A 144179-nucleotide genomic window follows, 5' to 3' on the forward strand; every position below is an offset into this window, starting at 1 on the left:
TTTAAAGAATGTGAAAATGTTTGTTGATTCACTTCTAATGACATGAATTTTCATCTAATAATGCTTTTAATTCCCTATCTTTGTACACTTTTATCCTTCCACTATGTTCTTTGTCTTCGACCTCATATTCACCATTCTTGCACTTTTGAAACCACTCATGACAACATCTGTCAAGGTAGCCACACCATGTGCTTCTACAAGCAATCGATGCCCATCAGCTGCAGATTTCTTCAAATTAAAGAAAATCAAAAGTTTTCACAAATGACGCTCATTGGGTTCAAAATTAGACATTTTGCATGAAAAAATAAGATGCTGATAAAATACTGCTAATATTTCAAGGTTATGTTATTAGCAGATTTCCAATCTTACAATATGATGTTTAACATCAGACAATTTTAACCATTAACTCTGAAAATACTCCATGCTGACCCAATAATTAATTATGGAAGAAAAAAATGGTCCTCATTTACAAAATTAAACTGGTTTAAAGAATTGATAGAATTAACATTAAATCAAAATGAACTTCTTACGACTATATTGTAATGTCATACTTATCTATTATTAGTGCTAAATCACAATATCTGGCAACTCTGCTTACTAGCATTACGGGATCTATAACAAGTTTACAAATCTCTCATTTACAAAATATTTTGAGGGAAATTTTTTGTCTAAAATTTAAAAATATTTCGGTTACTTGAATGTTCGATAGTCAGGATTTACTGTATTTCCATCAGCAAATCATTTCCATAAAGATCTGCATTCAAGTTTTTTCACTTTTACATCATTAGTTAATCTTTTAAGCTTCACACAATTCCCTTATGGCTTATTCATTAGTTTTAGATCTTAAAAACACATAACATAAGTGCCTCAAAAAGCAGTTTATCTAAATAAATCTCTTTATATTTACAAGCAAGAAATACATATATATTTCAGAACAAGACATGTACATTTAACCCTATACATAATTTTAACACAGAAAAGCAACTAAAATATATATAAATGAAATTAACAAATATTTTTCTTCTATCATTTATATGGCATTCATAAATTGCACCCTAGATGGAAAATGTAAGAACTCTATAACAACATATTAAAATTTCAAAGTTAATACGATGCATTAAAATGGCACATTTTTCAAAGAAATATTTTTCAGTGCGACAGAAAAAAATTAAACCTACAGACAGCAGTAATTATTCCAACTGCAATTTAATTTTATGGAAGATTTGTTATTAAATGAAAAAAGAAAATTATAATACCAGGTTTGTCTTCTATATAAAAGTTCAGTCATGCTAACATAACCTAATTTTTCGAACTTATGAGCAAGTACAGGTAATGAGGAAGTCCAAGTTTTGTCAAAATGAATATCAACAATAACACTCTGGTCAAGATGTTAAGAAAACACCTTTACGAAGGGTTTGCAACTTAGACTATGTTACAGTAAAGTTATAAAAGTAGTACATGAAAATATCACAATTCAAGGCCCCAATCCAGTATTTTGCATCCATATCCAAAAAAGAAAAAGACTAGAAGGATGCAATAAATATAGCCTGCAGTTACATACCTGTCATTTTCAGAATGGGCTAGCAAATACTACTAAAGAATTTTTTAATCCAAAAAATACTAAATTTTAGTGCATTCCAATTAGTCAGTTTATACATTATATGATTATAACTAACTTTAAGAGCAATGATTTAGAAAACAGATGGGAATTATAATTTTTTGATAAAAATGAAGGCTTAAATTTATAAATTAGGCTTTTTCATTTTAAAATGCATCTTCCCTCTAACATTACCTTACTCTGAAAAATGATTACTAATTATTAAGCTAAAATGATTAATTATTAATTACTAAGCTAAAATGATTAATTATTCTTTTTGCATCTGCAATTCACATATCACAATATTTTTTTCTCTCCAGCATTTCAAATTATTTTGACTACTGTTCAAGTTAAATTATTTTTTTAAACTATTTTTAATTTTTCACAGAATTATAAGCATTTTAAATTAAAAAGTTATTCTAATATTTCAATGCAGGAAACATTATAATCATCAAGACCAACAAATTAGGCTATGTCCAAAATATTCAAGTGTCAATGGCAGTATTGCACTAATAAATAACCTTAAAGTAATATTTATTTCAATACAAAATTTAGCAATAGAATCTTCAGTTTTGATTTTTTTCAAGAATATGCATTCGAGGGAAAAAACTATTCTTTCTTATATTATTAAACACAGAATACTGCATTTTGTTTAAATTATTTATGTATTTTTTTAATACTGGTCGCTCTATTTATTGCTTTATGTATCAAAATATATGTTTCGTGTACTGCTAGCTAAATATTATTCTCATGGAATAATAGCTTTGAAAAATGTTTCAAAAAATGTATTATTTTGCTGTAATTAACTTAACCCCTCTCCATTAGTTTTCAATTTAAATATGCATAATTTTACTACCTCAGTTATACAAATATGAAATTAAAGGAAAGCAGAATAATTTTTATTTCGTCTCTCTTTTAATGTGAATGGATTGTTTTTTCTTAATAAAAGCTTATATATATATATTTAAATAAGAGAAATTAAAATGAAATTTTAAAACTATCACATATGAGCCCTATTCAAAATTTTGTTGATCTGGCATATTATAAAATAATCATTAACTGCTTCCAAAAATCTGAACCACTGGAACATAACAGAGATTCTTTTTCTCTTACTGGCCTGCAAATTTCCCTGAAAGCATTACAGCACAAACTTTTGGAAATACAATCAGTTTTAAACAATTCTTTATAAAATAGTGAAAATACAAATTATCTGCATCAAAAAGTACAAAATCTTTTGCTATTAAATGGAATGCATTTTGTAATTTTATTTTCAATTTATATAAAAAAAAAATAATATAATTAGACTGTTAATAGTAGAGGAAAAGAACAGCTTAACAAACAGGTAGCATTCTTTGTTCAAATTAATATCTACAATATAACTTATATACATCTTAATTTCATTTTCCTCTACTATTAAAAGTGCCATTCTTGACAGATGCAACAAGGCTTTAGATGGACTACAGGTGCAGTGCAGCCTAATTTAGGCACACTTCAACCATAGTTAGTCAGTTTAGTCTATTTTGAAACATTCCTAGAATTTATACAGTGATTAATCGACCAGAACAAACAGGACAAGGATGAAAATTGTCCAACACTGGCTTTTCCACCAAATTAGTAGTTTCTATTTCTGTAAGAAGTTCCATTATCTTTTTAGCTGTAGCTTCAGGTTTCTTAGTTACTTCAACATCTGTTGATCCACTAGTGTAATCAACACTTGACTCTCTTTCATTCTGATTTTGACCATCAATTTGGTCAGGATCTAAACAGAAATATGGAAATGAAAATACATCACCTACCAAAATAAGCAAACAATAACTGAAGCAAAAATATACAAATAAAAAAATTATGCTAGGGAACCACAATTAACATTATTTCATTTGACATTGTATGCTACATACAATTTCCAGAATATCACACATTTCAAATTCTAAACGTTTTATCGTTCTCGATTTATACAAATTATTGCATTCCAATGGTACTGGTGCAATCATATACATCATATTTCCTATGTATCTACTCCCCCAGCTTTTTAGTATCAGATTCTGAAATTATTAAAAATATTCACAGTATTTTCCCCTTCCTTAGTTCAGAGAAAAGCTCCTCTAAAGTTTAAAATGGGTTTGCCCCTGTATGGTTATTTTCATTTAACTAATAAAAATTATAATTATTATTAAAAAAAAAAAAAAAAAAAAAACACCTCACACAAACTAGTTGTAAAGGTCATTCTGAAGCTTTTCCTTTTAACTGTTTAACTTTAGAACTGAAGCATCACAGTAAAGCAAACACAAACTAACATTCAATCTACATTTTTGTCAAGTCAGCTAACATTCATCATTTCTAATTATTTAAGGATGATTTAAGGCTAAGGAGTAGCAGAGACAACAATAAGAATGGGCAAAATTCAAATTACGGGGAAGTAGAAATGAGAATATCTTATTAGATATTGCAATATCAATTTTAGTATGTATTCTTGGAATGTAGGATTCTTTTAAAGAAATAATATTGTGATAGTTACATGTATTTTATACATGACTATAACCTGTATTTAATATATACCTGTAGTTTATACATGACTAGATTGAATGTCAGTTTTAATTTCTTATGTTCTTACGGCAACCGTGTCCTTCAGAAATTAAATTGTTTGCATAATTCACCCCCCCTCGATTTTCAAGCAATAAAATTAGAAACAAAGGGGGATTTGAAACAGAGTGAAAAAAATCTTTCCTTGAATATAAAAAAATTTTATGCACTAATTGTGCATTAAAAATGCGAAATTTCTGTAAATATTTTTATGCTTTTAGTTTTTTTTTCATTATGCAGTAGATGGCACCAAGGAAGATTTAGCAATGTAATGGCATTTTTTGATATCATGATACCAAATCGCTCCTGATTATTGGTTCTGTTATAAATCAGACATAAGACATAGCTGACCAAGTTTGTGAGATTGTTTGCTGTTTGCAAAACAATGGGATTCTAACATAGGAACATTTATAGTCTACGTCAGTAGTCTTGAACTGGCAGCCGTGAATGCATTTCTTGTAAATTAATTAGCATTATTATGACAAGAAATTGAAGAATATTTTAAGATTTTAATGATTTGGAGGCCACATTTATATTACTTTTAGCATGATTAAAAATTAATGTGTTTAAATGCTCCCAAAATAATCTATAAATGGAAGCTAATTAATTTAAACTCTAACCTAAATTTTTTCAAATATTTGAAGGCAGAGATCTGATTAATTTCTTCCATACTTGTCAAAAGATCCCCCCACAGCTTCAGTTACAAATTGCAACAAGAATAATCCTTTGTTTGGCGGTACCAGTGAACAAACAGTCTGGCTTTTCTCCAATTAAAAGCTAATAAATCTAGAAAAGAACTAGATTGACCGATAAGCATCTACAATTTGCGACAAAGATAGTTTCTAGTAATTAGTAATTTTTCTCTGAGTTACAAATTTTAGCAAAATAAAAATGCCATGAGGTGCTGTAACTGAAAACCATACTAAGAAAAAAAAAAAAAAAAAAAAGAAGTTTATAATTATTTCCACATAAATATATATATTTTTTTCTGTATATGTCTAAGAAAATTTTAATGACAAAAAGAAAGAGAATAAGTTTTCATTATTTATTCTCAAGTTTTGCCCCATTTGGAGAGCTTTCACATAATCTGTTCACTTTTAGTTTAACATAAAAGTTGTATTTAGTGGTTTATTCAATATATTAGAATTATTTGAAATGTCAGTCTGAAAATTAAATGGTTAGCTGTCACTATTCTGGAATTACAAAGTGTAATTATCATAAATTTCTTGCAGACACAAACTTCAAAATTTAATAAATTTTTTAAAGCACTTTTGAATGTGTGTGGGGATTTGGCCTGTCAGCTATTTCCATATTATGCATACAGCCTACATGCAATTTAAGACCACTAGGTCTACATTGTATTTTATAATGAAATTAAAGGAAACTACAACTTTTAACTCCCAATAACAATGAAATAAGTTTTAAAAAACCTAAGTAATAATGGCATAAGAATAACTGGTACATTTTAGTAATGATGATGAATTTCATGCAAAATGGGATAATTCGGAAAAAATTTAATTTACACTAGTATCAGTTTGTGGAATTCCAATCTTCCACAAAATATTGTATATTTATTATGTTTATCAAGTTATGTTCCAATGTTTATTAGTTAAACAGTAGTAAAACTGAAATTATAAACATTTAGGAATTTTTGTTTTGAAATAACTTTCAGAATTGGGACTATATGTTTCAAAATTGTTAATTACTCATAACATCTAAATTCCAGAATGCAAATGATTATGTATGAATTTTCTTTTCAAAGAAAATGTAAATACTTGATCTCAAATTCACCATACATTAGCATTGCCTATAATCATTTATATCATCATGAGTTTTATCTATCCAATTTATATAAACCAAACATCTACATATTGATTATTCAGTTTCAGGATAAATGATAAAAATAGATTTGAAATTTAAATTATAAATACTCACTCTGAATTTTCCTTTCCTCTAGCTCTGGTATCTGAATCAACTCTAAATTCTTGTCCAGTGGAGATGTCTGTGTTTGGAACTGTTTTCTTTCTTCCAACAGTTTCATCACAAGATTTTGCAGTTGTCCCAGTTTTGCCTAATCATATTTAAGAACAAGGGGTAAAATAGATGATTTTAAAACAGAGATAGTAATAAGTATAAACACAGAATGAAAATCATCTCGTTTTCAGCAAAATAATACTGAAAATTAATACATATGTATTAATACATCTATATACATTTATGTAATTTATTGTATGCATTATATATACACACACACAAACAAAAATACATTTGTGTAACAAGTGTTAAATAATGTAAAAAAAAGAATGATGTATACAATAATATTTCACAAGTTAATTATTAAAAAATGGAGATACTGTATTTGATAAATTTTAAAACACCTGAATCTTTAATAACTAGTTGATCCTAATATAAATGGTAATCTAAAGATGTCTAGATTATTCCTTCAATGCATCTACTTATAAATACACTTAAAAGCTATATAAAGAAGTTCTACAGTTAATTTCCAATTTCATCATAACAAGTTCAATGTACTCATTAGGTGCTACTTTTTAAAATACATGTTGAATAATATCAGTAAATGTTTTCCAGCATTTTGGGCATTTAAGTTCCTACATGTTTTAAGACAATACAGTCAAAAGTCGTTAATTTGGACACCCATAATCAGGAATGATCTATAATCCGGACCTCAAAGCTACAAACTTTCTGCGCATGTGTCAAACGGCTGTGCATAACATGTTTACACATGCCCGTTTAATGTATAATGAACGATTAAATTATCTAATTATCTATTTCAGTTAATGTTGCAGATTGCGTTGTTCCTTAATCTTCAAATTGGATCCGGCTTATTATTTTTTGCAGACTGTTAAAGCAATTTTATAAATGTAAGCTTGAACTTTTGATTTCTCAAATAGAATTTCTGATGCTGGAGCTCCCAAAGGATCTACAAAGCGAAAGTATGTTTCCATGTCCATCAAACAAAAAGTAGAATTGCTGCAAAAAATGGATAAAGGCATATCCTTTGTTTATCTAACTATTCCGAAATCTGTTTATCAATTTCACGCTGCTCTGCGGCTGTTATATATGTAACTGTAACTGTATCTATTATCTTTAATCATAACTGTAATATAGAATAGTAGATGAGTAATGTAGAATAAACGATATTTGTGTACATCTTGTAATCATCACTGAGCACGTACCCAACACACGTATAAAATACAACACATGGCGCAGCTTGTGTTGATTAAAAAAGAAAATCTTTTTTGAAGAACCATGCAGCCTCCGTAAAGATGTTCTAAACAAAAACATCATGGGAAGTTGTTTACTGTGAAATCGAAAAAGTGAGTTGTTTATTTTTATTGGAAGTGGCTAAAAATATGTATATATAAACTATTTAAAGTCCTAAATTAAATATGGATGGATTAAAGCCACCAAGTAATCTAAGTTTCGAAGGAAATTTAAGCGAAAATTGGAAGAAATGGAAAAAAAAATTCCAAATTTATATGTTAGCGTCTGGTGGTATTACTAAATCACCTGAAATTAAAGTAGCTATTTTATTGCATATAATTGGTGAAGAAGCACTTGAAAAATTTAATACTTTTAATTTAAGTGAAGAAGATAAGAAGGATGTTGGCAAAGTAATTGAAGCTCTCGAAAATTTTTGCATACCGAAAGCAAACAAAAGTGTTGATAGACATATATTTTTCTGTCGAACACAACATGTAGGTGAATGGTTTGATGATTTCTTAACCGATTTAAAGAAATTAAGTAGCAACTGTGGATTTGCAGAATTAAAAGATAGTTTAATAAGGGATAGAATAGTAAGTGGAATTCTAAATAAAAATCTCAAAGATAGATTATTAAGGGAAGATCAGTTAACATTGGAGAAATGTATTAAAATGTGTAAAGCTTCTGAATTAGCAGAACTTCAGCTGAAAACTTTAACTGAAGAAAATAAAATAGAAGCTATCAAACGTAATAAATTTCGACCTTCAGAGGAAAAAAGTCAGCCTTGTAAGAAAGACTATCATGTAAAACAAAAGCAACAAAGTACTAAATCTTCTTCAAACTATCAAGGAAATAAGTACAATAATCCAAAACCATGTAGAAAATGTGGAACTTTTCATAAGTTATACAACTGTCCTGCTTATAATAAGATTTGCTTGTACTGTAAAAAGAAAAATCACTTTTCTAAAATGTGCACTTATAAAAATGTTAATGTTGTACAGAATAATTTAGAGCATGAGTTACATAATAATGGTAATGAATATGTTTTAGGGTCAGTAGAAGATATAAATCCATTTTCTAAAAATAAAACCGAATGGTTTGGAAAACTAAAAGTAAACATATCTAAATATTTATTTGTTAAGTTGGATACTGGAGCTCAGTGTAATGTGCTACCATTGCCTAAATTTAAACAATTAAATTTAAGAGAGAAATGTTTGACTAAATCAAAAGTCACTTTAAATAATTACAATGGTACTACAATTGATGTAGTTGGAAAATGTAAATTATTCTGTGAAACATCGAAAGGGGACAAGGATGAAATAGAATTTCAAGTTGTAGCATGTGATAAAACTGTTCCAGCTATTTTAGGTTTACCTACATTGCAAAAATTAAACCTAATACAAAGGATTTGTACAGTAAATCCTGATTCTAATGAAAAGTTACCAGAACTTTTAAAAGGATATCAAGATTTGTTTAAAGGAACTGGGAATTTAACTGGATATACATATCATATTAAATTAAAACCAGGAGCTGTTTCCCTGTAGGAAAATTCCACTTAGCTTATTAAATCCATTAAAAAAGGAATTAGCAAGAATGGAAAAAGATGGTATTATAAAGAAAGTTAACCAACCAACAGAATTCGTGAATTCATTAGTGGTAGTAAGGAAAAAGGATGGAAATTTAAGAGTGTGTTTAGATCCTCAGCACCTTAACCAAAATATACTGAGAGAACATTATCACATACCAACCTTTGAAGAAATTTCATCTCAAATAACAAATGCAAAGGTCTTTAGTATTTTAGATGCAAACAAAGCATTTTGGCAAATTAAACTGTCAGATTCAACTTGCGAATTTACTACATTTAACACTCCGTTTGGTAGATATTGTTTTTTAAGGTTGCCATATGGATTGAGTTCATCACCAGAAGTTTTCCACAGAAGTTTTTCTGAAATTTTTAGTGATTTAGAAGGAGTTCAAATATATATAGATGACTTATTAGTTTGGGGTAAAGATAAAAAAGAACATGATTCAAGATTAAAGAAGTTGTTGGACAGAGCCAGAGAAAAGAATGTTAAATTTAATTTAAATAAATGTAAATTTGGGCTGAATGAAGTGAAATATATGGGACATATATTTTCTAAAGATGGTTTAAAACCAGATGAAGAAAAAATTAAGGCTATTCTAGATATAAAACCACCAAAAAATGTGAAAGAATTAGAAGCTTTCCTAGGAATGATTATATATGTTTCTAGATTTATACCTAATGTATCAGAATTGACATCATGTTTAAGAGATTTGTTGAAAAAACAAGTTATCTGGAACTGGAATGCAACACATGAAAAAGCATTTAGAAGACTAAAAGATGTCTTGGTAAATAAACCAGTTTTACAGTATTATGACATAAACATGCCAGTAGTTTTATCTGTAGATGCATCTCAAGAAGGACTAGGAGCAGTCTTACTGCAGAATAATTTACCAGTGGCATATGCATCTAAGGCATTAACAGATACACAGAAGAATTATGCTCAAATTGAAAAGGAAACTTTAGCTATTGTATTTGCGTGTGAGAAATTTCATTAGTATATATTTGGAAAAAATATTACTGTGGAAAGTGATCATAAACCACTGGAATCAATTTTTAAAAAGCCATTAAATAAATGCCCTGTAAGACTACAAAGAATGCATATAAGATTACAGCCATATCAGTTTGAGATAAAATATAAAACAGGAAAAGAACTTTTTATAGCAGATGCATTATCAAGATCATTCACTGATGAAGGATCTGATTTCTTTGAAGGAGATACAGAAGCTCATGTGGGACTGGTTGTAGAATGTATACCAATGTCTAATGGTAAAATGGAAGTTTTTCAACTGGAAACAGAAAAAGATGAAGAACTACAAGTTTTAAGAAAATTAATTAAAACTGGATGACCAGATGAAAAATGTATGGTTCCAGAATTAGCAAAACCATATTTTAACTTCAGAGAAGAACTATCAGAAGCAAATGGATTAATATTTAAAAATTCCTGTGTTGTTGTACCAAGAAGTTTACGAAAAGATATGTTAAGCAGAATTCATTATGGTCATTTAGGAGTAGTAAAATGCAAGATCAAAGCAAGAGAAATATTATATTGGTCAGGAATGTCCAAAGAAATTGAAGATTTGGTACTGAATTGTCAAACATGTTTAAGTTTACAAAAAGCTAATACTTAAAGAACCAATGATATCTAAAGAAATACCTAATGGTCCATGGGAAGTATTGGGAACAGACCTCTTTTACTTTCAAGGAAGGGATTATCTAATAGTTATAGATTATTTTAGCAAATATGTTGAAATTGGACATTTGGAAGATTTGCCAAGTGTAGCAGTGATAAAGCAATTGAAATCAATTTTTGCAAGACATGGTATTCCGAAAATAGTATATTCGGATAATGGTCCACAATATAATTGCAGGAAATATATAAAGATTTTGCAAGAAGATGGAATTTTGAAACCAGAACTTCAAGTCCAAAATACCCACAGTCTAATGGAATGGTTGAAAGACATATTCAAACTTTCAAGCGAATGTTAGAAAAAGCTGTAGTTGACAACAAGGATCCATATTTAGTTTTACTGGAATATTGTAACTCTCCTATTTCAGATGAAATTAAGTCACCTTCAGAATTGATGTTTGGAAGAAAAGTAAATGGATTGATGCATATAAAAGAGAATTTTGTCCAAGCTAAACAATATGAAGACCATAAACAACATTTACTGAAGAGACAAACCTTACAAAAAAGTTATTATGATAGGAATGCAAGACCATTAAAACCACTGAAAACAGGAGATCATGTTTACATAAAAGAGAAAGGGAAAAAACTAAATGAAAGAGGGAAAATTATAGAAGAAGCAGAAAGACCACGTTCATATAGGATTATAAGAACAAATGGAAGAATTGTAGAAAGGAACAGAAGAGACCTTCTTAAAGGAACTAATCAGGAAGAGTTTGCAATACAAAACAACTATGAGAATGAAGTTATAGATGAACCCGAGATACATGAAAATAGTAGGAGCACTACAAATTTAGATGTGCCTGTAAGTCCTTCAAAATCTAACAGAAGTGTTGTGTCACTAAATAGTGAAAGAGGTATAGTATCATCAAATTTTTCAAATGGACATAACTATGTCACTCGATCTGGTAGGACTGTTAAGAAACCTTATTATTTAAAAGAATATGTTTAATTTTACTACTATTATTATTTTTTATAAAAAAGGGAGATGTTATATATGTAACTGTAACTGTATCTATTATCTTTAATCATAACTGTAATATAGAATAGTAGATGAGTAATGTAGAATAAATGATGTTTGTGTACATCTTGTAATCATCACTGAGCACGTACCCAACACATATAAAATACAACACAGCGGCAGGGGGGAGGGGAAACGCCGTGGCGCGCAATGAATTGGAAGTTGATCTGTCAGCACTATCCTTATCTTCAGGGCAGATGTTTTTATTTTATTTGGCTTATAATTCCTTACTAAATGTAGCATTTCATCTCGATATACTCCGTGTTTGATATGATTTAAATGAAATTCCTCGTCATTATAATTCGCTTCCGATAGTGAAGAAAGTGACACAGAGGTTATTGTAAACAAAAAAATTTCGATTGACAAATTAGTCGGTATTCTCTACACAGCAATTATAGGACTTGAACAGCGGAACTTTGTAACTGAACAAGAGATTATGTCTGTTTATAGAATTAAAGAGAAAGTATTATCACATAAAACGAAGCAACTTAAACAACTTACATTGAAATAAATGTTTAATAAAGTAAACAAATAAATATTAAGCTTCTTTTTTTGTAAATTTTGATACCCTTTAGATCATAATTGTTCTTTATTTCATAAATTACAGTTTCATATTTTTAATTTTATAATTTCTGCATGCCATCTTACCAGATTTAAACTGATGATCTATAATCCGGAAAAATCGATAATTCGGAATCGCCAAAGTCCTGACGAGTCCGGATTAACGACTTTTGACTGTATATATATATATATAACTTATTTCACATTTTGTAAGATTTCCAGACAATATCTGCAATGATATTACAGTGATGCAATGGGAAGAGGAGCAATGCACTCCAAGAATATTTTTTGGGAGGAAGCATTTTTCATATGAAATATTATTTTAGAGAGCTTAGTCTCATGGATCACCAAGGCAGGTGAAGAATAATGAGATTCTGAAATATCATATGAAACTGAGAAGAAAAGTAATTTTTACACTATTATGTATTCAAAGAAATTGCTTTAAGTTTCAAAAGCAACATATTCTTGCTGTACTTTCTTTATTTCATCAAACCATTGCCAGGGGGAAAAAAAATATAGAAGAACATTCTTTCTGAACTTTTGCAGTTTACTCTAAAACACAACCTTTAGCACAAACTTGCAAATACTTGTTGTAAAGAAATATTTAAGACTAAATATATATTTTGTATTTAAGAAATCTTCCTAGACTGCCTACATAACAGCAAATGGAGCAAATAAGTAAACCTCTACAATGCCAACAATTCTGGTTATACCATTACAGCTGCCACCTGTTACTTCCTATGACTAAGACTTTCCTATCACTGGTGGTATCCAACTGAAATCCCATTAGCACATCAATCCTCAGTTACAATTAAAGGCATCATGATAGAAAATAGACTAACTATTTACAAAAGTCAGCTCATTTGTAAGTTAATTAAAATTACTTTCAAATGGTGCCTGCATTCTCCTAACTAACATGAAATTCTTAGCATATAATAAAAATAAAATCATTTATTTCTCTTATCCTTTTTAAATGGTCTGGATTATATTATTCTATAGTTTCAGCATAAAAAAAATGTAGACCTGTTAATATAGTATACCCTCTTCACAATAAGGAAAATTTAAAGATGCAAAAACAAATCCTTCCTGTAATTACTCTTGTGTTTTCTAATGAACTTTCTAAACTGCTTCTAAATTAATTTTTGAAGTATTGTATATTTTTTTGTAATGGTGAAGTATTGTATATTTTTTTGTAATGGTGAACAATCCCTCCCACTAAAAGTAGTCTAGAGTTCAATAAAATATGAGATGGTACTCATTAAATAAGAGGCTGAAGTGCTATTTATTTAAATAAACAATTTTACACATTAATTTTTACTTACTATTTATAAAGTACTTTAAGACTACATATATTGTTAGGTAAATACTAACCTTTAAATCCTCTCTATCTCTTGCGAGCTGAGCTATATATTCATCTTTTTCTGAAGCTCTCTTTCGCATTAGGCCTCTCTGTATCTGATACAAGGCAATATAATCACCTGCCCCCAAAAAGTTGAAAATAAGAATAATTTAATAATGTGTTAATCATGTTTAACATTTCATTTTCTGCGGAGAACAGCAATGTATAAAAGATTTAAATTCGGCAGACATAGTGAGAGAATTTAAGTTTACTACAGAACAATAATAGTAAATTATAATACTGTAAAATAATATCACAGAGCTATGTATAAATTATAAAAAAATAACATGGTTAAGAATATACAAGAGACATGAATTCAGACTTGGGCATTGAGCAGCAATGAATATACCACACATAAAAACAATACATAACTTTATTTTAAAAGAAAGTCAGAATTTGCTGTTTTTCACAGAAACATTCTATCATACCGATAAACTTTTTTTTTTTTTTTTGTATGTGTATGGCATATGTCAAAGCAAGATTCGATGCACAATCAAATATTGCAATCTACTGTAAGTATAATAATATATCAAATACAACAATCTACTGAATATATATATATGTAAATATAGTTTTGTGAAAACAGCATAGCTCTTTGGGCATTTACTTGTTACTCAATACGATAACATTACTCAAAATTGTGAATCTTTATTTTATGTTAAAACATACTGCTCATATCTAACGAGTGATCAGTTTTGGCACACATTCCACTGTCTTCTAATTTTTTTACATGACTTCAAGACTTTTGTCAAAGTGTATTAAATACAGTCAAATATTGAAAATCCACGCAATCTCAAAATGAAAACATTTAGATCATTGGTTCAGGAAAGCAGAAGAGGAAAAATGAAATATAGAAGAAAAGAGAAACACTTACCAAATAATGATATCATAATGGAAATACTTAACAAATCATTGACATCATGGTAAAAGTCCCCTCCAATGCCATTTTATTGTTTTATCTGGATATTTTTTTGTAGATAAAATTAAAAATATTTTTAATTTTAGCACTCCTTAATACAATGGCAGGTAAGAAACGCATTCATGACTTTACTGGTTGCAACGTTAAAAATGTAAACATGTTGCACTGATGGGGCAAGGCAAAAAGTGCAAATTTTGCAAAAGATCGTGGGAATGGTTTATAGCAAAATCGTACTGAACTGCATCATGGGCTGTTTATTATATACTGAAAAATAAAGAAAAGCTGTTGAAATTTTACAGCAACAGTGATTCTAACACTGGAATCCAAAAACAGAAATCTTTGCATGAGGTGAAATCAGCAAACCTTGATACTACCTTGTACAAGTGGGTCCGCATCAGTGGCGTGATGGGATACCAATTTCAGAACTGCTCTTAAGAGAAAAGAGATTCATGTTGACTTAAAAATAGAGGAGACTTGCGATTTTCAGCAGCGATTGGTTGAACAGATTTAAACAGAGACACGGTATATGTTACGTGAAAGCTTATGGGAAAAAGCTTTCAGCAGATAAAGATACTGAAGAGCAACTTATTGTTCAATCTTCGGTGCTAGTGGAAGAAGAAAAGCTGAGACGAGAACAGAATTTTAATATGGACAAGAATGGAGTTCTTTAGCAAAGTTTGGTTAGAAAGACATTTGTAACAAGCGAAGAAAGTGCACAGTCAGGGGTGAAAGAAGATTAAGAAAGAGTTATTGTTTTAGTAAGCAGCAAATGCAGCTTACAAATGTAAACAAATGGTAGTGGGTAAGGGCACCAAACCCAGAGCTCTGAAAGGAGTAAAATCCCTATCTGTGATTTACAAGAATAATAAAATTTTCTACAAACATTTCTAGAATAGAAAACTGTTTAGAGAAGTCACATAAAGTACAGGTACCTCTTTATAACACAGTTTTGGTTTTACACAATAATAAAATTGCAGAACCACTTATAAAGTATGGCAACACAGTTTTATTTTAACATGTTAATGAATATGTGTAAATTCTCTTAATAACATTTTATATATGTACATATTATGAAAACATAATTTTTATTCTAAACATTTACAAAATTAAGTACTATACAATTGTGTACAATACAATTGCATACTATACAATTGTAGTACACAATAATAACCTATATATTTATATATGCAAAAATAAAATAAATTCCAGTAACAACTGCATTCTTCCACAATGAAATTCTTTTAAAATTGAGTTATGCCCAACATTTATATTTTTTTTATCTCGTGCTCCAAGTGTTAATTTGGCAGACTGCAAAAATTATGTAATTGTGATTTTGGTTTGTTTTATGTGATTACGGCAAAGACTCGAGGGCTATCTACCTAAGGAGACGGATGCCTTCGTGGAGGACTATCTAAGGGAAACTGGCTAATATACATGTTACAAACATGGAAAACCACAAAACGCGCATGCAGCCAACCTGTTTATAGGATTCAAACCTCAGACCGAACTACCAGTATTCAGCAACTTTATTCTTCCACTGGTGGGCCTAATTATGATTTTGGAAGAAAAAAAAAAAAAAAAAATCCAAAGAAATTTTTGGATACATGTTATTAATTAGCTTTGTCATGTTTAGACGTAATTACTGAGAAATTATATTTCAGCTTTAAACTATGTCTGCAAGTAAGAAAACAACTTTTAAAAGAATAATTATTTCTCTGGAGATGAAAATACCAAATTTGGAATCATCTCTTAAAAAGAGAAAAGTCATCCAACACTGTAAAATGTCTAAATTTAAATGAGGAACCAATAAAAAATATTTTGTTTTCAAAAGTTTTTGAGAAAGCATTCCTCTATTTTGTATTGGTTGTTAGTCTCGTATAACATGGCACATAACCGAGTATTTTATAGAAACCTATCTACTATGTTATAGGAGAGATATTTTTATTAGAAATATTCATTAAAATTAGGGGTGAAAAACCATTCAAAATAATAAGTAAGTGAAATTGCGCCATTTCCAGAAACTCATGCAATTGGCGAAGATTTAAAATATTTAGCAGCCATTAAAACATTTATAATTTACAATGTGATAAAATTTTAAACTAACAATAAACATAGAAAATTGCCTAAAAAACACTGATTTATTTATTCTCCTTTTTAAAAGAAGGGAGAAGGTCAGGTAAGTTTTAATGCTAAAAATATCCAAGATGTTCCAACATGAAGCTACACTAAACAGTCTAGAATCCAGCTGAATAATGCACTTAATGAATGCATGTTAATGACACAAAACAACCCCCATTAGCTGGAATTGTCCCAGATTGAATATACTACTGCTCCTGACTCATAATATCCCAGCTTGAAATTTTGAATCCCTTAAATTTTCCATATCAGAATTAAATAAATATTTTGAAATTTTATATATTAAAACTATATTTTATTTTAAAAATAATTTTGTTTTACTACAACTAATTTCGAGTTTAAGCACATTTCAGAGTAGTTCTGAATTAAATAGAAATTTAATTAATTTTAAATTCACATTTTATTAAGATTTCATGCTTAAAACAGTATGTCATAGGCAAAAAATGGGCAACATTACTGTTAATAGAGAATCTAATAAGAAGTGAGGGGGAATCTTTACATATTTTGAGCAAAATTATGTCTATATCTATGTTTAGAAAGATATGAAAGATCAGCATATTCATCAGGTGATATTAATTCTTCAACTGAGAAAATACTTTAGGTTATTATAAATATTAAAAATTACAGAAAATTTAATTCCAAATTTGTAACACTGAAATATGTTATATAATTAAATACAGTTTGAATATTTTCTATTTCAAAATTTAAAAAAATTTGCAAAAATGTTATCCCTTCTCTTACACTAAATTTCCTTTGAATTTGACATTTTGATATTCAGTTTGATTAATTGAAATTCAAGTAATCAAAGTTTTATTGCATTAAAATAAAGGCTTCCCCTATGAATATAATAAATGCAAGTCACAGTAAACAAACAAAAAATCATGTTAGCTTTACATACCTATTGTCTCTGTTTCACCCTGTAATTGCGTTACTAAATGTTCAAGTTGCTGTCGTTCATCAGAAAGTTCTGCAATTTTATTCATCGTCTGTTTAAACCTTTCCTTTAAAAATAATGCAAAAATGACTAATTTAATTTACTAACAAAAATACAAATCCAGTTTTCTGCTTACTTCATTAAAAAATCAATTTTTTTTAAAAATTGTTTTGAAGCAAAATTACATCACCTTTCTTATAAAGATAATACCAATGGTAAATTAACCATTTTGTTATTCAATATAGTTCACTATATTTTCAGATGCTTTCAATTTCATTTCAGTGCTTAATATGTTACATTTCTGCTTGTTCTAGTTCATCATTTTGAACTTCAGGAATTTTTTTTTTAAACCTTATGACAGTAACATGTATTTAAATTAATCATGACCCACAGTGCACAGATCAATAATTACTAAAAAACATGAGTTTGAAAAGTTTCAAAATTAACTAGCAATGCTTCTATGTATAATGCATTGTACTTTTACTAGAAATACTAGTAATTAAAACTTTATACCCCCCCCCAAAAAAAAATTGATGAGAAAATGGACAATTAAAGCAGTGCACTTATTCAGCTACTGGATGTACGTACATGGTGACTCAAAATAGTCTGTAAACATTTTGAAGGTAACTTCAGTACATATAAAAAGATCATACCCATACAGGAACACACAATGAAACCTCCATTAATAGAAACATTGCACTAATAGTCAATTCTTGGATTCTAAAAATAACAGACCAATATTCTCCCATTTAGCAGACACTCCCTGATAATGGACTAGAGACTTACAACTAACAGAAGTGAAACTGTCACTAATGGACACATTCCATTAATAGTCTATTTTAAAGGAAATTCAGCTGCTCAAAATACATAATGAAATATGTTCCTATTTAGCTGTCACTTCCTGATAACAGTCTACAGATTTGAACCCATTGCATGCTTACTAACACAAGTTCAACTTTATGTCCAAAAAGCCACATGAATCAGATGCTAAAAAGGTAATTTAGTATGTTTAAAATATTATTACTATTTCATGCACATTCATATCCTTTCCTGACCCATGCCACAAGATTAATATTAAATTTAACATGAAGCTCACAGATAAAGTCTTCAATGTAATCCCAGAAGAAAATCAATGGCATACATATTGGCTAAACAATGAGCCAGCCCTAAATGGCCCTAATTTAGCAATGAGCATGCTAAAAGTTTAATAACTCCCTCGGACTTAATTGTAACTGTGCAGGACTTCTATTGCACTAAACAAGTGCAAGAATATCCATACATATTTCTGAGAGACATATGAGCCATCAGTCCCACCAACACGATATGATGGAAGAATGTATGATCCATTCTCTAAACATGCTCATTCAAATATTGACGAACTGTTGCTGAGCATTATGAAGGGGTATATCTCATGGTTATCACACATAACTATAAACTTTAACAGCACTCTCACATGAGAAGAAGTGGCATCAATAAGGATAACTTATGCTGCAAAATCCAACACTGTGGCATATTGCCACAATTCCCAATATGCAAATTCCACCAGTAGGCTGATATCTCAAGCCTCCACTTTTTGTATAATTACTTACCACACTCAGTATTGAGAAATATGAACTAAATACAAAATAGTTTCCATACTTAAAATATCTACTGCATTTTTATTTGGCTCACAACTGATACTTCAGTGCTGGTGCACATCCTTCATTCTTTACCACAATCCTACAGGTTTCTCCAAAGGATTTACTTTTGAACATTATGTGCACAAATTGACCATGATACAACAAGCTTTGTTAAGAAACATCAACAATAAAATTTCACTACAGCTTCTCTATTTCGGTCTGCTGACCTTTAGTTGATGCATACCAACTATCTCCACATTAGCATAGCAATGCATCCTATTCATGGTTAACATGGTGAAAATAATTTACTACCAAACAGCACCTTCTAATTTCTCTAGCTATCACTTCTGAACACATATGTTCTCTCACATGAATAAAATTTCTTGGTGTATGTTGGAATTACCATAATAAATCTTAGAAACTATTCAGTAATTTCTAAAACTCAACAGCAAGTGAATAAGTAATTAAAGAATAACAGATTAAAGGAGGTCCAAATAATTAATAACCAGCTTTTATATTAGTAATTTAATGAATCTGCCTGAATTATTTCTGCATGAGAGAACACATATAAACTATAATTAACATGACATAATATGCATGTTGTATTTCATTACATACAGCATGGCTTTCAAAAGTGGCAACAATTTTTTTTTCTCTTAAGTTTTGTTTTGCTATTAAAAATACTACACATTTACCATTTCTTTTGAATGTTTAACCCTTTGTACTTGAGGCCTTTTTTGCTTGCGCGAAGCAGCAACTCGAGACGATTTCGGCCAAATTTGGCACACACTTTACAAGTACTTTAAAAACATTTATAAATAAAAATATACAAATAAGAAAAATTCAGTAGTTTATTCATTTATTTGTCGAAAATAACAAAATCTGATCAATATTACTCTGTAATTAATTTTGGTGTGATATTTTGTAAAACAATACGAATCCTAGGTTTGTCAGGACATGTATCACAGCAATACAAAATTTCCCACCTACCTCCAGGTATGTTACGGTCAGAACAAACCTGGCAGTCCCTTTTTTGGCACTTTTAGCATTACGTGAATCTTCCCATTTAGTCAGATTTCATCGGAATGCACTTGCTCTCATTGCTGGCGATATGATCCTCTCAATTGTTCAACAAGTGTTTTCAGAAATCGCAGATAGCTCAGCGGCTTTCTCCCTTGTTTGGTCTTTTCTAGTTTATACAAAATGTATGAATTGATCAGGGAAATTTCAATGTCCCCCAAAAAGCTTACGCCACCATTTAAGCAATTTTCGCAAAAGACAATAGGTTGACGCATATTGGTCCGCCCAATATTTTATATAGTTCCACCCATATATTTTATATAGTTCAATACAATATTGGATTTCTTGACCATTATATCCACACTACCTCGTGTAATTCTTTTGAACTTGTCATTCCTGTGTCACCCCTCGTAGTCAAACAAGTGACAATCCTCTTATCTTTCTACCCTAAAAACTAAAGTGTTGCCCCGTCGATACGTGACTGTGGAGTTTCTCAAAAAATAGCATCGTAGTAGCATTGCTTGATTTCAAAATCAGTGGGGCACCACAACAGCGCCGCTCAAGTTGACACTTCAAATCAGCGCCACTCGAGTGCAAAGGGTTAATAACATACAGCAGCATCAAATATATGTGTATAGTGCACTGAAAATTTAAATTGCTTTTTCACTGCTTAAGTAAATAGAACAGCTAAAAGATATATCAATAAAGCTACATGCCAGAAAATGTAAAGTTACAGAATGTGAAATCAAATCATGAACTATTCTATTAGTGAAATATTTTTGACTAACATGAACATTAAGAGAGTTTTGAATATTCATGATTAATGTGCTGTACGTATGTAGGGGCAGTTAACAATATACTAACAGAGCAACTTTCAGAAAATTTTATGCAATTTATCTATTACATGCCAAATAAGAAACAGAAATATTAAAAATATGAAGTTTCAATGAAAAAATTGCAATACTAAAATACAGTTTAATGGATAGACAAAAATTATACTTGCTTCTAACTGAGTCATTGCACTTTTCATTAGGTTATATTCTTCTTGGGATACCACATCTCCATTTGCTTCTGAACCTGACATAAAAAATAAATAAATAAATAAATAAAGGGGGGGGGAGTTTTTGAATAAGAACTTAATGTGAACATAAAAAGGTTTAAACGTTGATAATTACAAATTCACCTTCACTTAATTGAATCTCTCTTTTCTTTAGCTGTTGTTCTAAGTTTGTTCGGTTGTTCTTCTGCTCTTCCAACTGTTTCATCATTTGATTTCTTTCCATTTCTAGCTGTCGAACAGAAGCAGATAACGAAGCAACCTACAGAATAAATTTTAAAATTTAGACCTTTTTCTCCCTAAAGGGATAATTTCGACACAATAATGGTTAAAAAGGTAATAAGGAATTAAAAGGTACCAAGCACCCAACATAGTACAAGACTACTTATAGCATAAAAAAAAAAAAAAAAAAAAAAAGTTGAATCCTTCTTAGAATTTTTGGAAGCATACAAATTCTGAATGGTGGCTGGTGTTATATTACAGTATCCTTCATAAAAAGACTATTTCAATTTCTTAATAGATGCTAGAAGACAAAAACAAAATCTGACATTATTTTCCAACACAGATCACAAGGATTCAATGATGATAAACTGATGAAAAACCTTCTCGCATACTTTTTTTTTATCAAAATATGTTCAAAAATTGCTTATTTTTTATTATATATTTCAAATCTACATATATTTTAGAGTTAAAATATATAAAAATGTTTTGCAAAAGAGTTTTTTTTCTCAATATAAAATTAGATCATAAAAAAAAAGGTTACCAGAAAATTGAAAAATAATGATATAAAAGCAAAATTTTGAAAATTAATCTCGGTTAAATTATGATTTACTTTATGAAATACAAAGGTAAAATGTTTATGCTAATGAAACTATGCAAAATACTCACAAAACATTAATTAGAAATGAAGTTTAGTATGATAAATTTCAAAACAATCCTCAAGACCTTGTAATCTTTGCAAATTTTTTCGCCAGTTTAATTTTTTTTAGCAACAAAAAGGACACTGTCTCTTGTTCTTGATGGGACTGGGGGTATATGGCTAGAAAAATGTTAAGCAGTTAGTTTCACGGGATTGAGTGTTGAACTATACATCTGCCACAGTAAACACTGGAATTTCCATCTGAATGCTTAGCTCAATAATTTGCTAGGCAATGGGTTATCCTTTTTATAAAGGATATAAGCATTCCACAGTGACTGCCAAGGAAAAGAAATGATGCAGGAGCTTTCAGAATATTTTCCATATCAATTTTGCACCTCTGTCAAATGTCTTGAATAGAAAATGAATCTTCAGATTCATCACTATCCACAGATGAATTTGAGAAATTATCATCAGTTTCGTTATAACTATCTTCGATATTCTTGAAATTAGAGTCTGAGCTGCTATCAGTGTCAAACATATAGTCAGGAATGTGGGTTATATCACTTATGAAATGGTTCCTGCCAGCTAACTTTGAGCTTTCAAAAGAATGCACAAAATGGTGCAAAACATGCTTGTATATTTTGCAGAAATATGGACAATTAATGCTATCAGTTAACCCAGATCTGAATAAACAATTAAACATCATAGAAAAGCTGAAATGAACCCATGAATGGGAAAAGAGCAGGTTGCACAGTTAAATAGACGGGAAAATCGCGGGTTACGTAAATTTTGTTATGTCTATGCTGGCCATGGAAATTGTGGGATACGTAGCGAGAGGGTTAAGAAGGTTAAGGAAGATATTCAGCTTAAATTTTATATTTCTCAAACCACTATTGATATTTCCAAGTAGCATGCATTTCAATTTCATTTTTCTTCCACAATGATGTCTAATTAAATGACGTTTCATCACAAACATTATACAACATCATGATTTTAGATGCATTACCTCTCAAAGCCCCCAATCTGTCAATCCAAGGTAATAATATTAGTCTCTCTCGCAACCCAAATCAGACGGTATGCAAGTATGGACCATAGAAGCATTTACTAAATGCACATGCACTCATCATTTCTGGAACTATATCAAGATCACTCCTTTTGTCTTCCTCTTCAAATCATTTTTGAAAACTAGCTAAAACTAGATGTGCATTCAAACAGAGCTTTGAAAATGCAAACAAGATATTTATATAAAAAAAAGTAAATATTATATTATTTTGCTCCATAATCAGCGACACAAAACTGACTTTTGTAGGCCTGGTGTTTCAGTTATTTTGTACAACCCCAGTATCCACCATCCTTTTTATAAAGTAGCATACACATAAATAAAAAAGAAGCATTCACATACAAGAACCACTTACTAAATCATTCCGCTTAGTTGCATCTCTATCCTCCTTTGCGTTTTCATCACTCACTGTCACTTCAGCTTGAGTAGCTATTGCCATACGCAATTCAGAATTTTGGCTAACTAATGAATTGATCTGCTCCTATAAAAAAAATTTCTTTTAGTTACTTAAATCAACACCTGAGATATATATTTATTATTTATAAAGGAATAAAGATTTAAGTAGAACATAACTAAAAAAACAGAATTTGTATATTTTACACGTTTAGAATTTTTTAAATCTTCCCAATCTAATCTTAATTACACAACAAGCATAAACATTTAAAACTTATAAAATTTTAAATATATCATATCACATACTTTCTTGGGGGGGACAGGTACCTATAAAAATTAGCGCATTAACGTCTCTGAAATGGACAACATACTTGCGCTTGGTGCAATTCTTTCTGTAACATTTCTACAAGTTGCCCTTGAGCTTCATAATGCCGCATTCTGTCAGCTATTTGATTCTGTTGATATATTCCTTTTGTATTTGATTTATGAAGATCTTGTAGCTCTGCTTCCCTTTGTGCAAGCTAAAAATAGAAAAGATATTAAATACATTGAAAATAAAATTATTTAGAACTATTGAAATAATTCTATATAATAATGTATGAATATTTAATATTTAATTTTTGACATATTTTTTGCATTATCGTAAAGATGGGCAAATTAAAAACTGTATTACCATGACATTAAATAAATAACAAAATACACTGCTCTTCAAGAGTTAAGGAACAGCATGTTTTTTGTCTCTAATTCGAGAATGAAGTAACATAAAAAGAAATTCACAGGACATGTTCACTAAACAGTTTTTAATTGAATGCGACATAGAATGTTTCAACACAAACATGAATTACAACAAAAAAATTGCATTCTTGGCAGAGAAATTCAGTATAGGAAAAACAGTATATCACAGTTTTTTAAAGGAAAAATGGGTTGCAACATTACAAAAATGGGTTCCAATAAGGAATTTGTCCACCCCTAGCTGCAATATATTGATGGCAGCGACGTTCCATGCTGTCAATTAAGTTGTCAGTCAGTGAAATGGAAAGCAAAAACCAGACACGGAGTAATCATTGTTTAAGCTCATCTAATAACCTTACAGGAGGACTTAAAGCAGCAACCTATCTTCCAAGGTAGTCCCAATGATGCTCTATCGGATTCAGGTCTGAAGACTGAGCTGACAATTCCATCTGCTCCATACCGTGAACCTTAACCCCTTAACTGCCGCGGGCGTATATATACGCCTTGCTCAGCCGATGCGTTAACTGCCCCCCAGCTGCGCACAGATGCGCCCAGATGCGCAGCCGATGCGTTAACTTTGCGAATAATTTTAGGTGTAGCAGCGCAAAGCAAATGATAGCAGTTTGGAAGGACGTATATATACGCCTGTGACAGTTAACGCATCGGCTGAGCAAGGCGTATATATACGCCCACGGCAGTTAAGGGGTTAAGATACTCTTCAGCAAACCGAGCTAGGTGTGGTCACACATTGCCATAAGAAATCCAGGACCAATAGCAGCAGCATATGGGCAGATAATATTGATCAACTATCTTGCCTTGACATCTCACACCAGTCCAGTTCCTCCAATGGAACACATGCAGGTCAGTGTGACCACCGAGAGAAATCCCAACCCAAACCATTATTCCACCATCTCCATAACTGTGTCTTTCTACAATGTGGGATTGGTTGTATCTGGTGTATTGTTCCCTCCAGATCAGCTGACGACCTGAATCACTCTCCAGTGCGAACTTGGACTCATCTGTGAAGAGAACAGATGCCCATTGTTGACTAGTCCAACAGACTCTTGCCCAACATAAACAGGCACCTCTGCGACCTTGGGTCAAGGGGACACAAACAACTTGCATACAGACCTGTATTGTGCAGGCATTTGCACATTGCAGTAGCTGACTTTTGTTTCTGTTGCCACTAAATGATCTGCCATGCGCTGAGGCACAATAATGTTACTCTTCTTTCGGGCAAAAAGAGCTAAATAATGGTTACTCTAGGTCTCCTTGGAACATAGTCTTACAGACATATAATCCTTGGATCCAAACTGATTCCATAGTCGGTGGACTGCACTATGAGAGACACTGAGACATCTAGCAGCATCAGCTTGTGACATCCCCATTTCCATCCATCCGATCACCCGATACCTGAATGAAATGGGCAAACGACTTCTTCCGGACATTAATAGACTCTCCTGGATATTGTCCACAAAACTGTAATAACAACTGAAGATCAATACTTGTGAACAAAACTTACACTTTTTGCATTTTTTCTCTTCATTTCTATAAAATAATAGCAGTAGCTATTCTTTTTGCATACATTTTCTTAAACTTTGGTACTGTCATGCATATGAACTGTGAATTTAAACGTTACTGACATTTTTGCAATGGTGAGCTTTGAAAAACATGTCGTTCCTTAACTTTTGAAGAGCAGTGTATTAAGTCAAAAAAAAAAAAAAAAAAAAAAAAAAAAAAAAAAAAAAGCAGCTCTGTATAAATTACACACAGATATGACTCAACTTATGTTAGATATATTTTATTTCCATAGATAATGTAAAATGAAGAGCAAAAGTTGAACTAAGATTACAACGGGAACATACATAAGTACATTTAATGATTCTTTTCTAATACTTCAATATTCACCTTAAAATACTATTTGAAAAGTGTTAATTTCACAAAGTTTACACTGAAGTATAGTTTCTGAAATGTTTTATTTATGTTTTGCCCAGTAGAGTTACGACGACTCTGAGGCATCTTTTTCGTGTTTGGGCTGATAACCTTGCGACGCTTCTGAGGCATCTTATTCATGTTTGGGCCGATAACCTTGCAACGTCTCTGAGGCGTCTTATTCATGTTTGGTACGATAACCTTGCGATGCCTCTGAAGCGTCATTGTAAGCTAAGGGGTTAAACAGCTACCTCTGCTTTCTTTAGACTACTCTCGTATGTGAGAATTAAATAATAGTCTGAAAATATTATGCTCAATCACTATAGGTTTCAACCAATGCCCAATGATGAAATTATTTACATTAATTACTTGCAAAAGAACACAAAGCTGGCTTCTGCACAAGGGTTAGCAATGAAATGTGCAAATTTATGACTGCTAATAACTTGCACAATGGATATATATTGGAATTCTGGTCTGCAATGTTATTATAACTAATACAGCATGAGAGTGATCAGCATTCATTAATTATGACTCAAAGGCATCATTTGAGTGAAAATGAAAAGTGGCAGTTAGTTGGTAGACTTCCAGGGAGGATAAACACAAAATATAATTTGTTCAAGATCTGAATATCCTTCAAAGTTTCAGTTCAAGAATTTGCAACTATTATTCAGGCAATGAATAAATTAGCAGACAGCCAAGTCAACAGCAATAACTGCACCCAAAAGTTTTCTGTCATTGTTAACTTAAACCCTGAAATGATTTTATTTGGCTTTAAACCTTCAGAATGCCATAGGAACTCAAATCAGACAATATACTTCTGCATGAAGGCTTCATGGGGTTGCACTTAATGCTAGAAATCAATGGCCTGTACTTATCTTCTAAAGGCATCCACTTAAGATGGTACCAATGTCATGCTCAAGGAATCCAAGAAGAATGGCTCTCTGCACTCTTTTACAAGTCTAGAAATAATCACTGGAGTTATGATTTTAGATAAATTTCGATCTGAAGGGGGTGAAGAACATAATTTGCTTTCCTTAATTCACAACAGATTATGGAAGTTTAGAAACAAATCATCAAAAATGGCCAACTAAGCTGCATATCTTTGATGGAGGCTTTGTAACTAGCCACAGAACAAGGATGAGGTCTTGAAGCCCCATGTAAGACTGTTCAGGAATACTGCTGGTCCTGAATTTTTGGCTCAGGGATGATGTTCTTTCAGATTGAGCATGTCTGGTGTCAGAACATTGGGAAACGGAAGATATCATTAGAATGAGTAGTATGATTGAGCTTACTTTACCAGACTGGAATCTGATATTAAACTTAGGCTGCTGAGCAGCAGTGCACCATATACCTCCCCACAAACCCTTCAGGATTTGAACATAGTAATTTACATTAAATAATGTTTCTGTACTATTTTTTATCATTTTTCAATAAATAATAATTAGTTATATTTCTTCTAATATCATTTAATTTTGATGAGCAACGTAAAATAACCAAACTAGAAATGATTTTATTGTTTTCTTTCAACCTTTTGGATTCTTTGAAAAACAATTCAGTCAAAGTCATTGTTTCTGGAAAAAAAAAGAAAAAAAAAGTCTTACTTCATTCACTAATTTCGCCATACTTTTTGTTCATGATGCAATATAAGTATTGTGATTGTGCAAGCTTAGAATGTAAATAGCAGAATGCCACCTACAAAAGCATCCAGGTAAACAAAGAGTGATAAAGTTGCTCTTTTTTTCTGCTATTATTTCTTAATACAGTCAAAAGTCGTTAATTCGGACACCCATAATCCGGAATGATCTATAATCCGGACCTCAAAGCTACAACCTTTCTGCGCATGCGTGCGCAAAATACGTTTATGAATGCGCCTTTAATGTATAATGGACAGGATAAGCTAAGCTAAAATTATCTAATTATCTATTTCAGTTAATGTTGCAGATTGCGTTGTTCCTTAATCTTCGAATTGGATCCAGATTATTATTTTTTGCAGACTGTTAGAGCAATTTTATAAAAGTAAGCTTGAACTTTCGATTATGTCAAATAGAATTTTCGATATATATTTACTAATATGTAAAGGATATACAAAGCGAAAGTATCTTTCGGAGCCCATTACACAAAAAGTGGAATTGCTGCAAAAAATGGATAAAGGCATATATTTTGTTTATCTAAACTTTAACGCTTGTTTATCTAAACTTTAACGTTTGTTTATCTAAACTTTAACGTTTGTTTATCTAAACTTTGTTTATCTTTAACGCAGCGGTGGTGTGCAATGAATTCACTATCCTTATCTTAAGGGCAGATGTTTTTATTTTATTTGGCTTATAATTGCTTACTCAATGTAGTATTTCATCTCGATGTACTCCATCTTTGATATGATTTAAATCAAATGCCTCGTCATTATAATTCGCTTCCGATAGCGAAGAAAGTGACAGAGGTTATTGAAAATGAAAAAATTTCGATTGACAAATTAGTCGATATTCTCGACACAGCAATTATAGGACGTGAACAGCGGAACTTTGTAACTGAACAAGAAATTATGTCTGTTTATAGAATTAAAGAGAATGTATTATCACATAAAAAACGAATCAACTTAAACAACTTACATTGAAAGAAATGTTTAATAAAGTAAACAAATAAATATTAAGCTTTTTTTTGTAAATTTTGATACCCTTTAGATCATAATTGTTCTTTATTTCGTAAATTATGGTTTTATATTTTTAATGTTATAATTTCTGCATGCCATTTTACGATATTTAAACTGATGATCTATAATCCGGAAAAATCGATAATCCGGAATCGCCGAAGTCCCGACGAGTCTGGATTAACGACTTTTGACTGTACATGCTTATATCCTAAAAGCTCTTTCATATTGGCCCTTCAAGTTTTTTCAGATGCTTAAGGATATTGGAAGATTATTGCAAAGACCCTCAAGAAAGAAAGTGAAAAGTAAAACCTGGTTTAACAACCAGTTAAGAAAAAAGTTAAGAGCCCATTATAATCAAGCAAGACAAATTTTCTGGTGCCTAATCATCGGATTTCAAATTACTAGTAAGTTTAATCATACTTTTTAGCCTTGGGTGATAATATACTTACTTATTCGCTTTTCTGCTTACAGTTTATTCCATGTTTTTTTTATATATATTAATATTTTAGCATTATTTAACTTATGAGAATGTGCAACACTAACACAATAAAGCTTACTGGTTTTAGTAGGCCCTATAAAGTTTTTTCATTACATAAATCCCAATACTTAATGTATTACTTCATTGACAATCAAACTGTTACCAAGCAGTGTGATTTAGCATCAGTTATGGATAACTCACTCATTCATAACATCTACACTTTTGTTTGATGTAATCCTGATTGATTTTCAAAATGCAAAAGCAAAATAGAATAACAGCAGTTAATTTATATCCTTGTTCATAAAATAACAAAAGGTGGCTTATCGAAAATTATTTGGGGTTACATCAAATGAAAGTGCTGATGTAATAAGTTTGTTTTATATCACGCTTATCCACAACTGGTGCTAAACTGTGTCGCTTGGCAACAACTTCAAACTTGACGGGATAATACATAAGCACCAAAAGAATTTTTTTATAGTTCACTGCTGATGCACCCAAACCTATGTGACCTAGCACATGTACTTCAGGTGAAATATTTAGTGAATCATATTGAAATGTAGGGACTATCTACGTAGAGAAATTCAAGTAAAACTATGACATATTAATCATTAAAACTGTTGGCTGGCAGAAAAGCAAAGAAATTACGAAATGAAACAAACAATTTAAAAATATTTAAATTATTCTCACCTGCTCTTTTAATTCATGGAGTTCTTCTTCTTGTTGACTCAACCTTTCTCCCAGTTCTTTTGTGATATGCTGCTCAGAATGTAACTTCTCAGCAAGTTCCAATTTATCATTGCTCTAAATAATAATTTGAGCTTCAGTAAATACAACTTCAACACAGTTTAATAAAAACATAAATTCTTTTTTACTTCATTGCGTGATGCAATGCCAAAATAAATGGAATTCATGCCAAAAGATAAAACTATTTACCATGCTAACAAAGCCACTCTGCAATTCTTCAAGCTGCTTTTTAAGTTCTCGATTCTGAGCAACTGCACGGCTGGCAGCCACTTTATCACTCTGCATTGTTTCTACTAAACGACTTTTATCAACTTCATCTTCTTTTAACCGAGATATTACCTTTTCAAGCTCTAATATTTTCTTTTCTTGCTCTTGCAACAATGTAGCTGTTTTAGAGTTATTACATAGCTATAAAATTACCAGAAAGAAAAAATTAGAATTTAATTACAGGAACAAGAGAAAATTTGTTTAAATATTCATAGAAAGCAAAATACTATGAGAAACAAGTACATCCCACAACTGAAATTTTACACATATTACAGACTAATAGCAATTTTCAGCTAAACAATAATAACTTTAAATAATTTTCACATAAAACTGAGTACATAGTTGAGAACTAATGTAACACTCAATGTAATTATGATTAAGGTTATCAAACTGAAGTCCTGTCCATTATATGAAAACATGGAAAATACATTTTCTATTGGGATCAACAATTCAGTTAACATGACAAAAATATTATAAAATAAATATTTTAAACTAAAGTCGGCAAATATGCTCAAAATTAATTCTAAGAATTGCTAAGTGTTGCAAATAAGGGATAAATTCACCAAAGAGGTTATTTTTGTCAAACATTTCAAATTAAGCCCTTCCCCAAAAACTTAGTTTTTTAACCCCTTGTAAAAAACGTGCACCAAACTAAAATTGTTTTTTCGCCTAATTTAAACTTTGCACTGGTAAGTTCTCTTCTAATGAGGGATGCTCTCCTATCACGTTTACTCCTGTAATAGTCGCACCCTCGTTTTGAAGCAGAAAAAAATCCTCAAAAGTGTAGAATACTCTGTAGTACATTTCCCAGCATAATAATTGACCTAGACTTTCACAATGAAAAATTGGCAAAAAAAAAGTGCGACTATTAAGCGAGTAAATACAGTAGTTTTTAAATTAGAGGTACAGCATTACGGTTTCCAGAAACATTAGGAGCAGTTCATAAATAAGCTTTATCTAATTTAAAGGTCATAAAAGTATTTATTTATATGTTTCTAATCACATTCCAATGCTATCTGAAAGTATATTTTTCTCATCCCTTAGTGTTATCATTCAGTTAATGTTGTCAAAGTAACAGTGGATGAATATGATCACTAAGTACTATTGTACTTCAAAGATCTTTTATTTTCAAAAGACGTAATTGAGCACATATTTCTAACACTTACATACAGGATTTTAAGAGAAATACAGAACTGAACTCCCAATTGAAAATATCGAGAAATGGGTTGAACTTTTGAGGATATCTGAAAAGTCACTGAATAAATAATCACATTGATTATCATACTGCACAAATAACTGAAATGAAATTTTATGACTACAATGTAATTACAAGTAATCAGTAGAATTCCGATAATCCACACACTTCCAGACCAAGGTTAGGTTAGGTTACAAAAATAGGCAATGTAACAACCCTGTGTTTGGCACAGATATTTGTCAAGATGCTACCGATTTTGAAGGCAAACAGGCACCTCTTCATTAGTAGAAGAAACCTGTAATGAAGGGAAATCCATAGCAGTACTTACACCCAATTGAAAATATCGAGAAATGGGTTGAACTTTTGAGGATATCTGAAAAGTCACTGAATAAATAATCACATTGATTATCATACTGCACAAATAACTGAAATGAAATTTTATGACTACAATGTAATTACAAGTAATCAGTAGAATTCCGATAATCCACACACTTCCAGACCAAGGTTAGGTTAGGTTACAAAAATAGGCAATGTAACAACCCTGTGTTTGGCACAGATATTTGTCAAGATGCTATCAATTTTGAAGGCAAACAGGCACCTCTTCATTAGTAGAAGAAACCTGTAATGAAGGGAAATCCATAGCAGTACTTACACCCAAAAGGAATAAAACAAATGAGAAAGTACCATATGTCGGCAAAAATAATAACGAAAATTGAAAAATTAACAGAATTTTAAAGGCACTAGAAAGGACTCAACTAGAATTAAAATCATTAACTACATACGATAAATCTTTGTGAATGTGAAAAGCTTCAAGAAAATCCAATTCATGAATGGAAGAAGCTTTCTGGATAATTTTTACAGACCCAAAGTGAAAACTGCGATTAAATTTTTAGCTAGTTTAGTTATCAAAGACTTACAAATTTTGCCTTTTAGCACAAAACATTCATGTTTCTTGATATGAAACTTTAATAACTCTTTTAAGTTTGGCCAGTATATCTCAGATCACACTGAAAAGACATGCTATAAATTTCCCATGAATAAAGTCAGATATGGAATCTAAAGAGTCTAACCATGGATTTTATTGATATGCAAGAAAATGACTTGAAAACTGAATTTCTAGATAATCCAGACAATTTTGTAACTGACAGAAGGATGAATTGGAATGTCTTCTTTAAGACCAAAATGGATTTTTTTAAAGGTTTTATCAGTGACTGCAGCAGAAGATCCCAGGCCAATGCTAACTGATCTAAAATAAATGAGTTCATCAGCAAACAAAGATTCTGAAGAGCGAACTTTTGAGAGTGCAAAACATAGAATAGCTAAAGAATGTTATTTTTTGCTTAGCCGGGCGACATGAGAGCAGGGGAAGTCAAGCAAACAGAAAAAGGTTTATTGTAAACAATAGTGCTCAAATAAGATTAATTGCGGATTATATGAATATAAAGGAAAGGAAGGTTATTGACAGATTCATTTTGAAAAGTAAACTGGATGGCTAGATTAATCGAATTTTTAACAGATAAATTATCAGTTAAAGTAAAACAGCATTAAAGTTTTGTATCAAGGAACATGAATCTTATGTGCAAAAAGGAGAAATTTACAAGTTTTCAATAGATAATACCTGGAAATTTAACCACAATTTTGACTTAAGTTTACAAAAATCATCCAAGCAAAGCTTCCTCCATTGGTGAATTGGATTTTCTTCAAGTTTTTCACAAAGATTTATCTCATTCAGTTAATGATTTTAATTCCAATCCAGTCCTTATTAACAGTTAATAAATACTATTAACTTAATTGCCTAAGAGAAGGAACGCTTTTGTAGGTGACTTTCTGAGGAAAACTGGCCAATATTTATGTTATACATAGCGAAAACTGCAAAGATCAACCATGCAGCTAGCATTTGCCTGGGGTGAAAACCAAACCAGATTGAAATATCAGCAATCAGTGGTCTTACCCACTCGATCACAGCTGAGTTCCCTTTAGACTAAAGGCTGTGAAGGATTAATGAATTTTGAAGATCTATTGTTTATATCATTCTAATTTTCTTTTATAATTTTTTCATTTTCAATTTTTACATTAAATATGAAATACTTGAACAGAAATAACTGACTACAACACACTTATACCTTAAAAACTATTTAATCCCACTTTACTAAACACAAGACTATTAAATTTTGTTTATATAATTATGTACAAAGAAATGAATTTTGGTACAAAAGAAAAAACTGGTAGCCAAATAAAATAGGAAAAGATTCTGATGAAATTTTGTTTTGTGAAAAATGCAGAAAAATTTTACACAAAAAGGTTTGAAAACTCTAAAGTAATTTTGTTGACAGAATTACAGATTTTTTTTTATAATACAAAATTCTTCTTAGTTTTGAAATTACCCACACAAAATTACTTTCAGTAAATCTTAAACAGGTAAAAATAAATGCACAGTTTACAAAAATTCTAATATTAGAAGAAAATTTCTTTGTTCTTTATTTCCCTGTTACCACATTTTTATCCTAAGAGAAAGTACTGCATTTAAGAATGTATCCTTAATTTCCTATCACGTAAAACTATTTGCTCCTTGTCAAGGGAAAAAACGAGCTATGATGTACAAAAGGATGTCTATGTCAAAAACGTTGTGTTAAAAGAATTCTTGGCATATGTTAACTACACGAATTCAAAATTAATATTTAAAGACAAAAGATTAGCTTTATATGGGTGCAGAAAATGTGAAGTAATATCAATAAAAATACTAAATTTGCTTCATCAATCAAAATATAAGCACAATGCATTTTTATGAAAAGAGTTGTTTGCAAATACATGTAAGAACATTCAGTATTAAATTTGTCATGCAGAAATTTCTGAATTATGTTTAAAAATTAAGAATGGGTGTTATATAAAAGACAATATTATGAATTTTGTACATTTGCATTCTTTGTCCCACATATACAGAGATACACTCATATACTACACATGTTGCAGATTATAAGCTCTATAAAAATTTCTTCAAACGAAACATTCCATTTTAAATAACATTACTTGCTACTGTTTAAAATGTGATAGTGTTTTAATCATTTTAAATAATGCAACAGATAGGAAATCCTCCCTTAAGTCATAAATTCTATTTAAAAATATCTTTTACCCATAAAACAACAGAATGCAGTAATCAGTTAAAAACTAGTTAGTTAGCAGTAATCAGTTAAAAAACAAGTTAGTTAGCAGTAACCAGTTAAAAAAAGCTTTTCTGCAGCATTTCAAGATTAAAAATTAAAGAACAGAAAATCATTTCCAGTAAGCTCAATGATTATATTTCTATTCCAGAAATTCATACATTAAAAGGAATTACAGAAGTTCATTACAATAACACCACGGAGCAATCATTAAGTTTGTTCTACACAATTAATGCCAGTAACTCAATTCTTCATTAAAAAATATATACACATTCATAATAAAACTATACATTACCTCAGCTTCTAATTTTTTCCTAAGTTCCGAAGGATCTGCATTCAAAGCATCTAAAAGAAGAATCAAGCATTCTTACATTATACCACAGCACATTATTTTCATTTATTTTTTAATTATTTAAATATATACATGTAAGATAAACAGATTTTAATTGGCAATAACCCATTTTATTCTTCATGTTAATTTGGGTGTTTCCCATTCCTGTCCTAAAAATAATAACTGCTTATAATATATTAATCTATACTGCATCATTCCAAATTAATTCCTACCATACAGTCTTACATAACACTGCAATACATGTATGTTTTAACCAATCAGGAAATAAAATTTCAGTTGAAATCAAAACTTTTTTGGAGGGAACCAAAACCCTTAGAAACTCTCCCAGGCTTTCTTTGGAAAGTGTCGCACTTTTTTTGGCTCACTACTCTCTATCAATCATTGTATGTCTTAAGGTCTAATAAATTTCAAAAAAGTTTTGAAGATTGAGTGTAGATGGTACCTGCAGTGATGTATGAATCAAAATATACATCTCAATAATTTGTACAGAAATATACAGTCAAAAGTCGTTAATTCGGACACCCGTAATCCGGAATGATCTATAATCCGGACCTCAAAGCTAAAATCTTTCTGCGCATGCGCCGCATTGACGCATGCGCATAGGCGTTTTACTCGTGCGCGCAAGACATTTACGACTGCGCATATGCATCTGCGCAAGTGCAGAATACGTTTTTGCGTGTGCGTTTAATGTATAACGGACGGTAAAAGCTAAAATTATCTAATTATCTATTTCAGTTAATGTTGATAATTGCGTTGTTCCTTAATCTTCAAATTGGATCCGGCTTATTATTTTTTGCAGACTGTAAGAGCAATTTTCTAAAAGTAAGCTTGAACTTTCGATTATGTCAAATAGAATTTCCGATGCTGGAGCTCCCAAAGGATCTAGGAAACGAAAGTATGTTTCGATGTCCATCAAACAAAAAACGAATTGCTACAAAAAATGGATAAAAGCATATCCTTTGTTTATCTAACCCTTCCGAAATCTGTTTATCAATTTCACCCTGCTCTGCGCAGCGGGGGGGGGGGGGCGGCACGTTGCAGCGCGCAATGAACTGGAAGTTGATCTGTCAACACTATCCTTATCTTCAGGGCAGATGTTTTTATTTTAGTCGGCTTATTATTCTTTACTAAATGTAGTATTTAATTTCGATGTACTCCATCTTTGATATGATTTAAATCAAATTCCTCGTCATTATAAATATCACGAATACAAATCACATAGTTTTCTGGTTGCAATTTTCTAATTTCGGCTATGAGTAAGGTATGCTTTACGCATCCGTGCGTTAAAAGAAATGTTTAATAAAGTATACAAATAAATATTAGGCTTCTTTTTTGGTAAATTTGGATACTCTTTAGATCATAATTGCTCATTATTTTATAAATTACGGTTTCATATTTTTAATTTTATAATTTCCGCATGCCATCTTACCAGATTTAAACTGATGATCTATAATCCGGAAAAATCGATAATCCGGAATCGCCGAAGTCCCGACGAGTCCGGATTAAAGACTTTTGACTGTAATATGCTGAATCTAAGGCCACATTTTTCGGCAAGTTTCATCCTTTTTCAACACAATATGTATTCTATGTACCAACAACATCTACAACCATCAGTCATGATTAAAATTATTTATTCTTCTCTCACATTTTAAATTATTATGCACACACACATATATATTTAATAATAATACCCAGCTTACTATGAAATTATTTTTTAAACGAAGGAAAACTGTCTCATGTGCTTTACTATATTAAATTTTCTGTCAATTAAAAAATGTGCAATTTTCCTAAAATACCATTCTATAAATAAATATTAACACACAAATTGATATTAATAATCAATTTCAAGAGAAGCTTCACTAATAAATAAAAATAAAAATATTAGATTACAAGAATCGACCTAAGAGATAAAAGCTCTTGGGGGAAGTGTAAACAACAAACCTTTAGAATGCTGTTGAGTTTCTAATTTTTCCTGTAAGATATTCTTTTCTTTTGATAATGCATTCTTTTCATTAGATAGCTGCTTAATCTATAGAAAAAATAAAAACAGAAGTTAGTCTAAGTAATATGCAAGTAAAAGTAACATGAAATATGACCTACCTCAATGCTTCTTAGCAAAACGATACAAATCATGAAATATCATTCCATTAAACAAAATAAAAGAACTTAAAAAGTAGCATACATTTTCCATGGCTATTTATTTCTATAATATAAGAACTGAAATACAAAAGTGAAGTTAAAGTAAAAATATGCAATCTTACTTCATCACGTAAAGATGTCACTTGCTGACTGAGTTGTTGTATATACTGTTGATACTGTTCAGACATCTGATCTCTCTCATTGATAAGTTTATCGATTGATTCCTTATACTAAAAGAAAACATACATTTTCTTAGTTCCCGTGGAGGCAAAACATAAAGTGAATGGTATGCAATATCCATGAATTTTAAAAGGAATAATGAAAATTTTAAAAACAATTATTTTTTCTAATACCCATTTCTTTGAAACCATAATTCCCAACCCTACATTTTGAGATACTATACTTTTATCCTTTCCTTCCTCTTCTCTGGAGTATTAAAAAAATTCTACTTCTGACATTTGACTAATAATTTGAACGTTCTGTCATATAACTCCAAATATAAGATGCAATCAGAAAATTCGCTAGTAAACTTCGCTACCTTTGAATCCTAGACCACAAAGGCTTATTTGCAAATTTGTCAGGACTATAAAGGGAGGTTTCAGGGACTATTTGTTCTCAGCAGACCACAGTTTGATTGGTTGATTAATTGGTTAAGGCATAGAAATTGAGGACTATCTGTCTATAAAGAATTTCTTTAATAACAAAACATTAGACAACAAAGGTTCTCAAATAAAGACTTTTATTTACAGCATGTATTCTTCCAGTTGAGTCAAGAAAATACAGGGGTTGGACAAAAATATGGAAACACCTTTAAAAAAACATGTTTCTTTGCTTAATATGGTGTAGGAAACCCGTTGGCATCCAAAACAGCTTGTAGTCTTCTCGGAATGAATAAATACAGTTCCTGTATGTTTGCCAAGGGAATATTATACCATTCTTCCTGCAAAACGGTGGCAAGTTCAGATAATGATGTTGGTGGTGGATAACGAGAACGCACTTTCCGCTCCAATGTAGACCACAAAGATTCGATAATATTCAGGTCTGGTGACTGTGGTGGCCAGGGGAGATGGGACAACTCATCCTCGTGCTCAGAAAACCAGTCCTGAACAATGTGAGCTTTGTGAACAGGGGCTTTGTCGTCTTGGAAGACACCATCACAAAGTTTGTACCATGGGATGAAGTTGATCGGCCAAAATGTTCACATAAGTCTTGGCAGTCATGTGCCCTGACACAGTTATCATGGGGCTAGCAGAGAACCATGATATGGCTGCCCAAACCATAACAGAACCCTCGCCATGTTTCACTCTTGGCAAAAAGCAGTCTGTATTATAGGCTTGAGATGGCGTTCTCTAGATGTAAACTCGGCCAGAAGTGTGAAACAATGTTAAAGAAGACTCGTCAGACCATATTACTCGCTTCCACTGCTCTATAGTCCAGGCTTTATGACTTAAACACCACCTTTTCCTGTTACGGGCATTAGCATCACTGATGAGTGGCTTCTCAATTGCAGCACAGCCAGCAATTCCCTGTTTATGAAGATCCCTTCTAATTGTTTTGGTACTCACAGGGTTCGGTAACACAACATTCATTTCAACTTTTTTAACTGCTGAAACTTTTGCAGCTGTGGTCTTCTTATTTTTCGTCACAATTGCTCTTAATAATCGTCTGTCACGATCACTCAGGACACACTTTCGTCCGCGCTGTGATTTAGCAGATGATGTTTTTCGCTTTTCAAATATGCGGAATAAATCTTCGATACAGTACCTCTTGAAACACTAAACACCTTGGCTACCTTTCTTACGAAAGCACCTACCATATGTGCTCCAACAATTTGCCCACGTTCGAAGTCTGTTAACTCTGACATAATGCAATGACAACCTCACATAAGAGTACTCCGACAACAACTGAACTGTTTAGCACATTTACGAAGTTGTATAGATGGCGTCAGTAGTCAAATACGCCAGCGCTACCTACATATTTCATTAAAATCAATCTTTCTTTTCAAACATGCATTTCACAAGGTGTTTCCATATTTTTGTCCATCCACTGTATATATCTAATATATATTTAAAGAATATTCTTTTTAGAACAATAATAAACTGAAGTTAAATATTGTTGTCACTCGCAAATTGTATTAATAATATATTGTTTGTATTTATGTAAAGCTAACAAGCTTATATTAAAATAAATAAGTATTTAAAAAGCAAACAATAACATCCTCCCACCTTCTGATTATACATTATAATCAGTACATTGTACATTGTTTTTACATCGTGTTGAATACAAATGCACAATATGAGAGTCAACATACATTAAAAAATAAATAAATAAATAAATAAAAAAAATCAGAACAACGCATATGACAAGTAATCTTAAGTCTACCTTTTTACAAAGAAAAGTGCTTATGAAGAATTAAGGTTTTAAGATATCTTCAAAATTCCAAGTCCTAGTTAATAAAATTTAAAGCAACCAGTCCCCTTCCCTGGCCTGATAAATCATATACAGTCAAAAGTCGTTAATTCGGACACCCATAATCCGGAATGATCTATAATCTGGACCTCAAAGCTACACACTTTCTGCGATGCGCGTAAGACCTTTACGGCTGTGAATATGCACCTGCGCATGCACAAAATACATTTACGCATGCGCATTTAATGTATAACGGACAGTATAAGCTAAGCTAAAATTATCTTATTCAGTTAATGTTGCAGATTGCGTTGTTCCTTAATCTTCAAATTGGATCTGGCTTATTATTTTTTGCAGACGGTAAGAACAATTTTATAAAAGTAAACTTGAACTTTCGATTATGTCAAATAGAATTTCCGATTCTGGAGCTCCCAAAGGATCATACAAAACGAAAGTATGTTTCGAAGTCCATTAAACAAAAAGTGGAATTGCTGCAAAACATGTATAAAGGCATGAAGAAAGTGACAGAGAGGTGATTTGTTTTTCTAACCATTCCGAAATCTGTTTATCAATTTCATGCTGCTCTGGAGGGAGGGGGGGGTCATGACTTTCCCACGTGTAATAAGTATGCGAGCCAGTTTCCCTTAGAAATGGAGGCATCCCCCCGCTCAGGCAGATAGCACTCGAATACTTTGTCATACCAACCAATTACCAGTATACTTTCAAGTTAATTAAAATTAATTTAATTTTACATAGATATCAACGTAATGAAGTTAATAACAAAAATTTATTCCTTTTTAAAATTCAAAGCTATTAAAATTTGAATAATCTTTATCATACTAGCTAGAATTTAAATAAATATTAGTATTCACACTTAAAAGATGGATGAGCAGCTGATTCTTGTACAGCTGTTCAGTGTTTCTTTGTATCCTCGTAAGCTTAAGTCTGATATTGGCACATACAATCAAGTCGACTCAGTACTCTAATAGACTTATGATAAGAACCCTTTTTTACACAAATATGTAAAAGCAGATTGAATTATTTTAAAGCTCAATAGTACATTTCATTATATTCCATTTTCATTTTCATTGATACTGAGCCCAGACCTGCAAAGAAACGATGATGAGAAGCACAGTGCTTTAAATCCCTCTTTTGTTGCTAAGACTACAGTGGGAGGTCCATAGGTAGGATAACAAGTAATAAATTAATACATTTCATAGTGATAGACAATTGCCATATGTAATTTTTAGGATGAGACTTTTAGCTATACAGTATAAAGTCTTTAATCCGAATGTCCATAATCCGGACCTCAAAGCTACAAACTTTCTGCGCATGGCGCATACGTTTACGCATGCGCATTTAATGTATAACGGACGGTATAAGCTAGGCTAAAATTATCTAATTATCTATTTCAGTTAATGTTGCAGATTGCGTTGTTCCTTAATCTTCTAATTGGATCCGGCTTATTATTTTTTGCAGACTGTTAGAACAATTTTATAGAATGTAAGCTTGAACTTTCGATTATGTCAAAAAGAGTTTCCAATTGTGGAGCTGCAAAAGGATCTATTGGGTTGGAGGGAAAGTTCTGTCGTAATTTAAAGAAAATATTTGAATTCATTTATAAAAATATGTGTTTAATATTAATCAATTATATATGCTCCATTATTTGTTACAACCTGTTGCCATCTTCCAGGTAACCTGTAAATTCCTGTTTTGTAGAAGTTCTCATCCATGGAGTTAAAATAGTCAGCAACTGCCTTAGAAACACTTTCAAAAGACTTGAATTTTTTTCCTGTTAGATAATTTTGCAGAGATCTGAACAGGTAATAATCAGAGGTGCAATGTCTGAGCATTTCATTTCAGACTATTAAATGAGAATAACTATATTATTAACTTAAAAAAGTTATTTCTTTCCAAAACTAATCTCTCATAAAATATTAGTAATGGATAGAAACTAAGACTTTTTTTCAGAATGTTATTATTTGACATCTCTTAAGATCTTTATATTTATTATTAATAAATGAAACTAATATAATTTAATATATGTTTACATTATGGTTCTCACATATATGATTTCAACAAGCAATGTTTAGAATACTTTGAGTATAAATTTCCCAGAGGTAACTGCTGCAATCTATCACAGTTTTGTCAGCTATATTCAGCTCACAATATTGTGTCTATTAATACACTTTTTTTATGATAAGATACCATTGCTTCAAAAATAATCCACTTCTTGCTGTTCTGTAGCAGGCAGGTAAAAAATTTTAATCATTTCTTTCAAAATGCAAAGAAAAAATACAGCAATAACAGTTAATTCATATCTTAAATCTTGTTTATAAAAACATAAGGTGGCTTATCGAGAATCACACAAGGGGGGTGACTAAGGATTTCCCATCCTAACGCATTCAGTTTTTGTAGTGTCACCACTGCAGTATGCGGGCGAGCATTATCGTGATGGAACACCATTCCTTTTCTGGACGCTAATGCTGGCCTTTTTTCTTTGATAGCTGCATTCAATTTATCCAGCTGATTGCAGTACAGATCCGCGTTGATGTTTTTTCCCTGTTTCAGCAACTCGTAATACACTGGACCTTTCCTGTCCCACCACAAACAAAGCAGTACTTTTCGTTGATGGATACTTGGTTTTGGAACTGTTGCTGATGATGTTCCTGGTTTGCAGTAAGATTTTTTTCTTTTAATATTCTCGTAAAGAATCCACTTTTCATCTCCAGTAACCAGCCTGTCCAAAAACGGCTCCACATTGTGTCTAATCAGATGTGATGAACATATTCTTACACGATCAGACAAATTATTTTCCGTTAATTCATGTGGAACCCAAACACTTTGCTTTAACACAAACCCAAGAGATTTAATGTGATCTCCAACAGTTGTATGATGAATGCCAAACTCTTCTGCAATTTCTCGACTTGTTAAATGTGGATTATTTTCCAACATGGATCGCAAAACATCATTATCGATCTTGGATGGTCGTCCAGATCGAACACTTTCTTTGAGGCTCAGGTCCCCGGAACGAAATTTGCTAAACCATCTTTGACAAGTACGAACATTTACAATATCTTTTCCAAATACCGCACATAAATTTTTACATGCAACAGATGCGTTACTTCCTTTTTGGAATTCATATAAAATGCATTGTGGTAAATGCACTTTATCTACCGAGACATGTTTTTCCCTTTAAATATTACAAGTAAATGATGAAGGGTAAAAAAGGGCACCTTTTATATTATACAGCAGCTAAAAAAACAAAAAAATCCGATTGGATTGACTCACTAGCCAGATGTTTTTTTTATTTACAAGAAAGTTCACCTGCCTATGACAGAACTTTCCCTCCAACCCGATACAAAGTGAAGGCATGTTTCAACGTCCATTAAACAAAAAGTGGAATTGTTGCAAAAAATGGATAAAGGTGATTTGTTTCTCTAACCATTCGGAAATCTGTTTATCAATTTCACACTGCTCTGCGGGAACGAAAAAATTTCGATTGACAAATTAGTTCTCGACACAGCAATTATAGGACTTGAACAGTGGAACTTTGTAACTGAACAAGAAATTATGTCTGTTCACAGAATTAAAGAGAAAGTATTATCACATAAAACAAAACAACTTACATTGAAAGAAATGTTTAATAAAGTAAACAAATAAATATTAAGTTTTTTTTTTTTTTTTTTTTTTGTAAATTTTGATACCTTTTAGATCATAATTGTTCTTTATTTCATAAATTAAGGTTTCATATTTTTAATTTTAGAATTTCTGCATGCCATCTTACCAGATGCCATTTTACATGCATGCCTTACCAGATGCATGCCATTTTAACTGATGATCTATAATCCGGAATTGCCGAAGTCCCGACGAGTCCAGATTAACGACTTTTGACTGTATTAAGATGAACAGATGATTTTGCAAGGAATAATAATTTATACTTTCATATTTTAATATAAAAATTTAACTGAATTTTTTATTAAGGCTGAGCATTTCATTTCAGACTATTAAATGAGAATAACTATATTATTAACTTAAAAAAGTTATTTCTTTCCAAAACTAATCTCTCATAAAATATTAGTAATGGATAGAAACTAAGACTTTTTTTCAGAATGTTATTATTTGACATCTCTTAAGATCTTTATATTTATTATTAATAAATGAAACTAATATAATTTAATATATGTTTACATTATGGTTCTCACATATATGATTTCAACAAGCAATGTTTAGAATACTTTGAGTATAAATTTCCCAGAGGTAACTGCTGCAATCTATCACAGTTTTGTCAGCTATATTCAGCTCACAATATTGTGTCTATTAATACACTTTTTTTATGATAAGATACCATTGCTTCAAAAATAATCCACTTCTTGCTGTTCTGTAGCAGGCAGGTAAAAAATTTTAATCATTTCTTTCAAAATGCAAAGAAAAAATACAGCAATAACAGTTAATTCATATCTTAAATCTTGTTTATAAAAACATAAGGTGGCTTATCGAGAATCACACAAGGTTACATCAAACAAAAACGCAGATGTACTGTCATGTCACACATAATTATAACTGGTACTAAATCACTTTCCTTGGCAACAGTTTAAGGTCAACAAGATAAAACATGTGTATTAAATATATTATATATATATCACTAAGATCAGTTAATATAATTCTAAGTATATCACCATACTTTGTGCTCTCATTGGAAATAATTAATTGCATTGAGTTGATTAATTATTTTTTCTAATATTCAATATACAATAATGATAACCCTCATTTACCTTCTTATTTAGCAGAATTTATTTGAAAAAGATGGCAAGAAATAAAGGAAGGAAACTTATTCGAATCTTTGTAGAAACAAAAGTGAAAATTTCTGCTGGAATGCAGTGTTATTCCAAAATAAAAAGTAAGTCAAAATGTATTTATATTTATTTGTTTACTTTTTACTTCTTAACCCATTAGCCGCTGGTGTTGCTTTGATGCAACGATCAAAATAAATGGGTATATAAATAAATATAACTACCTAAGATATTTTATACCAGCAGATGATTTAGTGTAGGGAATATTATGAAGATTATTTCTGTAAAAAAATATTTGCCTTCAACAATCATTTTGTTTATAATAATTAATCTCATACTTTAAGCAAAATTTAAGCAAAATTTTCGACCGGGTATTTTTGCTGAAAATATTTAACGAAAGAATCACTGTCTTTATGAGTGATCTATTTTTAGTCAAGGTCACCGTTTATCAGAACATTATATCAGTCAGATGTTTATATTTGTGTTGGGAAGGAAGGGAAAATAGGTGTTGCGCTGATGCAACGTCAGCAGGAAATGGGTAGTCAATCTCCTTTTTCACTCATTTCTTTTGATGTTCTGGTTCATGTTCTGGTTATTTAAAAATGCCTAGAACGAGGTATCTTACATTAGAAGAAGCCCTTCAAAGATTTTTTGACAAAGAAACATGATGATAATGTTAATAATGAAAAGAATGAAACTGATATTGTTGTTGTTCCCCCAGAAATTGCAGAAGCTAGTGACAAAGAAAAAAGGAATAGCAATGTTTTAAATAATGATAATGATATTTTACCAAATGAAATTCACATAAGAAGTAAGTTCCAGCCTTCTAAAAGCAGTTATAGTCATACTAAAAAGTTCAAAAACTGAAGACTGAAATCTTGAAGTGGATAAAAAAGGAACTATTAGTTATGTCTCAGGAAGAACATGAAGAAAGAGATAGAAGAGAAATTATAAAAGACAAAATACAAGGTAAAACTAGTGCGCAGATTTTCGACTTTCTTTTTGGTTTAGACATTTACTCTCTTCTGAGAGATTTATTGGAATATTATTGCTTACAGGATATCATTCTTTACCTCAAGAAAAAAATGTATTGGTGTTTTGATAAGGGCATTTCTGTTCCTGTTGTACGAGGATCGATATCACGTTTTCAGTACAGGAATATGAAGCAGAATTTGCATTTGACAATACTGATAAATTATATGAGGTGAGACCGTATCTAAACTTACTAAGTATCACCACTTTTTACTACTGGAAATATAAAGTCTCTTTTAGATTTCAGACAGGGGAATGCAATATTCCTTTTGCAAACTCCTATTGAGAGTGTAGAATTAGCCAGAAATAGATCAGCAACAGGAATACCTAATAAATTCAGCATTCAAAAACCTTTATTGTAAAGTCCGTTGATAACAAAAGACTTTGTTGTAAAGAGTATCACAGCCAGACTGTTTACAGATGCAAAGTATGTAATGTCGCTTTACATCATGATTGTAATCAAGTTTTTCATGCTTGAATCTTTTAGTTGAAATAATCTGTATTTGTAAAAGAAATACAATGTATATTTTAATATTAAATTAATTACAAGTAAAGTGACTTGTAGATTTATAAAACGTTATACAGCTATAAAGTAATCCTGCACTCCACTCAAAAGAAACATGACACGAGTACAATCCTACTCACTAAACATAGTCTTATTCCAATGATGTTGCGCGAACGCGACACTCGCTTTTTCCACCAGTAAGAGAATGCTTAATTTAATATTTGTTATTATTTTCATGAGAAAAGAAACATTCCTTGTAGTTTTGGAAGTTAATGGGTTAATGCACTTAACCTAGTAAACTCAGGCATGCCAAATGAAATTATTTTTTTTAATACAGTCAAAAGTCGTTAATCCTGACTCGTCGGGACTTCAGCGATTCCGGATTATTGATTTTTCCGGATTATAGATCATCAGTTTAAATCTCATAAGATGGCATGCAGAAATTCTAAAATTAAAAATATGAAACCGTAATTTATGAAATAAAGAACAATTATGATCTAAAGGGTATCAAAATTTACAAAAAAAAAAAAAAAAAAAAAAAAAAAAAGCTTAATATTTATTTGTTTACTTTATTAAACATTTCTTTCAATATAAGTTGTTTAAGTTGCTTCGTTTTATGTGATAATACTTTCTCTTTAATTCTATAAACAGACATAATTTCTTGTTCAGCTACAAAGTTCCACTGTTCAAGTCCCGTAATTGTTGTGCCGAGAATACCGACTAACTTGTCAATCGAAATTTTTTCGTTTTCACTAACCTCTCTGTCACCTTCTTCATGTCTTTATCCATTTTTTGCAGCAATTCCACTTTTTGTTTGATGGACATCGAAACATACTTTCATTCTGTAGATCCTTTGGGAGCTCCAGCATCGGAAATTCTATTTGACATAATCGAAAGTTCAAGTTTACTTTTATAAAATTGCTCTTACAGTCTGCAAAAAATAATAAGCCGCATCCAATTCGAAGATTAAGGAACAACGCAATCATCAACATTAACTGAAATAGATAATTAGATAATTTTAGCTTATACCGTCCGTTATACATTAAACGTGCACGCGAAAACGTATTCTGCGCTTGCGCACACGCATGTGCGCAGTCGTAAAGGTCTTACGCGCATGCGTAAACGCCTATGCGCATGTGTTAACGCAGCGCATGCGCAGAGAGTTTTTAGCTTTGAGGTCCGGATTATGGGTGTCCGAATTAACGACTTTTGACTGTATGTATGCTTTGTTTGAAATTATTAAAAATTCTCTTCATTTACACTGTAAAGAATTACAAGCTGCACTTCCATACAGAAACTGCTGTTGAAACCAATATTGCATAATGTTAATAAATGAAGCAGTTATAAGCTACTTTGATACATCAAATGCGATAGTTATATATTACATTGATAGATCTAGGAATATATATATAAATTAAATATAATATTATAGTTAAATACTCACTAGTGAAATTCGTTTTTCTAGTTCAAATTTCTGTTGATAAACTTCTTCTAACTGGCTAGGATTTTCATTATTATTTTCTGAGAACTGTTGAGCTTGTACTTCTACTACAGATAATTTGTTCTGACATTCAGCAAGTTCTTTCTCTACCGTTTCCAGGTGAGCAATCTATATATAAATGAAATATACTTTTAAAATTAAATGGCTGAATGTACATGTTCATGCAGTTACATGCATTTAAATTTTTGAGGCTAATTTACTTGCATGTCAATATCTTAATGATAATTGATGGCAAAATTAACAATCGGTGTTTGGAAGCATAAAAACACGGCTAATGGTCGAAATATTTTTAATCCTAGCTTAAAAAAAATAATAATAATGACTTCAAAAGATGCATTTTTTTGCCTGCAGAGAGATTAAGGAAATTCAGCTTTTCAGAAACGTCCCTTAAATATGCCAGTTTTATTAAAAAATCGGCATCAGCAAAATCTTCTGTATCTTAGTATCTTTCCTCTTTAAGGAAAATAAATATTTCATGCCACAATTCAAAGGTACATGATAAAATATTACCATAAGAGAACCATACAATAAAGATGAGCGTTTGGCTCCTATATCCTCACACAGTTTTTTTTAATATAAAATCTTGCTTTTAATGAATAAGATATTATAAAATTTATCTTACTCACCACACATTATAACGCCTGATTTAGTTCAGAACTCAGATGCTTTGACGCAAGCGCTTCTATATGAATAATGCAAGAGATTCACAGTGACATTTGGTGATTTGCTTCGAATAAACGCCTGCAATCCTCAACAACTGCCAGACACGGAGCGAGCTCCATCGGTACAGACAGAAACATACTTAGGCCAATTAAAATTACTTTTAGATATGAATGTAACAAGAACCTGAAACATGTCTTTAGCCTTTGCTTCTGTAGTGATAGTTTTACAAAACAGGTTGTCTTTAATATTGTTACCATGTATATACCACCCAGAGCACATCAAAAGCAGCCTTATTATCATTTGTGGCCTTATCTAGTGGCAATCCAGATTTCCTCTTTTGAATTTTTTCAATTAATTCATCATTGATATCCTCTGCCATATGTTGTATTCTCCGACTAATTATGTTATTGAACAAAAGCACTTTTAAAAGCAGTTTCCCAACAGACTTACCAACCATAATGTTTACCATATCTACAGCAGCTGGTAGAGTAATTTCTGCGATGGCTTCTTAAATTTCAAAATTCTGGAAACCACCTTGGAACAACCATTGTTTGGTATAGACAAAATCTTAAATCTTGTTGTTTAAGTTCGTGACAAAAATAACATGAGGTCTGACAACAATGCTACGGTGATTAGCTTCTAAATTGCACTTCAATTTATGTGCATGCATATATTCCGCTGGCAAAATTTTCATACACAGTACACATTTAGATCCCTCTTCACCATTTGTTTCTGTTAACGTAAAATTAAACTCTAAATAACTATCATCATATTTATGATATTTTTGTTTCTTCATAGTCGTGCCACTGGTTGAAGTCATACTTTACCTGCACTATCACATTTACTACTATTAAAAAATAAATCCATCTTCAAAGATACAAGAGCAAAAATTCACAAAACTATTTTCCAAAGGAAACAAACAAGTAATATAACATTAACTACATATGAACTAATTTATATCACTGCTTATTTATATGAAAAGCTGAGTTTAATTTCACTAGACTTAGGTTATAAACCGATTGACTGAATCGAGTCGGCAATACTTAACTTATATGCTCTTTCTGCAAGACCTTTCAGAACAGTCTAGAACACAAGAAAGCCTCTACAGCCGACATGAAAAGGATATTTTATGCCTACTACCTAACTTTTATACAGGGTTAAATATAAACAAACAACACAAAGAAAATATACATATTTTTAGCTTTTCACTTTATTTTTTATTTAGTTAGACATATGTCTTGGCTCCATTATTTATGAAGCTTTTAGAATATTTCATGGAACCTCTTTGGAGAGGTCACAGCACACAGTTTGGGAACCACTGTGCTGAAGTGTTGATAGAAGAGGTTAATTGATCACCACCAATTTTCCATCACCATTTGAAGGAACATAGAATTGTGTCTAAGCGTGGAGGTGTGATTCACATGAAGTTATGGTTGCTAATCAAAGAGAACATTTGAACTAGTACATTATTTATTCAACTGGAAAAAAAAAAAAAATCTTTATTGAATTCTCTAAAGTCAAATGACTGGCAGTTCAAGCTTGCAAAATTGAAATGAAGAGAATATAATTCCCATGAGACATTTGAAATGAAGAGAATATAATTCCCATGAGACATTTGAAATGAACCACCAAGAATTTTTAGTCCAAAAGGGCTTTCAATTTCGAAACACGATTTTCAGTTGTTTCATTTAAATGTGTTGTTTTGCTTTTCTGAGAATGTTGCCATTCAACAAAATGTAAGATATTTACTTTTCTTTCAAATTTAATTTGTTTCTGATTAATTAACATACTAAGCTATTTAAAAGCAATAGACTTAAAAACAGATTTTTTTCCCCCTTTTCTTTCTCTTTTTTTTTTTTTTTTCTTTCTTTTAAATCCAACCAATTTAAATAAAAATGCATTTAATTCAGGATATACCTTATTTAAAATATTAAACATTTTTATAGAGTTATATTACATGTTTTTCCACTTTTCAAATATGCAAAAGATATATAATGTTCCCGTGTTAGTATTAATACATATTCATCTAGTATGTGTTGGTAATTTCTGCTGTTAAACCATATTAATATTTAAAAGTACATGTTTGACTGACAGTTAGAACCTGAATTCTTTCAAATTTTGTATTCATTTTTTTACGTAAAGACAATTTCTTCATAATTGGCTTGAAAACGTATTATAGCACTAGAAAAACGCTCTTGATTCAGATGGGAAATACATAATTGATAAAACCAGTATTTTACTTATTTCTTCTTCCTAAAAAATTATTAACAGAATGAACAGATATAACGAAATATTTAAAAATTCTGCAGCTACTCACAGCTAAAAATTGACAGATTAATCTTTGGAAACATAACTATCACACTATAATATGACATTCGATTTCAAGTCAACAGCGATTTCAGATATACAATGCAACAAAATTATAACAAAAGTCTTCAGCCAGTTATTATTTTGAACACTGAATGTAACAAAAAGATCAATATTTTAAAACAGCTAAATAAGTAAATACAACTGTAAAATTATAAAACAGTAATAATTACCTTCTTGTTTAATTTCTCAGTTAATTCTGCATTTGCTAATTTCAGATCTTCACTTGATTTACTGTAGATATAAAATTTTCATAAATAAGAAAATTAATAATTATAGCATAATAAAAATGAATTCAGCTTAAAAACACAAATTTACCTTGCTTTATATATATCCATTTTTAATCTTTCAATATCTTTTAGTGCTTCTTTATTAACCTAAAAATCAGATAAACTTTTCTTAATTAAAAAAAAATCAACAGCAATAAATCAATTGTAAACGTATAGCAACTGTATATTAATTGTAAAGTTAGAATTATATAGACCAGGAAAAGCTTAAAAATCTGGGACAAATCTTTTTCAGTACAGTACTAATATAAATGTTTTGTAGCATTATAAAGAAAATTACAAGACTAATTATGTTTCAAAAGGTAGATTAAAACTGAAAAAAAAAAAAAAAAAAAAAAAAAAAAAAAAAAAAAAAAGCATATATGAAAATATGGATAATTAAAGGGGGGGAAATCAGTATTTGTGGATCTTTAAGGTAATTGCAATAAATTGCCTACAATGATAACCTTAATGGCCTCTAATACAGCAACACCAATTTTTGATTTACTTTCTTATATGCAATTCATTACATTGATCATCCCAGCTGTTCTTTAAAACTTATATTTCATCCATAAACAATGTCACCTATTTTCAGATTTGCCAGGGATTAAAAAAAAAACCTGTTCTTCAATGAAAATGCAATCTATCACATAGAATACAATAAGCTTTGTGATTTAACACACACTAAGCTTTATGAGAACAATCACGGGTACTTACTATTATAGTGTCGACCATGAAAGTCCCGAAGCAGCATCATTTAGCACCAATCATGGGTAAGTGTGACATAGCACACTTATAATACCTGTGCTTTTGTTTGATGTAACCCAAATTGATTCTCCGTACACTACCTTTTGTTTTCATCAACAAGGATATAAATTAACTATTACTCTTATATTTTCCCCTTGCATTTTGAAAGAAATTATCAGAATTTGGGACCCGACTTCTACAGAATAGCAAGCAGTAAAATATTTTCATAGTTATGGGTTTTTACCATCCAAAAAAGCTAGTATTAATGGGCAAGATGTGGTCAACAAAACTGGCAATAGAACATTTACTGGTGGGAAATTCGTACTCAAGGTGTCAAAGTAAAATCAGGAAGCATAACCAAATAGTAGAAATGAGCGAAAGCCTTTTACATAGTGCAAAAACAAAGCAGGTTGAATACTGTTTATTAAATAAAAAGGCATAAATTCTTTTAGAACTTCACAAGCGAGATTGCTGCAGCTTTGGTAGGATCTCTGCCAACTTCCATAATACGATTTCAACCAATTTCTTGGGTGGACAGGATAATATGCAAGTACCCAATTATGAATTGACACTTAACAATGAATTTACATAGTAAACATTACCAGTTAAACATTGATACAGGCAAACAATGGCTAAATAAGAAAAGCATCTGAGATGAAAACTACTTTCACATTTTTGGGTACATTATGTTTTGTCTATTGTTGGTTGAGAGAAATGACATTAATCAAGTGATGCCAGAAACAAATAAATATCTACAATAATACAACCATTGATTGGAATAACTTGATGAGAGATATTTGCGCAAAATATTCAGTCAACAATGCCAAAGGTTCAGTAATTAACAGTTTTGTCTACATAAATGAATCTTTTGGTACCTGATCTCATCTAAACAGTGGATATTTAAAAGTCACAAAACAAAAGCATGTTTTCTGGTTGAGTTCCTAAAGCTGTGTATCATACATGAAAATATTTGGGGGAAAAATCTCTTTTGTGAAACTTAATATTTGTCACATAATATAAAACAGCCAACCACAGCAAATCACCAAGGTTACCATGTTAGATACAATAGGTATAATAGCAGCACAGAGAGTTTTAATCTTGATAGTTGATTGGCTGAAAGAACTACCTATGTATTTTTGCAGAAAAGAGGGGGAAAAAATCCTCTTTCTTTCAGTGGTTAATCCAGTAAAAATTATTCAAAACAAGTTGGTGACCTGGAATAGAAGGATATATGATACCAGTTTAATGCAAACACTAAAATACTTTAATAAGTAATATTAAAAGATAAGCAGCATTCAATATTTAAAGTGCAATCTTGATCAATTATAAGAGAAAAAACTGCATCAATTGTAGATTTAGGATCATGAAACATTTATGTTTAGATTGACACTCTTTTGTTGAATGGACTACCCCAAAGATTCACAAGTAAAAAAAAATCTAACAGAATTCATTCAATCCAAACTGCTCAACTTTTATAAGCAAGATCTATTTTTCAATAAAAACAAAACATACTTTAAAAAATCTATTTTCTGAATTTACATGCACTTTACATACATAATTCCTTGCACTATGTAACTATGTAAAAATACTTGATGCATTTATTGCAATGAATGGATTCTTAAGACACTCTCCTCATAGCATTCTGCCCCATGGTGACAAGAGGGAATGCAGTTAAGAGAAGAGGGAGTTCATGAGGAGTGCAGTGATTGATAGCCAGTTATTCATGGTCATTTTTATTTCTCCATCTACATTTTGCTTCTCTATGCCATTAGCTAAAATCTCCTGTTTATGAATTCAGGTCTCAACTGCTTGCATTTGTCTGTGCTTACAGACGGCCAACCAAACCATGACTTTTCGGGAACATCTTCCTGCCTTTACTTGAGGCAGCATGCCTTGCCATATTCAAATAAACTAACTTAACAACACTTTTCTTGAACAATCTTACTTATTTTTATACCTTACTGTCCTTCATTAAATTGTCATCATACATTTGACATGTCTGGTGAAGAATATCCACAGCTTTCCAATTTCTAGCTATTAAATACCCGATGACTAGCCATATTTTACAGAGCTTCATTTCTTTAAACATTTTAATTACAAACTACAAAGTGCACATACTGATGCTAAGAAACAGGTAACATTAGACTGTGTACAAAAAATGCCGCCAGGAACATAGAATACACTCATTCACACGCATGAAATTTCAAACACTAATTCACTAACAGGTCACAACAAATAACCTTTGTATAAAGAAACTGGTTATATTTCCTCTTGAAGAACTAACACTTGCATATTGATACTTAGAAAATGTATACACTCTACAAGGGTGGAGCACTTAAAAATCTGGTTGATATGATTGAATTATTTATAAATTAGACATTTTGGCCATTCAGAAGATCAGATGGCTTGACCAAGGAATTTCGATAAAAGAAGATGCAGTGTTTTGTATAGCTGTCAGGATAAGCAGCATTGCTTTGGGGTAAGATTTGTAGTAACTAGGAAAATAAGAGAATCATAGACTTCAAACCTATAAATGAAAGAATTTGTAAAGTGCAGACTCAAGCTTGTCCTCAAAATTTTAATATTATCAGTGTACATACATCTACTGAAGACAAATACAATTTTATTAAGGATGGGTTTTATGATAAACTTGAAGCCTCCTATGAGAAATGCCACTCAAATTATATAAAACTATTACTGGTGACTTTAATGGAAATACTGGCTAGTGAAAACTCAGTGGGTGATCACAGTTTACATGAGGAAAGTAATAATTTTGCAAATGCAATATAGGAGGTACCTTCTTTGATTACACAACCACATACAAAGACACATGGCACTCCTCAGATGGAAAAATACTACATCAGACTGATAATTTCCTGGTGGATCTAAGACACAGAAAGTGCCTTTTGAATGTCTGCAGTTATTGTGGAGCCACTTTCTGGTGATTTCCAGGCTGAAAGGAAGGATAAGTAAGATCTTTTGGAATACGCAACAAAGGAATAAATCTTGGATGTTGACTCATTGTGCAAACTTGTGACTATGAAAGATTACAGAAATAAATTTAAAAAAATAAAAACCCTACTGAAATGTGATGATTTACAGAATGGTGACTTCTGGAAACAGATTGAAAAAATAATTAAGGATACTGCAGGGGAAGTTATACCAGAACTGAAAAGAGATATTAATAAATGCGAAACAAATTTTATGGCAGTAACTAATAGAGTTCATAATCCCCTTCCACTGCAGATAAATTCTTACACTTATGAGGGTGTTTCTCAGTTTACGTATCTCAGTACTATCATCTCTAATGGTAATATTAAACTTGAAATTAACAAAACATTACTTGGAGCTAATATATGCCATCATGGTTTAAAGAATTTGCTAGTGTCTAAATTATTAAACTTCAAGACAAAAATAGATCTTTATACAACTCTTATTAGACCAATCATATTATATGTTAGTGAATATTGGCTATTAAAAAAACAGATGAAGAAAGACTTATTTCAGTTATTATTTCAGTTTAACCTTTGAAAGAAAAATAGTGTGAAAAATATATGGCCCAGCTAGAAAAAATAATGGATGGAGAATTTCGTTTAACCATGAAATACATAGAAGATACAAACAACCTAATATAAGTCATTAAATCTTATTATATCAGATGGCCTGTACATATTTTTAGATGTCTTAAAAAAGTGACCTTTGCAAGTGTAAAGAAAGAGTATCATGAAAAGAGGAAGCCCTCAACCAAGATAGATAGACTGTGAGGAGGCAGATCTCAAGATCTTTTAAAAATCAATCATTGGCAGACTGTAGTGACTAATTGGATCCGCTGGAGAAAGCTTGTTGAGATGGCCCGGGATAGGCTGCAGTGCAATTGAAAAAGAACAGACATTTATTCCTTCAGAACATAAAAACTAACTAATGTCAGATATAATTAAAAAATCCAGAATCTACACCCTGCCTCCCAAATCGAATTATTAACATTATCCCCCCTTTTTTTTTACATCGCACTAAAAGATCTTAAATTCCAAAAACAAAATTAATTTTGATTAAATGAGACTACAGATAAATAATGGAAATAAACTAGTAAAAGGTGTAAAACTGCTTTTCTGATAATCATACAGGGTGATCAGCAAATAAGCTTTGATTTCAAAATTAAATATCTCTACAACAAAGATCGCTAGAATTATGCGGTAAACTGTATGTTTATTAGCAAAACTGTAAAAATGGTATACAGAAGTTTGGAAAATTTAGTTACGAAACTCGTTAACAGATGGTGCTCTGCACTGAAAACTCTTTCCATACTTGCCAACCTACGACACTCAAAAATCAGGACATTTCTCACAATGTTTAAAAGACTTTTTAAATGATAAAAATAGAGTTTTTAATAATGAATTAACTTTAAATAACTGCTAAAAAAAGAGACACTTTAATCAGTTTTTGTACAAATATTATGAACAGTGGCAGATTTTGCTTTCATTAAGAAAGAAACGTCATAATTTTGTTCATAGCAATTGCCAAGTAGGCCTGCTTTCGCTAATAAAAGTTTTTCTAATGTGTCATCACTAACATTAGATCTAAGTTTAACAGTGTTGTTGCGTTTAATTGTAAACTGCAAAATTGCAACTGCAATATTTATCAGTGGCAACATCAATATCATCATCTTTCATGACTAGATGAAGTAACACAGGAAATCTGTCCAAAAAGTACCTTATATGAGAAAAAGATGCATTTGCAAGAGCAGAAACATCAGCAACTTTAGCATGCAAAATCACTTCATTGTTGATTGGAAATTTATGTAGTATGTAATCGCATACTCGACAGAAGCAACTTCTAACATAAAGATAAAACCTTTTGTCTTCTTCTGAAAGTTCTTTCACTAGTTTTGCATTCTTTAAAGCATTTCTTTAAAGACAGCCAGCATGTACATACATGTTTCAAAAAATTTCTCATTTCAGTATTATGCAGCTGTTGGAACTATTTTAATTTTTCCTTCCTTTTAGAATTTTCAAGATAACAATAAATATCAACAATGTGTTCATCCACATTTATTGGTAAAGAAGCTGTCTCTTTTTCAGCTGCTAAATTTAAGAGGTGCAGATGCACCTCATAATTTGCAAATGTGAATTTTCCATTCTTAAGATGCGTGCAACACCAGTCTTCAAGCCTACCATTACTGGTGCATTATTGGCACCAAATGCTAAGCAATCATCCAGACGAGCTGCATTTTCTTTTAAAGTTTTAATAATTAGCTGTGCTATATTAAAGCCTGTCGAATGTCCTTCTAAAGTGGGGACAGAAAGTAAACTGCACTCAATTTCTGAAGACTCTGGATTAAAAAAAGAAACAACAATTAGATACAGTTTTGAATCAGTACTATTGCTTCCATCCGTAGAGAGGCAGAACGGAGCTGTTTTAATACAACCAATAACTGAAGATTTATTTTTCAAACTCATTTCTTTAACAACTGCACCTGTTTTGATCCTTGCACTTGAGTATTTCTTAGCGATTTCACTATCAAAGAAACATTTTTCTAAATAAAGCTGCAGCGTGATCCGATGCATTCAGTGGCAGGTGTAAAAAGGCAGAGAACAGAGATTCTGCATTAATATCTTTTTGGTCCTTTGTTTCCGAAGAAAAACTCATGTTGTGACAGACGGTACACATCGCAAATTTATTACATTTCCTTGAGGAAATAATGGAAGGAAAGTCAACTGTGTACGATTTTTGAAATGTACACGAGTATTTCACCTTTCTCGCAGACATAACAAAAGATAATAAATTCTAAAACTATTTCCCAAAGGCACGTGTACTCACACTACTCAGGACAAGATGAACAAAATAACTAAAGAACATCCAAATAACAGCCTTGTGCTTGCTTTATGCTCATTGGCTAATATATGCCAGATGACATGCAGTGGAGCTCGGTGCACATTGGAGAACTGGAGAACGACGTTTCTAAAATTCAATTGCTTTCAGACATCCAAAATCACTTTTTTTTTTCGTTCATATAACGAAGTATTAAGCCAAGTTCCATAAAAATCGCGAGAAATTTTAAGAATAAGATAAAGTCGGGAGAAATATATTGAAAATCGTGTTGGCGGGAGAGCAGTCGAAAATCGGGAGTCTCCCGCCTAAATCGTGAGAGTTGGCATCTCTGTCTTTCCCTGATAGGAGTCTAAAAAAAATAAAGTAAAGCAGCCTTTGCAATCAAAATACAATTTTTTCAAAATGTTCACTGTTCGAAACAATGAGGTGGCATAAACGAACAATGAAATTTGACATCACGTCTTACAATGTCTCAACGGAAATGAAATCACATGCAACACCAATCAACGATTCAAGCTCATCTAGAGTAGCGGGATTGTTTCAATAGACGGTGTCTTTCAACACGCTCCACAGAAAGAAGTCACAAGGACTCAGATCGGGAGAAAATGGAGGCCAAGCTCTTCCTGTGTCAGTAAATTGTGGACAATCTAACACAATTACTCTATTCCCAAAGTATTCATGAAGAAAGTGAAAACCTTTATCTGTTCGATGTGGTCGAGCCCCATTTTGCTTGAACCAGTTGATACCTGGTCGATCCTCAAACGCTAGCCGAGTGCTGACAAATTGTTCAAAAATTGTAACGTAACATTTAGTAGTTATTGTTTCTACTACGAAAGAGGGTCCGATAATGCTTCTGGTGCATACCGCAACCCACACAGTAACTTTAGGCGAATGCAGTGCTTTCTCTTCCCACAAACGAGGATTTTCGGAACCCCAAAATCTCCAGTTTTGTTTATTAGCGATTCCATTTAAATGAAAATGTGCCTCATCTGTGAACGGATGCAGCTCACATCAAATCTGCCATTGTCAACCCTTTGTTGCACAACTTTCATGGTTATGGCCTAATGACTTTGGATTTTGTATGGAAACAGCCGTAGGCTATTTTTAAATATTTTTTGCATACTTCAAACCTGTCTTTGATGCAATGCGTCGGATGCTTTTCCTAGGATTTTGCTGAACAATTCTAGAAACTTTGGCTGCATTTTCAGGAGTGACTACAGTTTGCCTAGGCCCTACATTTCCCTTTTGATCATCAGCCATGTTGCCAGTCCGTTCGAATTTCGAGAAGAGCATGCGAATGGTTTTTGCATCGGGTCCAACTGGAACATTGAATCAGTTTTTAACCCCTTAACTGCCGCGGGCGTATATATACGCCTTGCTCAGCCGATGCGTTAACTGCCCCCCAGATGCGCAGCCGATGCGTTAACTTTGCGAATAATTTTAGGTGTAGCAGCGCAAAGCAAATGATAGCAGTTTGGAAGGACGTATATATATGCCTGGGGCAGTTAACGCATCGGCTGAGCAAGGCGTATATATACGCCCGCGGCAGTTAAGGGGTTAAAACTGCGATGTGTTGCCGTAGGACTGAATTCTAATCGGTTGAAATTCCGGGACCAAAAAAACACGTTGTTCAATGGAATGCATTATTTCACTTTCTACGCTAGTTTCTTTTCACTAGTCAACAGTCATACTGATCACTTTCAATTTCAAAGCACATTTTAAAGGCTACTGATAGGTCATTGCTATTAGAGTGCTATCTGTTAACGATTTTCATAACTAAATTTTCTAAACTTTTGTACACCATTTTTTCAGTTTTGCTAATAAACATACAGTTTACGCATAATTCTATCGATCTTTGTTGTAGAGATATTTAATTTTGAAATCAGGGCTTATTCACTGATCACCCTGTATTTGTCAAAAAACTAATCACAATGATAGAAAAGGAATTAATGAATAGTCAAACACTATTTAGCAATTCAACAAACTTTCTTAATACTTTTTCTAACTGCTGATTTGAGTTAGTCAGAGCAATCAAATCCCTCTCGAGGTCTGAAGCTCTCTGTCTTGATGCTCGCAGCCTTCCTTGCAATTCTTCAACTTCTCCTACATTATACAATAAACATTTACTAAACAATAACATTTACTAAAAAATAAAACTTAAAAATTAAATACAGGAGTTACATCATACAAAATTTTAAAAAAATGACTTATAGAATTACTTCTCTTTTGCAGACATATAATGACAGAATTATAGAAACAATGATTTGGAAAAACAAAATTTCAAAACTATTTGAAAAACCTATACAGGTATGATTAAAATCATCACTGTAAGGTACAATGAGATAAACATATTTTAACTTAAGAAAGAGATAAAATAGATAGAATTTGTATCAACCAACAGTGAGAAATTATCCAACAGGAAGTTATTAATTAAAAACAATTTAAAGTAAAAATTAAAAAATCACAACTAAAATTTAAAATCAAAATCGAAATTTAATTTCTGAAACACAGATTGCTTTTCTGCATTTAGGTTTTGCTTCTTACTTTAGTTTTCCCCACTGTACCTTTTTATTACCTTTTCTAAAAAAATTCTTCATTGATTTTTAATACAACTTTTCTAATTGCTTTAAAATTGTCTTTTCTTTAGAAACTTGTACAATTCTACCTTTTCATTATTCCAAGTAACTATTTTTTTTTTTTTTTTAACATTTTCTTTCTTTTTCAAATATTCTGATTTACTGTCTTTCTCAATTATTTTCTTAGTACAGTCAAAGATCGAAAATCTGCCAAACTAAAATCTACATAACTTCTCAAAATGTAAACATTCAGGTTCAGGAAACCACAACATGGCAAAGAAAAGAAAAATACCAAACAATGACATAATAATGGAAATACTTACCAAATCATTGAAATCATGGTCAAAGTCTCCCCCCCCCCCAATTTCTATCAAGGTAAAGAAGCAGACGACTTCTCTTTCACGTTCACGACTCATGTGGTGGTATTTCCTGAGCTTTATTATTTTAAGAGATTGTTTAGTGCTGCTGTATGCTGTTTTATACAGATTTTTTTGTAGACAAAATATTTTTATTTCAGTGCTTCTTAATACAATGGTAGGTAATAAACATGTTCATTACTTTAATACTTGCAATGTTGAAAATCATAAACAACGTACGGAATTGCAACATAAACTGTATTTGATTTACAGAAAAATAAAGAAAAGCTGTTGAACTTTTACAGCAAGTGATTCTAACACTGAAATCCAAAACTGAAAATCTTTGCATGAGGTGAAATTCACAAACCTTGATGCTAACTTGTACAAATGGTTCTAGGAATGACGGAGTGGTGAAGTATCAATTTCAAGACCACTCTTGATAGAATAGGAAAAACACATTCCAGCTGATTTAAAAACAAAAGAAAAGTGATTTCAGCAGTAGCTAATAGAACAAATTTAAACAGAGACACATTATACACCATCTGAAAGCCTCAGCAAAAAACTTTCAACAGATAAAGATGCTGCCGAAGAATTTATGAATTTTCTGTTCTGGGAGGAGAAAATCTTAGCCCAGAAAAAATTTTCAATATGGATGAGATGACTGTTTTGACAATGTTTGCCAAGAAAAACAGAAAGGCATAAAATTCTTACATGTGATTTATGGGAATAATACAAATCCCTTGTTCACAAAACAACTTATGATCATTCATGAAAAATTTTGTCTAAAAGAGGCTACATAATTTATATATTTCATTAAAAAAAACTTACTCTACCAGAAAAATGTAAGATGTATTAAAAAAAAGGAAAGAAATATTTTATGCTTTATTAATGTCACTTATTTTCACATGTCTTTACTGTACAGAGGCTGTTTGCAAATTTTTCAGATGATTTTGCTTACTTAAAAAAAAAAAAAAAAAAAAATCATCTCCTTGGAAATTTGCTTTTTAACTGCAACTATATATTTGAAAGTATTAATCATAATCTACTACTTGACAGTTTTGTTTACATGCAAAATGACAGTTTTAAAGAAACAATGCATAGAAGGCTATGTATGTGCTCTTTCTGAAGAAAATTATTCTCATCTAGTTATTACAAAACACCATGAAAGTCACAATTTTTCAATATCTAAAGCTACGACAGGTAATACTGTCAACAAGAAAGGAAAAAAATTCCAAAGTTTGGCTGCAATGTGAAACAATTGTTCCAAATAAATATCCAATGACAAAAATGGAATATTTCGAATTTTGTAAAGATAAGATCTTTAATGTTAAAAGAAATTCTGCCAAGTCAAAGAACATTAGCAACATCATTAAAATGCTCACAGTCAACTGTAAACAAAGTGATTAATGCTGCTTTGAATCTTAAAAAGATGAAAAAACATGTGCATCGCCTTTCTCTTTAACATACTGCTAAACACAGAACGCACTGCAGAATTATCTATCAGAAACATTTAACCAGATAAAATTGGAAAAATGTTGTCATAATAGATGAATCTTGGGTGTATTTAAATGACTGCAATAAAAAAAGAGATCCATAATTGCTATCGGTTGATCTTTACATTATGGTAACTTGGCATTTTTTTGGCGAAAATTTGCCGACCAACTCTCCTACAGCAACCCTCTATTTTTTTTTCCCGCCGCCATTTTGTCTTCACGAAGTAAAGACATGTTTCTTTTCTTTTTATCTACTGAACACTTCTTCCAACAATCTACTAGCCGAATTACACTTATGCTAGAAATTTTATCTAACAAAACTGCTTAATCATGACAAATATTCACTGCAAAATTGGGAAAAAGTGCACAATACCATACTCCTTACGCATTTTTCAAAATAACACATACACATAAACCATGTACACGCCAACTTATTTTTACTTAAAAAAACATCCCAGAATTGCACAAAAATGGCATTGCACACAATCTTCACTATATCCATGTACACTGCTTTTTTCTCATAAATTACAAAAATTTCACGAAAATACATGACAATTTTCTGAATCTTTAAACCCGGTAAAAAGAACATATATGAAATTACCTGATCGCGAAAAAGTTTATACCCTTTCCAAATATGAACATTTCCACATATAAAATAAATAAAATATCCAAAAACTTTTACCTCTAAATCATCTATTATATTATACACGTCACCAACGAATTCATACCGCAAGCATTACAAATACTTAGTGTCAAATATTTAAATTATTTCCATGCACGTTTACTTCAACTTAAACGTATACCAAATTCCTACAAACATAAAATTCACAAAATAACTATTATTTAATTAAAATATCACTAAACCATGTACACGTCGACTTATTTTTACTTAAAAAAACATCCCAGAATTGCACAAAAATGGCATTGCGCACACTCTTCACTACATCCATGTACACTGCTTTTTTCTCATAAATTAGAAAAATTTCACGAAAATTCATAACAATTTTCTGAATCTTTAAACCCGGTAAAAAGAACATATATGAAATTACCTGATCGCGAAAAAGTACATACTTTCCAAATATGAACATTTCCCCGTATAAAATAAATAAAATATCCAAAAACTTTTACCTCTACATTATCTATTATATTACAAACGTCACTAACTAATTCATACCTTTACTTCATTTCAAATGGTTACAAATACTTAGTGTCAAATATTTAAATTATTTCCATGCACGTTTACGCAAATTACTTTACTTCCACCTTACATTTAGAACAATGCATATAAATAATATCCTCAAATAATTAAAAATACTAACTTACCTATTCTTCTTCAGAATCTTGATTACGTGTCCGATAAACTTTTCTTATTTCTGTTTCAGGATCTTTAAAATCATACTTATAGTTCACACCAAGGTACCAGGTAAAATAAATAACTTAATAAAACATCTTTACTTCTATCTCGCACAACCTTAAAGAAACACTTATTACCCCTTTCAATCCCACTAAATACGCATTTCGAATTCACTTTAGATAGGACCATGGGATCCAAAAGTTAACGAACACTGTTTCACACAACACAGAATAAAGGCAAATACAAAATTTCCAGATTTTTTCCCGATTTCCCCCCTTTTCCGATTAAAGAACCGTAATTCGTCCATTAATATCACATGATCTCTCATTTCCCTCACACAAAATAATGCGTAATCAGAACTGAGTACTGCTCACATTATTACCAAAGTCCCAGGTAGTAACCTTTATCGCCTCCAAAATGTCGCCAAACTACCAGTTACCATATTGTAAAGATCAGCCTTGCCATCAAATAGGGACACAAAATCTTAAAACATAGTTTAAAGAATCTTAAGTTTTTCAAAGGGATTTAAGATTGTTGATGGTTTTTTATATACCGGCAAATTAAAAATAAAGAGAATGGAGAAAAATGTTAAGATCAATTCCTTATATTATCAGGAACACATCTGATACCCAATTTTTACATATGAAATACCTTCTCTTTAGCCACAATGCCATCAATCAGTAGAACTGCATCAAGACAAAGCAAGCAGCCACACATCAAAATCCACCAATAATTTCCTGGAAAAAAAGGAACAAGAAATGGGTATCAAGCCCTTCCCTTAACTTACATCCTTCATAATATTCTGATGTATCACCCATAGATTTTTGCACTTTTAAAAAGCGAATTGTCTAAATGTCAACCTACAACCCTTCTTGGACTTCAGAAAAGCTGTTCTAGATAAATGATATAAAATATCTCTTCCAACACTACAAAAGGCTCTATTGTGTTTGAAATTATGATGTAGAATAAGGGTTATAAAACAAAACATTTAAAACACAATTTTAGATAAACTATTTCTGTAAATACAAGTAAAGTTGTGGTATATCGAGAACTATTGATGTGGTATATCATAATCGGACTTGTAAGTTGGCACAGCACCAAGCATCGAAGCACATGCAGTAATAAAGAACCAGAACTAAGACTAGAATGCAAACGAGTAATGATATATTTTGTACATAATAAAAGTAGCATGTAGTTTAAAAGAGTGTGTCATGTGAAATAATTACCCACTAAAGATTACAGTGCAAAAGTTATCTAAAGAAATGTGCAAAAACCTTCTGTAAATGTCCTTATTTATTTTGCAATTTTAGTCTATAAACTATGATTTATCTTTTTGGTCCTGATATCTGCAAAATCCTAAAATCTGCATAACCTCTCGTCCCAAGCATTGCAGATTTCTTGCATTCTACTGCATTTAAATTATAATTTTTCCTTATACAGTACAAAGTCCATAATCCAGACGTCCATTATCCAGAATGATCTATAATCCAGAACTCAAAGCCACAAACATTTTTTTTTTTTTGTATGCTTTACGCATGCGTGTAATGTGTTTACACATGCACATTTAATGTATTATGGACGGTATAAGCTAGGCTAAAATTATCTTTACTGATTCTAAGGCATTTCAGTTAATGTTGCAGATTGCGCTGTTCCTTAATCTTCTAATTGGATCTGGCTTATTATTTTTTGAAGACTGTTAGAGACAATTTTATAAAAATTAAGCTTGAACTTTCGATTATGTCAAAAAGAGTTTCCGATTCTGGAGCTGCCAAAGAATCTACAAAGCGAAAGCATGTTTCGATGTACCGCTTCCGATAGTGAAGAAAGTGACAGAGAGGTTATTGAAAACGAAAAAATTTCGATTGACAAGTTAGTCGGCATTCTCGACATAGAAATTACAGGACTTGAACAGTGGAACTGAACAAGAAATTATTTCTGTTTATAGAATTAAAGAGAAAATATTAGCACAAAAAGCGAAGCAACTTAAAAAACTTACATTGAAAGAAATGTTTATTAAAAGTAAACAAACAAATATTAACATTATTAAGTATTATTAAGTAAACAAATAAATATTAAACTTTTTTTTTTTGTAAATTTTGATACCCTTTAGATCATAATTGCTCTTTGTTTCATAAATTACGGTTTCATATTTTTAATTTTGAAATTTCTGCATACCATCTTACCAGATTTAAACTGATGATCTATAATCCAGAAAAAACCCTAATCCGGAATCACCGAAGTCCCGACGAGTCCGGATTACGGACTTTGTACTGCATTAAACTGCGAAGACGCGCGCTGCTTTTAGCTATGTGAGGATGTGCGTCGGGCACCGTAGGCCCGAAGCATTTTTCTTAACAAAACAAAATAAAAATTGCTTATGTAATTGAAGAAAAACATTTAAATAATAAAAAAGAGTGTATAAAATATACTTTTAATTTAATAAGTCTAATAAAATTGTATTTTAAAACAATTTTAAGACTGAAATTATTTATCATTAACAACAAAAATTAAACTGATTTCTTTTTGAGCGTAAATGAAACTTGGTACTTATTTATGCAATATTAAATTTTTACAGCAATAATTTCAAAATAAAACTTACATTTCACATTCTTTTGCAAATAATCATGCTGTGTTTACCACAAACATTTGTCTCGCACATAGCGCAGCAAATTTGCGATTTTCGGTCTGTTATGACTTTAAACTTTTTTACAATTTTCAACGAACTTTTCAAAGGCATATCTTATTGGAGCCAGTTTATTTATTTCCCTTTTAGAAAAGCGATCTCTTATGTCATCAAATCTCAAACATCTCATTAGAAATAAAAATGTTTGTTAGACATTGTTCAATGAAAAATGTCAAGCACTGTATTCATGATATTTATAATGACGAGGAATTTGATTTAAATCATATCAAAGACTAAGTACATTGAGATGAAATACTACATTTAGTAAAGAATTATGAGCTGAATAGCTGAAAAATCTGCCCTGAAGATAAGGATAGTGCTGTCAGATCAACTTCCAGTTCATTGCGCGCCGCAACGTTTCCCTTCACCCCCACAGAGCAGCGTGACATTGATAAACAGATTTCGGAATGGTTAGAAAAAAGGATATGCCTTTACCCATTTTTTGCAGCAATTCCACTTTTTGTTTGATGGACATTGAAACATGCTTTCGCTTTCTAGAATCTTTAGCAGCTCCAGAATCAGAAATTCTTTTTGACATAATCGAAAGTTCAAGCTTACTTTTATAAAATTGCTCTAACAGTCTGCAAAAAATAATAAACCAGATTCCAATTCGAAGATTAAGGAAACACGCAATCAGCAACATTAACTGAAATATATAATTAGATAATTTTAGCTTAGCTTAAACTGTACGTTATACATTAAATGCGTATGCGTAAAAGTATTATGCGCATGCGTAAACGCATAACGCATTTATGCATGCATAGAAAGTTTGTAGCTTTGAGGTCCAGATTATAGATCATTCTGGATAATGGACGTCCAGATTAACGACTTTTGACTGTTTCTTTCGAGTTGTATCAGGCCAGGTGAGAACTTGATAAATGTCTTTTTCTGAACTTTGTATATATTCCCACTTGATTACTTTCTTTGAAAAGAAAATTTTATCTGATTTTTTTTTTTTTAATCTTGCAATTCATCAAACTATAATTCACACGTAGCTCTTCTGATAAATTTTTCTGCTACTCCTTGTCTTTGACAAGGATCATGAACCTTTAATTATTATTTTTTTTTTAACCCAGAAGGGCTATTACTCTCAAAACGGCATTTTGAGTTGAATCACTGTAAATAGCTGTATCACTTTTCAAATTGTGGCCACCAAATGTTAGCACCCTGTATTATATTGAAAGAAACTAAATAATTAAGAATCTACACAAATGTATATATGTTTGTCGCATTGTGAAAAAAACTACAGTACTTAAAAGTAATCAAATTTTGAATAACATAGTCCTTCACCGAAACATGGGCACTAGGAAGACGAAATTTAGAAATTTTTTATTGCCTATTTCATATTCTGTAAAATTCTAACGAACTTTTGATTAAAAAAATCGACTGTTTTGAAGTAAGCAATGGCAACACTGTATGGAATTTTATCTCCATCGTGCAAGACTGTTTATCAGAAATTCTGAAGCTATGCTGCTTTAAAATATTTTAAGACCAATGTGCCCAAATGCTCTCGAAACATGTACGTGTCTGTAAATGAAAAAAAAAATGTCGTTTGGGCGTAATATAAAATTTGAAAAGTTTTCTAATTTTAATTTTTATTTATTTATTTATTTTTATAATTATTTTCTTACTTACTTCTTTTCAGTTTGGATTTCAAAGTTTTCATTTCAAATTGTTTTTAATTTGTGCTTTCCTGCTTACCACTCCTGCCTGATACACATTCTCTCTACGAATTCATTTTGTGGAATTTTGAACAAAATTAATAGCATTAATTTAATTAAATATTCTTCAGTTTTTATCTCTATAATTTAATTGATACACATTATCATAAGATTTAAATTAACCATAGTTTAAAAACAAAATTTGAACAGTACTTCTGTTTTTATTAAAATAACATTTCATGTTAAAATTCAGCCTTTAATTTCCCTGATTTTCCATGAACAAAAATAATTAGTTATCAAATTTTGTATGAGTAGCTGAACAACTCTGCACATTTATTACATATTTTTTGAAAGATGCATATTTGTTTACCAAGAACATAGTGTACATAACGGAAAATTCAAACAGAAATTACCCCCAAGCAAATTATAACAATGGAGGAATGCTTTCATGCTTAACATAATCAAATTTAAATTTTAGATAGGATATAAGAAGTATTAAAAGAGTTCTTAAATATAGAATAAATAAAAAATTTAAAAGAAGAAATTGATAAAAGTTTTCACAGCTTTCCACTTTTATTCAGGCATGATAAAAGTGAAAAGTTGACAGCTACACTGCTGACATACATGAAAAACAAAAACTGAAAACAATGCAAGCCAGAAAATGCACTTTTTTCTTTTTTTCTTTTTCTTTTTTTTTTTTTTTTTTTCAAATTCTGAAGGTTAAGAGATCAATATCTAAAGCTTTGATGGTGCAGGAAGATATAAATATCACAATTTTTTTTTGAAAGAATTATATACTTAAACAGATCTCACCACCACCATGCATATATACCAAACAGATCACCACCATCCTAAGTGAAACCACTATGCAGTAAAAAATCAGTTGTAAGCTAAACTAATAAATACAAACAATTAAAGATTTAAAAAAAATCTATTTAAACTTCAGACTGAAAACAAAAGTCTTTATATATGAGTGTTAGAATTAACATGTTGACTATAAAAGCAGAAGAGTTAAATGAGCATTATTTCTGGGAGAAACCCAGGCATTTATTAATAGGTTTTGAATTTGAAACCAAAAATGATTGATTCAGAGTTCTAACTCACCGGCTTTCTGCTTAGCTGTCTGCTGACTAAGTGAAAGAGAAGACTGCAACTCTGTTTTTTCAGCAACAAGAATGCCTATTGTCTGGATGTGAACTTGTAGCTGGTCTTTGAGGCTTACTTGCTCTTTATGTGATTTTTCTAGAAGTTCCTTCTTTTCTAATTCAAAATTCTGGAGCAAACGCTTATTCTTTGCTCTCTACATAACAGTATTATTCATTTTACTTTATTGTGGCAAGAAAAAATATCATGAAGAAGAAGAAATTACAAATAAAAATCTGAGAAAAGATGGTAAAATTTCAATTCAACTTGCATACCTTAATAAAAAGTGAACAAAACATTCTAATTAAATACAGTATAAAGTCTAAAACCCAGAAGTCCAGTACCTGGAATGACCTAACATGCAGACCTCCAAATCAGCAATCCAATATATTTATTTAAATTTCTAATGGCAGACACTAGCCATCATATGTGTTGGCCACTACTAAGACTGGAAGTGGTGGTCACTTTTATATGGAGTCACCTAACAGGTGGGCCATCATTGCCTCTTATGAGGGGAAAGACGATTTACATCCATTCCTTTTCCATAATTCGATCCCCAGCTCTTTGGTACAGCAGTCAGAATCACTAACCACTTTCCCACCTGGACGGTGGTTATGTGTATGTATAATGTTAAGTTTAAAATAGTCTAAAATGATTCAGATTTCCAGGGGCAATAGTTTATGCAGTGTGATGATACACTCAGACTGGAGATTTCCCTAATGTGTGTCATCCCATCAGTAATCTAGTGAATTCAATTTAAAGCAGTATATGTGTGTAAATTATTGTTAAATAGAATTACAATAACAAAAAAATTTCCCTTCCTAGGCATATAAGAAATAGGCACGATTGGAGTACCAAGTGAATTGTGCCCACCAAAATGTGAGTTTAAATTAATATGGAATTTAATTCAGGCATGATTAAACGTGAATTGTTTTCATTTTCCATCAAGAGAACAATTATTATCAGATAGATAGATATATATATAACTAGATGCAAATTTCTGCCAGGCTTTGAGATTAATATTTTTTATTGTCAGCGAAACATATTTTTTTTAAATGGCAAATGAAAGTAGTATCTAAACGTAGAATATACACAAATGCTAATTCATTAATGTTGAGTAATGTAATGGCTCTTACTGCATCATTTTATATAAAATGAACATGCTCTCAATGCTCTGGAATACTTTTAATTTAATTTATGAATTTTTCTTATTTTTATTTTTATTTTATTTTTTTATCCTGTTGTAGTGGAGTAGATGTTCTATGATTAGAGACTTTTTTATTACTCTCTGAGTTTTCTGGCGTTGAGACTATTTTGTATCGCTTAGTGAAAGTTTTTTTTTTTTTTTTTTTTTTTTTTTTTTTAATGGCAAAACGAAAGCACTATCTGACTGTAGAACATATACAAATGCTAAATGAGTCAAATTTGCTGAGTAAAATAGCAGCAGATATTATATTCCTGTGACATATGCAAAATTGGACTTTGATTACACCCATGTTTCAAAGAATATCATACACTGTCTCATTTTGAAATATTGCTTACTTTTCGTTGTTTGCTCGTTGAATTTTTATGAAAGACAGTTTTAATATTTTTTAATTTTAATTGTGTGTTGTGTTAAATAAAATCTGTGATTGTTAGGATATTTTTCCATATATATTTATTTGTGGGATAAGGGGAATATTATATTATTCTAGAATGAGTATTTTATAAAATTTTTATGGAAAATATAATAATAAAGCTTTAAAATTAATTCTGACAACTACCTGAACATTCTTCTCATAATGTACCAAAAGTTGAAACAATTAGATGAAAAATTTAATTTATACGAATTTTTTTCCAAAGTTAGGCATAGCAGTGCGAATTGCCCGTCCCCACAGGACATTGCATCCGGTTAACGCACCGTCCCAAGACAACACTTCAGTAAGAGATGCCCGTTGTGAACGGGTTAAAGCAAATTTAAAGATATTATCATAAAAAAAAAATATTTTCCTTATGCTTTAGATGTTGAAAGAAGAATAAAATTTAAAACAGAAAGTTGTATGGCTCTTTAGAAAAATTTTTATGCTCCAAATATAAATATTACATGATTTTTTCTGAAATATGATTAAAAAAATGTAGAACTATTGCTCAACTTTTATAAATGGTTAACAAGTTCAGTTAATAAATTTACAATCCTTAGAGTACTAAGCACTGGGGGGGGGGACAGGATTTAAAAGTAACTAGCAACTCCTGGACAAGCATTCTATGATATGATTCTGATAGAAGAGCAATATTGCCTACATCCTCAACTTAAAAGGACATTGCAACTTAAAAGGACGAAAAACCAAGAATTTCTTTTGCAAGAACTGGGGTTGCCTGAGAGGTTTTCATGCTGCATTGCAACGTACTTTTAAAAGAAACCTGACTTACTTAAATTCACTAAATAATGCACAACTCATGTTATTGACCTACTTATATTATTCTGATATAAAATGTGTTAATATTTAATTTGATAGTGATTAATAAATTTTATGTTCTCAGGCTAATTTCATTTCATAAATTTCTTATGTTTTTACTCTGAGAAAATCCTGAATAAGACAGAAAAACTTTAAACAGAAGTTTTTTTTAAATGTGATAAAAATAAAATTAATAATTAGTGTACATACAGTTTTGTGGATAAACTTATTAACGTATCATTTACTGATGTTAAAGAATATTAACTGATTAAACATTGCTTGAATCTTCATATAAAAATCTATAAATGTTTATAGTAGATTAAGACAATTCAGATCATTACAAATTTAATTTAAAAAAATTATGCTGAAAATCACTAAAAGTTGAGAAAAGGAAGTTTTCATTATTTTTCTGAACTTATTGCTAAGAAAAATTTCCCTTAATAAAAGCTTTAAATTAAGATGTAGAAAGATTCAGTAATCTAACAAGCAGAGATGGTTGCTATGATGCATTATAATTTAAAATGCAAATTTTTGTTTTCATTAGATAAACAAGAAATTAGTAATTTGTAAAAATATATTACAAATTAGATAATGGAATATATTCACACACATTTTATGACATATTGCATAAAGTAATATTCGCGGTATCAGCATCTAGAACAAATTAAATATTCATAGCTTTGCTCACATCTGTGTGCTTTTTAATGCTACAATATAAAGAAACTAAAATTACCAGATCTTGCAACTGGAACTCCAACTGATCATTAGACTGTTGTAAATTGTTGACAAGTTGAGCAAGTTCTTGATTTCTTTTTTCTAATGATTTACTTTCAAATTCAGCTTGCTCATCTTGTTCTATGCTACCATTCATAAAAGCATCAGTTTCAGACATTAAACCATTTAAATGCAAGGATATCTGACGCAGACTCTCTGTAGATGAAAGCTCTCTAAAATAAAAATTACATAAATACATGAGTGTACACTTAATATTGAAATCATTTATGCTACAAACTAGTTACCAATGGCTTAATGTGCAATAACATTCTAAACTTCACTTTAATCTGAATAAAGCAAGAGAATGTTTGAAAGGCAAAGTCTAAAGGAAGAGAAGGCAGTCTTTCAAAATAAACTTAAAACACAGATGCAACGATAAATAAATAAAATATGAATTTAAAAATATGAAATAAATATCTGAATATATTTAAACATACAAATTTTAAAATTATAAATGATTGAAGATAGAATTAAAATCGACAACAATGCAACCAGTTGCGTAAATTTTAACACATCCCAATTCATGACTCGAGTAACACTAAACACTGGAATCATGAACGTACAAAATATATAAATAATACAGTAGACACTGCTTAATGTGACTGTGGTTAACATTATAATTTGAATATTATCTAATTTCCAAAGCCCCACCCTCTGGTACACTGCACAAAAAAATGGGGATCACAGTTCTATATCTCCCGTTTCACTGGGCCGATTGACAAAATTCAAACTGCGTTTTTCATCTTTCGAAAGTGCAACTTAGGATATATATTAGATTTATATATAACATTATTCTAACATAGGTATTTTGACCCAAAATTTCAAATATGTACCAGTCTAACTTGCTTTTTATACATAGCTGTGGAAAATAATTAAATTCCTTCAAAAAACGATTAAAGCTTAAATATATCAATACATTCTTAAAATTTAAAAGTAAACTTTAGATATTGTCCAATAAACTTAATAAACATACAATGTATATATATATATATATATATATATATATATAAACATGCAAATGTATGTTCTTGTAACTAAAGGAAATCTTAAGTAAAAAAATGTAAGGGTACCAGACAGAGCTGGGACAAGGGTGAGGCAAGTGACGCACTTGCCTCAGGTGAATCACTAGAAGGGGTGCCAAACTGGCCATATGAATTCGAAAATTACTTTAATTGCGTTTTTAAATTTGTCAGTTATTATTACAGGAAAAAAAGGCTTCGGCAAACTTAAATTAATAAAATAATAGGAAGAACTGCAAGAAAATCTGGAAATTAATGCAACGTGCATTTCAATGTTATTTATTATTTATCAAAAACGAATTTCTTAACATTTTCATTTGAAAGTTATAAATAATAGACTATATTATTTTTCGGAATTTAAAAAGCTATGATTAAAAAAATACTTCAAGAATTATGGTATAATTATGCTATAAGAATTATAATATTTTGATTTAATACATTTACTTTTGTTTAATACAAATTTACCTATTTTGATAGATATATATATATACAGTACAAAGTCCGAAATCCGAACTCGTTGGAACTTCGGTGATTCCGGATTTGGGATTTTTCTGGGTATTATATCATTAATTTAAATCTGGTAAGATGGCATGCATAAATTATATAATTAAAAATATGAAATCATAATTTATGAAATAAAGAACAATTATGATCTAAAGGGTATCAAAATTTACAAAAAAAAAAAGCTTAATATTTGTTTATTAAACATTTCTTTCAATGTAAGTTGTTCAAGTTGCTTCCGCAAAAAATTCAAAAAGTTAGTTTTTCTTTTTTCTTACGTCATATACAGTTGACTTTCAAATGTCATACTCCTCGTAAAATTTTGAGACGGATATGCCTTTATCCATTTATTGCAGCAATTTCACTGTTTGTTTAATGGACATCGAAACATGGTTTCGCTTTGTAGATCCTTGGGAGCTCCGGAATTGGGAACTCTTTTCGACATAATTAAAAGTTCAAGCTTAGTTTTTAAAAAATTGCCGTAATAATAACAGTCTGCTAAAAATAATAAGCTGGATCAAACTAAAAGATTACGGAGCAGCGCAGTCCACTACATTAATTGAAATGCCTTACAATCAGTAAAGATAATTTTTTCCTAGCTTAATAGTGTCCGTTATACATGACTGGCTGTATATCACAAAGTTGGTGACGAAAGCTAAGCTGTTTTGCTAAATTTTGTCTTGCTCCTATTGCGTACTGAATTAAGCCTGAATTGTATTAGCTTAGTTATTTACTCGTATGTCGTTTATTTCTTGCACATGCTTAAAACTAATCTGAATCCTGAATAAATAAACTCCCACATATACTTAACGCTTTATCTATGGCCGGCGCTAAATACCACATAGTGCAGTCTCTACGAGTCCTAAATTCTGCTACAAAGCGTCTTCCTAAGTTCTAAATTTTCACCGCACCTTAACTTTGCATCCATCCTAAATCATAAAAAAACTTCTCATCCCTTAATTTTCCCATGCAATGTTGCCTTAAATTCCAAAAATTTCTTCCTCACTAAATTCTGCCATCTGGTGCCGACATATTCTGCCGCCACATTTGGATTTCTGTGAATAACATATCAGTTATTCTTAATTAAAATAGCACTAAATGTGATCTTTGGGCCTATGAATTTCATTAACAAAATCTATATTTAGCATATGAAATGAAATTTTTGTTGAATTTTTCCTCGTCAACATTTCTTAGAACATTTAAAAATCCATAATCATGCCAAGTGTAATGTTAGCATAAAAGGTTGCCATTCTCTTGTTATTCAATTACTAATATAAAAAAATGTTTAGACATCACTGCACGAGTTATTACTGAAGCTGTCATGTATTGATAAACATGTGGTGATGAAAGCAAAATACAATAAATAATGACTCGCCAGGTCAGCGTCAGGGAAACAAAATAAGTGAATGTTTCGGTAAACATGGCGAACAGCGGTAAACTGAACGGAACATTTGAGATGTATGCCAAGCAGATACTCAGCTACGGAGCCAAATTATTAATCTAAAAAATTTATGCTTACATGAGTGTTTTTCCATAACGAGGTACAGTCAAAAGTCGTTAATTTGGACACCCATAATCCAGAATGATCTATAATCCGGACCTCAAAGCTACAAACTTTCTGCGCATGCGTCTCTTTGACACATGCATGTAAGACCTTTACCGCTGCGAATTTGGGTGTGCGCAAAATACGTTTACGAATGCGCGTTTAATGTATAACGGACGGGATAAGCTAAGCTAAAATTATCTAATTATCTATTTCAGTTAATGTTGCAGATTGCGTTGTTCCTTAATCTTCGAATTGGATCCGGATTATTATTTTTTGCAGACTGTTAGAGCAATTTTATAAAAGTAAGCTTGAACTTTCGATTATGTCAAATAGAATTTCCGATATATATTTACTAATATGTAAAGGATATACAAAGCAAAAGTATCTTTCAGAGTCCATTAAACAAAACGAGGAATTGCTGCAAAAAATGGATAAAGGCATATCCTTTGTATATCTAAACTTTAACGTTTGTTTATCTAAACTTTGTTTATCTTTAACGCTGTGGCTGCGTGCAATAAATTGGAAGTTGATCTGTCAGCAATATCCTTATCTTAAGGGCAGATATTTTTATTTTATTTGGCTTATAATTGCTTACTCAATGTAGTATTTCATCTCGATGTACTCATGTTTGATATGATTTAAATCAAATGCCTCGTCATTATAATTCGCTTCCGATAGCGAAGAAAGTAACAGAGGTTATTGAAAACGAAAAAATTTCGATTGACAAATTAGTCGGTATCCTCGACACAGCAATTATAGGACTTGAAGAGCGGAACTTGTAACTGAACAAGAAATTATGTCTGTTTATAGAATTAAAGAGAATGTATTATCACATAAAAAACGAAGCAACTTAAACAATTTATATTGAAAGAAATGTTTAATAAAGTAAACAAATAAATATTAAGCTTTTTTTTGTAAATTTTGACACCCTTTAGATCATAATTGTTCTTTATTTCGTAAATTACGGTTTCATATTTTTAATTTTATAATTTCTGCATGCCATTTTACCAGATTTAAACTGATGATCTATAATCTGGAATCGCCGAAGTCCCGATGAGTCCGGATTAATGACTTTTGACTGTATTTTATTTAGTGAATAAGTGAAATTAAGAATTGGAATTTTTAAGTGAAAATCTCCCCGTTTTATTATGGAAGGAAAAATGAAATGCACATGCATAAAGCACACCAAAAAAAAAAAAAAAGTTTGTGGCCTTGAGGTCTGGATTTTAGATCATTCTGAATAATGGACGTCCGGATTTCAGACTTTGTACTGTATATTTATAGGGATGTGTATTTACCTTTTTGCCTCAGATGAAAAAATATATTGGCATGGCTCTGGTACCAGAAGCAAAACAATTTTAAAACGTTCTGTCAAAAAACTAACATTATTTCTAATGCTTTCCAATGATTATTATTGATACTCTAATATTATACAATTAGATTATACATATATACATTTACATAACAATTTTACCTGAAAAATAAATAAAATTAATAAAAACTTCACAATTTAGATCCAGTAATCTGATGAGTATGCCTAACTTAGCTGGTTGATCCCAAGCTGGCTTTCTGCCAGATATTCCAGCACATGTTTGGAATAGTACTTTGGTTTGGAACCGAAAGAAAAGAAGTCCATATACAGTAAATATTTTTGATATAATACAAAGAACTTAAAAATCATTGCACTGCTATAAAAATTAATAATTTAGCATGTATACAATTAAAATATAAAATAAATAACACATAAAAAACTTATTTATACAGTTTCTACACAATATCATGCTTAATACCACATAGATAGTACTTTAGATATGTGATAGCAGATAAATAGCATCAGACACATGGATGAGTATAACTTCACCAACTGCTTAGCTATTCTCTTCACTTGATTTCATCTCAGTGGTTTATTTTTTATATGATCAAGACAGAATATTTGGTTATGTTATTAAGCCACACTCATAGATAACAGAAGATTTGTAGAATAAGATCATAGAAGCAATTTATAAAATAAGCAATGAAGAGTATTAACTGGAAAACTGGGTTGCATAATGTATGAGTGTATGTGTGATTATGGCAAAGCCTCGAGGGCTATCTGCCTAAGGGGAAGGATGCCTGGATTCAAACCTCGGACCGGACTACCAGTGTTCAGCCACTTTACCGCTTGGCCACTAGTGGGCCATAATGTACGATGAAACTCCGAGCTTAGTAGCTTTCCTTAGTGAAAGATAAAGAATTAAAAATTCGGAGATTTGATAATCTACCAGTAGATTGGGAGATGTGTTGAAAAGCCAGAAGTCTCCTGGTAAAACCGGGACAGTTGTCAGCTATGGATTACTGTAACGAGGTATTTTATTAAGCTTAAGTAGCTTAAGTTTCCAATCAATTTTCATTACATGCTATTCAAATGTGAAATGCAGATGCTTATCAAGTCCTTTATATGTTTGATATTATAGTGGTCTATATTTTATTTTAAATTTTTTACATTATTGAGAATAAAAAATAAAAACTGTCAAATGTATTTAGTAGTATGTAGCAATACCGAAAAAAAAAATACTAACTTTAAATTATTTAAAGCTAGATCAGATTTTGATTTTGGAATTTCTCCAGAATTAAAACTTTCTGCATGCGTTGACTCTTGAATATCATTACTGGAGGCGTTGTCATTGAGCGCAGAGCTACTGGAACTTCTGAGAATAAAATAAAGCTATAAAATTAAATTTTGAAATTAAGATAACTTATATGATAAAGTTCAATTCAAAACTCAGCTTTATGCTCTTAACTCTACTTTCCAAACTAATCTACATAAGCAATATGACTAGCATTCAGTACATTTGAATTTATGTACATTTTTTTAAAACAATAAAAAATTACATTCCATAACAATTTCACAAGTGCCAGCAACAAAAAGATATAATTAAAGCATTTAGACATATGAAATTTTGGTACTTATATATTATCCTGTTGATTACAAAACTATAACCAAGCAGTGCAATTTAATGCCAATTATGGACAAGCACTGTGTAATAACTCACTAATAACATCTGTGATTTCATTTAATGTAACACTAATTGCTTCTTGATAAGCTACCTTTTGTTTCCAAGAACCAGATTATAAATTAACTTTTTACCACTGTAATTTTTCTCGCATTTTAAAGGGGAAAAAAACAAACATTAGTAAAATCTGGGACCTGCCTTCTACAGAATAGCAGACAGTGGATCATTTTCAAAGCTATGGAATCTTACCTTAAAAAAAAAGTGTGTATTAATGGGCATAATATGGGCAGCTAAATATGCAGACAAAACAGACACAGACTGAAACAATTACCTGCGGGAAATTTGTACTGATAGTGATCTAAATAGAACTTCTAGTAAAATCGTAGAACTTCGTGAACAAAATAGAAATCGGCAAAAGCCTTTTTACAAAGTGTGTCAAATATTAACTATGTATTAAATAAAGAGATATCAGTTCCTTCAAAATTCCATAAGAATGACTAGTGAAGTTTTGGCGAGATCTCCACCAAATTTCATGGTTTGATGGTAGAAAAATTTTATGGGCCACCACGTAAGTACCGAAATTTTAGCTACTTACTTATTTTTTGATTGCTCTAAATCACCATTAGACTTCCGAGTTGAAGGCACCTGGAAAAATGAGAAATATCTAATATATACAGGTCTACGATGACAAAATTCTGAAACTTTTATAAAAATTAGGTATGTATACTTCTTGCTGTATTACTGCAGATGGTTCAGAGACTGTGCCTTTGGATGCAGAATTCTCAAATGATGAGTCGTCTTTTAAAGGGCTCGCTTTTTTCCTCGTAATTTTCGTTTTGTCAGAGTCACAAATTTTATTCTGGCGAACTCGTTTCTGTTGTTGGAACTGTTTAAGCTGTCAAACACAAAAAGCAATCTTAAAACAAACTATGCAAAATACATTCTTTTAAATTATAAAAAAAAATTGGTACTTACGTATTAACGCAATCAGGCCAAAATTCGCATAAATTGCCAAATTTGGCAACCCTACGTAGTTTTTCGTAAAGAAATTATTTTTCTTACTGGTTAGATTGAATGCCCTGAAATACTTTAATTACTTTTTTGCAGAATTACTTTTTTGGTTACTGTATCTAACAGAAGCGCCGTTACCCTCATGGAAAAAATTTGTGAAAATATCAAAGAAGGAAGCATCATTTATTCGGATTGCTGGAAAGGATACAATACAAGGGAGTTCGAAAATGCTGGATTTCTGCATGGAACTGTTAATCACAAATATAACTTTGTGGATCCCAACACGGGCGTTCACACACAACATGTAGAGTGCATGTGGGGCTCAGCCAAATGGCGCAACAAAAAACAGAGAGGAACAGCCCGTCATCATCTTGACTCGTACCTTATCGAATTTATATGGCGCCAAGCTCAAGCTGTTAATGGCGAAAACGGTTTTCAATCAGTGCTAAAAGCAATAGCCAAAAGATTTCCGCCGAAAAAATAATTCTGCAACCAGAAGGATTTAATTGCTATTTTATATTTTAAAACAAAATAATATAAAAAACTGTATTAAAAATTATCTGTAATTAATAAATGTACATTTTCTTTCTATTCATAATTTTTTACTCAAACTTACAAATCGCGCCAACCTGGTTGCGATAATACGTAAGTACCAAAAAATTTGTTAAAGAGGCAAAATAGCTTTCTTTAAAGATTTTATACAGGTAATACCCACACACAAACATTGTATATGTCATTAATTGTACCTCTGTATATGTCATTAATCCTTTCTAAATCCTGGGACATATATCAAATGAAATTTTCCAGTAAGAAAAGAGAAAATAATTAATTTGTTATTAAAAAAATTTAATTGCTGTTATTATAATACTGTTTAATACTAAAATAAAAATGTGCAGCAAGTGAAAAATAAAATGCTACCTGATACGTCACATAAATGTTTTTCTGCTATCCAGATAAAAACAATTTTTCAACATGTTTCTAATATCTCTGATCTATTTTTAGCAACCAATTTTACCCCCTTTTGCAATGTTAGCTGATTTAAAAGCAACGTTATTTTTTACTTGTAGACATTACAATATATGATAGCCATGTCCTAAATATGCATGCCATCTTCATACTTTTCAACAATCTCTTCTTTTCACCTCCTTTAAAAATTTCATAATTTTGCTGTTGAATTTTATGTGGCATAAGTGTGAAAATGATGTTTAAAAATAAAGACAAAAAAGTTGTGCAAGTCATCTTGTTAAAAAAACTGAACAGATACGAACTGAGCACAGACTGAAAATTTAGCGCTATTGCTCAAACTTCAGTTTCAAGTTTTCTGAAAACACTTCTCAGAATGTTCATGATTTACTCTGCTATACAGGTATTTCAGAAAGACTGCATAACCAAATATTTAGTACTCGTTTTCTGCACTGGTGAGAAACAAACAGTTAACAATCCGCGCACGTATGAGAAACAATCACTGATCTACACATGCATGAAAAACAAATTACTAATAAAACTGTATTAAATAAAATAGAATTTTCTGGCAAGCTTATTATTTTATTTCAAATAAACTGTTGACGAAACTATAAAATATAATAAATGCATATTATATTAAATTCCTTTTATATGTACAGTCAAAAGTCGTTAATTCATACACCCATAATCCGGAATGATCTATAATCAGGACCTCAAAGCTACAAACTTTCTGCTCATGCGTCAACGCAACGCATGCGTAAACTCCTATGCGCATGCGTTGCGTTGACGCAAGAACTTTATGGCTGCGCATAATACGTTTACGCATGCGCGATTAATGTATAACGGACGGTATAAGCTAAAATTACCTAATTATCTATTTCAGTTAATGCTGCAGATTGCATTGTTCCTTAATCTTCGAATTGGATCCGGCTTATTATTTTTTGCAGACTGTTAGAGCAATTTTATAAAAGTAAGCTTGAACTTTCGATTATGTCAAATAGAATTTCTGAAGCCGGAGCTCCCAAAGGATCTACAAAGCGAAAGTATATTTCGATGTCCATCAAACAAAAAGTGGAATTCCTGCAAAAAATGGATAAAGGCATATACTTTTTCTCTAACCATTCCGAAATCTGTTTATCAATTTCACGATGCTCTGTCGCGGGGGGGGGGGGGCGCGGCGCAATGAATTAGAAGTTCATCTGTCAGCACTATCCTTATCTTCATGGCAGATGTTTTTATTTCATTTGGCTTATACTTCCTTACTAAATGTAGTATTTTATCTTGATGTACTCCGTCTTTGATATGATTCAAATCAAATTCCTCGTCATTATAATTCACTTCCGATAGTGAAGAAAGTGACACAGAGGTTACTGAAAACGAAAAAATTTCGATTGACAAATTAGTCGGCATTCTCAACACAGCAATTATAGGACTTGAACAGCGGAACTTTGTAACTAAAAAAGAAATTATGTTTAATAGAATTAAAGAGAAAGTATTATCACATGAAACAAAGCAACTTAAACAACTTACATTGAAAGAAATGTTTAATAAAGTAAACACATAAATATTAAGCTTTTTCTTTTTGTAAATTTTGATACCTTTTAGATCATAATTGTTCTTTATTTCATAAATTACGGTTTCATATTTTTAATTTTGTAATTTCTGCTTGCCATCTTACCAGATTTAAACTGATGATCTATAATCCGGAAAAATCGATAATTCGGAATCGCTGAAGTCCCGACGAGTCCGGATTAACGACTTTTGACTGTATATATATGGTAAATAACGGTACGATTCGGCTTTGAGGGCCGTAAAAAATCGCCAAACTATTGTTGATGCCAGTGCTGCAAAAACCCTAATGCAAGAAAGGAAGTATAATAGTAAATAACTATCCAAGATTGATGTTTTAATTTAGATGAAAAGTTAATTTCATATAATACTTTTTTATTATTATAATTTATATATATAAAATAGCTTGGTTAGTTATTTTTCTAAACTAACTAAACATGACTGAATGAAAGAAAAGGCTAAACATGTCTGAATGAAAGAATAAGAGTAAATAACTATTTCAGATCATTATTATAATTTATATAAAAATTCTTAAACATAACTGAATGGATGCCTGCATCGCTATTTCGCTACTGAGTTATCGTTAAAGCATAATTTCATTTCGTTGGTTGTTCAAACACAATTTTCTATAATGAATGATGCCTTTTCTTTGAAAAAATTCTCGGTAAAGTACAGAATCACCCACTTATCTGTTTGCTGCTTTTTTACAAGGATAAAAACAATTGGATTTTTGTCAATTTTCTTTTACTTTTAAGTGAAAATAAGTCGATGTGTACATAGATAAAGTCAAGGGCGTGCACAGTGCCATTCTTGTGCAATTCTGGGAATTTTTTTTTTAAGTGAAAATAGGTCGATGTGTACATGGATACCGAGTATGTGCTATTCTTAAAAACATGTCAAGCCGTGGGTGATTCTGCACTTTACCTAAAATTCTATTGCAGACTTTTCGTCATGGGCAGTTCCCAAATTGTTAAATCCATAGGTTATCGAAAAAGGATTTAAAAATTAAACTAGTATTTCAATGGCATCTTTAAAAAAAAAAAAAAAAAAAAAAAACCTGTGCCACTCGGAGATTTAAATAACAAATTGATTTCTTACACAATATTTAAAATAACTTAAATAAATGCCCCCTTAATTACTTTCCTCCTCTATTCTTTAAAGACATGCTTTGAAACTATCATTTACATTTCATGCTGCAGCATTAGCTAAATAAAATCTGGCTGACAAATATATATATATATTAGATAACTTTCTTCAGAATCCAACTACACTTTAACCTGAATGCTTTAATTTATATTTTAGGTACAGCAGTTTAAGTAAATGAATTAATCATTTCTAAAGATATAATCTTTAATTAATAAAATAACAGGGTCGTAATATTTAAAATATTACTTCTGAAACATTAAAATATACTAATTTCCAACTGCACAATTTGGTCATATGACCTTAATATCAAGCAAAACCTTTCCATTTAGCAGCATTTATAAAGTTTCAGAATTTGATTAAAAAATTCAAAATACAAATTACATAATGCCTGAATACACTGATTTAAAGTAAAGCTACGACAATTATTTTTTTTTAAACGTAATGTATTTCGACAGAGAACTGATCTATTTTCACAACATGTGAAAAATTTAAAACTCCTGTAAAAAATTCTTCATTTAACATACTAAAAAGTGAATACACATTCAATAAAGAATGCAGAAAACTTCAGTTTATTGCAGAAATACACTGAATAAGGTGACATAAATTATTTAAAGATGTTAATGCTGTCTACTACAAGAAAACATTTTAACATACAAGAAAGAGCACTCACATTATTCCCCACAAAATTCAAACTGGGAATTACAGTTTAACAGATATTTTAGAAACAAGAAGTGGTATCAATCATTCTATTTTTCACTCCTGATTCTATTAAAAGTCAACATTTATCAATGAAAACTTACTGTATTATGTGGATATTTATTGCCAATTTAATGAAACAGGACAATACATCCAAAAGAAACGTATATGGCCATATAAAATACTAGAAAAATAACTAACCAAGCCATTTTCCTGAAACATTAGACCAATAGAAACACCTGTATTCAGCAACTTCTTATCATGTGTTAACACGTCAGATATCAAATAAAGTCCAATTTAAAGGTGACTGTACGGCAATAATACCTAAGCTTTGACAAGGATAAAAAGAAACATTTTTATTATTTTTTCTATCAATATTCTGTAATAATTTTGCTTAAATTACAAGATAATACCTTTTTTAATCCAGCTGCTAACTTCTCTTCCCTACTAACACCATCTGCCATGTTGACAAATTGATAGGCGCACACCCAATAATATCGAAGTGTAAAAAAATGACATTTTATTTTCACTTTTACCTTTAACTGCGCTAGTGTGAAAACGAAAACTAACGAAAACAAATTTTCGGTTTATTTCTATCCATTATTTGATTTTCTAAACAATTCACGTTAAAAAAATATTAAATTATAGTTTCTCAGCTACAGATAAATACTATCTGTTTTCACAAAATTATTGTTATTCTTTAGGAACCAGCCATTCATCAGCCTTTTTTTTTTTAAATATTGTAACAGTTTTCTAACCAGATTTTAAATTGTTATTAAACTGGGTCTCCTCACTCTTTCTTTTTTTTTTTTTTAACTTCGACGCTTTCAACTAAGGCTCCTATATACCTAGAGGAACGCCTTACTTTCAAATAACTCAAGCACACTTGGGAAGTTTTCAAAGCGTCACACTCAAGGAGATTAGTTAGGATTCTAACCTCCTTTGTCACACTCTGATCAGAGTTTTTTTTTTTTTTTTTTTTTTTTTTTTTCTTCGTTTTTAAATGTAGAATGATGCAAATGTTCAAGAGTGCTCAATTACTGAAACGAAACATTGCCCCTTTTTTAAACATTTTTGTTTATTTAGGTTACTATTTTCAACCCTTCACTCAAGACACCTTATATTTATAGCACAGTAGGGACTGATAGGTTACATGGACTTCTCCAATATTGGACATATTGTTTATTAGTTAGACGCTTCTCTTTTGTCTTCTTTATCTTATTTTATAATTATCACTATTTTTATACAGTCTTGGCCTTATTTTGTTTCCTTATGTTGTTTCGTTATTTGAACCAACTTTTTTTTATCTGGTTTTAAAAATTTCGTATGAAATGTTAGGAAATTATTTTTTTCTCAAACAAAATTGTCCTCTTTGCTTTTACTTCAAACTTTTAAGCTTGATTTTTCGCCCTATGACGTAATATGAATGTAGAAAAACGTAGCAGATGCAAAACAAGATAACTGTCTGATTTGCCTGTCTGTCTTTACCAAATTTTTTGTAAACATTATTTACCGTATTTTTGCCGCTGACGGCTTTATGCAGTGAATGTCCTTTTATCTGTGATATCTCTGATACATATAAAAAATGTTTATATTGTTTAGTTTTTTGATTGCTACACCCCTTGGATCTGAAGCTTCATTTGAGCAAAGTATTGAAACATTACTGTATTAATTGCCTAAATTCACGTCTTAGTTATACCTGTGGCCAAACATAAACACGAATCAGTTTCGTTAAGAAAATTTTTCATATAAGCACATCTTGCTACGTATAAGTAATCGCATGTATGCCGATTATAAAATGCGTACTTAGGTTTTTATTTAACATTAATTTTACTAAGAAGGCTAAGGCCATTTGGTGAATATTTTTTACTTTAGAATAAAAAATTACTCACTCACATGTAAATCTTCGGAGGTTAACCGAAGACTGGAAAAACCCAGGGAATTGCTTGTTTAATGAAGATTGAAAAAATATGAAGGAAGTTGCATGTAATTTATGTATGATTATACTTTTCTGGAGTGTAGTAATAAAATACGTGAAGATTTTACGAATTTTGTTTATACGATTATTCTACACATTAAAGAAACAGAAATTTGGGGCTGGTATTTGTTAATTTTGTCATATCGTATAAAAGGGTAGGCATATTATATGGTTCTCTTATTTCATTTGAATAGAACAGTGTTAACTGTGGTAAACCAACTGTATAGAAAGAAATAAGGGATTCAAAGTTTTCAGCCTCGATTTCTTATGAAATCTGTATGAAGGAAAACTGGCATGTGATTATTGTTCTTTGAAGATTAAGAAGATTCTATTTCTATTAAAAAAAAAAAAAAAAAAAGGCAGATTCTTCTTTGAATACTTTTGCTTATTATTATTGCTTATTGCTTTTAGAATATTTTTGGAATTATTTTAGATTATTTTGCTCCTTAAGAAAGGAGCCATTGCCATTCTCTTTCAAAATGGGCTCAGTTTTTTTGTTTGTTTGTTTGTTTGTTAATTTAAAGTTGAATGTAGTCTAGTTTTGAATTTCTCATTTATGAGCTGTTTTTTCTGATATTGGAGGGAAAATTCCAATTAATTCTAATTGCTAGCAGAGTTGACTCAAAACTGTGTGCACTTTTCATGGCCATGCACTAATTTTTTTTGTGCATGGCCATGACTAATTTGAACAGCTGTTTTTGTATTCTGCACACAATGGTCTTGTTCATTTTTTAATTTTCATTTTATAAAAGAATTGCATCTAAAAAGGGCAAAAATCCAAACTTCATACAAAAACAAGTAAAATTTAGAGAGTCAAAAATGTTTTTTGAATTTTGCAAAATTTTACATACATTTTGAACATTTTTGCTCCCGTATACTTTTGTACCATGCATGCAGCGAAAAAATTAGAGGGAACGTGGATTGCTAGTCATATAATACTGTGATTATTGAATAAATATAATTTTATTTATGATGCACAGGAAATTTTCTATCTGAGGACACCTAGGACTGCAAATTAGATATTCTTTTAACAAAACAAAAAAGGGTGAACAGTAGTTTTATTTTTTTCAGTAATTCTTTAAAACTGTCTAATTGGTACTGTAGTTTTTGTTCCAGTATCAACAATAGTATAATTGTTATTTATAGGTATAAGAGAGAAAATAACTGTATAGGATTTTAATTATTTATCAACCATAGTTGTTCTGCTTTTTCATTATCCAGTTTCAACATTCAGTAGAACTACTATGTTTTGAGCCATTTTTTATTGTACACTATCTGCAAACGGCACATGTGTTTTGAGTTCATATGGATTTACCAGCTTTACATTTAACTATCAGTTTGATTATCAGTATTCATTTAACTATCAGTATTCTTTTTCAAATGATTTTATTGGTTGCTTTCTGAAGTACCTTGCAGAAACAGAAGAAGTTTTAATAGGAATAACTAAATAGTGTTTTTAAAATATAAATATTGGCCACCCAGATTTTCTTTCATAAAATTTGTTTCAGAACAGTATCTATGAATGCAAAGTTCAATCAGTGAATAAAAATATAAAAATCACTTCTCAGACTCTTCAGTGAGATTGTGGTTTTTTGGTGCAATGTGGATAATCACAAAGTAATCATACTGCTTTTAATTCCATAAAGACAAAATAATTCATTAATTGTAATTTTATCTCAAACTAAAAAATCGAAATAAAATCATTATTTTTTATATTTTGTATAAATAATGGCTTAAAAAAATGCATGTTAAAAATACTATAAAAGGTATGTGTTATTGCTTAGCCCTCAAAACTGCTAAATTCTGCAAGTATCCTTATTATCTTATTGGGCAATAAACTCTGATTTTTATTTAAATCAGATTTTCTATTAAAATTACATTATTATAATAATTTTTCATGTAAATATGATGCCACAAGTTTCTATGACAAGGTAGCACATAAGTTATTTTTTTTTTTTTTTTTTTTTATCCCCTATTCATGTACAATTGGAAATTGGAAATATAAGCAGATTCAGTTTAAAAAAAATGATAGAATTCCATATTTACATATCTTTTCAGGCTTAGTCTTTTTCTGTACAATAGAATATACGTAGTATTGAAATACGTAGTGTAAAAATATGTTTTGGGTCATTAATTCAAGTGTCTGCTATATTTTGCTTTTTTTTTTTTTTTTTTTTTTTTTTTTTTTTTTAATGTCAATGCTTTGAACATGATCTTTGTCTATTTCTGTAATTTAATGCTTTAGAACATATAACCAGAATGCATGTATAAATGCAAGAGTGAGTGAGTGGTTCATGACTTGAACTGAAGTAAAAACATATGTCAATGCAGTGTTACCAGCTTTTCAAAATTGCTGACACAGGAAGACAAGAAAAATGTATCTTTTTTTTAATTTTTTTAATTTTTATTTTTATTTACTAGCCCAAATTATTATTTTTGAAGAAATTGAATAGTGAAGAATCTACATGTATGTATTTATGTTCCTCACATTATAAAAAAATGATGGAACCTAGGGCCATTAAATTTTGAATATGGTAGTTTTGCATTCGAGCATTTGCACCTAGAAGCCCGAATTTTGGATTTTATATTTCATATTTTCTAAAACTCCTAATTAATTTTAATTAATAAACTTAAAGATTTGGAAGCAAAGAATGGCAACAATATATGGAATAAAACATTTTTATCTCCAGCATGCAAGACAGTACATCAGAAATTCTAAAAATATGCTGTTTTAAATATTTTTTGATTTTCTGTTGAATTATATATGGCATTAAGTGTGAAGAAAATGATGCTTAATAATAAAGCTAAAAAGACAAAAAGAAATGGTTTAGCAGAAGTAAGTACAACAGCTGACTAGTAGATTGTGAGCGTAAAAAAATCTTAGCAAACCCTTTTAGGCAAACTACTTTTTTTTTTTTTTTAATTTGTAGCAAAAAGAAAGTAAATACTTTTTTATTATTATATTTATTATTTATTTATTATTATTATATATATTTATTATTATAATTTTATTTTATTTATTTATTATTAATTAAAAATATTGAATTAATTAATTAATTTTAAAATTAATAAACTGCTTTGTCCGCTTTTAAGGTATGGAAAAAATTTGTGAGTGAAAAACAATAATAGTCTCAGATAAACAAATGTTAAAGCAAATACTTTTGCAAATTTATTTTATTTCATCATATTTTTGCAATTTCCGTGAAAACCGGACAAACTAATAGTTAATGTGGATCATGCATCTGAAAACCAGCCTCGTGCCAACAATGTATGAATGGCTTCTGATTTACACCAACTTGAAAACTTAAAATTATGTTAGTGGTCATGAAAATATTAATTCAAATACAAGAAATTTTTCATTCAAAGTTCTTTGTACAGTCAATTGCTTTATTTTCATTCTTACTTTTAAATATAATTTCATTAATCTTTTACTTGCTACAGATCTTTCATATGTTATGTTACTAAATAAAAAGAATAAATATGAATTTATAAAAATTTTATCAATCTAAATGCAAGCTTTTGTTTCCTTAAAATGTCATGCAAAAACCATATTACATGCATAGCCTAATATTTCAAAGATGTATTAAGGTAAATTATCGCTAAACTTTTACATTAAAAGAAAACATGGCTTCTCAATTTTACTAATAGGCGTTACTCAGTTTTACTTACTCTGTTTTACTTTGTGGTAATACATATATATTCATTGATATTTTAAGTTAATATATTGTTAATTACCATATTAAGAATATATATTTTAAATTTTTTTTCTGTAGATCAGCTGAAAAATGAAAAATCTTCTAAAGTTTGGAATAATGAAGAATTTAATGGAAAATCAAGGGATCACTTCAAGCATGTGTTTAATTTTGATAAGATTCCAGAATTTTTCAATAGTGGTTTAACTAAATCAACACTTGAAAGACTTACGGAGTTATATACAAATTCAATCAAGCCTCTAGAGGTGGCCTACAATTTCAACGAGATGAAACAACATGTTATGAGTGGTAATTTATTTTAGTTTTGTTTCATAGCATTGAAACATAATTTTTATTTTTTTATCTATTTATTTTTTGATGTTGTTCTGTGAATGAAATCACAATATTGAAAATGTATAAAAATATTTTACCTAAAAGAATGATTTCATTTAATTAAAGAATTTTAAAATACTTCATTTCTGTGTTTTAAACTCGAAGCTTCAAATTCTGTATATGAATGTATCCAATATATACTATATATTATATATATAATTACTTCCTATTCTAAATAAAACAGGTAAAGTATGACATAAAGTTGAAAAAAACTTTTTTTTGAATTTAAAAGTTAGTTGAAACTATTACATTAACTTGCACCGAGTTGGGAAAGCAATTTGGAAAAAAAAAAATAAAATTACACAAATATAAAATGAAATAATAGTTTCAACATCAGACACCAAAATTTTATCAAGAAGAGGAAATGTCTTTCAATGACATACTCTTTTTCTGGCAAAACAGGTTAGCTTCTGGTTATTTCAAAGCTGAGACACTGAAATTAATAATCTTAAATATTAGAAATGCCTTCCTTACATAAACATTTTGCCAAAACAAATGTAAAATAATTCTACTTACTCAAAAAGAGTAAATATAAACTTATAGATTATACAAAAATGAATAAATAAATAAATAAAATCACAAAATGGCTAAACTGCCCACGGAAATAATTATAAACAAGTACAGTCAAAAGTCGTTAATCCGGACTCGTCGGGACTTCGATTCCAGATTATCGATTTTTCCGGATTATAGATCATCAGCTTAAATCTGGTAAGATGGCATGCAGAAATTACAAAATTAAAAATATGAAACCGTAATTTATGAAATAAAGAACAATTATGATCTAAAGGGTATCAAAATTTACAAAAAGAAAAAGCTTAATATTTATTTGTTTACTTTATTAAACATTTCTTTCAATGTAAGTTGTTTAAGTTGCTTCGTTTCATGTGATAATACTTTCTCTTTAATTCTATTAAACAGACATAATTTCCTGTTTAGTTACAAAGTTCTGCTGTTTAAGTCCTGTAATTGCTGTGTCGAGAATGCCGACTAATTTGTCAGTTGAAGTTTTTTCATTTTCAATAACCTCTGTGTCACTTTCTTCACTATCAGAAGCGAATTATAATGGCGAGGAACTTGATTTAAATCATATCAAAGACGGAGTACATCGAGATGAAATACTACATTTAGTAAGGAATTATAAGCCAAATAAAATAAAAACATCCGCGCTGAAGATAAGGATAGTGCTGACAGATCAACTTCCAATTCATTGCGAGCCATGACGTCCTCCCCCCCCCTTGCCGCCGCAGAGCAGCGTGAAATTGATAAACAGATTTCGGATTTCGAAACATACTTTCGCTTTGTAGGTCCTTTACATAATAGTAAATATATATCGGAAATTCTATCTGACATATTCGAAAGTTCAAGCTTACTTTTATAAAATTGCTTTAATAGTCAGCAAAAAATAATAAGCCAGATCCAGTTCGGAGATTAAGGATCAACGCAATCTGCAACATTAACTGAATTAGATAATTTTATCTTAGCTTATATCATCTGTTATACGTTAAACGCGCATGCGTAAACATAATATGCCCGTGCGCACACGCATATTCGCAGCTGTAAAGGTCTTACGTGCACGCATAAATGCCTATGCGCATGCCTAAACGCGACACATGCGCAGAAAGTTTGTAGCTTTGAGGTCCGGATTATGGGTGTCTGAATTAAAGACTTTTGACTGTACAAAGAATACCATGATATAGTATATTCTGGAATCATCCAATTAAACTTATATTTAATTAAATTTTTTTATTCTAAATACAAATAGAATAAATGAAATTAGGTAAAAGCAATATACTTACATGCTGAAAATCTGAATAGGAAATGACCATTATCCACATTCCAATAAGAATATGTACAGTAATATTAACAATACAATATCTGACAGTTATTGAACCAATATCTGATGGTAATTGAGTTAAACATGTTTGGCTCAAATGTAAAACTCCAAAGACACCTCACACGAATGAGCTTTGACTAGTTTCCATGAGGGACATTGGAGGAATGAAGGAGAAGGGAGCAAACAAAGACCTGGTTTTGAAAAATGAAATACATTGGCAGTAGATAAGGCTACATTGAACTGGAATGTAAATAACAGAAGTAAGGTGAAATCACATGTTTGTAAAGTGTGAGAATACCGGCCATTTCTGAGTAACATAAGGAAGAATCAACACAGATTATGTTTCAATTAATAAATGCAAAGGAAAATAAAATGAATGAAATGTTGATACTATAAAAATGCAGATATAAATTGAATACACCCAATAAAGATAAAAATAATTAAGGGAATACAGTTTACCAATAAACTAGCTCTCATAGGGAAAAATTATGTACAATAGAGGAAGGGCAAAATTATGCAAATATTTTTAAAAGTTTCTGAAGAAAGTGTTAAAAAGCTAGAGGATTGGGGAAATGCATGTGAAAGTATGGTATATACTTAAATAAAATTCCTGCTGAAATTATATAACTTATGTCTAGATTTATATTTAATATAACAACAGATATCTTAATAAATTAACTTCCCCAGTTTTTTATATGCTGTATTTTAGGTCCAGTAATTTCATATTCACATACTTAAGTTTCAGGATGCATATTACCAAGGCTTAATTTAAGTGCTGGAGCTCTATAGAAAACTGTCAGAGGTAGGAGGAAAATAAAAGAACGAATAATTATCAATTAAAATTGAATAAAAATTATTAGAATAAATAACTATGTTAATAAATGAAACTAATAAAAAAACAGAAAAATGCTAAATTAAAGTGTAAAAATGAAATAAAATTATAAAATAAATGATGAGTAAATTAATAACAAATTTTTTAAAAATCATAATCATGACAAAAATCAAATAAAATTATTAAATAAGTGAAAACTAGATATATCAATACTCACAAGATATGGTAGTGTGAGTTAAAGAAATGTGATTATTTTAAGTATCATTCCTGGTGCTGAGATAAAATTACATCTTTTTTTGGCTTCTAATTTATTTAATAGCTTCTTAAGTATATTTTTTGTAGCAGAACAACGTCTGCCAAATACTTTTTTCTATATGTACCAACATGATACTCTCAGAAAAAAAAAAAAAAAAAAAAAAAAAAAAAAACTTTTTTTAAGCAAATTTTGATTGTGGTAAAATTTATCTAAACATAAAAAAATATAGCTGTTATTCAGTAAACAAAGGATGAAATTCAATGACACACTTTATAAACTTATGATTGGCTTACTGTTCTAAGAGATAAGAACATTTAATTTATCAATGACCTACAGGCAACATTGGTGCATATATCTTTTTGCTGAAACCTGTTTGGCACATTTCCTATATGGTTAAAATTGCTTTTGATGAGGTGATGATAATCCACACTTCTTGCCTAGATGGGCAATCTAGATGGCCTCTAGGCAAGAAGATGCATAATACTACCAATATCAATTTTACTAATAAACTGCTAATAAATTTTATTAAACAGTTTTCAGTTAATATTACAGTTCACTTACACACCAATATAATGGAGCTTTTTTTATTTGAAGTTCCAGTGTGCTCTGGAAATTGGAATTATTGTTTCATTCAAACATTTACAACTACTGGTGAGCTTCAGCTGAATTTAATCCTCATTTATAACACAAGTTTATAGATAATAGTTGTTTAGCATTATAAAATTAGAAAAGATTCTGGCTCGGTTTGATATTAAAATCTCAAATTATGGTACTTTCTGATTATCCGCCCATCCCTCATGAAAAGAATCACCGGGTAGTGCTCAGGAATTATTGGTGCACATTTTTTTTTCTTATAAAGAATCGTAATGGGATTGTGAAGTTTGCCAGCTAATGAAGAAAAACGTGTTAGACTTCTAATTTTGAAGCAGATAACCAAGCAGTACCCATCGGCTGTAAAAATGTAAATATTGTCTGGAATTTTGCGTTCTCGCATGAATATTTTTCTTATGAAATGTTAAACAAGACTTTTTAATATAATTATTATTATTGTTAACAATAAAAGTTCTTTGTTAAGTAATAAAAATTCATGTAAAATGGTACATTTGTGAAATGCTTATTTATCTCTGATATTACATAATTACAGTAAGCATGCAGTTCGAAAGTAGTATGTCTTATGTAATTATGTATTAATGTGTCTTATGTAATGGCTTTTGCCGGATTTGTGCAATTTTTGGAAGTGTGAATGAATTCTTGTCAGAATGAACTGCGTACAAGAGGCGTACATGGGGATTTTTTTTTTTTTTTTTTTTTTTTTTTTTGGGTAATGGCTGTTATCTTTCATGTTTTGGGTCAGTAGAAATTAGTCGTTAATTAATAGTGAATTTTTAGGAGTGTTGGATGAATAATCAGAAAGTACACAAATTATAATATGTAATTTTAATTGTCTTTGACTGTTAGTAAATATATATGAATTCAGAAGAAAGTTGAAAATATCATTTTCCTTACATACTTTTTTGTCTAGCTTTTAGCCCCAGATTCTGAAAATTAAAAAGAATATTCACATAATCTCCCCTTTCCTCAATGTGTTCAGAAAACGAGCTACCCTAGGTTTTAAAATGAATTTATCCACGTAGTAATTGTTTGTTCTTACTAACAAAGTCAAACCCTTGTAAACTACCTGCAAAAGTTGTGCATAACCTTTCCCTTCTAATTGCCAAACTTTATAGCAACCTAATGCCAGAACCTACCCATCATGGTGAAGAAAATGTAAACTGACATTCAGTCTACAATTTCGTCGAGTTAGCTGTGCATTTCCCTTCTCTAATTATTTATGGATGATTTGAGGCTTAAAGTGAAGCGGAGGCAACAGTAACAATAGGATGAGACTCAAATTACTGGGAAAGATGAATGAAGATATTTTATTAGATATTGCAATATTAACATTACTATATATTCTTATTGGCATGTCAACATGATTCTTTTAAAAGGTAAGTTTCTTTTAAGGAAATAATATTGTGATAGCTACTTGTAGTTTACCCATGACTACTTTTTTTGTTACGTTCTTACTGTTACCATATTCTTTGGCAATTAGACTTCTTACATCATTATCCCTTCATGATTTTCGGGTGATAAAATTTGTCAAGAAAGGGGGGGAATATGTAACAAAATGTGATATTTTTCTACTTCTGTTTTCATGTTCTATTTTTAAATATTCATCTAAAATTTCTTTCTTTTTCAAGACTCCATTTTAATTTTTACTTCTTTTCTTTCTATCTAATATAGACTGCAGATTTTAATTGGCCTAATATTAAATTTGTAATTTTTATCATTAATAAGTTGTTTTACTTATGTCTACATATATAATATATGTATGTCTTATTAACTTCTTGATTATATTGTAATAATATTATATAACTGTAGCTGTAGATTTCACTTTCGTGTTGTAACTGTGTTCATTTTGCAATTTTTTCTCCTTCTTCTGCAGATGGGGAAATATTTTCATTACCAACGGTGTTGCTGTTGGGTCCATGGAGCACAGGAAAATCTACTCTTGTTAACTATATTTTAGGAATTGAAAATAGTTCATTTTCATTAATCTCTGGTCTGTATATTTATTTTTAAAAATGCAGTTATAAGCTATTTGGCTTACATAATATTTTACCTAATTTTCCACTGAAATTTGTAAATTAATAATTTAAGCTTACGGTTAAAAATAACTGATGTTTTCTTTTTAGAATCTAATTGGGATTTGGTAGAGATCTCAGATTTTACAAGTTTCTCTATATAGTTTTCTAATTAATTTAAATCCATTGTAGAATTGTAAGATCTAAAATTTGATTTGCCAAAAACAGGTTAAAGGCTAATAAAAAAGGGGGCTGTAAAGCTTCTGTTATAAAAATAAAGTTTTTAAAATTCCCTATAGGAATATAAAGCAGAGCAGCGGAAAACTGTTTTAACAAATCTAGTAATGAAGATTAAAGCTGTATGCTTAAAAATTCATTAGTTTATATAGTTCTTTCAGAGTTTTCTCAGATGTCAGAGCCTTCCCAGATTTATTTCATCAACTGAAATATAAATAAATCGTTCACCTTTTTGGCCATCTTCTTTATCTTCTCCTCTTTTTGCTGTTTATGATGAATTCATGTGTTGTCCCAGAACATCAACAGTTCTATCTACAATTCTGACTGTCACTGAGTAATTTCATGTTTCAGTACTGTAACCTAAATGTATAAAACTTTCTTAAAAGTAAGTGCAGAAAATAGTTATTGTTGTATTGTATTCACAGATAAATTTAATGTGAAGAACATAGGAAGGAAAATTGAAATGAAAAGAAAGATGGAGGGGGAAAAAGAGCATTTAATAAAAATAAAAGCAAGTAGATGCCCGTAAAATCTCTGGAGGAGTTGTATAAAGCAGGTTTCATACAGTTCTCACAAGTGGGAACCACTCACATAAATTCGAATGTTCTGTGGATGACCTTATTCTTATCCCCTTGGAAAGCATTTTTTTAGCATATGTTACTTACCAATATACTTATATATTTTAAATACAATTAATTAAAATTCATTTAATTTTATATTGATATTAAATAATTAAGTTAATAGAAGAAAATTCACATTTCCTTTTAATAACTCAAGGCTATTAGAGTCTGGACAATCTTTATCATATTAACTAAAAATTAAATAAATATTGGTACTCATAATAGTGTGATGGATGTGCATGCTTATTATTGCACAACTGTTCTATGTTTAGATGTATGCTGGTAAGGTTAAGTTTGGCACATACACTGTATTGATCTCAGTACTTTACTTTTATTTAACATAATGATGAAAACCCTTTCTCACATAGCTATGTAGAAGCAAACTGAATTATAATTTTTAAAAATAAGTTGTACAGTTCACTGTATTTAGTTTTCATTGGTAATGAATCCATTGGTACCGGATGTGCAAAGAAACGACGATAAGATGCATCATGATCACAATGCTTTAACCCTCTGACTAATAATGAGACATATATATGTCCCACTAAAAGTTTAAAAATTATTGCTGGGTTAGAAAGTCCTTAAGAGTTCCTGAATGTTGGAAATCTTCTTCCAATAGTTGAAAAATCAAGACGCCACTCTGCTCGTTGTACATAAATTAACATAGAGAAAAGAATAAATATGAGTTGCCCAATGTTGTAATGTAATGTTGTGTTATGCAAAGAATTCTTTATCCTGTACCATGCAATGTAAAATCTATTTCATATAATAAAGTTTTCAGAATAATAAGTGGGCTTATAGTAAGTTGATCGCTACATGTGGGACATATAGCCCACCATTAACTACAGCTGGGACATATTTGTCCCAGCTTTTGGCATGAGAACTGTTTGTCGAAAAAATCCAAAATTCTAAATTTGTCATATTTATGACATATTCTGTTCACTTGGATAGAAAATGGAGTAAAAAAGTTTTCATGAAAACCGTTTGCCAAAAAAATCCCAAATGCTAAATTTATCTTATTTATGACACGTTTTGTTCACTTGGGTAGAAAACAGGGTAACAATTTTTTTAAAAATAAATTTGTAGTCAAATGGTTAAATCCCTATTTTGTTGATAACAATACATTAAGAAGCTCATCGGTACGGTAAGCAGTAATAAATTTTATAAGTTGTCAGTCTTGGGAGAGGAAATGATAGAACATGATGCGAAATTTCTGAAATTTTCAGATATTTTATGGTATGTGCAATTAATTAATTTTTTTTAAATTTTATTTTACTTTATTTTATTTTTTGGAAATATAGGAGGACCAAAAGGCAGGCTTCGACGATAACTTGTGGTCCATGTACTACAGTTGAAAAACACTGATATAAGCTAATGTAGTTTTAATCTTCATATCTAGTTTGATAATTATTATTGAGATACATGTTACAGAGTAACAGATTCATTATAAAACTATTAGCTTCATTGGCAGTAGGAATAATTGTTTTGCTATTGTATTCATATTTGTTAAAATTGATTTACTTGTAAATTTTACCTTTTGTGTGAATTGCTGGTTAAGTTATTCTAAACATTTTTTAAAGGAATAATTGTTTTTTTTTCTAAAACTTTTCAAAGTATTTTTCATTATTTCTTTTAGAAAAATAATTGGTGCTTTTCAGTTTTCTCCATTAACATTTTCATGCTGACTTTTTTGCCGACAAAAGAGACATTCTCATTGCCATTTGCCTTTACTTATGTTTCTAATGCTATATAACCTCTCCAGTAATTCGTGACTGTTATTTAGCTATCTGCTGTGTTGTCTGTAATCACTTGTAGTGAAAATTTTACGTTTCTGTTTTTAACCAGCTCTAAGAAACGTTATTTTCCTCCCTTAATTACTGTCACTAACAATCTGTTGTGCTGATAAAGATCTCTTAACATGATTATTTCATTTATTAAATAAGCTTTCATTAATTTCTTCAATTTTATTTTCTCTATCTATCTAGCACTTTTCGTTCTTATTCAAGAGAATATAAACATTTTTATGTAGGTACACACATAAATCAACTGTACGCTAGACATTGCTGTATGTGGTCATATTTATCCCAGACTATTTTGATAATATTAAATATGAGAAAAATATCAATAGCATTTAATGTAAATATAACTAGAAACATGTAAATACTTAGTTTTACAGGATTTTAATTAGGCAAAAATGGCATTAATAGTTGATTATTTGGTATTATTATACGAAAGTTCATGTATGAACTGTGCATATTCATAATGCATCTGAAAATTTTTTGAAATCTGTACCTATAATCTTAATACTCACAGGCCATCCTTCATCTCAGCATTTTTAGGAAATTAACAATTTCACTTTGTTATTATTATTTGAGGGTTAATATCCACCCAAGCTTTAAATCAATCATAATTCATGTTAGTTGGAGATGTTTTTATGTTCTCAGCTTCATTTCTTTCATCTTAGAAAGCTCTTCATTGAGGCATATCCCTCCCTTTAGACCAGTGTTTCTTAACCTTTTTGGCACAATGAACCACTTTAAAAATTTTAAATATGTCACGGACCCCTCTGTGAAAAAAAATTGCTTAAACACCATTTATTACAAAATATATTCTGTTTTATTATTTAATTATATTAATATTTTTTATTTCAATAGTATAAAAAATTTGAAGAAATTAAAAATTTTAATGTGAAGGCTGTTGTTGCTTTTCCTTGATTAACAGATTGAAATGAGGGATGGTTTTTGACAAAGAAACGCGCATATCATGTTCGACATTCAGTCTATTTCAATGTTTTGTTTTTATTGTGACAAGTGTGAATCCCGCTTCGCAAAGATATACTGTAGCAAACGGAATAATGGCTGCCATAGCTCGTTTTACAAGCAATGGGTAGGCTTCTCTTAAAGAAGACCAAAACTCTCCAAGAGTTTTTGAATCGAATTCCATTTTTAACAAGGACTTTGTTTTCAAATCAGTTAGCTCATCTTTGGCAAGGTTCATGTCATCGATACAGTCAATATCACAAAGAAAAGGATTACGAATCCACAACTCATCTTTTATATTTTTTTCCATCCAAATTGAAATATTTTTCAAATGAAACTTGAAGTACTTCCAGGTGTTCACAGATTTCATTTTTCAAGTTATTCAGTAACAAACTATCTTTCCGAGATCCATTTTCAAAAAGCACTTCGTCCAACATTTGAAAGTTTGCATATATCGAATTTTGAATTCTAATTTTCCAAAGTGACATTTTCAATAAAAATGCCTGTAGTTTCTCAGTGGCATCCATAATTGTTGTATCAGGCCCTTGAATTGAAAGACATATATCGTTCATGTGGTTAAAAATGTCTGCCAGGTAAGCCAATTTACATATAAAATCTTTTTTCTTGAAATATTCGAAGAGTGAGTTATCATTTTCTTCTAAAAAAAGTGATACTTCTGTCTTCAACAGGAAAATTCGTTTCAAAACCTGCCTTCGTGACAGCCAGCGCACTTCCGTGTGGTACAGAAGTACCTAACGTTCTGCATTCATTTCTTGACACAGTGTTTTAAAAAGACGATGATTAAGAGCTCTACTTCTAATAAAATTCACAGTTTTAATAACTATTGACAATACTTCTTTTAAGCTGGTTGGAAGAGTTTTTGTAGCCAGTGCATGTCTATGTAAGAAACAATGTGTAACAATAACATTAGGAGCCTCTTTTTTTACCAAATGGGCAAAACCAGATTTATTTATTGCCAAGCATCGCAGGTGCTTCATCCATACAAAGTGAATGAAGTTTTTGTTTCCAGTCGAAGTTGTGTTTGGAAAAGAAAACATTTAAAATCACTAAAACATCAACTGCCTTTATAGTTTGCAAAAGAGGCTCACAAAATAAGAATTCTTCTTTGATAGTATCAGCAGACACGTAACGAACAAAAACAAGAAGTTGACTACAATTCGAGATGTCTGTAGTTTCATCCAGTTGCATACTAAAGGGAAATGGTGATGCTTTCAATTCATTGATGATCTGTTTCAAGATATTGCAAGAAATTTCAACGATTCTTGAATGTATCACATCCTTGGACAATGGAATAGCCTCAAGTTTTTTTCTCTCTTCCAGTCGACAAACTAATTCATCCATTTCCAGCGCACATGGCTTAATTAATGTCTCTCCAATAGTATGCGGTTTCTTACTTTTGGCAATACGATATGCAACTTTGAAAGATGCCTCAACCAAAGGTTTTTGTGAAATACTAAATCCAAGTTTGGTTAATGTTCCAGATTTCAAAAACTGGGCTTTCTTCTTTGTAAAAAATTCTAGATCTTTAGATGCATTTTCAGGATGAAGAGATTTGAGATGCTCTGTCAATTTTGCCGGTTTCATACTGGCATTTGCCAAAACTTTTCCACACAGAAAGCATTGTGGCTTTTCAACACCGTCCGATTTCTTCATGCAACAGAATCCATATTTTACATAATTTTCATCATACTTCCTTTTTTTAAACATTTTGGGCTGCAAAAAAATCAAATAATCAAATGAAACATTAAGACACACACACACACACACACAAAAAAAAAAAAAAAAAAAAAAAAAAAAAAAAAAAAAACTTGAAAAAAATACTTTAATTACAACTTATGAAAAAGTAAAACAAGTATTTTGTTTTAAAAATTTGCAAGAACTTTGCGGAACTGATTTTAACGTCACTTTATTTCCAAGTGAAGTAAAATTCAAAGGCTGCTTTGTGTTTCTAAAAATTTCAAATTTTATATGGTTTGCGAATGTTCTTTTCCTCGTATTGTGGAAGTCTCTATTATTGGAAACGGCAGACAGACGGCTTACAGAGGTTGCCCGTGACAAAAAAAAATTTTTTTTTAAATATTGATGCAAACATCTTTTAAATTAGGAGCAGTCGGCGGACCCCAAAATATGACCCATGGACCCCTGAACCTTAGGTTAAGAAACACTGCTTTAGACAAAGCCTTCATTTGCTTTGCCACATTCAACTAACCTAACCTAAACTTTATTTTATCATTAACTAAAAGGTTGACATGCTTAAAACAGCTCTTTACTCTCTTTTCTGACACATGATTCAAAGATTTAAACATGCTTTTAAATCAAAACCAAGATACTTTGTTATTTAATACCTTGCTTTGCAGCATGTCTCTGTCATTGCCAGTTTCTATACTCTGAATTGACCTTATTTGGGAAGTTTATCTTTTATTTGGCTATGTAACTTCAGCATAACAAATTAATTCTATGATATTTTGATAAGACTGACCAATTGATCACAATAAAAAATGTATTTTAACTATGCCTTCTTATACAAATGGGAGGGGGCTGGCAATTTGATAACAATATTTGAATGATCACATTAAGCAGTGTCTACTGTAATTTCTGATGAGAGATAAAGTTTTCTTTTGAAATATTTGGTTGACATTATTTCAAAACAACAACTACAATGAGCCAAAATATAGTCATTTCAAATCAGTTCTCAACACAATGACTAGATTGACCAAACTTAATTTCTCTGTGTTTTCATTTTAGCAAGTTTTTACCTTAGGAAGGCTACCAAAGTCTTGAAAAACAATTGTGGAACTTTGAGGCAAGTTCTTTAAATTGTATTTACTTCTCATTGTCATCATTAAGTGTTTAACTGAAGAGCTGCAGAAAAGTTATATGCAAAAATATGCTTGCTTAATTATGGCAAGAAAAAGAAAAGGGAAGTTATGGAAAGAATCATTGGAAACAGAAGTAAATGTAAATGAAAACAAGGATGTCTCTTTTTTTCAGCACCCCCCCCAAAAAAAAAGAGGAGAAGAAATGACTGGGGATAATTGAAAGGTATCTATAAATTCTACTATTTTTACTACAGGATATTGTTTTATTTAAAAGGTATCAAATATACCCTACATCAGTGGTCTCAAACTGGCGACCCACGAAGATATTTCAATTTTGTATTTGTTGCAAGTATGATGTAGCAAAAATTTCAAGATTTTACTTATTTGAAGTCCTAGTTTACTTTATTTTCATTTCCCTTAAAAATAAACATGAATAATGTACCAGGAAATTTGTAAATGGAGCTCATTAATTTAGAGTGGGATATAAATCTTATTAAAAATTTTGGAGATACATAGTTGATTAACTTTCATCCTTGCTTGTCAAAAAGTAAATTAGCTGAGTTAAAAATTTTTGTGCTAAGAATAATCACTTTGTATGGGGATATATTGATAAGTAAACAGCCTTTTTTCACAGTTGAAGATTAATAAGAAAAGAACCCAATTGATTGATGAGCATCTGCAATCTGTGATGAACTAATGAGCATCTGCAATCTGCAATGAAGAATATTTTTAGTAATTTTCTCCAAGGCTAAACGTCAGAGTACAATCAGTAATGAAATGCCATCCATTGTCAAGCTGTAGTAAGAAACAAAGGAATTTATAACTATTTATATACAAGCATATGTATTTTTATTTATGCATCAAAGAAAATTTGATAAATCAGAGAAAGAGGTTAGGTTGTCATTATTTATTCTCAAGTTTTGTCCCATTAGGAAAATTTTAGTGTAAGCAGCAGAAATGTCTTATAGATACTAAACTTTATATTTCAGATAGAAAATAAGTATATATTTTTTCCCTTTGCCATATTATTGTTATTGTTTATATATATATTGACACACGTTTAGCAAGCAAAATTTTAAATACAATTAGAATATTTCTTATTTTGTTAATAAAAGTTTTAATTAAAAAAAATCTGATCTATCAGTTATTTTCAGATTGTGCATTTGACCTGCATGCAGTTTGAGACCACTGCCGTACATATTAATTTAAGATATAGAATACTATGAATCATTAGTTTCTCCAGTTTAACTTTTGCCAGTAGAATAGCTTGATTTGCTATATTTTGAATATTTGTTAAATACAATTGAAGGATTTTGATTTGTAGGTGCTCAACCTACAACCTCTGACTTCAGTATCCTGTCCTACAGCTCTGATCCAAAAACTGTTGAAGGAAAACTTTTAGTTATGGAGAAGAGTTATTCTTCATTGGAAAAATATGGTCAAAACTTTCTTGAGAGATTAAAAAGCTATCGTATACCAAATGATATATTAAAGTTGGTGAGATTACTTTGAATTTCTTAAAGAAAAATTTTGTAAGTTATCAGTATTGAGTAGAATGAAAGTGTATAAAAGAGATCTGGAATGATTCTTTGTAAAATCAGAAATTATTAAGAATGGTTCTTAATAATCATTGAAATCTGTGATCATTGAAAATTATCATTCATTTTTTTTTTCTTAAAGTAATGATGACTGAAAATGATGCTTTATGAAATTAGTAATCATTGAGATTAGTGTTGCCTTTAGTTAATACATAAATTAAATATAAGAAATAAATTAACAATAATAAAATAATATTACAGAGTTGCCAACTCTCCCGATTTAGGCGGGAGACTCCCGATTTTCGACCGATCTCTCGCCAACCCGATTTACAATATATTTCTCCCGACTTTTTCTTATTCTTAAAATTTCTCACGATTTTTATGGAACTTGGCTTAATACTTTGTTATATGAACAAAAGTGATTTTGGACGTCTGAAAGCAATTGAATTTTCTCTAGATTATATCTAAAACAAAATCTTACGAATCAGATAACTTATGCTTTGTGAGTGAGAGCATTATACGTATCCCAGAAACGTCGTTCTCCAGTTCTCCAATGGGCATCGAACTCCACTGCGTGTCAGCTGGCATATATTAACCAATGAGGACAAGGCAAGCTGTTATTTGGATGTTCTTTAGTTATTTCGTTCAATTTGTGCTGAGTTGTGTGAGTGCACGTGCCTTATCATCTTTTGTTATGTCTGAGAGAATGAAATACTCGTGTACGTTTCAAAAATCGTACACAGTTGACTTAATCTGACACAGTTGACCTTCCATTATTTCCTCAAGGAAATGTAATAAATTTGCGATGTGCACCGCCTGTCGTTGCGATTTTTCGAATTCGCAGTGTGGAAGGGCGGATGTTCTCAAACATGTGCGAACACAAAAACACAAGGATAACATGAGTTGTTTTTTAAAAAAACGAAAAATTAAATTTTTCTTCGGAAACAAAGGACCAAAAAGTTATTAAAGCAGAATGTCTGTTCTCTGCCTTTTTACTGGAGCACAACCTGCCACTGAATGCATCGGATCACGATGCAGCTTTATTTAGAAAAATGTTTCCCGATAGTGAAATTGCTAAGAAATACTCAAGTGCAAGAACCAAAACAAGTGCAATTGTTAAAGAAATGAGTTTGAAAAATAAATCTTCAGTTATTGATTGCACAAAACAGCTCCGCTCTGCCTCTCTACGGATAGAAGCAATAATACCGATACAAAACTGTATCCAATTGTTGTTTCTTTTTTTAATCCAGATTCTTAAGAAATTGAGTGCAGTTTACTTTCTGTCCCCATTTTAGAAGGACATTTGACAGGCTTTAATATACCACAGCTAATTATTAAACTTTAAAAGAAAATGCAGGCCCTCTGGATAATTGCTTAGCACTTGGTGCCGATAATGCACCAGTATTGGTAGGCTTGAAGACTGGTGTTGCAGGCCTCTTAAGAAAGGAAAATTCAGATTTGCAGATTATGAGGTGCACCTGTCACCTCTTAAATTTAGCAGCTGAAAAAGGGGCAGCTTCTTTACCAATAAATGTGGATGAACACATTGTTGATATTTATTATTATCTTAAAAGGAGTTCTAAAAGGAAGGAAAAATTGAAACAGTTCCAACAGCTGTATAACAGCAGTTTACAATTAGAAAACTTGAATGAAGTTATAAAATCAGCTAGGATTGACACCCAGTGGAGTTTAATTGGAAAACTGAAAGGTGCTGATGGAATTTTAAAATATAGCCAACTGTCTAGAATTGTGTTGGCCATCTTGACAGTTCCCATAGTAGTGCAGAGTGTGAGAGGATTTTCAATGTTGTTGCGTAAACAAGGACTAAATTTAGATCTAATATTAGTGATGACACATTAGAAAAACTTTTCTTAGCGAAAGCAGGCCTACGTGTCAATTGCAGTGAACAAAATTAGGAAGTTTCTTTCCTAATTTTCTAAACTAAAATTCCCTCCTTTTTTTTCCGTAAACGATGCAAGTAATAAAAGTGTTTTTTTATGTGTAAGGTATTTTTGTGTTGCTTGCATTTAAGAGTTAGTTACTATTTAAAGTTAATTCATTATTAAAAACCATATTTTTATCATTTAAAAAGTCTTTTTAACATTGTGAAAAATCTCCTGATTTTTGAGTGTCATAGGTTGGCAAGTAGGATATTAAAATAAATAAGTTATAAAAAGTTTTTAAAATTAATAATAATCGAATACTGATTTTAGTAATCAAGTATACATGCCACGTTTAAAAGATGAACTGTGGCAAATGGTTGAATGGGAATAGAGAGCCATTCCTCAGGAACCTTCCATAGTCTCAATGACTCTGTATCTCAGCGTGTTGCTTTGTGTATTGCCTTCTAAGGTGGTCCTACAACTTACTCAGCTATAACTGTATTTACAACTTACTGTATTATGCATATCATTTCAAAATAAAGATCACTTATTGTTCGTTGCTGTCTCTCTCTGTTTGCTGAGTTTCATCACTTTTTTGGCCACTCCTTCTTGGTGTTCATTTTCGTTGTCGGGTAGTATATACAATACATGGATGATTATCGGGTAGTGTATACAATACATGATTTTTGTTCTCCTCATGTACACAGCAGTCTGTAAGAGAAATGTGTAAATTCGACATTTCTCATATTAAATATAATATAGTTATATTATAAATGCTACTACTCTTCTTGCTATGTATACAGCAATCTGTTTTCACTTAAAAAAAAATTAAAGAATTGTAGAAATTCGGTATTGCAGATGACACTATGATCAGTTATAAATCATTAAATAATAATTATATGATGCATTAAAAAAACACTTAACCTTTTTCAAGGAAATTAATTATTGATGGAGAATAAATCTTCTTTCATTCTTACAACACTCTCAAATAGAAAGTGTATTTATTTCTTTCTTTTCCACTAAACCCGTATTATAATTGTGTACAGAACATATAACCTCCTTCACAATTAAGCCTGTTTCTGTGCATCACTATAACACAGGCATTTACTTTGTTATTGCAAATCATATCTTTCCACCATGATGCATGATAGAGAACACAAAATAAATCCTAATCCGCTGTTTAAAAATATGGAGCTTCAAAATAAACATACCATGTGTCCAAGAAAGAAAAATGACACAATCTCATTAACTCCAGTAAAAAAAAATAAGGTTGCCAGAATAAAATGCTAACCATATTAGAGCTATGCTTAAAAGTCCCATACTGCCCAAATATACAAGCTCTTCACCTGTACTCCTTTACGATCTTTGTGAATCTTTAAGCAGATGGTTATTTAAGCTATTATTTGAAACATAAGTTTATCTTTACCACTCTATAGTATGTTACTTTAAAATAGGCACTTCAGGGATCTAGTGACTCTCCCTTCATTTATGATCACAGCATATGTCATCATCACCATACACAAGAATTCAGAGAATTTCAGCAAATTAGAGGATTTGACATTTTTTCTGCAGAAATCATTAACATGATTATGACTCGTGGTTGAAAGGAGGAGAGAGAAATAACCTTTCAGTGATTATTTTAAAGTAACAGGCTATAATGTGTTTGAGGAAACTCATCTGAGTTTCAGGCCATCTGCTAGGTTCTAAGTTTCTTATATTTAACATTATTGAATCTCTCTGAGAAACTACTGTCTAAAATATAAATTTTATGAATCTAAAACTTCTGTAGGGTTGGATTGCAAACAGTTTTGCATGAGAAATTACTTACAGTTATTACGCCATTCAGTGAAGTGGATGTTTTTTATCTTGAATGTAAACATTAATTATAATACCAACTGTATTGTTTTCTTTATGGTATAAAATGCAATTTATATTTCTGAAATGAGATTTCTTTTATTAAAAACTAACATTCATTTAAACGAGGAATTTAATTACGAGAATAGCTGATGAATTAATTCAGTTCTAAGAGAGAATAGGCTCACTTTAATAAACTTTTTAACTTAATATTAAATTGAGTTTTTAACTTCTAAAAATTCTTTTAATATATGTGAGTAACATAAGTAGTTTGTGTAATATGTTAATTTTTTAGTTTTATTACTTTTAAATTTGAATGCATTAAAGTGCAGCTCCTATTTTTTAGTCAGTAATTTAAAATTCTTCTAAATTCTGTCTTTACAATGTTCATAATTGCTTAACAGAATGTTAGAAAAATTTTAATATTAAAATTGTAAGGAACAATGTCCCCTGAAAAATAATTGTAATAAATCTTGTGTGTGCTTTTTGAGATGATCTTTTTATTTATGCTTATTTTAGGTAAATTTTGTTGATACTCCTGGTGTTATTGAAAACAGAAAGCAGCAGGAACGTGGTTATCCATTTGCTAACATTTGCCGATGGTTTATCGATCGAGCTGATTTGATCATATTAGTATTTGATCCAGCAAAACTTGATGTTGGTACAGAGTTAGAACAACTATTTAAACAGATGAAAGGAAGTGAAGCTAAGGTATTATATAAAAATTATTCCAGGTAGTTAAACAGGAAATTTAATGTATGCAGTTCTCAATAATGAAATCACAATTTAATTGCAATTGATACGCCAACTTGTTTGTGCTAAAGTGCATATAAATTTAATTTGTTCTGGATTCTGAGTTATCAGCACAAAGAAGTATCCAAAAGTATAAAGCATATATAATTTTAGTAAAAAATATGTGTTGGTAATGAAGAGCTTAAATATATCCTTATGTATTGGTAATGAAGTCATCCCTTTCTTAAACAATAATATTATTTGGTATCTGTGAGTGGCATAAATTGATACTACGAGTGGGCATAAAATTGTAATAAATTAAAAGAAGGAAGTACTTAAGATGATACAATTTCTGAATAATTTCCTGCTTCAACAATGATCCAACAATATCAATAATTTAATACTGTAAATGCCCTTATTTTCATGAGACTTTAATTTTCACGATTTTCATGAGCCCGTCGTAATCACAAAAATTTAAGCCTCGCGAAATACTTTTTTCCCCCGCCTCAAATAATAATAAAAAGTCAGAAATGTTTCACTTACCTAAAATTTAATGATTTATTGCACAGTTACAAGCATTTTTCTTGACAACTTTCTTTCTTATAACTATTTTTGAATAATATACAACTATATTTCTAAAATATAAAACAATTAAAATTAATAGAAGGCAGCTCATTCACTTATCATACTATTTATACCAGCTTCTTTGAAGCCATTCAAAATTATCTCATGTTTGGCTTCAATACCGTTAAATACGCGCAGAAGCCAAGAAGTGTGAATCGGACTTTGTTGTGATATTCGCAAGTCCTCAGATTCTTTTTTCTCTAGACATTGAAGCTCATTAGAATACCACTCAATAAACTCATTCTTGAGCAAATGCTTGAACTCGCCATTTAGACGGGAATGGGGAGGGACGAACTTTTCGGACAAAAGGAAGTTTCTTAAAATGCTTTATGCAAAAGATGGTACTTTTGGAATTTTTCAACTTTCTCAACATTACTTAGTACTTTTGAAATTTTTCAGCTTTCGGATCTGTTCATATAAAATTCACAAAATTTTCAACTCGCAAAATCACTGATATATTTATTTTCATGAAAATTAGGGCCTTAACAGTATTTAAAAAGTCAAGCACATCCATATCATTAAGATTATTCATGATATACTAACATATGTATATGATTAAGCCTTTTTATTTGCACCAGTGCAATGGAATTTAAGAACACTTCACAGGAATAAATTCTTCATTTATAATTGTATGTATTTAACAAAGGAACTACTAAATTTCAGTATGAACAATGATCTTTTTTTTTATCTTTTCTTGTTGTGTCCTGTATATGTATTTTAAAGCTTTAAGTTGTGGTGTTCTTCAATTAATGTTTTTGTATGTTACTGATTTCATAGTTTTCAAACATATGTACACTTATCACTGACGCTTTGGTAAGTTTGAGAATCATCAGAGAAATCATCCATTGTTATAACCTAAGTCTCATTTATTAGGAGTTATCCATTGCAGCAAAGTGAACAGAATCGAAATTCATCCATCAACAATGTATTTATCATTCATCTCTTTCCTAGCAATCTGCAGCGACGTTGCATTAGTATAAAGTCTTGAATGGGCCGTATTAGTCTGTCTTACTATGTAAGTGATGTTATTCTTCCTGACTTATCATAGCTTTCTTTCATTTCACTAGCAATATTCATTAGCTGCAGAACGGAATTTTGAATATGTGGCCTACATGCTATAATGCGAGCCACAGGGACATTGATGTTTCTTTAAATAATTAGTCCAGATAAGCAGGAAGAAATGAACAATTTATTAGGAAAATAAGCACGTTAAATAGTACACACAGCACAGTAATGGCGCAAATAACTCCAGGAGAACATAGATATGTAGCAATTCCTCTTCAACACATGGATTATATAAGTTCCTCAAGTCACTGTCGGGGTAAACCCTAACTCATAATTCAGCTAACCACTAAGTCTCACAGTTGATTCACAACTGAACTCCCTAGCTCTCTAATCTATATTTATATCCTACAGCATGGGCTCTGGAAACCTCTGAAATAATTGATCATAGGTACTGAAACATCTTTTTGCAAATCTTCCAGAAGGTCAGCTGGAGAAAGGGAAAGAGGATCTAATTTTATCCACAGACTTCTTGCATAAAAGGGGCCTTACAATCTGAAAAGCTACTGAAATCACCATAAACTCATGCTGTAAGAGAGAAGTAGCTTTCAATCTGTCATACATTTAAATGTTCATTGAAAAATGTGTAGCAACCCATTGTGAAACAACAGTTGTGTGCATCAAAAGGAGGTGAATATTAAGGGATCATTCATTCGGATTCCAGCTAAGAAAGTAGATAGATATTTTTGTCAAAGTTCCTGCTTCTGTGCGATTTCTCTGTTGTTAAGAATGTGTAACAGTGTTATTTTATTTATCATTTTAACATTCTGTGTGCTGTTTAAACTGCAAAATGAATTGTGCACTGGATTTATAAAATAGGGTCGATAAGCTTCACTTCCAGAAATTCCTTTAATTTTGTAAAAAAAAAAAAAAAAAAAAAGGAAATAATTTTCTCTTTAGTTCTTTAAAGTGGTGACTGCTTTTACATTATTTTGAAGTTCTTTCTTGAAGTAAATGAATGTTGAAACGTTTAAAGCAATCGCTGAACCTTTAAACTTCTTTTCTACTTGGCTAATATTGAGGTAATTTTTAAAATTTTAGATGTGTCATTTACTGTATAAAGTTTGACCTTGAATAACTTCTTTCCAAAGTCTTCACAAGAATGCAAATTAGTTTTTTGTGTATTTAAACCAAGGGTTTGAATATTTAAAGTCTGTTACCTATCACAGCCAGCTCTGCTTAAGTTTATTTCCAGAGATCTGATGTTTGAAATACATGCTGTAATTACTTTTAGCCAGCTCAAGTAATTCATTTTTTGTTGTAGTCTTTGTTACCTACATTTGAATTAAATATTATCTTATGTTACTTTAAATTCCCTCAAATAGTGGAGGCTTGTCTGTCATACAAGTAATGCTTTCTATTCATCTAAGAATTAAATTAAAAAAAAGGTGATTTTAACCTTCTGTAAACTTCATGATTTGTTTCAGGCTAAGCAATAACACACTTCCAGGCTAGTAGGATCTGCAGGACATTAACATGAGCTTCTACATACAGCAGAATACAGTTGTTTCTTTTTTAATTAAACTCTCTGCAGTTAATAAATATTTTTTTGTTTACTTCTTTTCGCAGATTTTTCGTCATTTTAATGTATATATACAGTTTAAAATGTTTATTAAATTTTATTTCAGATATAAAAAAATTATTACTTTTAAGATTTAATTATGATTGAATACTTTATTTTTGTATTTTAGGTACGAATTGTGTTGAATAAAGCAGATTCAATCACTTCTCAAGAACTGCTGCGTGTGTATGGAAGTTTATATTGGAGTTTGTCTCCTTTAATCAATATAACAGAACCACCCAAAGTATATGTAAGTTCATTCTGGTCAAAACAATTCTGTAGTGAATCAAAAGAGTTTCAAAATATGTTTATTGAAGATGAGATGTCATTGCTTCATGATATTTTTGATGTGATGTCGAACAGACTCCAAAATAAAATAGCCTTTCTCCGAAGACATGCCATTTTAGTGAGAAATCATGCTCTCCTAGTTGATAAATATTTAGCAACATTAGCACAGCATCGATCTTTTTTCCAAAGTTCTAGTGATATCTCAATTATGATTGCAGAAAATCCTGATAATTATAAAATTTATGCGAAAGTTTTGGCTCACAGAGATGTGAGTCAAAATGATTTATTTCCTGCCATTGCTTACAAAGATTTTTTCTCTGTTCATCCAATGGATAGCTTTATTTCTTTATCAAAGCACTGTGGATTCATGTCTTTATGCCTTTTAGATGCTATAGAAAAAACTATATATCAAGATCTCCCTCTTTTATTAGAAGAAGTAGAATCACATCAATCATTAGCTTGTTCTCAGAGGCAGACTTGCAAAAGTTTGTCTGGGGAATGAATATTCTGCTTATTAGATTCTCTTAATTCATTATTATTATGTTTATTTTAATAAAAGAAAATATTTCTGTAACTCATTAGGCACTATCAGAGTAAAGCAGTGATGGTGAACCTATGATACATCATGGATTTCCAGCTGTCAATGGAGACAAAATATTTGTCTCTTGCCTCATCATTGTAAACATGTGCTGCACTTACCTTGGGTGTGTTGAAGAGCATTATTGGCAGATGGATGCACTTAATTGCCATTTTTATGAGTGTATTTCAGTGCTTGGAACAGATTACGTAACACTTTTAGATGCATAAAAAATCTAGTAATGGCTTTGCTAACAATTTTTCTATCAACATATTTTTGTGAGACTTTGTTCTCATCACTGAATAACAGTAAGACAAACAAAAGAATCCGGCTAACAATGAAATTAGCAACACTTTACTTCAATGCACAGAGTATGAACTGTCTATCGAAAATTATCAAACTTCAGCAAAAGAAAAGTCACAAATATAATGAATAATATGTGTTTTGCTTTTTTTTTAGTTAAGTATATCTACCTATCTATATTTCTACAGAGTGCCCATATACCTATGTGTTCTCATAGTATTTGATTATCATTGATAGTATGAAAAATGTACCTTTTTTGTCCCATACTTGGGCTATAAATATCCAAAAGTAATGAAAATTTCTGTACGTCATATGATACCAGAGTTAAGCTAGAGGTTTTCTGAATTTTGAGATGCTGAATTCAAAAGGTTCACCATCACTGATATAAAGAGATAGTTCCTTTCTCAGTCAATAATAACTATATTTCTCCTTTACAGCATTTAATGCAATTAAGAAAGGCTCCTCCCTCTTTTTGAAAAAAAAGGGAAGTAATTTATGTATGCATGAAAGAATTATATTATTTGTGAAATTAATATGAAAACGTTTTTATATTTATAACAAACTTAATTGTATGAAAAGGAAGTTAGGAATATGTATATTGTATTGTTTCCTAAAAATGAAGTTTTATTGTTTTTTAGTTTTTTATGGATTTTATTGAAGCTATATTTGAATTACAGTATTCACAAGTGATTAAAAACGCCATAAAGATTTCATTTTTAGGGGACATAAATTTGGTTGGGTCAAATTTTAACCAATGATGGATTCTGCAGTTTACTGATAGTAATGATCATAGTCAGAATAGCCATATAAAATAACTGAATAACTTTTTCTTCTTTCTGAAAAAGTACTGTGTTCAAAGTTACAAAGTTTCTTGTTACCAAAATACTAATGAATAGTTTTTATTATTATTATGGCCATGACTGTTGCTGTCGACTGATGCATCGCCTTTAGTCAACAAAACCTTGAACTAAATATTTATCTCCAGATAAAATCCCTATTTTTTCAGTTAAGTTTCATGTAAACCCCATTATGTTATAGCCATTTATTCAATTCTTATTCATTTTTGGAATCTATGTGCTGTTTGTCCACCATATATATTATTATTTAATATTAAAATGTGATATTTTTCTTATATAGATATGTTGGTTGTTGTTAATTTCCACTGTTTTAATCAAACTGGTCTTTTGTTCCTTTTATCAAAATATTTTATTTTTCAATTCAAATAGTTTGCTATTGCTGATAATAATAAAGTTATTTTAATTTTAAAAACTGTCCTTTTTTATGTTTTCCTCATTCTTGTAATTTTTAAGAATAGGAAAAACAAACATGAAGATTTTTTAGAATGTTATAAACCATTTTTTAATATATGAATTCACAGGAATATATATATACACGAGGACATACTCTGAATTTCCAAAAGGGTGTGCTACTTAATTCTAATTAAAAAAATGTATTAATGTGTACATATTCCCAAGTTCAGTTGTACTGTTTGCATAGCAACATTTTTGAATATTGCATAATAATGAAAATTTTAAAGTAATCAGTTTTGAGATCTAAAATTTAAAGCTTCATAAAATTATAAAACCAGTTAAGATTGATAAACAGTTTATAGCATGGTCACAAATGAAATCTGCTTGGTTTATGAACACTGCATTGTGGTATACATCTATATATAATCAATTAATCAATTACTGATTGCTAGAAAATATTGTTCCACTAGTGCAGTGTATGCTGATATTGGCAGAATTAGTAAATCAAATGTTAAATTTCGCTAACAATACTGCTGTTTTTACAAAGCATTACTTGATGTAGTGTTTTATATGCTATCTCAAAGGGAAAATAACTCATGGATTCAAAGTTAGTATTAAAAAATATACAATTTCACATTATAAAATGTAGCAGAATTTCTTTTCTGCTGATGATGAAAGACCTGTACCCATTCACCCTCGAAATCAATAGCGCCATAATTAAATCTACACTACACAAATGCTCTGCCTAATTTTATGTTTAATTAATATTATTTTGGTGTGTTTCTTGTCTCTGTTAATTCCACATTACATTAAATGCTAACCTCTAAAACCATAAAGACAGATAGATGACTTATCACCCTGTCCTACTTCTAAATGAAATCAATAGCGCCATAATTAAATCTACACTATACAAATACTCTGCCTAATTTTATGTTTAATTAATATTATTTTGGTGTGTTTCTTGTCTCTGTTAATTCCACATTACATTAAATGCTAACCTCTAAAACCATAAAGACAGATAGATGACTTATCACCCTGTCCTACTTCTAAAATACAGTAAATATAAACTTAAATAAAGATTTAGAATGAACCTTTTTATTTACTTGTTACTCTGATGGTTAACAAGCTATTCAGTAGCAGGGGTATAAATAGAAGTGGGTGGGACACTAGAAATTCACCATTGGTTGTACAGGTAGTCTCACCACACTAACTATGCATTTCCATCCCAGTTTTGAGGGAGAATCCCCAGAGATGATCTGATGGTCTCTTACCACCAGCCTCTCGAGATGACTTTTTGGTGCACCACATATTTTGAGTGCCTTCTTGCCACACAGACACTATATGGATACTATATGCTTAAAAAATCTATACCTTCTCCATTCAAATCTGAAACTTTTGGTACAGCAGTCAGCATCAAATATTGCATAATACTATATTTGGTCCAACACTACCATTTCTTATTTAGGAGAACATGAGTCACAAAGTAATAGGTCAGTAGAAGCTGCCATAGCTTCTCATCTCAAATTCTGCACTCAAATACATTGATTATGCATAGTGGTGGTAGTTGATGAAAGAAGAAATGAAAGTTCAGGCGAAATAATAATATAACTAGCTAATTAACATAAAAGCCTATAAAAAAGCTTTTGCATTATAATTTCACATTATAGTGATTTACCACATTTTAATTCTTATTCTTTTTTAGGAGAAAGGCCTTTTTCTGTTTTGCACAGAAACAAAATTACTATTTCTGAGTTTGATTGAAACAAACTCAGAAATAGTAATTTTGTTTCTGTGTCAATTATATATATCTTTAAGCTGCAATTTATGAGGTCATTCTGAACAACAGAAAATATCCAAGGAAAATTTAAACTACTTTTTCTTTTCTTACTTAAATTTATTACTTTTACGTAATTCTACCTGCTTCTAGAATCAGAATCAGGCAACCATTTCAAACCAAATACTGCTCTTCGTTATTTTGTGGGAAGCAGACCATGTACTTAAAGAATTGGCCAGTCACAGTCGCAGTGCAAAAGGAGTTTTATTTATATTCGTTATTATTTCACCAATTAAAAATACAGTCTCTTAATTGTCCAGATTAAATATCACTTTCTAACAGGTTTAGGATTTTAAATGCTTAAAAAAAAGTAATATAAAAAATTAAAACTGTTCTTTTTTTTCACTCACAGTCAGAGTTAGATTAACCGTGAAACAAAATAAACACATGCTTAGTTAATGAAAGGAATTACAAAACAGTCTTGGAGTTAATAAAAGAAGGTACCATAAAATTCTCATTGCTAGTTTTACCATGGAATATATGGTACAGCTAAACCAAGACAGAGAGAAAGAGAATAAATTAAAAAAAAAAAAATAATAATAAAAACAGGTGCTATTATACTGTAAATATATAATGTGGGATCATCAAAATGTAAGTGCTTAAATCTCTCATGGTGTACTTGAAATAGTCATTTTTGTGAAAACTTTTTTTTTTTTTTTTTTTTTCCTTTTAGGATATAAGAACACATTGATTACTAGAATGAATGGCTCACTTCTGCAAATACTCATAAGCTGATGTCTGCTCACAAAATTATTTAGCAGTGTTACTTTAGTTAGTTACTTTAGCAGTGTTCAAATCGTCATAATAAAAGATTTCAACAATAAATAGAGTTAACAACATTTTTAAAGGAAGAATCTTTTTAAAATGAAAGGATTGAATTTTGTCAGATCTGCCATATGTAAACCAAAATGATAGTATGAGCTGTGGTGTGCTTGTCTGCTTACCAAATTAAAAATAGTCTTGATATAAAATGCAATTTAGGTACCTTTGAATTTAAGAACTAGTTTAGTAGGTGACAAATATATAATGGCTTCCTGTTTAAGGAGGAGTTCTGCAGCGTTTTCACCGCATTAAATTGAAGAACATTTCATTGTTGAAAAAGGAGAATTTTTGGTTTATTTAATTATGGCAAAGTACACTAGGACTATCTGCCTAAGGGGACGGATGCCTTCATGGAGTACTTTCTAAGGGAAACTGGCTCATATACACATTACACATGGGGGAAAACCATGAAAACGCCCATGCAGCCAGCCCGTTTGTGGGATTCGAACCTTAGATCGAACTACCAGTGTTCAGCGACTTTACTGCTCAGCCGCTGGTAGGCTGAAAAAGGAGAAAATTAAATTTAAAAAAAAGTATTCTTGTTCATGTAAAGGAGGCATTGCTGGCTGACAAGCATGGTGTCGCTGTTTTATTATATTGCAACAGTTAGCTGATTTTAACATTTACTCATTGGAAACAAATGATTTCATATATGTTAAACCTGGGATTTCCAGAAAAGCTGTGTAGTCAGAAGTGTCTGTCTTTTTTTTTTTTTTTTTTTTTTTTTTTTGTTGTTGTTGTTTATAAAATTTATATTGAATTGATGTACACTAAAAATAATATTGAATTAATTTGTGTGACAAATTATATTGAACCTATGGAAGCATTTTCTATTTTCAAGCAAAACATAAGCATTTAAAAATAAAATATCAACTGAAGTTGTCTTTTAACCAATTTTGCTTTTCTAATGCAGTTTCTAATTAAATTACTTTATATCTGAGCAAAAAATTCAGAAATAAATTGTAATAAGTCAATTAATTAATTGCATTACATGAACTTTATCATCTTTGAATATGAAACAATTGCATTACATGAACTTTATCATCTTTGAATATGAAACAATTGCATTACATGAACTTCATCATCTTTGAATATGAAACACTGAACTAACGCTTTGAATATGAAACATCCTGCATGAAAACACCAAGTCCATTCCAAGCTAATACAAGAATAAATTATGCTTATCGAAATTGACAGCACGAGCTTTTCTGTATTGTATTGTACACAAAGATTAGAAGCCAAGTCTCCACATAGAAAACCTTGCCTCTGGCATGATGGTCTTGTATTGAAACAGAATTTTAGCAGCATGGTTGTTATGAATTCCATTATACCAAAGAATTACTTAGATTTCCTAAATAAATTATAGAGTATCCAAAAACACTCTAAAGGTAACTCTTACAATTATTTTAAGTACAAGTAACTCTTACAATATATTTTAAGTAACCTTTAGAGTAACCAAAAACACACACGAAAAGAATTCAGATTTCTTGTAAAATTGATGCCATATATTTTTCTTTTAATCAAGAAAACTGAGGGAAATATTGTCAGACTTGCAAAAATTATTCTGTCAGATATTTGGAGAAACAGATCTTTCTTTTTGAGTGACATGATCAACAGAAACTATTTACAGATATAGCATACCAAAAAAAAAAACTTGAAAAAATATAAAGTGAAACTCATGGAAATTTGGGAGGAACAGATGCTATTTATTTAGTCATATAAAAGTGGTTTATTAAGGATTTCTCAGTGTTATATGAAACCAAGGAGAAATTTTGAGTGTGTTTTGGATATCATGCCTTATCCATTATTGGGGCTAATGTACATTGTTATCAGTTTTTGTTTGCCAAAAATGGTTGAAGGGAGGATAACAGTATTAGGAGTTGAAAGATTATCATCAATATACCATAATATTTTTGCATGGAAATATAATACCAACTAACCAAAAATAAATTATACTTATCAAATGAATTTTAGTATGCCATAATAGTTTCATGGGAAAATATAACACATTTTTTATATCAACAACTACAATCATTATATCCAACAGCCATTTCATTAAAGAAAAGGCATAAATTATATTAATCACTTAAAGTTTCTCATAAGAGCTTCGCTATCTGATTATAAATTCTTAAACAAACAAGAAGCCATTTCAAGTAACATAATTTTTTCATAAGAGCTGTACCCATTCCATCACAGAATATCTGATTTTATGATTTAAGTGTGAAGAACATGATATTTAATAAATAAAGATAACACAAAATGTGAAAAAAAAAAAAACCTCAGGGCATAATATAAAATCTGAAAGCTTTCAGTTTATTTATTTATTTATTTTCAAAAAGTAGTCAATGGCTGATCATGTTCAGATAAATGACTTGGTGGTTTCACAAAATGAAATTTGCTGTCTGGTTCCGAAACGAAAAGTAAAACAGATCTGATGAATTGGAAACGGATGAGTAATTACATGAGATGTCACTCAGAAAGTGGCACTAAATGTATTTAATATGATACATAATTTGCTATTTTTATTTCCTTTTATATGAACTGTTGATAAATTATGATTAGTCATGTATACTTCAGATTGAAACTACTTTGTGAAATCAGGTAAGGTATGAGGATTGAATATTAAAATTATCGTACACAAACTTAAGAGCGTATTTCATTTCTTAAATGAGTTGAATGAAAATTTTAAATGGGTGAATTATCTGTTTTCTTGGTACATTCACTCTGCTAAAACAGATTACAATATTTGGATTTTATTTTTGCCTTGTGATTTAGTGCAGTTTTTTAAATCAAATCAATTAAATTACTACAAAAATTCAAGAGAGAGTCATACAGTGAGCTATAGTACAATGAAATTAATAAATACACAGATATTACATGATTTGTAAGTTTTAAAATGTTTTATTCTGTAACATATTACAGATAAAAAATGATTACTACATGAAATGAAATAAAAGTTCATCAAATTTGACATAATACCATAAAGGTCATTGTGTGTTCCTGTTGGTACAGGATGCATATCCACTGGGTATCACAATTCTATCCATAAACATAGTAAAATTTCCCTGCTGATGGTCACCAAAGGAGCTATAATGCAGTCTTGGAGTTTTAATATTATTAGCAATAGGAGCATATAAATATAGTCTAAAGCACATTCCAAAAGCAAAAGATTACGGAGTGTATGGTCAATGATCTCATGGTCATCTGAACAACATTGAGTCATCTTCTGATATTGATCAATCCAAAAAAAGATAGAAATTTATTATTAGGTAATGATGTACAACAGTCTTTCAGAGAGGAAATGTGTATTTTTCTGAATCATATTTCATTTAGAAAAATAACAACTATAACGTATTAAACTCTGACATACCTTTTACAGTGTTTCTGTAGAAAAAAAGGACCCATGTACCTTTATCAGTGAAATGGCATATAAAATGTTCAAGTAAATATAATTTCTATTCTGTAACAGCATGACAATTTTCCATGTCCAGTTCACAAACGTACCTATCCAACAAATGCTTCACCACTAGATAGTGGAAGAATTGTCTTCCATGCATACGATTGCAAAATTTATATTGCAGCATCTGTAAATAATATGGTTTTAGTTGTAATCAACATTGCAAAATCTTCCCTATGTTTGGTTATAGAACACATATTTGCCACTAATGTAATTTGTAGACCTATCCTGTTTGTGGATTACATGCAGTGGTGAGCTATGAAAAACTTGACAAAGAGTTTGCATTTTATTCTATATAAACAACTTATGCAATTCTAATGAACTGTTATATTTTTTACAAAAACAGAAAATACTAATAATTGTATATGAATGAGAAAAACGTAATATCTTTTACCAATAAATCACAAAATATCAATTTTTAAATATTTCAATACATTTACCATTACCAGTCTCAGGTTAATCTCATTGATTTTGGAGGGTTAATCTCATTGATTGGTGATAAAATGCATATAATGTATCAAGAAATATTTCAAAATGATTTCTATAATGGTTTTACTTACTGAATCTTGTGATACTACTGTAAATAAGAAGCTAAGCAGTATACAGTGATAAATTACAATATTAAGAAAAATATCTAAAAGTTTGATTACAGCTACTTTTTTTCCCTTCTTAATATCACACCAGCTGTATGTGAACAAACTCCAATTAAATCTTTCTTCAAATAGTTTAAAAAAATAGGTATGAATGTTAACCATTCATTATACATACATGTGTAGATTCAGCAGCAGCATTTTCTGAGTCTAAACAAAAAGAATAAGTTGTATCTATTATAGCTTAGATATAAATTTAATGAGGGGCTAATGCAAGTTTCCTATAGCTCAGTTACTAATTTATATGTGAAACTAAATTTTTGCACTGTTTCATTGGAAATGACTGGCCATCTGGGGTTCTTGCCTTTATATAAGTAGCCAGTGTTCTTGAACTGTCAATACCATCATAGGATACTCTGCAGGCTTACAATCATAGGATGCTTTGTGTACACTGGTGTGCAAAAATTAAGGACGAAGTCGAAAAATTAGCATATCAGCTGAACGAAGAGGCAGAGCGGACAGAAAGACCAATCAGGAGATTAAGTAAGGTGATGTGTGGTAGCACATGCGCAGATATGCAGGTAGACGTAATGGGGGAGTGTCTGAGTAGTATAAAGCATGTTGTCGGTGTAAGATCAGTATTTCTGGCAAAGAGATTGCACGCCGTATAGCAGTTAAAATCACACCGAGTTGCTGCCTCAGCGAGAAATGGTGAATAATCAATCTGTTAGACGACATCTGGATGCTTTTACCCGAGGTCGAATCATTGGGAAGTTGGAGGAAGGCCGCAGTGTGACAAGTGTGGCTGCAGAGTTCGGAATTGCTCACAGCATCGTTTCACGACTTTGGAGACAATTTCAAACTACAGGAACAGCTATCCGGGGGTTTAGTAGTGGTCGTCCACGAGGAACCACACTCGCAGATGACCGGTATATTGCCTTACAGGCCAGAAGAAACAGGCGGGAGAAATCGCTAGACACACAACACAGGTGACTGGACGACCGATATCGCGTTTTACCATGGCCAGAAGACTGCACGGTGGTGGTCTGTATGCACGACGTTCTGTACGGTGTGTACCTCTAACGCCTGCCCATCGGAGAAGGTGTTCTCTGTGGTGCCGGGAACACCGGAATTGGAGAGACAATGAATGGGGACGAGTACTCTTTACAGATGAGAGCAGATTCAGCCTGAGTAGCAATTCTCATCGCATACTCATCTGGAGAGAGCAGGGAAGCCGCAATCATCCCTCGAACATCATTGAAAGGGACAGGTATGGAGGTGGCGGTGTTCTCGTTTGGGGAGGCATCATGCTTGGTAGTCGTACATACCTTCACATCTTCGATGCAGGTTCAATCAACGGGACCCGTTATTGTAACGAGATTCTTCTTCCATATGTGCGTCTTTTTAGAGGTGCTATAGGTCCGCAGTTCCTTTTCATGGACGACAATGCACCATGTCATCGCACAGTAGCTGCCGAACAGCTCTTAGAGTGAGGATATTGAACGTATGGATTGGCCGGCACGATCTCCGGATCTCAATCCCATCGAGCATGTATGCGATTTTCTAGGCAGACACTTGGCAGCTCGTATCTTACCACCAGTAACGATTCCGGAGCTTTGTTTGGCGCTGTAAGACGAATGGGCAGCAATGCCTCAACAACTCATTGACACCGTCATTCTCAGCATGGGCAAACGCTGTGAAACCTGCCTAGCAGTCAGGGGAGATCATATCCCCTATTAAAGACTGGATGTTTCTTGTTGGACACCCATCACAGGGATGTTTCGGCCTTCAGTTGCATTGCGCTCCATGCTACTTTTTCAATAAAGCTTCTTTTTATCCCTCTGATTTCTCTTTTAGTAAGTGTTGCTTACATTACTCATGTCCTTACGTATTGGGGATCTTACGGTATTAAATGTGTTGATTTGGAAAGCTTTTGTACAAAGTTATATTGAAAAAACCATCTAGTCCTTAATTTTTGCACACCAGTGTATATTAATCATGCTTGTCTTTGACATATGTGTTGCATAGTAAAAATTTATAATTATTTTGCTTTTACTAAAACAAAAGCTTTTCTCTACTGTAACTTCACATTTTCAAAATAGAGCATATATTTTTGCTACATATCACAAGCAAGTTTCCATGCACAAATGTTGAAGTTTAAGACTTTTTTTTTCATTACTTGAATATCAAGAATGTATGAGTCATCGATCACATATTCTTGATTACTTACAGAATCTTACAACCTAATGAACCATTTGTATTTTCTGCCTCCTTCCAGCATGCCTTTGTGGTGTAACAGTTAGCACAGTCGGTGCATTGAAAAGTCCAGATTCGAGTCCCCGGGGAGAGCAGTGCTTATTTCTCACGTCTCCTGCTTGAAAATATCCTAATGACTCTACATTAAGACTGTACGATGATAGATAGAACTGAAAATTTCTAGATCAATAGTTCCCCCCCCCCAAAAAAAAAGAGCATATGATTGATAACACTTTTCGCAGGCGTTGTAGAGACATTAGGATTTTGTTTGGAAGCAGGCAAGATGAAAAATGAGCAAACGCCTTCGCCGGGAATCAAACCACGGACCTCTGGAATACCGGCCCAGTGTGCAGAACCACGAAGGCAGGAGAAATACCTTATATACTCCCCCCCTTTTAAAGGGCGACTGGGGTTTTTAGGGGACAATCGTCAAATCCTGGGTATGGAGAGTCATCATCCACAACCCTTTTAGTTTGGGCGCCACTGTAGAGACATTGGGATTTTTTTTTTTTTTTGAGGCTGGAGAAATCAAAAATTAGCAACCGCCTTCGCCGGGAATCGAACCGCGGACCTCTGGAATACCGGCCCAGCATGAAGAAACACTACACCACGAAGGCACGCTAGGAAGGCGGGAGAAATACCTTATAATGTAACTTAATTTTAATTAAGTTATATTATAAGGTATAATAATGATTCTACATATATAACGTGTAGAACTCTCTAAAGGCATTTCTTTAAGAAAAGCAGAGATATGCCTATTTTAGGCAAGAAAATCATCAATGAGTAAACGTTTTTACCTTTTATAACTTGGAGATAGAAGCTTGAACAATATAAGTCATCCTGTGTTGTGCTGGGAATCATTTGATAAAATAAGAAATTCACAGTGAACAAGCTATGAACAGCAGTTGACACCCACCAATGGCTGAATGGATAGGACCACCGAATACCAGTAGTTTGACCTGGTTTGGATGTTTATGATTTTCGTGTTTTCCCATGTCTCACCAGAGTCCCTTTTAAAGTCCTCTACAAAGTTAAATCTTTTGGAGAAATAGCCTCTTGTGCTTTGTCTTAATCAATTTGTAGAGACATTAGGTATTTTCTGGAGGCCAGAGAGATGAAAAATTAGAAACCGCCTCCGCCTGGAATCGAATTACCGACCTCTGGAATACCAGCCCAGCGTACAGAACCATTACACCACGAAGGCACGCTAGGAAAGCGGGAGAAATACCTTATAAATTTAACAATGATAACAGCTGAACAGCACCCTCAGGGCTTGTTGTGAGTGTGGCAATCCCAAAGAATCCTAATCCTTCAGAAGATCACCCTCTTGGTGAAATGGGATTCGCGATCCTGGAGCCCTAGTGATCTTTCTTCCTTTCTTTTTCGTCTCTGCTTTTCTGTTCTATTTTCGTTTCTTGCACCTTAGTGGGTTTCCTTTTCGGGTGTTGGGACTGAATGTGTGATTCTGTTACATCACTTTCTTTCCAGTTTCTCATGAACAGGAAACCGCTTACGCGTTTACCGTGTCTTGTCACCCATAAAGCTGGAAAGGAGGATCCTGGTAGTTGAGTGGTGGGGTACTGTCCCCAACACACTACTTTGCCCTCTGCTTCAGATTAAAACAGGAGGCTTTTAGCTGTCCCCTGTAGTGTCAGTCGGTTGGTCACTAGTCCTTGGTATCAGTGGTTTCGGGTGTTTCCGTTTTTTGGAAAGCTTACTGTGGGGCTTCAGATTGCGTATAAAGTCAGTTCACCCTGTCGCAGGAATCTGCATCCCTATGTTGGACTCTGTGGTGGGCTGGGCTGCTGCCAGGGCTGAATCTTTTATTTCACTAAATATGGCTTCTAATACACAAACAAATGAACAAAATGAAAATTGTCCTATTTCTATAAAAGTTAAGACAAATGCAAATTCTGACACGAATAAAAAATAAACTGCAGTTTCTGATAATTAGTAATCCATCAGGAAATCTTCAGAAAGTGACACTTTTTTTAATGTGTGTGTGTGAGTAAGAACGCTAAGTTCTGAAGCCAACAAAGGGTACTTACCTGACAGGCAGATCATCGCCTGCTTACCTGAGACAGACAATGATAGACACTACGCGAAGGTGGAGGCTATCGACTTCCGATTTTGTTCTGATTCCGTGAAGGCAAGAAGTGACTGTATAAAAAATGAAAAATTTCCTTTTGTTTATCTAGAGCGAGGAGCCGCTAAACAACTGTTATATCTCTATTTAGTCTGTTAACTTTTATCCGTAATTAAATAAATGCTCTGTGACGTGGAAAACATTCCAATTTTCTCTCAAAATTTTTTTAAGGCTAGAAGTTTTCAAGTTAGAATTGGCTCTGTTTTTTTTTTTTTTTTTTTTTTTTTTTTTTTTGTATAACTTTGAACAAGACGAGGTTTGCTCATGGGTGTGTTTTGAGTGTTATCTTAATCACGCTAAAAATAAACCGTATCTTAAAGGAACTTCCTCTTACTGTTTCAGGATAATTGTACATTGACAATCTTCAAGTTACCAAGGGGCAGATATGAGATATGTGGAGAGGCAATTACGGATCACTATTAATAAGATCCAGATATAGTCAAAGAAAAATGGATTTGCGTCTTCAAAACGGAAGGCTGTCACAAGCACTTTTGCAGAAAGAGAAATCTGCATCCTGAGCTTTAACTTGAAGGGTCATTAATTCCAACTACGCCCGAAGGGAAATTCCTAGGAGTGATTGTTCAATCGGAAACTTACTTTCCTTCCACGAATGATGTACCTGAGGAAGAAATGTTTCAGAACTCTTACCTTCTCAAAGGTCCTGGCGAACCTTTTGGGGTGCAGAGGATGGGATCATTGTCCCGCATATATAGGGCATTCATCTGCTCTAAACTGGACTCCCGATAAAATGTGATTAGGTCTTTGTTTGTACCTTACTTCATATTATTACTCTCAACACATTTTATTTTTCTAGTGTTAGCGCATTTATATACTTTGCATATAATTTTCAATCCTCATCGCTAGAATACAGTGTCTTAAAGTACTCCATCTATGTTTATTATGTTTCGACTTTATTTTGCATTTTCCATATAGCAAATAACATTTTCATGTTTGTTTAACTTAGATACTAATCTAAGTCGCGCAAAAGCGTTTATCCTTCTATTTCCAGCCAAAGGTCTCAGAGCACAACGCCAACTAGAGGTCAAAACTCCTAGTGGTTGATGCCTCAAGAGCCACCAGCGATGTCTAGACTGCACTATAGGCTCAGAAGTTAATGATTCAGTACAGACTTCTGTATTATTGAAACTTGATCCTAATCATCATTGAGCTCTGCGGATTTGCCCTAGAGCCTTTAGAATATCTCCTGTATAAAAACAGTACATTTATTGCTTAGAATCATCGTTTAAATTAAAACGTGAACAATTGACCCTTCATCACTAGTTTCGTATAATGTCGCAACCTAAACATCCTTGTCTGAGCACTCTTGATGACTGCTATAGCTTATTATTTGCAGCACGGCCTCTCTGCATTCCTACGTTCCCTGCAAGAGCTGAGCCTTTGATAGAAAAATATTCAGTGCTTGATGTGAATAACCATGCCCCGAGCAGAATGACGTGATATCCTACCGTGAGATGGTCCAGAAATTCGGCTCATAGAAACTTTTACGATTATAATAACAGAAAAACGAACGAGTTACCTTACAAATAGCTTTGCTCTGAACAAGGAACGAACACTGCAATTACATTCCAATATACATTAATGGCTCAAAAACAGCAGGTCATGTGGAAGCATCATTTGCGTTTCGACGTCACGTAGAGGAAAGAAGGCTGCAATGTGCTTGCTGACTATTTAAAGCTGAAGTAACTTGAATGTATCGGTGTTACAATACATTCAAGTTACTTCGTATACTTACTTTGATACTTATGTATCGGTATTACGAACTTAAAAATTTCGGTGTATGACGCTGTTAAATATTCATCTAAGCCAGAAAAAGTTTATAAAGTTATTTTTCCAGCCTTTCTATCACTCCTTGGTTCGAGTCCCGGCTAGAGCATTGCTCATTTTTCTTGTCTCTTCCTTCGAAATAACCTAATGTCTGTATGACTTGCACCGATTTGTTAAATGCACAAAAAGCTTTTCAAAGTTTCTCTAGACCCAGAAACCGATGGTGACAGAAGTGTTATTGACTACCTTAAAACTTAATAAGCCGTAAGTACGAGATCCTTTACTGCTGGGTTCTTGAACACATACAGATATTGGGTAACGAACTGGCAGATATCACAGCAAAATCTGCCGTGAAACTGTCTAAATCAGCTTGTTACTTTGAGAAATATTAAAGTGATTATCAAGGGTAAAATCCTGAGTCTATGGCAAGGATCTGCATGTGAATAATAAAATTAGAAGCATAATGCCTAGAATTAAATATTGGGAATCAGAGTAGGAGGAAGTCATTTGAACCTGTCTGACAAACGGTCACTTCCAAATTACGCACATTTATCTCTTAAAAGCGGATAGTGAACCAGTATATTCCAGTTGTAATATTAATCTGTCCTATATGACAGGCGGTTGGCTATTGGCCTCCCGAGGACAAATGTCCAGAACCGGCTGGAAACCACTGTAGGCGGCGTGAACTGTGCACTTGAGATCGTTGTAGGCAGTGGCGGAAGGCAGGAGACCCGGCGTTTGATCGATGGGCAGGGACTGAGGGAATGGCTTCAGGTTAGCCTGCTTGCGTCTCCCACAGCTCAGCGTCAGCCTCCTCGTGGTCCCGTTGGAAACTATACGGTGCCTTGGTCCAAGCCTTGGCTCGTATAGGCTAATGATGCTAAGCAACCAATCCCAGGGGATCGACTGGTGGAAATTTCCAGAACCGACCATTTATGGGAGGAGACCCGGAGTTCTCCCAGACCACTGGCTGGACTTGTGTCCTGCCAGCTTCGATTTGTTGGGTAAATAATCAGACTTCACAGGACTAGAACCACAGGTCCATCCTATGGTAGGCGTGGGATTGGCAGGGACCGTACTGGTACTGTCGTATCCGTTGCCTTCGCTGTGGGGGCGCTCTCATGTAGATTTTAAGTGCTGTGCCGGGGGGGACGGCTTCCCGCGTAGCCCTCAGTGTGATGCATTATGGCGATGAACATGAGAAGTCCCTACGGGCTGTTCGGTGGGTTGGCACCCCGCCGGCGCAGTCAACTGAGGAAGGCCTCTGTATCATGTTAAGGTGCTTTAGAAGCAGCCAGGTAATGTTGCCACTCGGAGTTAATGTTCTATATGACAGATTTTTTTAGAAATGCTCACGTTTTGATAGACTTCAGGAAATACTATTTCACTTTTTCAGGTACTTCTCTTGACTTTTAATTGGAAAACCAATCGGGTCTCACGAAAATTTCCTGCCACCAGTATATCGTTTGAGCAAATAGTTCGCATTGACGTGTTGAATCATATTTTGTCAAACGGTTTTTGGCATTTGAAAGGAAGAGACTTGCTTTAGAACACTGTATTGTGAAATTTGTAAAAAAATATCATTATTATTATGTACAAGGTGTCTGAAATGGAACTATCATGCTACGAGATTCAAACTATCACTTACTTCCAGTTTTATTGCAAAAAGTCAGCTACAGAATGTCACCAAATCGTGTGTATAGCTTTAGGTGTGTGTGTGTGACTATGGCAAAGCCTCGAGGGCTATCTTCCTAAGGGGAGGAATGCCTTCGTGGAGGACTTTCTAAGGGAAACTGTCTCATATACATGTTACACATGGGGAAAACCACGAAAACGTCCATGCAGCCAGCCCGTTCGCGGGATTCGAACCTTATATAGCTTTGATACTACTAATGTTTGACATTGTTAAGGTCAGTGCCAGATTTATGTATAAGGTGAGCATAGCTTAGGGCCCTCCGAAATATTGTAGCATATCCCATATAAAAAAAATTGACTGATATCCCTCATAAAGGGCCCCATATCTCAAATAGCTTAGGCTCTCGTCAAATCTAAATCTGGTGCTGGTGAAGGTTTGGTAACGAAATTTCAAAAACAAGCATTACGACATTCAAGAGGCAGAGCATTCGAGTCGGCCTACTGATGTTGATGAGGTCCGCCTGCGAGAGTATGTGGAAGAAGTGCAGTATGCAACCAATTGAGAGCTTGTTAAGGAGTTAGTGCCATGTCCATTGGTCGCAGTATGCATCTCATACACTTGACGTAAAAGTTAAATCGCTGGGTGCCGCATGAGATGATTCAAGCAGATAAGGACAGACGTGTTTGGGCCTGCACTAATCTGCTCGAATATCAACGCAAGGATAAAATTCTGTACCGGATCATCACTTGTCATGAAAAGTGAACTTCAACAACACAGGCCAAAAAGAGGGGTTGGTCTGCACCCAACAAGCCCATCGGCAGCGTGGCAAAGGGCAATTTGGCTAACAAAAAGATAATGCTTTGTATCTGATGGGATTGCCGGGGTATAATCTACAATATGTATCTGGAAAAAGATAAAGAGCGAGATGCTAGTCTGTGGTGACGCTGCTATTAAGGGCAAACATCGAATTGAGTTCCGGAGCAAAGAGGTAATGTTCCATCAAGATAATACAAGACCACATGTGTTTGCTTTCACTGACTGGACTCTGTAAGGACTCGAATGGAATCTTTTGTCCCACCCTCCATATAGCCCTGACATTGCTGCTTCGGATTTCTACCTTTTTTCACATCTGCAGTTACATCTTACGGGTGCTATCTTCCATTCTGCACAGGACGTCTGAAATGAGGGTGATGTTTTTTGGATTCTCAGCCAACAAGTTTCTATGCCGAAAAACTACCAAAACTTTGGCAGAAAATCATAGATTTGGGAGGTGATTACTGCCCGCACCAAAGGTACTGGTTTCATGTTTTCTCCCTAACTTTAATGAAAACATTAACCAGATATTAATCCATTTAAGTTTTTAAGGGAGACTGGGTTTTATTCCTTAATTTGAAGTGGTTGTAAAGCGTTTTAATGTACTTTAATAATTAGAGATTTTACTTGGCTTTATATTTTATTTGATCTTGTGAATTTTATGCATCCCTTCACATCACGGTTTTACTACGAGCCGTTTCATTATTTTGTTGCTTTTATGTTGTTTCGCATTTTTCTCATTACATAATGCATTTTCAACATGTGTTAGCTGATTTTTATAATTCCATACCATTTCTAAAGGAGAGAATAGATTATCATGCTTTTGGCCCATTATAGTCATATGCCAAAATATCCAATCATAATTCTAGACGGAGTGCACTGGAGTCCTAAATAAGTATGCTCCACTTCTATGTAACTGAACAATAATTTCAGTAGAAATATGGTCTCGAAAATTTTATTTTTAGCAATAAAATTATATTAAAAATTGCTTATTAAATTTTAATTCATCTCTGTACATTTCAGTGCTGGTTTAAGCTCATTTCCGGCGCTGTGCGCAGAGGATCTAGAGGGGGCCCTTGGCACTGGCAGATCCAAGGAGGAGCGATAACAAATGAAACAAAATTTTAATTTTTATTGTAAAAGTATATATAAAAATAAACAGTATTCTTAAAAAAAAAATAAAATAATTATACCAGCATTTGCTATGACTACACATAAAGCACAAGGATAATCATTTAAAAAAGTGTAGGTATATACTTAGCTGAACCTTTTGTCACATTAAGTAGAGTAAGAAATAGATACAATTTAAAAATCGCATTGCCCGTAGATTCAAAAGAACATATTACAAATGTAGTTTACAAGGAGTTATTGTAACCAGATTAAAGGAAGCAATATTTTTATGAAATATATATACTTAAAAAAAAACTTTTAAAGATGAATACTATAAAATCCATTCTCAGAACGGGTAGCTCTGCTAGTACTACTACTAATAATTTACCTTATTCACTACTATCTGATATCCTGCAAAACAGTACAGTAATATATCGTTTTGTTTTTCTGGCAGTCCACACACCATTATTTATTTATAATGTTTGTGTCGTGTTACATATTTGGTAAGGTACTGTCTGTAGTCTAATTCATCTGCCTGCTTCCTGATGTAAGACTCATTATAGTTGTCATCCCACTTTTACCACTCAGAGCCGCAAATTTGATATAGACAGACAATATGGACATGGATGTGCAGGTGAGAGGCGCGGATTATTTCCACAAAACTATTTATAGTTTTTCTATCGAAATTTATAACCAAAAATTCTGGTTGGGTCCAGCTTATCTGAGCTATTTTATATTATTATTATAACTACTTAGTTTTTAAATTATTAATGATTCTCATAGCCATTTTATTTATTTATTTACTTTTGTCCCTCTTTCCTGATGGTCTTGCATAGGGCTCCGGCATTTTAGAAACTAAACCCTGGTCATAAAAGACAAAAAACAAAAACATAGTACCAAAATGTATCAGATTTTGCAGATGAATTAAGGCTGTTTTCCCCAATATTTCAATAAATTATAGCAGCTGTCTAACTATACTACATTACAAATATGAAAATAATTTGGGAAACTTTTCCTCCGGTGCGTATCAGTGCATCCCAATACATAAAGCCTCAGAAGAATGCAGTTTTGTGAAGCCAATAAAAAAATATTCACGATTTTCAACAAATGATGGAAAACTAACAGTTCTTTCAAAAAATAATAGCATAGGAAAATGAGTAGTTAGTTAAGGCATTTTCTGCTCTAAAAACAAGAAAATTAATTAATTTAGGGGGGAAATTATTCAAAGAGAAAGGAAAGAAATAAAAGGGAAAATTATGTAGCATTTGTGAATGAACAAGACAGATTTTAATGCAAATTGATCAAAAGCATGTATTGTGATTTGCTAGATTATACAGAAAGTATGCCAGACATTTTGAGATTTATTAATTGCTACAAATATTTTCCATTAGATGCTATTTCACTACTTTGTTGTAGAACAGCAATTTGCAACTGGAAAGCAGGGAAATGTGATTAGTTGCAGCTTTTCAGCCACATAGCAGCAAGCCATCACTGTACCTTTTACACGAATTAGATGACTGGCTATTAATATCATATTGATCACCAATACGACATTCGACAGTTGCAACAGGATTCACTTTTTCTTCATAACTAGACTCGGACATTCGACTATTGTTTAGTACGACAAAAATTATTCCTTAGTTAATAATGTCCTGAGCCATTCATTTCATTACAACAAGAATCTTAGCATCTTCACATCAATCCAATCTCTCTTATCAGAACAGCTGTTATCAAAGGGTTTTCAAAGATCCACAGCAAATCACATCCAAGCACAATCTTAAAAAAACTGTCTTCACTTAAAATGGAATATCTGCAATTCCTTGTCAGAATGTCAAAAAAAAAAAAAAAAAAAAAAAAGCATTATGTAATTTTCAAAACATATTATAATTATGAAATAAATCTTACCATTTCTTTTATGTCTTGAAATGTAGTGTTTCCCTTGTGCTACTTTAATTGAAAGTAGTGATTACACATTTCCATTTTTTGTTTTCACCCCATGCAAAAACTAACATATTTTTTTGTCTATCATCCTATCTGTTAAACTCAATTCCTTCAAAAATTTCGGTACTGTTCTGTTATCAGGATCAGATTCAGAAATGTATGTATGGATGTATGTGTTCATGTATGCATATATATATATGTACACATGAATGTACGTGTGTATACATGTACATTTCTGAATCCAGTCCCGGTAACAGAACAGTACCAAAATTTCATTATAAAACACAGTTGTTACTAATAAATGCACAGGTGTAACCAGGGATAAATAGAAGGGCTAGGTCATTCCTTTGTTCGACTCCTCGCCGACGTGAGCCTCATGGAGGGGGGGAACCAGAAGTAATCTGACGTGTCTCTGTTGCACCTGCTCTGATTTCGCGCCTTTAAAACTGTAGTTTCATTCATTTGCGAGACGATTTTCTGGAGATCGCATATCCCAAATTAATGTTAATCATACATATTTGTTTTCTAATAATGCAAATATTTAAAATAATTTGTGTGTGTATATATATATATATATATAGTTTTAGTCAGTTTTCCTTTTAAATTCCATATTTAAAGTATCCTTTATGTAATATGGCTTCTTGTGCTGTAGCAACGTGCCGTAACACTTATAGAAATACGAAAGAAAGAGGTATTGTATTTCATTCTTTCCCAAAGGATAATTTGCTTTTGACGAAAGAATGGATACATAAATGTCGAAGACAAGATTCTATTAATGTGAAACACGCAAGAATTTGCAGCGAACATTTTCTGTGCAGTGATTATGAAGATGACATGAGAAATCGCTTGCTTGGATTGCCGCAAAAGAAACTGTTGAAATGCAATGCTGTGTCGAAAGTAAATTTATCGTGTGCAGTAAACGAAATAACACAAAGAAATGAGACATTTGAAAAGAAAACTAATGCAGAGTGCTTTTGAAAGACTACACGAATTAAGCCCAAAGAAAATTTATTTTGAGGCCGAGAACGAAATTGAAGCTGACAATAATAAATCAAATGTGAATGATTTTGAAATAAAACTCACAAGTGACAATGCCCTATGTGACAATATCCCTGAGTGCCCAAAGTGTAAAGATAAACAAGAATGTATTGATAATTTGAAGAACAAAATAATATCCTTAGAAAATTGTAATAAAATATTGAAAAATAGAGAAAAGAAAAATTTTAGAATGTTTGCTCAGCGACAAAGAAGGTGGACGACATCTAGAAAGAAATTTGTATCGGAAATTCAGAAATTAAAATCCCAAACAGCGAAATTTAGGAAAAAACAGAACAGATCGGAGAATTTGGAAAAACGTCTAAAGCATATTTTTACAAAGACGCAGATTAACGCATTGCTAGAAAAGAAGGAAAAAATCAGGTGGACTAATGAAGATATTTCACGTTGCATTGTCATAAGAGCTCTGTCATCTAAAAGCTACGATTTTTGGAAAGAAAAAATGGGAATTCCTTTACCTAGCACTAGCACATTAAAGAGATGGTGCGCTGAATTTTCATGTAGTCCAGGAATTCAGAGTGATGTTCTAGCTGTAATGAAGGAAAGATGCCAATATTTGAATTCTGTAGAAAAAAATATGTGTTCTCAGTTTCGACGAAATGCACATAGATTCTAAACTCTGCTATGACTCTAAACTGGACCAAATTCTCGGTCCTTTTCAAAAAGTGCACTTTGTTTTAATCAGAGGTCTCATTTCGCAGTGGAAACAACCAATATTTTTTGATTTTAACACTCCAATGAAGAAAGAACTTCTTTTTTCACTCATAAGACATATTCAATCATCTGGAGTAGAAGTGAAAGCAATAGTGTCTGATTTAAGAGGATCTACTACTTTGTGGAAAGAGTTACAGATTTCGATTAATAGTTCTCAGTTTCCAAATCCAGTATTCCAAACGAAAAAAATATGGGTTTTTGCAGATTTAGCGCACTGCCTCAAATTACTGAGAAACCATTTTTAGATAAAGGATTTGTTTTAGAAGATGGAACTGTTTTAAATGTTGATATTATTAAAGAGGTTTTAAATAAAGATTCAGGAGAAATTAAATTGTGTCACAAACTAAAACCAAATTATTTAATGGTCAAGGGAAACGAGAGACAAAAAGTCGCTCCAGCTTTTATTGTATCCTCTGTTACTGTTTCGATTTTGTGTTAGCTTAGCATTCTTGATAAAATATATATAAAGTATGATATTAAAGTAATTGGCATAAGAAGACCTGCCCCCTAACCCCCACTTTTGAAAAATTAAATAATTATTTTAGGTACTGTGAGCAAAGTTGTTTTGTCTATATTAAGATAAGAATCTTACATGTATTTATTTAAATGAAATATTGATGTAAGCCTAAGTTACAAAATTATTTAAAAAAAATATATGTTATTATATTGAATCAGGATAAAAATATGCCAATGTAAAATTTACAATTAGGCTGAAACTCAAACTTAGATTAGCAGAAATTTTGCCATATATAACCATACATGTTTAAAACTATGCCAATTTAAGGTTGTTTTTTGATTAATTTTAAATAGCTGTTATTATAGTTATCTTAGAAGCAGTAGTACAGTTCTCTTAGTTAACATGCAGATAAAGAAATGATTAAAAGCAAACAGGCATTTAAAGAAAAAAAAAATCCCTGCAAATAAAAACAGGAACTTTATGCTAAGAGTAGCGCACTTTATCTCTTATTTTAAAATTGAGTAAGTACTATTAAATTTTGTAATGTTCAGTGTAAAATGCATACTGCAGTAACATTGTCTCTTCCAAATTATAGCTATCTTTCACACACAGCTCATTTTAAACGCTGGTTCTTCAAATTTAAAACGCTAATTTCTATGTTGTCAATTGCATCTCCGCGCTCGGTGGCATCATTGCTACGTCATCACTCCTCACTGCATGTTTCAGGGGGAAACGCTCTATGAGCTAGCCCTTCTCTTTAGTCCTGGGTGTAACTGATGTTTGACAAATACCATTATATTAAAAAAAAAAATATTTTTATTTCATATAATAATCAACAGATGATAAAATAACAGTCAAGAAAAACTATAATAAAGCAAAACTGAGCATAGGTGAACTTGCTATCCTAAGGAGGGTCCAGACACCAGACATAGAACTAAGATGTCCTAATTTTCACAAAAGGGAATCTGAAAATATCCTAAAAGCACATATTTTTTTAAAGCTATCCAAATGTACTACATAGACAATCATAAAAACAAGTGCCATTGGGATTTCATGAAATATGGTCAAAACTATATTGAAATCTACGTAAATTAATTTACATTTACATAATAAAAAAATACATAATACAATAATAAGAAAGTGTCAGCAGAGATTTTAATGGCTAACAAAGAAAAAGAAATTGATTATAAAAAAAGTCCATCCTGAAACAAAAATTTAAACTAATTTTAGGAGACTATTTAAAATCATTAACATTAGAAACAGTCCCAACACTGACAGACATCAAGGCCTAAATATGAAATCGAAACAAGATTCATCACAGCAAGTTAATTATTAAATTTCAATATATAAAATTTTGAATGTATCAAATTGTAGGGTTTTTCTTAATTTGCATAAAGTATTTATTTTAAGTTTTCCTGTTCTCAACTTCTCAAATTTCCCCTTACATTCTCTCGCCAGGACGTAAATTTAAAATTAAGTGAAGTGCTTTTTAAACGTGTGATTATATCAGTTTATTCAGAGCGTGTTTCGCTAGCCTAGCACACATCTCATAATTTCGCGGTCACTCGAGTAAGCCTTTTGGCCTTATCAGTTTAGTATCACGCCGGTTAGAGTTCTGCGAGTCCATCTCTTAGGAGTAAATTTGAAGTGCGTTCTTGCACTCATTTATTTTTTTAGATTTTGGAGGCAATAAAGGTTACTACCTAGGACTTTGGTAATAATGTGAGAAGCACTCAGTTCCGATTACGCATTATTTTGTGTGAGGGAAATGAGAGATCATGAGATATGTCATGTGACATTAATGGACGAATTACAGTTGTTTAATCGGAAAAGGGGGGAAATCTGGAAATTTCGTATTTAGCTGTACTCTGAGTTATGTGAAACGTGACATTAATGGACAAATTACAGTTCTTTAATCAGAAAAGGGGGTTAATTTGGAAGAGCTTCATTGTGTGTTGTGTAAAATAGTGTTGATTAATTTTCGGATTGCATGGCGCTATGTAAAGTGAATTCCAAATTTTTAATGTGTTTATCTGATGATAATAATAAGTTGAGATTGTGTGAAAGGCAGGATATTACAAGTTTAAATGGCGGTGCAAGAAATATGGTCAAAATGGACATTTTGTGAAAAGGAGTGTAAGGAAGGGTACGTGGTTTGCTGAAAGTAGTTTGAGTATAGGTGAAATTTTATTAATTTCTTATTACTTGGTGAATAGACTTCGAGTTGACTACTGGATTTAGGATTTAGAAATTAGCAGTAGTACTGCAGCGACGTAATGAAGATTCTAAAGAAGATTAGGTAAGTTAGTATTTTTAATCATTTGAGGATATTATTTTTATGCATTGTTCTAAATGTAAGGAGTAAATAAATTAAAATGGTATTATTTGAAAATTGTTATTAGCAATGATTTAGTTTAAAGTAATTAGGATTGTAATCTAATTTTTATTAATTTAATGCATGTGCTTATTTATATTTTAAGTAGTGTATTTTAATTTAATGATCGTGATTTTGTGAGTTATATGTTTGTAGTATTTTGGAATATGTTTGAGTAGTATACGTTGAGTATTTTCATGCATTTTCGTGAAATTTTTCTAATTTATGAGAAAAAAAGCAGTGTACATGTATATAATGAAGAGTGTGCGCAATGCCATTTTTGTGCAATTCTGGGATGTTTTTTTTAAGTAAAAATAAATCGACGTGTACATGGTTTAGTGATATTTTGATTAAATGATAGTTATTTTGTGAATTTTATGTTTGTAGGAATTTGGTATATGTTTTAGTTGAAGTAAACGTGCATGGAAATAATTTAAATATTTGACACTAAGTATTTGTAATGTTTGCGGTATGAATTTGTTGGTCACGTTTATAATATAATAGATAATTTAGAGGTAAAAGTTTTTGGATATTTTATTTATTTTATACGTGGAAATGTTCATATTTGGAAAGGGTACATACTTTTTCACAATAAGGTAATTTCATATATGTTCTTTTTACCGGGTTTAAAGATTCAGAAAATTGTCATGCATTTTCGTGAAATTTTTCTAATTTATGAGAAAAAAGCAGTGTACATAGATATAGTGAAGAGTGTGCGCAATGCCATTTTTGTGCAATTCTGGGATTTTTTTTAAGTAAAAATAAGTCGACGTGTACATGGTTTATGTGTATGTGTTATTGTGGAAAACGCGCAAGGAGTTTGCGATTGTGCACTTTTTCCCAATTTTGCAGTGAATATTTGTCGTGATTATAAGCAGTTTTGTTAGATAAAACTTTTAGTATAAGTGTAATTTGGCTAGTAGATTGTTGGAAAAAGTGTTCAGTAAATAAAAAGAAAAGAAACATGTTTTACTTCGTGAAGACAAAATGGCGGCGAAAAAAAAAAAAAATAGAGGGTTGCTGTAGCAGAGTTGGTCGCCAAATTTTCGCCAAGTTACCATAATCCAAAGATCAACCTAACAAAATTATCGAAAAAAAAAGCAGATTTAAAGCTTTATTATTGTTATCTAAAGCTTTATTATTGCTGTAAGTTCATCTCAAAATCTAATTGTATTGAATCTCATTCTAATCGTCTAATGGTAATAAATATTATTATTATTATTTCATTAAATTAGTCATTACCATTATTTTGTTAACGAAAATATGTTATTAAAAATCACATTCCAGCCTGCAGACTTACAAAGCTAGTTTGTATTTATTATGTTTTGTTAAATTTTTCTCTTGTTTCCTTATTTCTAATACGAAAATACGCGAATATAAATGAAGAGTGAAAACAAAGTTAAAAAATTCACAAATTATTTACGAGATTGATCAGAAATAGTGAGTGAAATATAAACATTGCATACATTTTGTTCTAAATAAATAGTGCACTAGATATGCATCCAGTACTGCATATTTATTTAGAACTTCATTTAAATGAAAGCAAAATAAATACTGAAAAAAAATCGCAAATCTAGCAATCCATCTACTATGCGACAGCATCCGACAAACATGTAAATTTTACTGTATCCATGGAGGGGGACTAACAACTTTTCTCATTAGGAAAATGTCAAAGAGGAGGCAAAACTGTTTCGGATCACGCTGATCTGAAGGCTATATTATGAGAATTTCGGCCCAGTTTTAGAAGATGAATAAAGGGTTATTTTTCACCCTTCTACTGTGCTGGTATTTTTCACGCCTGTGCGAGAATTTGCCAGGTTCATTGTAGGATCCAAGTCAGTGTATGTAGAAAAGAAGATAGATCTTACAAAATTTAATGTTTAGAAATAGCATAGCATAAAAATACACAGGTTTCCATGCCACCCAGGAGGTACTGTGTCAGCTCGTTACCATAATGGTTCCCCAAAACTTTCATTTTTACATTCAGTTCTACATAATTACTATAATTTAGATTTTACAAGTAAAGTTTGTAGCTAGCCAAAGTAAAAATGTTTGTTAAAGGCCTATAATAAACTAACTTCATGAGATGGATTACAATGAAAGTTTCAGAAAAAAAAAATTAAGCCGTTTAAATTTTTAAAAAAGTGTTTACTTAAATGATATAAAATACTAATAAAAAATAAGTTTAGGACATATTAATTATTTTGAATATGAAAAACAGGATAAAATACATCACTTACATAAATTTAATACTACAAGAGAATTAAAATTTTTAAAAAACAAATGTACTAAATATATCATTCAAAACCAGACTAGTTAAAACTTTAGCTCTCATTATCTCAGACACATCTATTTACTTGAGTTTTCATTCTTTAAATTTTTTTATCATTTCCAATGGCTTGGCAAAAAATTACAAAAAACTAAAATCTTATAAACAAAGGTTACAAACAATAGAATTACGGTTAAACAGATTCATGTTTTTTTATACAGACACAGTATACAAATAAAGCAAAAATCAATTTTCTTAAAACAAACTTTATTACATGAATATTAAATTGTACTAAAAAAAATCATTAAACATTTTAAATCATGAGCTGCAGAAGATTTTGGCAAGCTTCAGAAAGCCACTGTTATTTCAACACAATGAAGGTATTAAAAATGAAACAAACAGATTAAAACTATGTAAGATGAAACCATATAACCTGACTAACGTACTTTGGTGCAGGAATAAAAACTCAAAAATCTTGGTCTTCTGTTTCTTATCATTAAAACATGCAAAATTATTTCCTGAACTTACTTTCCTTCATTTATCTTCCCACCTAAACTAGTATAAATAAACTTTCTGAAATCATATGTATTAAAAGGCTGATCAATATCCAAATGTCGGCTAAGTTGATGCACAAAATAGCATATAAATACCCCACAACTCATACCATCATTTTGAACAGTGTGACTTGGAAATGAAACACACCAACTATCACTAATGTTTAAAATACTATTTATGACTTTTGCCACAGCTGAATTAATGAAGATACTGAATTTTGAATGGAGTTAAAACCAAGCGGATCATAAAATTGAAACATTTTATCTTTAATTCTTACTACCAGTAAAACCCAATGATTATTTTTTACAAGAACTGGAATAAAAAAGAAATCAACAAAAGCTAAATCCTCTTTTTGCCATACAGTTTGATCTTTACTACCTGATTGAAAGAAAGGTGTATGATAACACTCGGCTGCTACTGAAGAAGAACCACAAAGACTAATAAAAAGGAAAGCATCAATAACATTGCCACTGAGCCAACCAGGCTGAAAATTTAAAGATGCAGATTTTAATGTTTGAATTTCCTCACGTGGAATGTATGGATCCAGAGATTTTACATCCAAAAATGTTAGAGGTGTTTCTCCAACATATAAAATGCATTTTGAAATATCCTCATCAATAAGCTTGGAAGTAAAAGTACTTTTATTAATTGTGCACGCTAAATTAATGCCTAATAAATCTTCTTTAATGGTTTTTTATTCTGAATATTCAGATAAGTTGAAATTTTACGCTTTGCACTTTTTGAAGCAGTTGTACGAAACAAAGTCTGATGGGCTAATTTTAAATTTGGGGGAACACTGACAAATGGCATTTTGTCAGGAAATTCTTTCAGATAGTTTGACTCTATTACACCTTTACAATTAGAAACAATTTCTTTCAAATTTTTTGTTATAGTAGGCAACAATATTTTTTTTAACTGTTGGCTTAGGCAGCATAACCTGTAATTCAGATATTAAAGTCTTACAATTATCAATTTTATGTTCTAAGTTACATGCTACTGCATTCGAAATAACAGACTTTGTACCTGTTTGTATGGCTGATGAACAGCTTTCGCTTTTATAAGTATCTGTTACGAAGATGGATGGATCTCTTTGTCTGACTGAATGTACTTTATGAATGTGTTTACATAATGGATTGAAATCTGGACAATTGCAATTATATAAATGACTACACAAATTAAGGCAAGATAAGCTAATACATTTAGAGTAACAGTGATCAGTTTGAAGACATAACTCATATAAGCATTTAACTGTATACTGAATACTAGAAGTGTGTGATTTTACAGTCCACAATAAAAAACCAGCCCCTGTTACATCACTATCTAAAATTTTTATTCCCGAATCATGTCGCTTATTATATGTTGGTGGACAAGTACTCTGCTTGTAATTAGTTTTAATTTTATAGCTGTGAGCCATGTATGTATTGTTATATCTTAAATTCCTATATTGTTAAATGTTAAATATGAAACTACTTGCCGTAAAAGGCAGTAATCGTATAGTGAAACGTGTACAGCATTTTTGCGTTGTGAAAAAAATGCATTCCGGGACCGCGCCGTGAGAGGATCGAAAACATAAAACATATACAAGATATAAAGGAAAAGTTCATATTAAATATATAAAGAAAACATACTGTAAGAGGTTCCAGATTAAATATCAGTTTATTCAATTACAACACAATAAGAAAAATCTTAACCTCATCTGAGAGTCTGTTCATTTAAATTCATAAAAAAACTTAAGGTTTGTCTGGTGATTTAAAAGAAAGGAAAGGGAAACAATTTAAGGCCTGAGAGTTAAATTTTAGATTTGACGTTGTTTTTTTTTCTGCTAAGGACGTTTTTGAAAAGCTTGCCTAAAGTTCAAACACACCAAAAAAAATAAAACTTATCTTGAAGGGACATCTTGAAGCGGAGGACTCTTATCTTATCCCGCGTTGATGTCGGCCGGGCTCATCTTGACACTGGTTCTAAAAATGTAGACCCACTTCACTACTGTAGAACAGAAACAGGAGCACTGCTGCCCAGGACGGCTATCCGCTTGGTCCTGAAAGTCCTATGTCAACACGCAGGTAACTCGTTCAAATTTCGCCGGTCAGAAACGTTGTTGCTAGGAAATTACGGCTCGCCTGTTCTTACTCATCCCAAGAGCAAGCTTCACGGGTAACGTCCCAAGTAAGTTCCAGAGTAACATCCACAAGTCCAGCCAACCAGTAAGTGCGCGAGTCCAAAAGTAAGAGTGTCCAGAGTAAGTGTGTATCCAACCCGAATTTCCTTCGTCTCCTTCACCAAACGGGCTCCCACTATGGCTTCACTTATCGCCCCCTTAATTATGGCAAAATCTTCGTTTTACACTCCAGAATGCGGAAAAAAGGGTGATCGCGCATGCGCGCCCTTCTTCACTTAGCCAACAACCGGACCCTCAATCGCCAAAAACCTGAATGACTTACATTGAAAGACAAGTAGCAACCTTTGACCTTTCCGTCACGTACTTTCCTCTCTTAAGGTCAACTAACAATGAAAATTCTTTCTCGAACATTCTAAAGCGCGCGAAATCATGACTTGGCGAAAATTGCCTCCCTTTCCCTGCTTCTTTCACAATGAATAAAAGTTTGTACAAGATTTGCAAATAAAAGAAAATAAATAATATTCATTTATACTAAATAATATTTCCCGAAGCATCTGTTTCTCCCCAAAATTAAAGCCTTAAATTAAATAATTCAGAATCTAAATAAAATTTAAATTTCCATAAATCATAAAATCATTCACATAGTTTTTACAACGCTATCAGATAATTTCTCTACATAACATTCCTTTCCCCAAAGGAATTAAATTTTGGTTTACCAAAATTTAGCAGACAGACACTTCTTGAAATACCATGACTCATACTGTGCAATAAGGCTAAAGGATAACATAATGTAACAATATTTCACACGACTACTTGGTACAGTGACATTACTGACACATTAAATTTCAAGTCCAAAATGTGCAAGTAAAACAACAAGATTAATCAAAGCAATTACTAATTAAAATACTCAAGGAAGATCATCAAAAATAATTAATCAAAAACATCAATTAAATCACTTAATTAATTACATAGAAATATTCAGAACACATACAAAAATAAAAATAAAAATAAGGCGTTAATCACAAACAAAATATGTCTAAGATCAATCAATAATGACAAAAAGAATTTTTTTTTTCAGTTCATTGCATCACACTAGTGTTGCAGTCTCTGTGTGGCCACAATTCTGAACATGTAATTATCTATTCATTCCATTTCAGTCCATTAATGTGAACAATTTCACCTGAGGTCGAACACATTCTACTATTGTGATAATTTCTGCTGAGCACAATCATGGAGTACATTAAATGAGTACGGAGTTGTCAATGCAATCGAGGGAAAACCCTGTAGTTAGAAATCATTGTGTTAGCAACTCCCCCCTGCAGCCTTCAACGCGAGAAAACGAAAGCAACCAACCCCGGAATGTGAACTCAGCACCACAATACTCCTTAGTAGAGGAACTTGACCTTAAAAGAAACCAGATTTCACCCTCCTACGTCTCACCTTCGACCAAGGAAGAACAATCACTCTTTCAAAGTTGAAGAAGACTTTATCTTTCAATTTTTCCCTTACGATAGATAAGCCACTGAATGTGTTCGAATACACACACCTGAAGAAAGAAATAATCTAATCCAATTGCTCACACCACAAAAAAAATGAAATAAATAAAAAGAAGATAATTAACGCGCCGCAGATACATAAAATACATTCCTGAGAAAATAACACACTAATAATTCAAACAATTCCAAATAAAATATGTCACATGAACGTATTCAAACAAAGAGTAAAGATCCCCCTAAGTACTACGAAATTGAATAACTTCCCGGAATGAATCCCAAACAATCACGTCTAAGAACAGAAGCGGCCTGATCAGGGCCCAGCATCAGAAAAGAAAAGAACGTTACAACACAAGGAACCTCGGAACCAGCCGAAAATACCCCACACAAAAAAAAAATCAGAAAGAAAGAAAACGTGATTGTCCAAAAATTCAATCCAACCAAAATCAATTCCGAAAATAGCATCCAGAATACGCTGTGCAAATACCCATTAGAATTTTATCCAAGACACACAAAAATAATAGTAATAATACAACCTAATGCATATACAAAATAACGTTTGGCCAAACTGAAAAAGTCAAACTATATACAACAAAAAAATATATATCTATATGTATATATTTCGCTAAAGTCTGATTTACTGAGTCCAAAAATAAATGTTTGCAAAGCCCTACATTAGTAAGCAACAAAACCCTGCGAGTCCCTACGTCTCAGGTTATAAGGAATATCAGCACATTGATTATGAATTCTCTCTGGAGCATCAGAGTTGCACGCCTGCAATGAAGGAAAGTTTATACGTTCAGGTACCTTTGTCAATCTATCCACATGTACTACCTGCGACTGCTGTGGGCTCGTAACTGACTCAATTTTAAAATTCACTTTGGTGACCTGTTCGACCACTCTAAATGGACCCTTATTAAACTTCGCAAATTTCTTAGTCAATCCAGGCCGCAACACAGGAGTATAAAGATACACCATATCCCCTATTTTAATATTTTTTGAAAAAACAACCTTGTCTCTAATCTTTTCCTGTCTTTCAGCCGCTTCCGTTAAGTTTTTATTTACTAAAGAGAAAACCCTGCGGAGTCTTAAAATTAAATCCCTTGAATAAGTGTCTGTGTCACGATAAGTCTTAAAGTCTGTTTGTGTCAACAAATCAATAGGTAAATTTAAATCTCTTCCATAAAGAAAAAATGCTGGGCAGTCCAGTAATGCGCTATGCCGTCCAGTTCTGTGCGCTAAAAGTGCGAAAGGCAAATGTCTGTCCCAATCTTCCTGCGTCTCACTCACAAGGTGGCTGAGAGAATTTATTAGAGTAGCATTTAAGCGTTCAACGACTCCGTCAGACTGCGGGTGGTAACTGGTGGTGGTGTGCTTAGTGATGCCTAATTTCTGATATACTTCTTTTATTGCATGTGAAATAAAATTCGAGCCCCTGTCAGTAACTACATGTAAAGGCACACCGTGAGCCGAAATAAAAAGTTCCAGTTTTTCTATGATAGATTCAGAAGTAAAGTCTTTCAAAGGATAAGCCTCGGGCCACCTCGTAAAATAATCAGTGATAACTAAGATGTATTTATTTCCCTGTAAAGTAATGGGTAAGGGACCAACAATGTCCATGGCTATTCTTTCTATCGGACGGGAAGCCACAGGCATTCTCAGAAGAGGAGCCTTGTGAGAAGGCCGGTGACCCC

The 144179-nt window shown here is 31.5% G+C and overlaps 2 protein-coding genes across 6 annotated transcripts; one reads left to right on the forward strand and one right to left on the reverse strand.

Moving 5' to 3' along the window:
- Window positions 1-863: 863 nt before the first annotated feature.
- LOC118185077 (golgin subfamily A member 2-like) lies at window positions 864-83877 on the reverse strand. Of its 4 annotated transcripts, XM_035354868.2 has the most exons (24): window positions 83735-83767; window positions 83523-83645; window positions 78664-78831; window positions 78532-78581; window positions 77502-77630; window positions 71837-72050; window positions 68630-68825; window positions 59399-59505; window positions 50879-50937; window positions 50734-50794; window positions 47474-47638; window positions 37416-37523; window positions 37096-37183; window positions 35098-35147; window positions 30372-30590; window positions 30126-30239; window positions 24021-24170; window positions 23612-23737; window positions 21464-21599; window positions 21284-21357; window positions 17606-17708; window positions 13625-13731; window positions 6113-6248; window positions 864-3356 (listed from the first exon to the last, which is right to left on the reverse strand). In XM_035354868.2, exons 2-24 carry the CDS (start codon window positions 83541-83543, stop codon window positions 3136-3138), a joined length of 2802 nt encoding a protein of 933 aa, XP_035210759.1. In that variant the 5' UTR covers window positions 83544-83645; window positions 83735-83767; the 3' UTR covers window positions 864-3135. The 4 variants fall into 4 exon arrangements, with proteins under 4 accessions (XP_035210759.1, XP_035210758.1, XP_035210760.1 ...); XM_035354867.2 differs by lacking the exon at window positions 83523-83645 and having other exon boundaries at window positions 83735-83877; XM_035354869.2 differs by lacking the exons at window positions 77502-77630; window positions 83523-83645 and having other exon boundaries at window positions 83735-83876.
- An 886-nt stretch (window positions 83878-84763) lies between these two features.
- Window positions 84764-113071, forward strand: LOC118184515 (sarcalumenin-like). Of its 2 annotated transcripts, none has more exons than XM_085825041.1 (6): window positions 84764-84970; window positions 89073-89300; window positions 94792-94908; window positions 102711-102883; window positions 107181-107372; window positions 110771-113071. In XM_085825041.1, exons 1-6 carry the CDS (start codon window positions 84907-84909, stop codon window positions 111428-111430), a joined length of 1434 nt encoding a protein of 477 aa, XP_085681167.1. In that variant the 5' UTR covers window positions 84764-84906; the 3' UTR covers window positions 111431-113071. The 2 variants fall into 2 exon arrangements, with proteins under 2 accessions (XP_085681167.1, XP_085681168.1); XM_085825042.1 differs by lacking the exon at window positions 84764-84970 and adding an exon at window positions 85712-86916.
- Window positions 113072-144179: the final 31108 nt, after the last annotated feature.

This window comes from Stegodyphus dumicola, chromosome 10 (assembly GCF_044657685.1).
Source record: "Stegodyphus dumicola isolate Sdum_Otavi_A_Nest chromosome 10, ASM4465768v1".
In the NCBI taxonomy this organism is placed as follows: domain Eukaryota; kingdom Metazoa; phylum Arthropoda; class Arachnida; order Araneae; family Eresidae; genus Stegodyphus; species Stegodyphus dumicola.

Excerpts from the sequence above, each read along its gene's own strand:
- LOC118185077 (XM_035354867.2), bottom strand. The coding sequence starts at position 83,785 with ATGGCAGATGGTGTTAGTAGGGAAGAGAAGTTAGCAGCTGGATTAAAA. Across the intron at positions 24,171-30,125 it reads TCCATGAATTAAAAGAGCAG|CTTGCACAAAGGGAAGCAGA; the intron begins GTGAGAATAATT and ends TTCTATTTTTAG. Across the intron at positions 21,358-21,463 it reads AGAGATTCAATTAAGTGAAG|GTTCAGAAGCAAATGGAGAT; the intron begins GTGAATTTGTAA and ends TTTTTATGTCAG.
- LOC118184515 (XM_085825041.1), top strand. The coding sequence starts at position 84,907 with ATGTTTATATTGTTTAGTTTTTTGATTGCTACACCCCTTGGATCTGAA. Across the intron at positions 102,884-107,180 it reads CAAATGATATATTAAAGTTG|GTAAATTTTGTTGATACTCC; the intron begins GTGAGATTACTT and ends TGCTTATTTTAG. Across the intron at positions 107,373-110,770 it reads TGAAAGGAAGTGAAGCTAAG|GTACGAATTGTGTTGAATAA; the intron begins GTATTATATAAA and ends TTTGTATTTTAG.